Source organism: Gossypium hirsutum, chromosome D10 (genome assembly GCF_007990345.1).
Source record: "Gossypium hirsutum isolate 1008001.06 chromosome D10, Gossypium_hirsutum_v2.1, whole genome shotgun sequence".
Classification (NCBI taxonomy): Eukaryota; Viridiplantae; Streptophyta; class Magnoliopsida; order Malvales; family Malvaceae; genus Gossypium; species Gossypium hirsutum.
In genome coordinates this window covers 9,689,126-9,833,304 of record NC_053446.1, presented here as the reverse complement: position 1 = coordinate 9,833,304, position 144,179 = coordinate 9,689,126, and the positions used below count along the sequence as shown (strand labels likewise).

At 32.4% G+C, this 144,179-nt stretch overlaps 9 protein-coding genes, 3 long non-coding RNA genes and 1 other non-coding gene across 25 annotated transcripts; 7 read left to right on the top strand and 6 right to left on the bottom strand.

Moving 5' to 3' along the window:
* The first annotated feature begins 22,176 nt into the window (after positions 1 to 22,176).
* Positions 22,177 to 24,919, top strand: LOC121222380 (uncharacterized). Its single transcript, XR_005919638.1, has 2 exons — positions 22,177 to 22,449; positions 24,646 to 24,919. It is a non-coding gene; the product is annotated as an uncharacterized lncRNA (long non-coding RNA).
* A 797-nt stretch (positions 24,920 to 25,716) lies between these two features.
* Positions 25,717 to 27,707, top strand: LOC121222019 (putative nuclease HARBI1). The gene is made up of 3 exons (XM_041101903.1): positions 25,717 to 26,354; positions 26,427 to 26,629; positions 27,678 to 27,707. Exons 1-3 carry the CDS (start codon positions 25,832 to 25,834, stop codon positions 27,705 to 27,707), a joined length of 756 nt encoding a protein of 251 aa, XP_040957837.1. The 5' UTR covers positions 25,717 to 25,831.
* Positions 27,708 to 34,178: 6,471 nt separating this feature from the next.
* On the top strand, positions 34,179 to 39,764 carry LOC107914016 (uncharacterized protein At2g33490). Of its 3 annotated transcripts, none has more exons than XM_041103066.1 (11): positions 34,179 to 34,496; positions 35,241 to 35,313; positions 35,686 to 35,751; positions 36,399 to 36,460; positions 36,574 to 36,642; positions 36,791 to 36,819; positions 36,898 to 37,105; positions 37,220 to 37,447; positions 37,807 to 37,875; positions 38,067 to 39,072; positions 39,253 to 39,764. In XM_041103066.1, exons 1-11 carry the CDS (start codon positions 34,383 to 34,385, stop codon positions 39,261 to 39,263), a joined length of 1,935 nt encoding a protein of 644 aa, XP_040959000.1. In that variant the 5' UTR covers positions 34,179 to 34,382; the 3' UTR covers positions 39,264 to 39,764. The 3 variants fall into 3 exon arrangements, with proteins under 3 accessions (XP_040959000.1, XP_040958999.1, XP_016698207.2); XM_041103065.1 differs by having other exon boundaries at positions 34,183 to 34,496; positions 35,677 to 35,751; XM_016842718.2 differs by having other exon boundaries at positions 34,184 to 34,496; positions 35,677 to 35,751; positions 37,822 to 37,875.
* A 14,282-nt stretch (positions 39,765 to 54,046) lies between these two features.
* LOC107914015 (translocon-associated protein subunit beta) lies at positions 54,047 to 56,350 on the top strand. Its single transcript, XM_016842717.2, has 6 exons — positions 54,047 to 54,361; positions 55,040 to 55,138; positions 55,224 to 55,332; positions 55,429 to 55,500; positions 55,640 to 55,645; positions 55,957 to 56,350. Exons 1-6 carry the CDS (start codon positions 54,180 to 54,182, stop codon positions 56,074 to 56,076), a joined length of 588 nt encoding a protein of 195 aa, XP_016698206.1. The 5' UTR covers positions 54,047 to 54,179; the 3' UTR covers positions 56,077 to 56,350.
* Positions 56,351 to 57,808: 1,458 nt separating this feature from the next.
* Positions 57,809 to 60,010, top strand: LOC107914014 (uncharacterized). Its single transcript, XR_005919637.1, has 3 exons — positions 57,809 to 58,031; positions 58,103 to 58,371; positions 59,708 to 60,010. It is a non-coding gene; the product is annotated as an uncharacterized protein (transcript).
* A 1,502-nt stretch (positions 60,011 to 61,512) lies between these two features.
* On the top strand, positions 61,513 to 63,193 carry LOC107914013 (uncharacterized). The gene is made up of 3 exons (XR_001688677.2): positions 61,513 to 62,619; positions 62,895 to 62,964; positions 63,038 to 63,193. It is a non-coding gene; the product is annotated as an uncharacterized lncRNA (long non-coding RNA).
* LOC107914012 (mitochondrial phosphate carrier protein 3, mitochondrial) lies at positions 63,053 to 66,868 on the bottom strand. Its single transcript, XM_016842715.2, has 6 exons — positions 66,328 to 66,868; positions 64,323 to 64,684; positions 64,188 to 64,231; positions 63,777 to 63,991; positions 63,551 to 63,675; positions 63,053 to 63,470 (listed from the first exon to the last, which is right to left on the bottom strand). Exons 1-6 carry the CDS (start codon positions 66,844 to 66,846, stop codon positions 63,413 to 63,415), a joined length of 1,323 nt encoding a protein of 440 aa, XP_016698204.1. The 5' UTR covers positions 66,847 to 66,868; the 3' UTR covers positions 63,053 to 63,412.
* An 18,120-nt stretch (positions 66,869 to 84,988) lies between these two features.
* LOC107914011 (mitochondrial phosphate carrier protein 3, mitochondrial) lies at positions 84,989 to 88,533 on the bottom strand. Its single transcript, XM_016842713.2, has 6 exons — positions 87,999 to 88,533; positions 86,254 to 86,615; positions 86,120 to 86,163; positions 85,707 to 85,921; positions 85,477 to 85,601; positions 84,989 to 85,396 (listed from the first exon to the last, which is right to left on the bottom strand). The coding sequence occupies exons 1-6, from the start codon at positions 88,329 to 88,331 to the stop codon at positions 85,339 to 85,341; spliced, it is 1,137 nt and encodes a 378-aa protein (XP_016698202.1). The 5' UTR covers positions 88,332 to 88,533; the 3' UTR covers positions 84,989 to 85,338.
* A 2,713-nt stretch (positions 88,534 to 91,246) lies between these two features.
* On the bottom strand, positions 91,247 to 91,960 carry LOC107914714 (uncharacterized). The gene has a single exon (XM_016843729.2). The coding sequence runs from the start codon at positions 91,780 to 91,782 to the stop codon at positions 91,357 to 91,359; it is 426 nt and encodes a 141-aa protein (XP_016699218.1). The 5' UTR covers positions 91,783 to 91,960; the 3' UTR covers positions 91,247 to 91,356.
* Positions 91,961 to 95,118: 3,158 nt separating this feature from the next.
* On the bottom strand, positions 95,119 to 96,874 carry LOC107914010 (transcription factor TCP20). Its single transcript, XM_016842712.2, has 2 exons — positions 95,463 to 96,874; positions 95,119 to 95,356 (listed from the first exon to the last, which is right to left on the bottom strand). The coding sequence occupies exon 1, from the start codon at positions 96,572 to 96,574 to the stop codon at positions 95,672 to 95,674; it is 903 nt and encodes a 300-aa protein (XP_016698201.1). The 5' UTR covers positions 96,575 to 96,874; the 3' UTR covers positions 95,119 to 95,356; positions 95,463 to 95,671.
* A 9,564-nt stretch (positions 96,875 to 106,438) lies between these two features.
* Positions 106,439 to 111,049, bottom strand: LOC107914009 (probable metal-nicotianamine transporter YSL6). The gene is made up of 7 exons (XM_016842711.2): positions 110,483 to 111,049; positions 109,890 to 110,062; positions 109,409 to 109,506; positions 108,920 to 109,057; positions 108,239 to 108,428; positions 107,942 to 108,074; positions 106,439 to 107,556 (listed from the first exon to the last, which is right to left on the bottom strand). Exons 1-7 carry the CDS (start codon positions 110,829 to 110,831, stop codon positions 106,622 to 106,624), a joined length of 2,016 nt encoding a protein of 671 aa, XP_016698200.2. The 5' UTR covers positions 110,832 to 111,049; the 3' UTR covers positions 106,439 to 106,621.
* A 6,807-nt stretch (positions 111,050 to 117,856) lies between these two features.
* On the bottom strand, positions 117,857 to 126,246 carry LOC107914006 (ABC transporter I family member 11, chloroplastic). 11 transcript variants are annotated; one of them, XR_005919635.1, is made up of 13 exons: positions 125,996 to 126,246; positions 125,861 to 125,918; positions 125,459 to 125,538; positions 125,116 to 125,167; positions 124,899 to 125,032; positions 124,380 to 124,494; positions 124,152 to 124,238; positions 123,917 to 123,965; positions 123,606 to 123,690; positions 119,528 to 123,274; positions 118,942 to 118,981; positions 118,261 to 118,296; positions 117,857 to 118,195 (listed from the first exon to the last, which is right to left on the bottom strand). XR_005919635.1 is itself a non-coding variant. In XM_016842708.2 (11 exons), the coding sequence occupies exons 1-10, from the start codon at positions 126,082 to 126,084 to the stop codon at positions 123,196 to 123,198; spliced, it is 828 nt and encodes a 275-aa protein (XP_016698197.1). In that variant the 5' UTR covers positions 126,085 to 126,246; the 3' UTR covers positions 117,857 to 123,056; positions 123,155 to 123,195. The 11 variants fall into 11 exon arrangements, 4 of the variants coding, with proteins under 4 accessions (XP_016698197.1, XP_016698198.1, XP_016698199.1 ...); XR_005919634.1 differs by lacking the exon at positions 118,261 to 118,296 and having other exon boundaries at positions 119,528 to 120,801; positions 120,897 to 123,274; XR_005919633.1 differs by lacking the exon at positions 118,261 to 118,296.
* A 4,786-nt stretch (positions 126,247 to 131,032) lies between these two features.
* Positions 131,033 to 136,292, top strand: LOC107914007 (uncharacterized). Its single transcript, XR_001688676.2, has 2 exons — positions 131,033 to 131,404; positions 135,960 to 136,292. It is a non-coding gene; the product is annotated as an uncharacterized lncRNA (long non-coding RNA).
* The last annotated feature ends 7,887 nt before the right edge of the window (positions 136,293 to 144,179 follow it).

Below are 144,179 nucleotides of genomic sequence, written 5' to 3'. Positions count from 1 at the left end.
CCAATCATTCTAGAGCGGTTTCTTAAATAATTAAAAAATAATTATACAAAATAGAGAAAATTATTTAAAAAATATTAAGAATTATAAGAAATTATAAATACTTTTTAAAATTTTTAAATATTATTAAAACTATATATACGCATATAGTATAACAACCCATTTTCAGTAAAATCTGAACAGTGGTTTCAAGACCACAAATTCGAGTCCAAAAGAAAATTTATTTTAATATTATTTTATGGTTTGCATTATGATAGGAATATCGTATAAAAATTTTGTTAAGAAAATTTTACCGATTACATGATTAATTGATAAAAGGACCAAATTGCATAAAATGCAAAAGTTTAATTCTAGTAGCTAAAAGGATCAAATAGCTATGAAATTCAAAATTGAAGGTCCTTATATGGAAAATAAACCATTAATAGGAGTTAGTAGATAAGTATGATGATTCATCCATGGAAAATTTGATAAAGAAAATGGCTAAATGTTACATGTAAAAATTAGTTAGGCTTGGAATAAGGATTAAGTTGTATGAATTTCATTTTCCGAGCTTAAGGACGAAATCGTCATTAATTAAAAGTATATAGGCAAAATAGTAATTTTGTCTAGGATGTGAATTGAATTGAATTGAATTGAATATGAACTGTATTAAATTAAGTTAAATTTACTCGTATAGATTCGGATAGATAAAATACGGAGCTAGATCGAGGTAAAGAAAAAGTAATGGATTAGTAGCATACAAAAAGTTCACAAACATTGTCGAGGTAAGTTCGTGTAACTAAATTATGTATATTTATATGTTTGAATTGAATGTTATGTATGTGAATTATGTAATTGTCTTGTAAGAAATTAACTACATATCCGACAAAGCCCGATAAATGTTAAGTCTCGTTTGAATAAATGAAATTTGATGGATACAAGATTTCTCTTATTGGTTGTGGTCCTGCATATGTTGCGAACACGCCATAGCTCGGAAGAGATTCCCGTTAATAGTCATCTTGAGCTTCCCGTTATATGGTTCTTTCTAGCTTCTCATTAATGGCTCTTTGGAGCATCCCGATCGGTTGTGATCCTGCATGTGTTGCGGACACACCGCAACTCTTATGAGTGTCTCGTTACATGGCTCATCGTCCGCTTCCCAATTAAAGGTTCTTTGTGAGCTTCTTGATTAATGGCTCTTTGGAGCTACCCGATATAGCTCGCTTGAACTTCTCGATATATGGCTATCTGGAGCTTTCCGTTAATGGCTCTTCGGAGTTACCCGTTATTGGCTCGCATAAGCTTCCCGATTATGGCTCTTATGAGCTTCCTGTTATAAAACCTGGATAAGCTTCCTGTTACATGACTCACATGAGCTTCCCATTATATGGCTCCAGAGAAGGCTCCCCGATTATGTACTTTAATGAGCACTCCCGAATATGAATTGACGAATTACAGTTTGTACACTTCAAGTGTACTACTTGTGTATCCATCAATATTTCTAATAAATTCAGCGGGTAAAATTCTGACATGGAATAATCTGAATTTGAAATGATTTATTTTGGAAAGCATATGTATATGAAAATTTTACATGACGAGCTCATCTTTGATTCTTGATATTTATGTGAAGTACGTGACTAACATGTTTCTTGAGATTATATGTGTTTAGGCAAATTGCCAAATTTTCTTTGAATGAATTTTGCATGCTTACTTTAAATATAAATGAATGGTAAGTTAAGTTTCTGTTATACGAACTTACTAAGCATAATATGCTTACTCTGTTTATTTTTCCTGTTTTATAGTAATTTGGTAGCTCGTTGGGTTGGAAACTTGGCAGAGATATCATCACACTATCCATCGACTCATCTTGGTATAGTTAGTATATTAACTTTGGTTATAATGGCATATATAGGATAACTTTACCAATGTTGGCATACACATGCTTTGGTTGTAGTTAGCCATTGGAATGGCTTGTAACGGTCATGTTTTGATATATATGGTATTATCATGTTTGAAGTATGAATTTGATTATACATATATGCATTTTGTATCTAGGTAAGTATAAGTTTTGGAATGCCATAATAATAAATTGTTTATTGGGGTGCCTAAGAGCACATTGGTTGTATGTGTAATATGACAAGTTTAAGACATGAATTTGGTTTGATTTAACTGTTTTGATATGGCTTGAGAATGTGTTAAAGTATTGATATAGGTGGAAGGAAATTTGGGTGAGAAATGTGGCCATTGGAAAGGGCTTATTTTCGTCCACACGGGTAGAGACGGTTGTGTGTCTCAGCCGTGTGTGACACACGGCGTAGCACATAGGCCTGTGTTCTGGTCATGTGGCCCCTGCACCTACGCACGGCCTAGCACACGGGCGTGTGACTTGGCCGTGTGAACCAAGTCAAAGAGTTACACGGGTACGGACACGGGCGGAGACATGGCCGTGTACCCTATTTCGAATGCCCACACGGCCTGGGACATAGGCGTGTCACATGGCCGTGTGAGCTACACGGCCTGACCACATGAGTTTGTGTCCTCTGCACCTAGAAAAATTTTGAAATTTCGCGAAAAATTCTCTAAGTACCCGGTTTAGTCCCGACTTGATTCTAATGCATGTATTGAGTCACAAGAGCTCATATAAGAGACTTATGAATAATTTCTAACATGAATGTTAAATAATCTGAAATGTTCGTATTTAATCTGTATGTTTCGATAATGCTCCGTAACCCTATTCCGGTGACGGATATGGGTTAGGGTGTTACATATAGAATTTTTTAAAAATTCAAATAGACTCATATTGTAAAACCCAAATTCTGCCCGGACCCATTTAGAAGCAACAAACAAAATGATAATAAACCAAATGAAAAATAAAAGTCAATCCATTTACAACAAAACATGCCCAAATTACCAAACCCAAAACAAGCCTAATAACCTAAAAACTAACCCTAGCCCACAATGTTTTCAAGAAACAAAAAAACAAAACCCTAACAGCATCCACTAGCAGTCGCCGCACGCCCCAACGGCAGCCAAGCGCGTCGTGCCGCCACGTGTGTCGCCACATCACTGTACCTGCAAAATAGCCTAGAAGAATCTAAAAGCAAAAAAATAGGAGGAAAAACAGTTTGTAAAATATGATTTTTGGGGCTATAAAAACCCCGTTTCTGTATTCTAAATGGACTTACGAATGAATAAAACAGAATAGAAAAAATCAGTACATATCAGTAGATTTTCGAAGGTAGTTGGATTTTTTATTCTTTTCTTTTCTTTTTCTTTCATTCTTATTTTTTTAGAAGGAAAAAATAGAAAATAAATAAAAATAAAAGGATCGAAAACGTACCTTTTGCGAGAGGTTCACAGATTCCGATGAAAATCAGTATTATTTGAGGTTGGGGAGTCGAAAATCCCAAAAAATAGGTTTTTTTCGATTTTTCTAGCCACCGTGGACGGCGGCGCCATCGCCTGCGACCTAAGCTAGCCGGATTCGGATGAGTTGAGAGAGAGTTGAGAGGTTTTTTGAAGTTTTTTTTAAAAAAAACAAAGGCTGAAATGAAGATTTAAAAAAAAATTTGGCTTAAATAGCAGTATTAAAACGGCGCCGTTCCATTAGGTCCTTCAGACGCCCAAAACAGCGTCATTTTGGGGGCCAACCCGCGCGTCGACTCGACCCAGGGGAGGGATCCGCGTGTTTTGCTGCAATGGTTTATTTTCATGTTAGGCCCTTCCGCTTTTTTCGATTGTTTTAATTAGGTTTTTTTACATTTTCAATTGATACTTCAAATTTTATTTCGTTTCCGATTTGGGCACTTGCAAAACTGTGCGTTTTAAGAGCGTGGGAAAATTTCTCATATGGTCCTTTGTCCCTTATGCGTGTTTTATTTTTGTCCTATTTTGATTTTATCATTAAATTATTTATAAATCTTACCTTTAATTTCATTCTGATTGCAATATAGTTCTTTAATCAATTTATTTTATTATTTGACAATTCATTTGTCTAGTATTCTTCATTTTTTTAAGTTAATATTATTTTTTTACTTTGATAATCCTCGAATTTGCTCTTACGTATGTATGTTTCATTCACTTATTTGTTATCTTATTTTTATACTATTATTATTATCATAATTATCACCATTATTATTACTATTGTTATTATTATCATTATCATTTTCATCATTTTTTTTACTTTTTTATTTAATATTTTATTTACTTACTCTCAATTTTAAATCTATCATATATTAGTTTTTATTTTATCATTATTTTTTTATATTGGCTTGTTTTTTTTATTTTTTATTTTTATTTTTTTGCCATTATTAGTGTTATTTTATTCCATTATTAGTTTATTTGTTTTTTTTAAATACTTTCAAGGTTTAGACTTATTATTATGGTTATTGTGGTTGTTATTCATTCGTTATTATTTATTTTATTCTTTTTTATTGTTAATATTAGCATTAAAATGATGTATGTTATATTATTATCGTTATTGTATGTGCAACGATTTGCTTACTAATACACTCATTGTAATCATTCGATAATTTGATATTTTATTCGCATATCACCTTAACATTGCATTAATTTTCGTCCAAATTCAAAAAAGAAGATTTTTAAAAACAAAGACAATATTTCGTATTTTTGGAATTCGAGAAGTTGTTCCCTAACTTACGGGGTTTCGATTTTCTGAAAAATCTGAATATACGAACCACTTTTCAAAAAATACATTTTTAAAATAATCTCGGGATTAATAAAGGACCATGTTCTAACTTACGGAATATGGTCTTTTCTAAAACCGAGATAATCAAATATCTTTTAAATAAGTAAATTTTTCGGCATTTATTCTCTTATCGGGAATTTAAGACATTGTGTCCTAACTTACGGGACGTAATTCTCTTTCTTGATTAACGTGAAATGTGCCCTTTCTTGAAAATTTTTAATATTTTAACAAAGGATCATTTAAATTTTTTTTTGAGTTTTCAACTTTCGACATTAAGACACTAGTTAATCAACTAGGTACCAATTTTTGGGCGTGACGAGGGTGCTAATTCTTCTTCGCACGTAACCGACTCCCGAATTCATTTTTCTCAAATTTCGTAGACCAAAATCATTGTTTTAATAAAATCAAAATGTTTTATTAAAATATTAAAACGATCGAATTGCAAGGTGATTCGATCACACCTCAAAAAATGTCGATGGCGACTCCTATTTTTTTTAAAAAAAATCGATTCCCTATTTTTGTTTTCAAAAAAGTGGTTTCGACACATATATATACACATATGTATCTTCTTAATCGAGTTGATATTTTTAATTAACCATGTTTATTAGTCATATTTTATTAATTTCTTATAATTCTTAATTTTTTTTATAGTTTCTTTTAACTCAAATATATATACAAAAATATATACAATAGTAACCTTTCACAATAACTTTATTATTATTTAATAATTTAATAATTATTTATAAGCTCTTATATTCTTAATCATGGTTTATATGTCAAAAAAACCCTTAAGAAAATGTAAAAAAAAATATTCAATTAAGTTTCTGTATTAAATTCGCACCCAATTAAGCCACTGTCGTTAGCTAAAATAATCAATCACTACACCAAAACAGGCTTTTAGCGGCGTTTGGACAAAAAACGCCACTAAAAATCGAGCATTAGCGGCGCTTTTAAAAAAACGCCGCTAAAGGTAGAGCATTAGCGGCGTTTTCTGAAAAGCGCCGCAAAAAGCCTAAGCCAAATGACACCATTTTCTGGGTTTTTGGGGCCTTTAGCGGCGTTTTTGAATAAACGCCGCTAATGCTCTGGCCTTTAGCGGCGTTTTTGAGTAAGCGCTGCTAATGCTCTGGCCTTTAGCGGCGTTTTTGAAAAAGCGCCGCTAATGCTTTGTCTTTTAGCGGCGTTTTTGAATAAGCGCCGCTAATGCTCAGATCTTTAGCGGCGTTTTTAAAGAAGCGCGGTATTGCTGTGGCCTTTAGCGGCGTTTTTAAAAAAGCGCCGCTAGTAATAATAAAATCTAATACCATTTCAATTATCTCATTTTTTGATATATTCTCAAGTAATGTTTCAATTATATTTTTTATTATAAGTTGAAAAAATTGATATTTCGTTGTATTTATTATATATTGGTCAAATTTACATTTAAATGATAACAAATAATATTGTTTAATACAAAATGTTTTTATTAAAGAGAAGTCCTAATCCTAATTAACTATTTATTATTATTTTTCAATCATGTACAGTTTATTTAAACTACTTTACTAGAAAAATATATTAAATTATGAGTAAAATAAAATATCATAAAACTTAAATTGATAGTTCGAATAAATAAATCAAATAAATTAAATATAAAACACCAAATATGGTGATAAATAATATTATATATTGATAATTTTATTACCAAAAATAATTTTATATTTAGTTAATCAAACATGAACACAACAATAATGACCTAATAGTACCTACTCAAGAGTAAGAACTAAAAATGAATCAAAAGGGACAAATGAAATTAGAGTATTAATTTTAAGTATTAATTTCAAATATAATTGTAAAAGATACGATAGTATTAATTTTAAAATATTTAATTTAATTATCATTATAGTTTAGGGTTTAATATATATGGTTTAGAGTATATATATGGTTAATCTAGGATTTAGGGTTTCATGGGTCGAGTTAGGGTTTTGGGTTTAGATTAATTTTTTAATTTATATTTTAAATATGTTTATAAATTTATATATTAAATAATTTCATATATAATTGAAAAATATAAGATAGTATTAAATTTAAAATATTTAATTAATTATCATTATAGTACTTTAGGGTTTATATGGCTTACGGTATATGGTTAATTTAATATTTAAGGCCAGTTTAGGAGTTACTATTTTAAGGTTTGGGGATTATATATGGATTTAGGGATTATGGTTTAAGGGTTGGGATTTAAGGTTTAGGGGTTAGGAGTTAGGGAGCACTTAGGGGTTAAGAGCTAGGGATTTAGGGGTTTAAGGGTCGGGTTAAAGTTTAGGGTTTAGATTAATTAGTTTTTTATTTATATATTAAATATGTTCTTATATAATTGTAAAAGATATAATAATAAATTTAATATATTGAAATTATGAGTATAGTTTATATTATTTAAGAGATATATAATAGATAAACTTTATGTATATTGAATGGTTAATTTAAGATTTAAGGTTTATTTGAGATTTCTTAAATGATACAATTTTATACAATTAATTAATGCTTTTATATTTAAAAATATTGTATCTAAACCATTTGATATATTTAATATGGATAGATAGGTAATTATTTAATTTGGATAGGACCAAATTATAAGAAAAAATAAAATACAAAAATAAAAATGAAATAAAAAAAATAAAAATTATAATTTTTCTAATTCTTTTAAATATTACTTAAAATTTTAATAATTCTTTATGTAAAATTTATATGAAAGATTCAATAATTGAATATAAAAAAATATGCGAGCTTTAGCGGTGTTTTCAGCAAAAAACGCCATTACTATGTATTAAAATTTCCCAAAATGGCGCCGTTTGGGTAGAAAAATTTAAATTTTTAGTGGCGTTTTCAGCAAAAACGCCGCAAAAGGTAGACATTACCGGCGTTTTGATAAAAACGCCGCAAATTGTGAATTTGAATTGATCTCATTCAATTAATTAAAATGTATGTATATATATACGTCCTAACTCGCTATCATTCCTTTTGTTATCACTTCATCAATATTTAAGAAAAATGCCATGTATATATATAGTTGTTCGTCCTTCTTGTTTTCATTTATATATCTATTTGAGAAATTAAGAATATAATAAATTTGTTAATTAGAGAAATTTATTCAATATTTATCAATAAAATAAAATATTACATATTCCATACTTTATATAAAAAATAAATTTTATAAAGAATAATATTGTTTATTGCTACTTAATACAAAATTTTTAACTATTAATTATTGTTTAATCAATTTTAACTGTTTTTATGATTATTAAAGATTTAGGGAATTTTTTGGAAGGTATATATATAGGGGGTATATATGATTATTAGGGTTTGGGATATAAGGTTTAGGGGTTAGGGGTTAGGGATTTAGGGGTTAGGAGTTTAGGGGTTAGGGGTTAGGGATTTAGGGTTTAGGGCGTCAATTAATGGTACTACTCAAGTTAGGGATCATGGTTGCTTAGATTAATTAGTTTTATTAATTTATATATTAAATATGTTCTTATATGTTTGTAAAATATATAATAATAAATTTAATATTAAGTAGTGACCGTCCGGTTTTGTTTCTCCAAATTTTTGTCACTACTCTACAAAATCTGGTTCAGCCTTCTAATTTATAGTAGAAAGGATCGTTCTAAAAATATTTATTGATGAACGACGGGATTTGGAGGGTTGGAAGCTAGCAGATGCCCCCTTTCGGTATTTTGGCAATGTTCCTAGGGCACCAATAGCACATGTCAAGAATCCTACAATTGGTGGAGGCCAGTTCAGTGATCATTTAAGATATTTCAAAGATATGTATAGTATATATTATTCAATTAATTAGAGATCATAATATATATATATAGATCACTTTATATATGCATGTATACCGAATGGTTAAATTAATTAGGGTTTTGGTTTATTTTAGACAGCTTGTTAAATAATACATTTAATTACTAAAATTTATATTTAAAAATATTGTTAAGTTAACAATTCGATATTTTTTATATATATAGTAATTACTTATATTTAATTTGGAATAAAAAAATATAAAAATATAAAAATGAAATAAAAAAACTAAAATTTATAATTTTATCAGATAGTTTTAAACATTACTTAAAATTTTAATAATTAATTAATTAAAATTCTAATGAAACATAGAAGAAAGAAAGAAACAAATAATACTAAGTAAAAGATGTGAGATTTAGCGGCGTTTTGAGCAAAAAACGCCGCAAAAGTTATTAATAATTTGGTAAAAACGGTGTAGTTTTTGGCTGAGAATTTAACGGCGTTCGCGGCGCAAGGGCAAAAACGCCACTAAAGTTGGGTATTAGAGGCGCTAGGAAGAAAACGCCGCAAAGTTGCTCTGTAGTTTAATCAAAACGTTGTCGTTTTCTATTGCATATTAACGGCATTAGCGGCGTTTTATTAGTAAACGCCGCAATTTGTAATTATATATTGTGTTTTTTAAATATGAATTAAAAAAAACAATGTTTTAAAATTCCTAAAAAATGGTGTCGTTTCAGTAGAAGAATTTAATTTGTTAGTGGCGTTTTTGTAAAAAACGCCAGAAAAATGGGCATTAGCGGCGTTTTATTCGTAAACGCCACAAAAAATTATGAATAGTTTGGGCAAAACGATGTAGTTTTTGTTCGGGAATTTACTGGCTTTTGCGGCGCAATTGTAAAAGCGCCAGTATAGGTATGTTTTAGCGGCGCTACGCGAAAGCGCCGCAAATTTGCTTTCCAGTTTTAAGAAAACGCTGTCGTTTATCTACCACATTAACGGTATTAGTGGCGCTATATTACAAACGCCGCAATTGTTGATTCTGTATTTCATCCCAACACTTAGCCGAAAAACGAATTTTGTCCTCAAAAAGGCCCCCCAACTTTTCCCCAGAAATCGTGAAAAAATACAAAGAAAGAAAAAGGTGTAGGAGAACTCAGAATCATCACAAACGAAGCAAAGGTTTAGTCAATCTTCAGAGGATACTATCAAAGCTGCGGAATATGTGGTCAAAAGGTAAGCGTTTTTTCCTTTCGAAATACTGTATCTTGATTTGGGAATTTGGGGTTTAGATTCCAAGTTCAATCACCAAGCTATTGGTAGTTTGTTTGGGAATTTGGGGATTTCTGCATGTCTAGGGTTTGGGGATTTCTGCGTGTTTCTCCCTTCATTTTCTTTATTTCGTTGTTCTTTTTCTTTAAATTTTTAGTTATGTTCTGTTGACAATAACATTGCTGTGCTTTATGTTTTATTGGTATTTTATTTATTTAATGATTTATTTTGATTATAAATGTCAGTTATTTGGTTAGGATTTTGTTAGAAAAGAAAAAATAAAACCGGTTTTAATCTATGCTACTTGGATTCCAGTGTAAGGATCGAATGCTTGAGTATTTTAAACTAAAATCCCATTCTCATATACCAAAATAGCTTAGAACAGAACTAGATGCAAATGAAAACAGAAAATTCAATTTGCTAAATAAATGTTGCAGAGAATTGACTAACCGCTTTACTAAATCAAACAAGCTGAAGCAGATGAGTTGAAGTTCACTATTTCTCGCCAATTTAGCCTTCAATGCCTGCAAAAATTGATTACAAAATATATAAGACTCATTTTTGTTATCATGTTGTTCATGAGGTCAATCAGTTATATAAAAAAATAAAGCTATGAAATTTATAAATGTTTAAAATGCGTTTCACACCTGTGGTTTGAGTGCAGAGAAATCGATACCAGTTTTTGCTGCTTAAATTTCAATACCTCGGGATGACTGTTTTATAATCAATTTGAACAAAAGGGATCTAGTTTGATTTCTAGTCTGTTTTGTGAGATTTTTTGAATGAATATGCAAATAGATGTTCTGTTTTCTACCTTGTTTTGCGATAGCAACATATATTATTTAATAGTAGATTTTATTCATATTTAGTTAAATGTAACTAATTATATCTTGTGGGTTATGAGACTCAATGCTGCAATTTGCTGAAATTGTGACTGTAGACAGGCTGTAGACAGCAGCTTAGCTACTGTCAAATGTTCATAATTTGTAAAAGAATGGTTGGTTAGTACTGCTTAATTGAGGCTACTGTCAAATGTTCTTTGATGTGAATTTGATATTAGATATTTCATCTGATTCAAAGTTGTTAAATATTTGATATTAATATTTGGTATGAATAATTAAGTGAATTTGATATGGAAATATTTCATACGGTAATTTTGAAGAAATATAGAGTCTTGTTCTGCATTGGTCTTTATGTATTGTTCTGATTGTTGTGATAATTAAAATTCAAATTTAGATTTGTATCTTAATTTAGTTAAATATTCTTTTGTTTCCTTCTGTTATTTTTTTCTGTTTTGTTGGTACTAATTTACTTGTGTGTGTGTGTGTGTTTTTTTTGCAGAAGTTTGCTTCGAAGTTGAGGAAATTTGAGGTATTTATTTCTATGTTTCCCTAGATAGTTTTCTTAAAAAAAAAAACCTCCAAATGTTTTAAATTTCTGATTTGGTTATATTTCAGCTTTATCGTTTAATTGAGTTGGTTTTTTTTAGTTTTAAAACGGAGTTTTAATTAAGATTTTTGGTTTTAAAGCTGTGGGTATCGGTTTTAATTATCATCTTTGCTTTATATGTTGCTAGCTCAATTTAATTTACGTGTAACTTTGCCGCTTATTACAAGTTATGCTAGTTTTAAATTATGCTTGTTATTTTTGTACGTATCATTTACCCAAGAAAAAAAATTACGTAAATTATTAAATTTCAGATTATGATTCTTAAATCACTTTTTATATTTGAGTAATTGAATAAATTATGGGCGATTAGTTTATTCGGTTTAATGTGAATAAATTATCGATTTTCGATTTTATGTCAATGAATAAATTATCGACGTTATATGTGATTAATTGATTGAATGTTAATGTTTAATAATCTATGATTATTCAATAAATTGATCGATTAATTTATTGACTGTCAGTGAAATCTCAATGAATTATTAATATATATTTTTAAAATTTATAACTTACATTACTTAAATATATTAATTACTAAAATTTACTTAAATATATTACTTAAATACATTACTTACTAGAATTGGATTAAATATATTACTTAAATACATGACTTACTAAAATTAAAGTATATATTACATTACTTACATTACTTACTAAAATATATTACATTACTTAAATATATTACTTACAAAAATTTATAACTTACATTACTTAAATATATTACATTACTTAAACTTTTTATATATATATATATATTAAAAATTTAGCTATATGGTATGGATATATAACCTATATTTCAATTTTATTGTCAATAAATTTTATAATTTTAAAAATAATTGTAAATGTTATTTTTAAATATTAAAACCTATATTTTTAATATATCACCCCATATATGGTATGGATATATAACCTATATTTCAAATTTATTACAAATGAATTTTATAATTTTAAAAATAATTGTAAATGTTATTTTTAAATATTAAAACCTATATTTTTAATATATCACCCCATATATGGTATGGATATATATCCTACATTTCAATTTTTAATAACTTACATAATACACAACTTACATAATACACAACTTACATAACTTAAATAGAAACACATAATACATAACTTTGATAACTAACATTATACACAACTTACATAATACATTACTTTGATAACTAACATTATACACAACTTACATAATTTACATGTTACATAACTTAAATAACTTACATAATACATAACTTTGATAACTAACATTATACACAACTTACATAATACATTACTTACATAACTTAAAGCATAATAATAACTTACATAATACACAACTTACATAGCTTACACAATACATAACTTACCCGTGCAATTTATTGTCAAGATTAGGCTTCAAGAAATAAGAAATGGACCGGTCTTGGATGAATTTGTCAAGGGTAAGCGACGGTTATCGAAATGGAGTACAAACTTTTCTAAATTTTGTATTTCAATATGCAAGCCAAGAGAACATGATTCTTTGCCCGTGTAAGAAGTGTGTCAACATAAACTGGCATTATCGTGAAGTTGTATACGAGCATCTAATTGTTGACGGGTTTGTTCATGGTTATAAACAATGGTTTTTTCATGGAGAATGCCCGCCTAGTACTTCCTCTTCAAGGATGGATGTATCTTATGATAGTACTGCTTACCATCAGTCTGTTAGAGGGGATGACATTGAAGGGATGTTGCGGGAAGCATTTAATATTCACAGTCATGGTTTACAGTCGTTCCCACCCGACTTTGTGCCATCTCATGATTGTAATCTCGGTGGAAATGCTTTTACCGAACCCGGAAGAAGTGTACATCATGAAGAGCCGAATGGAGAAGCGGCAAAGTTCTACGCGCTACTTAATGAGATGAACGAAGAACTATATGAGGGATCGAAATTTTCAAAAATGTCTTTCTGCATTCGTCTTTTACAGTTAAAATGTTTGGGAGGGTGGACCAGGAACTCATTGACAATGCTGTTAGAGTTTTTGAGAGAAATGTTTCCGTTTGCAAAAATCCCTCAGTCATGCAAAGATATGAAGAAAATGATAAAAGGCTTAGGTCTTGGGTACAACAAAATCCATAGTTGCCCGAATGATTGCATGTTGTACTGGGGCGATCGGAGAAACCAACAGTGCTGTCATGTATGCGGCGAATCCCGTTGGATGAATAGAAACACAGATGATGGGAACAGCGATGAAAATGATGCACAGCCAAGAAAGAAGCCGGTTAAGATTTTACGGTATTTTCCGCTGATACCAAGGCTTCAAAGGCTTTTCATGTCGTCGAAGACAGCGGAGTCAATGACGTGGCACCATGAAGGAGGAACCGATGATGGACTATTAAGGCATCCGGCAGATTCTTTAGCTTGGAAATCATTTGACAATAAATTTCCAAGCTTTGCAAGCGATCCCAAGAGTGTGAGGCTTGGCCTAGCATATGATGGATTTAATCCTTACAAGATCATGAGTACTGCATACAGTACTTGCCCAGTAGTACTTGTTCCTTACAATCTGCCTCCGTGGATTTGCATGAAGCAATCTTCCCTTATCTTATCTATGATTATCCCTGGAGAGAAAGGGCCCGGGAATGATATCGACATTTATTTACAGCCACTTATTGAAGAGTTAAAACAATTATGGGCTGGTGTCGAGACATACGATGTGCTGAGAAAGGAGAACTTTAATTTACGTGCAGCTTTGATGTGGACCATTAATGACTTCCCTGCTTATGCCAATTTATCCGGTTGGAGTACCAAGGGTCGTTATGCGTGCCCTTGTTGTGCTACACAAACATGTTCGCAATGGTTATACAATGGAAAGAAGTTCTCTTACATGGGGCATCGTCGGTGGTTACCAGAAAATCATAGATTTAGATCTCAGAGTTTGGCATTTGACGGTACTGAAGAGTTCAGAGAAGCTCCTTCGCAGACAAGTGGATCTGAAATCTTGTTAATGTTGGAAGATATGAATTTCAGTTATGGGAAGTTGAATCAACCGGCAAATACGCAAAGAAATAGAAGATCAAATGATGAAGCTGATGATAACTCCGATGAAGAGGATGATTCTAATGAGGCGGACTTGTGGAAAAAAGAAGTATTTTTTTTAGTTGCCTTATTGGGAGCACCACCTTTTACGACACAATCTTGATGTTATGCATATTGAGAAAAATGTCTGCGAGAACATTGTCTGTACAATTTTGAATGTAGACGGAAAATCAAAAGACAATCTTCAGAGTCGACTTGATTTAGTTCAGATGGGAATTCGACCTAATCTTCATCCGAATCCACTTCCGAATGGTAAATATCAGTTGCCGCCTTCTATTTTCTCAATGTCGAAGACAGAGAAAGAAGTGTTCTGCATGGTGTTGAAGGATATAAAGGTTCTAGATGCGTATGCATCTAATATATCTCGATGTGTTAGTGTTAAAGATCGAAAACTATATTCGCTAAAATCACATGACTATCACATCTTGATGCAAGATTTACTGCCAGTTGCTCTACGATGTTGTATTTCGAAGAAGGTGACGTCTTGTATAATTGAACTATCCAATATAATGAAAGCCATTTGTGGCAAAGTTTTGGATGTTCAAGAACTTCAGAAGGTACAGGATCGAGCCGCTTTAACTTTATGCAACATGGAGAATATCCTCCCACCTTCCTTCTTCACTATTATGGTTCACTTGATAATCCATCTCCCGCATGAAGCAATTCTTGGCGGACCCGTTTTCTATCGATGGATGTATCCCATAGAAAGGTGTTAATTACAATTTTTAAAATTTTCCTTCATTCACCTATATGCCTTTAGTTACAACTTTTGATAATGTTGTATACCGTGTTTAGGTTCCTATCCAAATTAAAGTCTTATTGCCGCAACAAGCGTTATCCAGAAGGATCGATTGCTGAAGGCTACTTGGCAAAGAAATGTATGACCTTCTATTCAAGATATTTGGAAGATGTTGAAACAAGGTTAAACAGACCAAATAGAAATGCTGGACTCACGGATCATAACTTTGTCGATAATTATTTGTTCCAAAGTTTTGGAGAACCAATCGGTAAAGTTGAAATTGCAGAATTAGATGATTTATCTTGGGTTCAAGCACATCGATATGTTCTGTTTCACCACGAATCAATGGAACCTTTACGCAAGTAAGTTCTAGAAATTTGATAAATATTCATCATTTAAAAATTGTTTATAGTATAACAAACTGAACATATTTTTAACATAGTGAGTACAAACAAATATTGAGATCTCGTTCGCGCTCCCGAAGAACACAACATTGAGATATCAATAAGTTGTTTACAGAATCTTTTCATGAATGGTTAAGCCAAACGGTTTGTAATTGGAGCTTTCACTGACAAATAATAATATTTACTCAAAACATTTTTAATTACTCAGTTTACTTTTCATTCAATAGGTTTGGAGGACAATAATCCTGTGGAGGGAAATGTGGAATATTTTGGACTTCTTACTGACTAATTGAGTTGGATTACTACGGCAAATGGAAAGTTGTCTTATTTCGAGGTGATTGGGCCGATGTTAATGCTGCACGTGGAATCAAGCAAGATCAACTTGGTTTCACAATGGTAAACTTTGCTCGATTGATTCACACAGGACAACAATTGATTGATGAGCCGTATGTATTTTCTTCTCAAGTCAAACAAGTTTTTTACTCAAAAGACCCAACTGATGAGGGTTGGTACGTTGTACTCTGTAACATCCCTAGAGACTTGTTTGACATGGGCAGTGGAAGTAGAGATGACATTGACGACTGAACACAAACTTTTCCATTTCCAGAACAGAACTTAAACGAAAACATCCCTAGTACTAGTACACAATTTCAATGGGTCCGCCAGGATACGGATGAAGAGATTTACGAATTATAATGTAGTAAGCTTTTACGATTATCTAATTACATCTACGAATGATGATATTTCAACTATTTATATGTGATATTATTGTTGTAATTGTATACTAAGTTTTCAACTAATTTATTTGTATTGCAGATAAAATGCCTAGAAGAAAAGTGCGATCGCACCGCATTGTTCAAGGTACTCCAAACTCGGTGGAAACAAACAGCACTGAACAACAGACTGTTATTGGATCTTCGAATGTTCTGGTTACACCTGAGGAACCTATAGAAGTTCAAAGTAATTTAACATTTAATTTACATGTGTGTTGACTTCTTGTTTGTTTTTTTTTTAAATTTCGTATATTACATTACTTTTATTTTTCAGATGAAACTGGTGGGACGCGGAGAGGTCGCGGACGTACGGTACTGAGCGATTTATACGACCTAGATCCAGTCGAGCGTGTCCAAGTATCCAGTAATAGCTTTGGTCAGCCTGTTGGATCAGAAGCTCGCCTTTTAGCAGGATACATGGGCATTCTAGCACGGAATGCAAATATGTTGCCAATTAACTTCGAGTCATGGCATAAAATGCCCGAGAGTAACAAGAACCAAGCTCTCGATAACATTAAGGTAACAAAACGTGTATGTCATTTATAATACTTGGGTTTAAGTTTCATTTACATTTACTTTCTTAAGTTGTGTTTTTTGTAGGCAAGATTTGCTCTAGAGGTCTCCGATGCTTATGTAAAGAAGGCATTGGGAAAAAGATGGAGAGACCATAAGAGCACTTTAAAGAAAGACTATTTTAAGAGAAAAACAATACTCGACGAGAGATTACAAAATGTCCCGCCGGGAATGCTGAGGTACCAGTGGGAAGACTTTAAAGAAAGGAGAGGTATGTGTAACTTATAAAATTTTGTAATTATTTTGGTGTATAGTATTTCCTAATTAGCATACTAATAATTTCATAATGTAGGATCGTGAAGAAGTTAGAAAAAAAAGTAGGCAGCAACAAAAATTCACTCACACAGCTGGGTCGAAAAGTTTTGCGTGTGTAGCTCATGCAGAGGTATTTTCAATTTTTTAATATTGGCAGATATTTACTACTTACTTACATTAATATTTTTACTATTGTACTGTAGGAACTGTCATCCGGTCAAAAAGTTGGACGCCTTCAACTTTTTGACATTACATATAGGAAGAAAGATGGAAACCCTATGACTCTTGAAGCTGCAGAAATTATGGTACGTTTGCTTAATTAATACAATTTCACTTATTTTAATTATTTATAGTGTTTATTTTCTAATGATTTATTTCATTTATTGTAATGCAAATATTGTTATGTTATGTTGCATTGGGTTTTTTAATATATATTGCGTTCCTAACTATTTAATTTATTTTTTAGGAAAAATTAAAGGATAAAAAGGCGGAGTACGAAGCGATTTCTTCCAGTGATAGTTCTGTTCATATTGACGACATTGATAACCGGATTATCACTGAAGTTTTGGGTCCTGAAAGGTATGGTCGGGTTCGATTTCAAGGATCTTTTGTTAACCCATCCCAATATTTTAGATCTAGCTCGCAACAATATATGCCTTCGGGGAGTCGAGCCGAAGCTGAAGTTCAGAGGTTAAGAGACCAGATGGCTCAGATGCAAGCGACAACAATTGACCAAATTACACAACTTAAAGCGGAGGCAACATCGAGAGAAGCTGAGGTTCAAAAAAGATATGAAGAACTCCAGTTACAACTGAAAGCAGATGCAGCAGCGAGAGAAGCTGAGGTTCAACGAAAGTATGAAGAACTCCAGCAGCAGCTTAAAGCAGATGCGGCAACAAGAGAAGCAGAGGCAGCAGCGAGAGAAGTACAGGCTACAGCGAGAGAAGCAGAGGCTAAAACGAGGGAAGCAGAGGCTGCAGCAAGGGAAGCAGAGTAGCGTTAAAAGTTCGATGAACTCCAGTAGCTGCAACAGCCGCCTTCTTAGACTATCATGTAAATATACTTCGATTTTAACTTTTAATTATCATTTTAACTTTTAACGTTTTTGTAAGAATAATACGAATTTTATTTTATTTATTGATATTTATTATATTATTTGTTTAATATATAGATTTATTACTTTTGGCTGGTTTAGATATGATTTCTTCTGATTTGTTTTTACAGGAGGGCTGAAAATATAAAAAAATTTATTTTACAAATCTGCCAAATTTAGTGGCGTTTTTTTAAAAAAACGCCGCTAAAGATAAGGGTCTTTAGCGGCGTTTGTGGAAAAAGCGCCACTAAAGATCATGGTCTTTAGCGGCGTTTGTGGGTAAAGCGCCGCTAAAGATTAGGTTCTTTAATGGCGTTTGTGGTTGAAGCGCCGCTATAGATCAGGGTCTATTGCGGCGTTTGAGGGGAAAGCGCCGCTAAAGATTAGGTTCTTTCGTGGCGTTTGTGGTCAAAGCGCCGCTATAGATCAGGGTCTATTGCGGGGTTTGAGAAAAAAGCACCGCTAAAGACCCTGATCTTTAGCGGCACTTCCACTAAAGCGCCGCTAAAGGTCTTAGTCTTCAGCGGCGTTTGTGCTAGAAGCGCCGCTATAGACCAACACCTTTAGCGGCGTTTATTTTTAAAAATGCTGCTAAAGTTAGCGGCGCATTCATTAGCGGCGTCTGTTGCGGCGCTTTTCAAAGCGCCACTAAAAGCCTGTTTTGGTGTAGTGATTTCAGCCTCACCACATTGACTGTTAAAATAAATTGATGGACCAATTAGATGGTGACACATGATAGCATATGGTTTAATCTAACATTTTTTTTATATAAAAATGATTAAAAAACTTAAAAATTATAAAAAATAAGAAAAAATTACAAAAATATTAAATATTAAAAATGATATAAACTTATTAAAATTATAATAAAAACTATAATAAAAATATAAAAACTTGTAAATATTATAAAAATAAATAAAATCTAATAAATTATAAAAATTAATAAAATTAATAAAAACTTATTTAAAATATTTAAAATTAAAAAATTATTAGAATTCTTAAAAAATAATTAAAATGTAAACAAAATTATAAAATAAAATAAAATTCATGTAAACTTATAAACTTAAAAAAACATAATGGCAAAAAAACTTATAAAACTTAAAAAAACCATAAAAACCTGAATTGGACTGGTTAGCCTGAAATCAGTAAGGGTGTCGATTCGAGGAAAGTCATTGAACCAATTGACCAAAGAATTGGGCGGTTGAACCGATTTTTTATTTTTTTAATATTTTTTATCAAACCAAAATTTCATTATCCAACTATTAGCATATGTTAGGATGAAATATTCTGAGCAAGGTTTTCAAAACCAAATCGGCGACCTATCTGGTTCGGTCAGTGGTTTTTCAGTTCGACTAATTCATCTAGTTCAATTAAATAAAAAAATTTAAAAATCGGTTCAACCATCCAGTTCACAGGTCAACCGCTCAAATGGCTTTCTTCAAATTGATACCCTTTTCGATTTCGGTCTAATCGGTCAAACTTACTGATCTTGTCCATTTCAAGTTTTATGATTTTTTTATAAGTTTATATAATTTTAATGTATTTTTTAAAATTTTTTATGATTTTTATAGAATCTTAATATGTTTTTATAAAATTTTAAATGTTTTATTACTTTTATAATTTTTTTATAATTTATTAGAATTTATTAGATTTTTTATAATATTTATAAAAAATTATAATTTGTATAAGTATATATCAATTTTCATATTTTTAACATTTAATAATTTTTATATTATTTGATAATTCTTTTATTTTTATAATTTTTTTTATTTTTAATAATATTTTATAGAAAAATATTAGATTAAACCAGAAACTGCCACATGTCACCATCTAAATGGTTTGTTGATTTATTTTAATGGTCAACGTGGTCAATGATGGGAACTGTTAACGGAAGAGCTTAATTGATTATTTTAATTAACAACAAGGGTTTAATTGATTTTTTTTTGCATTTTCTTAAGAGCTTTTTTGACAAATAAGCTTTTTTTAATAATTTTCTATAGTTTTGTATATTTTTTTATAACTGTTTGATACTTATTTAAGAAACTATTCCAAAATTAATTGGACGAATGGTTATTTCAAGTTATTTAAATCTAGACAACCAATTCTTCTGATGTTGTTTTTAATTATTTTTAATATTTTTATAATTTTTAAATAATTTTATATAATTTTTTAATTATTTAAAAAACCACGCCATGGGAAATTTTATTTATTTTTAAGATTTTTAATTTTTTTAAATATCTATTGACATGTCATTTATTACGTCAGTATAAGGTACACGTGACATATCATGTACCACTACCTAGTTGTTACGTCAGTCATGTCATTACTTAACATTAGAAATGAATGCAATTTTTAATAGAATTATAACGCCCTCAACCTGACCCGATTCACTAGGTCCGGATCTCGGGTGTTAAATCACATAGTACTTATCAAATTTTTTGAACTGTAGACAGACACTCATTACTTAAAACATTTCTCGTTATCATTTCTTTTAAAGACTTAATATCAATGAAACTAAGGAAAGTATTTTAGAAATAAAAAATTACATCAGACCAATTACATCCCATTACAATACAAACATTTACTAAAGACTGACTCTTAGGGTATGATACTAGAATACACCACTTTTCTACTGTATGCATAATAGTCCACTTCATCGCTACCTTGACGTACTCCTAGCGTAGTCCCTTCGGCGCAGCCTCTTACTACATCACTTGAAACAATAACAAACAATGTAAGTTAAAGAGAACTTAGTGAGAGTTAATACAGAATACCTTGGCAGATTCTTTTATAATATTAGAATAACATTTGTACGCCAACTACCCTTCTTAACCACTTACTTCTGTTTGGGCGAATACTATCACAGTTTCAGGCTTTGACTTATACACTTAATTGTATCAATTCTCCCTTAACTACCTGACTAACTTAAGATCCTTCCAGACATTACCTTAATCTCTTTTTTTTTAGAACTACAAAGGTACTTTTCAAAGAATATCTCTTTAGAGCTCACTACATACAGACCATCTTTTCATACATACACTGATCTCAAAATAGTTGATCACAGATATTGTTCACTGGTTGATACATACACATTTAGCGAACACTCACACAGATTTAAATACTATAGATTTACTAGTCAAATCATATTCTTATTTGATCCCTTACAAGCTCACACTAATAATGAATTATATAGATAATCCAAATGAAATTCACACAATTTTATTACAGAACCCCAGATACTCAGAAATACGATGACTTAGATTCCATAAGATTTTAGAAGAAAACATGATACTGTTTAGATATGGCGGATACCAGATAACCCATATTCAACCCTACATAGTACAGACAAACTTAGACTAATGGATACTTATATCATGCATAACTACGAAGACACCCAAATTCCAAACTAATAGGTTGCAAATACTCTTTCTGAACATATAGATACACATTTCTTTTCAAGAAATTCCCTTAAGACTTATTCAATTACATCATTGATCTTATTCAACTACCTTAATTTCAGACATATCATAACATTATCATAGCAGTACAAAGCAATAAGAATTTATCCAGAACTTACCATAAGGGCAAATAATCATATTCTACCAAACAGATTTAATAGAGTACGCCATAAGGGCCAAACAGAATACGCCACCAGGGCATCATACAGAATCACATGTTTATTGTCCCGATGGACTTTCACAAAAGGTGCTATGGCTTTCTCCCTCATGAACTTAAACATAAATTTCATGTATCATGATATGCCAATTCGATCCACACATTATCAAAGGCTACATGATTAACATGCATACAATCATATATTGTCATGGTCTTAACCACCTGGACTTACACACTTTCATATATCGTTAGGGGTGAGTGTTCAATCAAATCAAATCAACTCGAATCGAATGAAAATATTTTGAGTTAATCGAGTTGACGAATCACATTTTATCATCCTAACTCGATTTGAATTTTTTTTGAATCGAGTCGAGTGAAATGAAATTCGAATCGAATATATTTGTTCGAATTAAATTTAAAAAATGACTTTGGGTCCTTGAAACCACTGTCACCCACCATAATCAAATTTGTTATTAAGGCTGTGTTTGATAGGGGGAAAACCAATTCCGGAATTGGTTTTACAGATTTTCCAGTGTTTGATAGCAGGAAAATATTTTTCTTTTGTAAAACCAATTCCAAGACACGGGAAAAGCTATTACAAAATTGGGGAAAATGTCTTACGCCCTTCATTTCGGTAAGACATTTTCCATTTTCTCTCCAGCCATCTAATACTTCATTCCTTCATTTCCTTCCATTGTCGACTGATTTTCCCCCACAATACGTTCTCTCCGACCACCATTTCCGTCAGATCTGTGGAAAATTTCAGGTAAGACATTATTTGATTTTTTATGGTTAAGTAAATTTGTGTGTTTTCCCCTTTTTCTTTCTTCATATGGGTTCATGCACTTATCTTTAGCCTCCACATGATCAGGTGGCTGGTTAAATGGTTGCTAACCAAAGCAAATTTGAATAGAGGATAGCTTTTTTTCTTTTTTTTCCCCCTCTTTCTTTTGCGGTTTGGGGGATGAGGTTGCCATGTGTACGGTTTTGTCTAGATAAAAATTGATCTGCATGGTTTTTATGATTCTCTGTTGTGTGCTGATAAAACCATATATTTGTATGTTTTGCTCTGAAATTGTTCCCAAAGTCATTTCTAGTTTCTCTAGTTCTACATGTTAAAGGCTAGATTCTATTTTCTGAACCGTTGGTTTTAGTGGAATAGAAGTTTGCAATGCTTAGAATGCTAGTACAACTAGACTGGATTTCTCATACTGTTATGCTTAGTGAATCTTGCTGCTCCAAGTATTTTCTCACCTTATAATTGTTGTTTTAACGGTATGTTGTTTCACAGTGTCTATAAATGAGGTCTTCATTCACTCTTCACCCTACAATCAAAGAGAATTTGGCCCCTTCTACCCACAATCAAATATTATATTTCATCCCCCTAAACCCTCCCTCTTGTTTCTCTCTATAACAGCCACACCCACCACAAAATCTGAACAAAGGGACACTAACGCATCCCCAATTTTACTGCCCATTCTGTCGGCTGGTTCACAAGCTAATATTTAGAACAATATTTGATTTTTTTCTTAAAGAACAAGAAAAGGTGAAAATTTTGACAAAAAATAGGTAATGTTCTAAAGAAGCAACAGTTTGGTGGTGAGGCTAAAAGCAGAAAGTCCAAAGCTCAGCTCAATGCATCAGAAAGGCCTGGTAGACTTGGCTTTGGAACGTATAATTCAGTATAATTTTCCCAGCCCTTCACTTCCAATTTATATGGTGATCATCTGTCCCCTCTCTCCGACAAACAATCCGAATTTTCTTCTCATTAGCTTCTTGATTTTCTCTGAATCCAGTTCTTTGGTAGCCCGTACTGAGACCCTTCAGTCACCAAGCATATGCTTCAGTTGAATACAACTGAGGGACAGTCATCGCCACTTAATTGTCTATTGTCTGAGGGGCTATTCAAGCAATCTGAACAATTTCTAGGAGGTTCCTTCTCTCTATTAGCTTTAAGCATTGCATAATCTTTCTCCAACACCTTGGTCTTCCAACGAGCACGTCGGTTTTGGAACCAAATAGCCACTTGCCTTGGCTGTAACCCCAATTCTTCAGCTAACTTCACTTTTCTCTCTGGTTCTAACTTGTTTCCCACATCGAAATTCTTCTCTAAAGCCTTAACTTGATGCATAGATAAACGCATTTTCTTCTATGTTGCTTGACCACCTTCTTCTAAGCATTCTTCTTCATCTAAACCATCTAACATAGCCTGGAATTCCTTGCTGTAAATTTGGTGCTTCTTTGAACTCTTCTCCTCTGCATAATTAACTGAATTAAACACATCAAATTTGGGTTAAAGAAACATGAAATAAAGATGGGAATTAAAGAAAAATAAATGAATAAAGGTTGTTTTTGAAAAACTAAATTATAAATATATTAGAGTTTCATTTTTTATGTATTTTTCCTCCATTGGGTTAGTATGTTTTGACACTAATATAATTCTACAGATTGAATTATATGTAGATACTGCTTACGGCTTTTGGATATTTTATATAATAATTGCCTTTAAAAATAAGTTAATTCAAATAAGTTAATTCTTTTTAAAGAAACTAATCATAAATTATGAATAAGTATTTTTCTTTTTACTTCCATTCACACGAGCGAAGTTCACATGTTTTTAGCTCATAATTCTACAGATTATTGTTAATATGGTAATGAGAGTTGTTGAGGATGATTAAATATTATATCAGGAATTATGGATGAAATGTTGGAGTTTTTAATTAATATCGATATAAATTTAATTATTATAGAAGTGAAAAGATAAAAACATGTGATGTTGTCTTTAATTATACAAGTTGGATGTAATTGTGTTAAAATAAACGGTTGAAGATGACCCAATTTTTGTATGTTTATTGATTTGGATTTTGATTATGTTTATTGATGATGGCAAGACTGATGTTGTCTTAGCTTCTATTTTTATTGCTCCTAACGGTTCTAATTTCTTTGTATGCTTGACCTCCAGCTGTATAGTTCTTGCTGTCCTAGCCTCTACCTCAGCATTCGTACTCGTGTTGGTGGCCTTGGTCGATATTTTAATAAAAGGTTTGTGGTGTGCTTGATTTATGATAAGCCTTCTAATATGCATTTGTGGTTGTTATAATTCGGTTCAAGTGAATTAAATGGTTGTTGGATGTGTTTGGGTATGGTTTATTATTGATTTACATTTTTTCTGTAATTTGTTGGGAAATGGCAGTGATGAGCTGTTATATTTATGATAAGACTGATATTTTTGTTAATTATGTCCGAAATTTTAACTGTATATATAGCAATTGTAGCAGTGCAGTTAAACATTATTTATAACATTGTCAAATTTATAATTTAAAAAATTATAAAAATAGAAATAAAAAAAATTTATAACATTGTCAAATTTATAATTTAAAAAATTATAAAAAATAGAAATAAAAAAAATTTATAACATTGTCAAATTTTTTTGTTTATATTGAAATAAAAAAAGAAAACACACTTGATAGCAATTGAAGTATTTAAAACTCTTTTATATTTTAAAAAAAGAGGCATCAACATTTATAGCTTTTGGGCAATATATTTTAAGTCATGGTAACTTTATAAAAACATATTATTAACTATGATCAATATATAACAAATACATGAAAGATATTTTAAGTCATGGTAACTTTAATACATGATCAATATATTTAAAACTCTTTAAATACATGAAACATATTATAATTTAAAACTCTTTATAAATACATGATCAATATATGTATGTATTGGTAACTTAATAATATATAACAAACTCTTGCACCAATTGAAGTATTGTATTAACTATGATCAATATTTAAGTGCTACTTTAAAAATTATTATTGGGCAATTATAATTAGCTTGATATGTATGTATGCACTTTTTTAGTCATGGTAACTTTATGTGATCTTATGAAAATCTTGCATCTTTTGTAGTAGTGATCATATATTTGTGTGGCATTATTTTGTGTAGATGGATCATAATCAAAATCAAATGGCAATTGCCGGAGTTGTGGCTTCAGTTTTAGCTTTTGGGCTCTTTAGATTAAAAAATTAGAAACTAGGAAGGAAATTGCTTCTCGCCCTCGTGTGAATCGAGATTATGAAAGAGAAAACTATATTAATAGTATTTTATATAGTGGTGACCAGCATTGCATTGATATAATAAGGATGAGACCGATCGCCTTTTTTAATTTATGTGATATTCTTAGTATGAATAATTTGTTACAATCGTCTAAATCTGTCGATATTAGGGAGCAAGTAGTTATATTTTTACATATAATTGGTCATAATGTAAGGTTTCGAGTGATTGGATCTAGATATTATAGATCAATTCAGACAGTTCACCATTACTTTAGGGTTGTATTGAGAGCTATTTTGAAATTGTATAGACTAGTTATTAGATTACCTGATGAGTCAACTCCTAGTGAAATTAGAAACAATCCAAGGTTTTATCCTTATTTTAAAGATTGTATTGGAGCATTAGATGGAACTCATATTCGTGCATCGGTTCCACTTAGCATGCAAGGAAGATTTCGTAGCCGTAAAGGGGGGACGACACAAAATGTATTGGCTGCCATTACATTTGATTTGAAATTTGCCTATGTTCTAGCTGGTTGGGAAGGTAGTGCACATGATTCTCGTATTTTAAGTGATGCACTTTCACGCCCAAGAGGATTAAGAATTCCAGAAGGTAATATTTATCACAAATAGTTCCAGTAAGCTCATAGTTTATCAGTATTAATTACGTATTGTAAAATTGTAGGTAAATATTATCTTGCTGATGCTGGATATGGCATCCGAATTGGATGTATTACCCCATATCGTGGTGTCCGATATCATTTAAAAGAGTTTGGTGCTGAAGAGCCTGAAAATGCAAAGGAACTCTTTAATCTTCGACATTCATCATTACGGATCACTGTTGAACGTGTTTTTGGGATTTTGAAGAAACGGTTTCGTGTATTAGATGCTGAACTATTTTGGAATTTTCAAACTCAAGTAGATATAGTTTTGGCTTGTTGTATAATTCATAATCATATAATTGGAGTTGATCCTAGTGATTTACTTAATCAAGGATTATACGATGAGTCTGAATTTGATTCGATAATACAAACTCTCACGGAGCGAGAAGAAAGACAAGAAGCAAGAGAATGGTCTGCTAAGAGAGATGAGATTGCAGAAACTATGTGGACTGATTATATGGCTAGAAATATTAGGTAGATTTAGGGCTTAGGGTTATTATTTCTATGTTATGTATGTTTTAGACTGATGTTTTTTTTTTGTAAATGTTGGTTGGATAATAACATTGTCAAATTTTAGATTGTTGGATTTTGATATATGTCTTGAATTTGTTAGATATTGATTATGTTTTAACATTGTTGGATATTGAATTGATTATTATGTTTTAAGCTTGTTGGATATTGAAATTATTGACAATGACAATTATTATGTAGAATGGGTAAGGGCAACAAAGAAGGGGCTCCAAGCAATTCAGGTGGACAAAACCGATGGAACATGTTTTCCTTGAAATTCTAGCAGAGGAGGCTCGAAAAGGAAATAAGCCTTCTAATACTTTCAAATCAGTTTCTATTAATCGAGTTGCTGACGCCATTTCTTCTAGATTCCAAGTCCAATGCGATACGAAGCACGTGGAAAATCATTTGAGGACAGTAAAAAACCAGTGGCAGATTATATGCAAAATTCGAGGTGAAAGTGGTTTTGGATGGGATGATAACATGAAAATGATCACATGTGATAGAGCAACATACGATGCAACAGTGATGGTAATATATGTATATATATGTTAAGTATATTTCAATTGTTTTTTACTTGTTATTCTAATTGTGTATAATATCCAACAGGCACACAAGAAGTATGAACCATTTTTGAATTAAAAGCATTGATCATTATGATGAAATGGCTGTGGTTGTTGGCAAAGATATGGCAACAGGGAGTTTTGCTAGAACATTTGCTGACATAGATTTGGATGATGGTAATGAAGATTCAATGCCTGTAGACTGCGACAATGAAGAGGCTGAAGAGGTAAGAACAAATGTATCTTCATCTGGCACATCCAAACGTAAAAGAAAAAGTGGTCAAGAAAGTCTCGTTGATGAACAAATTAAATTTGTGGGTGAGCAACTTGGCGAAATTGCTAATGCTTTGAAACAATTTACTGCCGACAAGACAGCACAGCTTTACGAACAAGTGATGTCGATGGAGGAAGAAGGATTTGATGATGAATTCTTGTGTTCTGTGTGTGATTATCTAGGGAGTCATGAATCAAAGGCCAAAATGTTTTTAGTTAAAAGTAAGAAGCATAGAAAAAATTGGCTTCAAAAATTTTCTCAGGGTTGAAGATATTGATACTTTTATGTGGTGTAATATTATGCACTTGGACAATGTTGTTATTATGTGGTGTACTACTAATTATGTATTTGGATAATATTATTTCTAGTACTCATTATGGTTTCGAAGCAATTTATAATTATTCAATATTCTTACTAGTACTCATTGTGGATAATATTTTTTCAATTTATAACAATCAATATTGTAGCTTATTATTGAGTATTATTATAAATAAATTATTGCAATATATGTAAAAACAATTTAAAATATAAAAAATTATTAATATATATTAATATATGTAAAAAATAACTTTTCCGGAAAATATTTTCAGGAAATCTGTCAAACAGCGGAAAATATTTTACACAGATTCAATCAAACACCAGAAAATATTTTCCAGAAATTATTTTACGGAAAACATTTTACTGCCAATCAAACAGACTCTAACTTTCATCCCCTCATAATTTATTTATTAATCTTTTATATACAAGTTAACTTATTTGCTTGCTTAGTTGCTTCAATCATCTTTTAATTCTTTTAACTATGTATTTTGAAATTAAAAAAAATGTGATTTTTTTAATAAAAGTTATTTTAAAGATAAAATATGAAATTTATACCAACATAAAATTTTAACAGGAATATTTTATGGCATCATTAATAATTCAATTTTAGCATAAATTTATAAAGATTCAGTATAATTAAACAATTAAACAATATAAATAGTATAAAATGTGAAATTTAATTTAATAATATAAATTATAGATATAAATAAAATTATTATTTAAGTTTAAGAATTTTTTTGGATGATTTTGATTTTTGATTTGGGGTAAAGGATGAGAAGTAAAAATTTAAGGGGAAAATAAATAGTTTTAGGAGTTTGGAGGAGTAAAATTTTGAGGAAGAAATATTCAAGAAAAATTTAGGGGAAAATGGGTTTGGGGTAGAGTGTGGTTGGGATGGGAGAGGAGTAAAAGTTTTAGGGGAAAAGTGGGAGGGAGTAAAAATTTTAGGGAAAAGTAAATAGGGGAGTAACTTTTGGGGAGAAAATATTCAAAAAAAAGATAGGGAGAAAATGGGTTTGGGGGTAGAGGAGTAAAAAAATTTGTGAGGAAAGTGAGAGGGAGTAAAAATATTGGAGGAAAAGTAAATAGGGAAGTAAATTTTGGGAAGAAAATATTCAAAAAAAAATTGGGAGAAAATTGGTTTGGGGTATAGAAGGGGTTGAGATAGGAGATGAGTAAAAATTTTGGGGGGAAAAGTAAATAAGCGAGTAAATTTTAGAGAGAAAATATTCAATAAAATTTTGGGGAAGATGATGGGTTGTGATAGGAGAGGAGTAAAAAGTTTGGGGAGAAAGTAAATAAATGAGTAAATTTTGGGGAGAAAATATTTTTAAAAAAAATTAAGGGGGAGAATGGGTTTAGGGTAGAGGAAGGGAGGTTGGGGTGAGTAAAAGTTTTGGGAGAAGTGGGAGGGAGTAAAAATTTTGAGGAAAAAGTAAAAAGATTTGAAGGTTTGGGGTAAAAATGTAAAATTTTACAATTTGGTATTTGGTTTATTTGAATTATTCGAGTTATTCGAATTTAAAAACTTAACTCGATTCGAACTCAAAATTTGAAAAAAAAATTAGAGTTGACTCGATTAACTCGAAATTTGATTTTTTCGAGTCGAATTGAGTTTTACTCACTCCTATATATCGATATCTGTCAGTCCAGTTTTCATCTTACTAGAGGCTACACTATGAGTGTTTTCATATCATACGATACAACGGGTCTCAACCTCATGGTCTTACACTTAATTTCATATCGTGATTTGTCAATCTAACTACCCTACCAGAAGCATCACAGAAGGACGTTGCTCAGCATCCACTTACCTAGATTTGTTCACATTTCTGACTGATTCATACTTTTCATATATCAAACTTTACCCGCATGCTTACTAATCAACTTCTTTTCAATAGAACTTTATACATATAATCACAACACATATCTCATCTTTACTATACTCATACACTTGCCAATTATCATAGATATCATCATCTTTTATATATATATATGCTTCTACTTGAACATTTCACATATAAGAGTCGGGGTAGAGACTCACCTGATATTCACCTGCAGTAGTTCGAAGTTCCAGACTCAGACATCCTTTTCGAACCAGCAACAACAACTGCTAAAGAACATAGATTCACTATTACAACTCTTATACATACAATTTACTTATCATCTCAATCACTGACAACCTCATGCAAAGCCTTGTACTTAAAGCTTTACTGCTCATATACCACATACAGACTCACTCTTTCAAAACACCTAACATGCAAAGTTGTAATACTTACTCAAAGATGGAATGACCATTGATTAAACCAAGAAACTTAGCTTCTAGCTTAAGGAGGAAAAGATGATATTGGACTAAAGAGAAAGAATCACAAAGCAGCATATTCAAGAGAGAAAAACCTTTTTAAAGAACCCTTCTCACGCATATAAATATGACCCATCCTACTTAGTGGAATTTAACAAGTGTCACATATTTTAGAATTTGTCTTTCTTAATGACCTACAGATTTCAAGAGAAACATAAATGAAAATCCTACATTATAGATATCAGACCAGTCTATCCAGTTGGTTCCTAACTAGGTTACTTTACAACCTAATTAGCACAATATTTAAGACAAATATGGCGTATTATACTTTTAGCGTTAACTCATACCATAATTACTTTTCCACTTAACAAAATATTTATCTGAAATAACAAAATAATTTGAAATAAAATCTTCACTTACTTATACGACAGTTACTATATGCCTACACATGTTCTCCAAAAAAGGAAATTGGGTAGATTACACTTCGCCAAACAGATTGTTTCACTAGAATACGCCTAAATCTTGGACCCGCTAGACTTGGGATGTGACAAGAATGACCAATTTGCTCTTTAATCTAATGTACATGGACTATTTTACCCATTTTTTAGTAGAGGGTAAAATGCAATTTGAGTTCTCATACAAGGGCCTCCATGGTACTTTATCTAATCCTACTCATTCTTTAATTCCACATCACTTGCATTAATTTTTTTTGAAAAAGTCAAATAATCACTTAACAACACAAATAGATGGAATTTTTAACATAATGGTCAGTTTGCATTTTTTTTTCTAACATACATAGCCTTAGTTATCTTTTTTTTAGAAAGGACAAAATGCAATTTAACTCGTGGTACAAATGTTTACATGGTACTTTTACCTACAAATTTGCTATTTAATGGTTAATATTCATACTTGTTCTACAATATTATAGTTATAAATTTGAAATTGAATTTTATCTTTTTTGAAAAGAAAATACTAGTAATAGGAGTCATGAACAACAATAATACAAAGACATAGCACATAGTACAAACGATAAATAAATTATTACAAACTAATGTGCAAATGTCATGTCTTCAAAGTAATCTTTAAAAAGAAAAAGAGAATGACAAACTGACAATAATTGCAACATTGAAATAATTCAGAAACAAACTAAAGATGTATCAACTTGATCAAATCGCTGAAATTTGCATCATAGCCTCGTCATCATCAAATCAACCCAACGATGAACAATGATCAACCAAAAAAAGATTGCCGAAAGCCTCAAGAGACCCACCACATCAATGGTGCACAAAAGGCTAAGTCTCAAATGGTTTATCATTCTCCTTATCATCTCGAATCTATTACCATTACTATGATCTATCATGATAAAACCCTTCGAGAGCGAATCCTAATAAATTTGGTGGCACTTTTACATATACATTAGAATATGACTAAAAATTAAAAATAAAAATAAAATCACTTTTACTTTTAAAGAAAACAGAGTAAACAAAACAAAAACCAAAAAAATAAAACCATGAAACTATAGAAAAAATCCCGATAATAAGAATTGAAATTAAAAAAAAAAACTATGAAAAAGAATGTCGGAGAAACCGTGACCAGCCCAAAGGCCGACAACGTTGCGGATAGGATTTTTGAATGAGAGGAATGATGAAATTGAATTTTATGGTAATCTATAATGTCTAATCCGCAAAAACACTATTCATTGCCATTCTAACATTTCACTCACTTGTTTTATTAAGTATACTCTTTTTGTTCTAATTAAGTCGTTTAAGTAATATCCTTAATAAATTTTATAAGCTTTGAGTTATATTATTTAAAATATTTTAATTAATTAATTTTTATAAAATATGTTTATAAATATATTTTGTTCTAATTTTTATTGTTATTATTATTATTAATAAATGAGACACACTTTAAATATAATTAAAAAATATATATTTTGAAACTCAGTTTTAATTTTTGCTTCTGTACCTTCTTTTATAATAATATATATATTTAAAAAATCGTGTGATGATATTTGATTGATAAGTTAAGAAACATAAAACCGATAATAAATAGTTGATGACATAAGTTGTATTGGTTGCAATTTTGAGCCATTTATATATCTTGATTATCATATGATGTTTAATATCCGTGTTGAATCCTCAAACAACCACAAAAATTTTGGTTATATTTTCAGCTATTTATGTAAAATTATATTTGATTGACAGTTTATAAAATTCGTAGTTATAAGGTAATAAATTTTTATCCTATAATTATAATTATATTTCATTGACAGGTTAAGAAATATGACACGGATAATAATTAATCAATAATAATATATTGTCTTAGTTGCAATTTTAAACCCTTTATACATCATGATATTTATTACCGGTGTTGATTAATGAGATCATTTTTTAAAAAGTAATTATACAATTTTATATATTATCAATAAAATGAATATAATTATCATTATCGATTGATGTGTCGTTTGATGTGTTAACTGTTAGTACATGCCAATAAAACAAATATAATCATGAGTTTAAATTTTATATATTTAAATATTTTATTAATGTAATTGTACATCATTATTAAAAGTTGTAAATAAATTCTAATTAAAAATGATAAAAAAATTTTAGAATTCAAAAAATTAACTTAAAACTCAATGCTCCCTATCAAGGGTGAATCTAGCGGGGGTTGAGAAGGGCCGACCTCCTAAAATGTAAAATTTTTCAGATTTTTTAAATTTTTTAAAATTTTAAATTAATAAAAGTAAAATTGTACTTTACCCACTTAAAATGATAAAATTTTAATTTAATCCTTTAAAAATTGTATTTTTACTATCTTAAAAATTACAATTTAATTTTGGTCCCTTAAAATAAATTTTTGGCTTCGCCCCTATTCCCTATATTCTTTTACATTATATATATAATTCTTGAGCATTAAGGAAATTCAGGGAGAAAACATTTTTAATGCATAATTGTTGTAATTTTAATACAGACATGAACATATAATTAGAGTTTTTTTCAAAGTTAATATAAACTTAAATTTCTATTTTCAAAATACATCATTATTTTCGAAATATATGCATGACTGATGATGTTTTATTAGAGTAATGAGTAAACTATTGAAGTAGTCACTTTTGTTTCCCTCATGTTATATTTTAGTCACTTTTGTTTGAAATGTTACGTTTTAGTTACTTATTTTAACGTGTTATAACATTTTAGTCATTGTGTCGTTCATTGCCATTAACGATGTAACGGGTAAGCTGACATGACACGCTAAATATCATTTAAAACAAAAAATTTAGGTTAAATTATATAATTGGTCCCCATATTTTTTTTTGTTTTGAGTAATTTAATTTTTTCTTTTATGTTCTTTTAGTTTTCCATTTTTTCTTTTTTTTCATTATCTTCTACTTCACCCTCTATTTTCCTCCTTTAAATTGCTTAAAACGAAAAAAATATAGGCACAAATTATAATTTAATCTAAAATTTTTATTTCAAATAATGATTTAATATGCCATGTCAGCTTTCCGTTAATGACTAAAATATTACAACACGACAACGTAAGTAACAAAAGCGTAAAATTTCGACCAAAATATCAGCAATTATTTTGGTAGGTTACTTAGGGTAAAATATTTGGGCAGACAATTTCTCCGAATAATAACTCAATCACATATTTAAGTTGAATTGTACATGTGTGACATAGGAAAAATAGCAAAATATGATAAACCTAAAGTAATTTTTACGTACTTTAGAGTCCTTAGAGCTTTTGATTTTAATTTCGATAAAGATATTAAATATCTAAACTTTCAAATATATATTTTCACGATTTAAATAATAGTTTTAAGAAATGAGCCACCTGTTTTAAAAATCTCTTCGCTCCAACTGAATCGGGTTTTGCCATTGCCCCAGACTTGAAATTTCCAAAATTCGCTTCGCTTTTCATTTTGATTCTCCAAGCAAAGAGCTCACTGATTCCCTCTTCCTCTCTCTCTTTTATTTGGTTCATTGCGTTAGGGTTTTTTTTTTTTTAAATGAAGTCTTCGTTTGGTAAACTTCGAAGATTTGCTCTCCACAAGAACGATGGCAAGGATAAATTAGATTTTTTATCAGCGGCTCATTTGGATGAGCTCGCTCAAGCAGCTCAGGTACTTTTCCTCTATATTATTTCCTTTTTATCCTCTCTTTTTAAAGTTATGCTTTGGCTTTGGTTTGATTTAAGTGCAGATTAAAGTTACTTTTCGAGTTGGGAAATTAATTGGATACTCTTGTTTCAATTTTTCAAAGTGTAGAAATGGGTTTTGATATTATTTCAACTGTAATTAAATTAGGGTTGGATCGGGTTCGGTTGAGTGAAGCGATTTTCTAATGCCGTAATTTCGGAGATTTTAGAAACGTATATTTGGAGAATTATTGCTTTGGGAGAACTGTAGAAATTTGAATAATTTAAGTTTCAAATACTCTAAATTATGAATCTTTATTATTATTATTGGTATTTTGTAAATCAGATTAGTCTAAATCCTGTATAGTTCAACGTTAAGAAAATCTGAAATGCTTAAGGGTACGAGAGAATTTAAATCCGGATAAGAATATCTACGGGGAAGTTGTAGGCTTCTATGTTTAATGATATTTTACGAGCCCTTAGATTCATAATAGATGGTTTTAATATCTTAATTTTGATAATGAGGTAGAAAATAATGGAGTACTAGATTCCAATATGAAAGAAAACTCTTAAACTTTAGCTGTGAAATATGATAGCATTACGCTTTTGTATTGCTATAGGACAGCTAACATCCTCTTCCTCTAAATGACTAATGCTTCTTGGAGATTGTCTTTAGTCAATTTGAAAGATTAATAATTAGATTTTTTTTTTCATTTGAATGCATTTACAGGATATGCAGGAGATGAGAAATTGCTATGACAGCTTACTTTTGGCAGCTGCAGCAACAACTAACAGTGCATATGGTAAACATGTTATGTGTTATATTGTCATACATATTGATTCCTAGGTATCACTGTGTTTTGTCATCCTGTGTGTTTCTAAATGGTTGGCTATGGCAATTACATGTTTCTAGCCAAAAGGAATTGTTAATTTTGAAGAAAATGCTTCAATATGAGCTTTTGTGTGGTCATGACATGTTTGCCAATGTGGAATCCATATGAATCTATAGAAACATAAGTTGCACACAAAAGAATCTTACTCTTACCCTGTAGCACAATCTAGAGGCCACCTTACTCAAGCTGTTAGATTACAGTAAAATCAGAGAAACTTAAGCTTTATGAAACATCGTGTTGAATGAATCTGCCTTTGACGAGATTTTTATTCAGAATTCTCAGAATCACTGCAAGAAATGGGCTCCTGTCTGCAAGAAAAAAGACTGCTACCTGATGATGAAGAAAGCCGTAAGTAGAGTCCTCTGCTTACCTAAGTTGCTTGTGCTGTTAGATCATTAATAGACACCTATGTTGTGTGTGATTTAACCTGGAACTTGAAAAGCTAAACCAATTTAAGGAATTGACCATTTCATTTGAAATATTCCTATTTTGTTAAATGAGGCTGCAGATCGCGCCTAGCAATAGAACCTCCAATTAGTTCAAGTAACATCTGAAACAACTTGTTCTAGTCTAACCTTAATGCTTTCATTATGTACTTATATTCATTGGTATCCCCTCCCAATTTGCATGTGGACATTTACATGCCTTTATATCCCCCTTCCGGAAAAAAACAAGAACGAAATGGGTCAGAATTTCTACTTGAACGTAGCAACTTTTAGTGGGCAGTGCATACAATGATGTTCCCCAGTCAATGTCTTAGGCTTCATGCCTTTCATTAAATTCTTATTCTTTCAATGTTTGATTTCTCTTGCATAAAAATACTTATCCTGCATCTGGGAAACAATTTCATCAAGTAACTATGCACTTGCAAGCTTCTGTATAGTCTGTTACCTTCTTTTTGGTGGAATGGCAAGGGAGTGTCAGAAGATGGTTTCCCTGGCCCAAGTTATTGTGGTATAGTGGTTCTACTGTAATTACATTGCACTTATTTGCAGGTAGGATCCTGTTAATGTTGGGGAACTTGCAGTTTGAACTCCGGAAACTTGTGGATAACTATGTGAGTTTTAATCTTATTTGTAACTTGAACAAAATAAACATCTTGCAATTTGTTAAATGTTGCCTTTTCCGATAATCCTTTGTTTCGCCATATTGATGCTCTCTGTGCTTCAGCGCTCCCATATATTGCTGACAATTACAAATCCGTCTGAGTCACTTCTAAATGAGCTTAGGACTGTTGAGGTTTGTTCATTTGAATCTCTATTGTTTAATCAAGAAATCAGGAATTTTCAACATTATTTCTTCTATGCCAATGATAATAATTTTACCTTCGTACATATTCTGTTACAACTATCATGCTTAGTGGCCTTTCTCTTGTTTGCTGATGCAGGATATGAAGCGACAGTGTGATGAGAAAAGGTCCATCACATTTTCTCTGCGTACTTTTTTTGATTTGGTTATGTAAGTTGTTTTCTGAACCTGGTTCATGATCTTCAGAAATGTCTATGAATACATGGTGACACAACAGAAGGAAAAAGGAAAGTCCAAAGGTGGAAAAGGGGAAACTTTCACTTTGCAACAGTTGCAAACAGCTCGTGAAGAATATGTTGAAGTGGCAACCCTTTGTGTTTTCCGATTGAAATCTCTGAAGCAAGGTCAATCCAGAAGTCTTGTAACACAAGCTGCTCGCTACCATGCAGCTCAGGTTTCTGAATTTATTTTCACAAGTTTCAAATGTCAGTGGCTTCTGCCTTATCATTAAGTTCAATGCAGATAACCTCCTCCCCTCTTTTCATTTCTCTTTCTTGTGTGGGTGCAGTTGAATTTCTTTAGGAAAGGACTTAAATCACTTGAGGCAATTGAACCTCATGTTAGGCAAGTTACAGAACAGCATCACATTGATTACCAATTCTGTGGCCTTGAAGATGATGATGGGGAAGATGGTGAGATTGCCTATGACCCAAACAAGGATGTGGAATTAAAATTTGACAATAGAGCTAATGAGAAGGAGTTTGATGTTACTTCTGCATCAAGGAATTCAATGGAGGTCAGGTTCTTATGCTATTGCAAATTTATTAATTCATTTTTGAAGCTATTATTGTTGTAAGCTAGAGTTGCACCTTTAAACATAAAGACTTGGACAAATGAGGTCCAAAACTTGTCATATTTCACTTTCTCCTTATCCCTTATTTTTTCTCCATTTTTAACTACTAGTAGGATTGGTTTCTTTGGCCAGAATTCCATACAAATAATAGTTTATTTTGGTCAGTTTAGTGGTTCGATTCATTCTAGTTATAGCGGATGGGGATGATGCCATTTTTTTTTATGATATTGTACATTGATCTTTTATCATGATCCATTTGTGTGTTTGAGTGTTGACACCTTCCTTTTATTCCTAAAATATAGTGGTTTATTCTCCAGGTAGATGAAGTAAGTACTTCATTTCCCCAAACTTTGAAGATGGAAAATGCAGAGGTAAATCTCCATTGGTACAATTGTCATTTTTGGCCCTATTTCGAAAAACAGGCATTCAAAGTATATATTTTATTATTTTCTAAATTAGAGCTGTTTCCTGAATCTCTATTAGTACATTTGTCAAGTTTGCTGCTCATGTTATGTGGTTTTTTGATGTATATATTTTTATTATTTTCTGCCATTTGCCTTAGGCAAACCCGGTGAAAAGCCATGGGGATTTCCAGGTCTCAAGTAGGGATCATAGAGTGAGTAGCCATTCAGCCCCCATATTTCCAGAAAGGAAGCTTGATCCTGCTGAAAGAGTAAAACAGATGCGTCAGTCATCTACAAGAACGTCCAACACATATGTTCTTCCAACACCAAATGATTCAACATGTGCAGTTTCTTCAAGAACAAACAGCTCCATTTCGCACACAAAACCTACAAATGTGGCTGGGCATCCACACAATACATGGCATTCTTCCCCGCTAGAGCAAAAGAATCGTGAGAAAGATTCTGGCGATGGTCAACCATCAGAGTTTACCATCTTGAATTCTGAGTCAGGTCTCAAGGAGAACAGCAGTAGTAATAGTACCTCTACACAACTACCCCCTCCTTTGTCTGAAGGACGAGAATCTACCCAGTTGGATTCCACTGAAGCCAAAAAAATAAAAAGAAAAGCTGTTTCTGGTCCATTAACTAGTAAACAATTGTCAACAAAGCCTATTTTATCGGCAACCAGTTCCATTCCATCAGCTGAACTTCCTCATTTAGCTTCTGCAGTTTTTTCTCATTTAACAATTCCTCGATCATTATCACCTCCCAGAGTATCCCCAAGTGCATCACCTCCCCTTGTTTCTTCACCCAGATTAAATGAGCTTCATGAGCTTCCAAGGCCGCCTAATAGTTCAGCTGCTAAGTCAGCAAAATCCCCTTCCTTGGTTGGTCACTCTGCTTCTCTAATCTCGAGAAATCAAGAGCTTTCTGCAAGTAATATTTCTCCACTGGCAGTAAGTGGAGCATCTCGTCTACCTACTCCACCTTTGATAGTACCGCGAAGTTTCTCTATGCCAACTGGAAATCAAAGAGCAACGTTTTCCAGGCTTTTGGAGGCTCCACAAGTTCCAGATAAGGATGAAGTTGCATTGCCTTCGTCAATGCCCACTAAACCAATACCCAGTGTTTCTGAAGTGGCATCTCATTCTGGCCAAATCAGAGGTATTTCCAGTCTTCTGGAGGCTCCATTACCTTTTTTTATGCAAGTTGGCATTTTTATTTCCTTCCTTTTTTTATCTGCCAAAAGTCTAGTTGTCATGTTTTATGATTGGGAGGGAAAAGGTTTGTCAAGTAGGGTATTTGATTACTATTTGTGACAAAATAATGTTGGAGTGTATGCAGGTGGGAGCTGAGAAAGCTGATTCATTTTGAATCTTTAACCAGAAAGTTGGAATAGATGAAGTTTGGTGTGCAAATATGAGGTTTATCGACATGGTTAGCTAAGTTTCTCATGCCAAATCTTGGTTAGGCTGGCAGGCATATCTATTTGTTGAGAACTAATGATAGGAAGTGCACAAGATTGGAGTGATTGTTTGTTGTTGCATACCACGTATATTGTCCACTGTTCACATAAGGAAATTGTGTTTTTTGTTGTTTGATATACGCCGCCATGGAAGCCACCCAAAGTGAAAAAAGGATTTGGCATTTGCATTAGATAAGCCACCCAGAACCAAGTGAAACAATTTTGCTTCTCAAATACTGGCTCTGGACGGCTGCTATGTAATGCCATGCAATTTGTCCCTTGTAGCATATGTTGTTATACTGGAATTGGATTGGTTTTGTATCATCCACCACCCAACCAACCTGGAAACTACTTTTTCTCTCTGTCCAATACAAACTTCTAATTTGGTTAACTTAACTGTGTAAATTTGGTTTTTGGAAAGAGTAAATTAAAGCTGAAACGTATATATTTTACTTTTAAGGCAATGACGGGAGTAATAATTGGTACGAAAATGGTGGGTATTGTTTAACTAAGGTAAAGGCTTAATGCATCTTCATTAAATCCTAGAGACTCAAAGATTTCTATGTTAATGAATGGAAACAGAACATTCGGCAGAAGCCTTAGTTTGGAATGCACAAAGGTTAATGAAGTTGGTAAACAAACATGGATTTGCCGAGTGGCTTGCCATTGTCCTTTTGATAGTACTATCATATGTTGTGTACTGTATTTTGTATGGCACTTTTCTAAAAACTTTGTTGGATCTCGGGCGGTCACCTTGCCTGATCTTTTCTTTAATGCCAGCTAGCCTGGCCAAGTGTATCTTCACCTTGTTAAAAACGTTTGTACCTCACAAGAAGTTTCACCAAAAACTTGTTTAAGGATGGTTATCTTTTCAACGTATGCACACGCTTTGGTGTTAATGGAATCTATACAGATTGTCTAGTTTAAGTTTAGGGTTGTAAATAAACAGAATGATCGGTGAACAATTCATAAGCATTTCAATTTTTATTTGTTTATTTTTTTCTCAAAATAAATAAAATTTTGAGACTCGTTAATTAAATGAATTGAACACAAAGAAAGCGTGTTTAATTCATTTATGCTCATGAATATGTTCAAGCTTAAAAATAAATAAACATGAGCAAAGGTCATTTGTTCAAGTTTGGTACCATTTGTTCAAGGATAGTAGATCAACATTTGTAATCCTTCCCTTTTCCTTTTGGGTTTAGCCTAATGAAAATAGACTTCTCCTTTTCTTCTTCCCAGTTTTTTTTTTCTATTTCGAATCATTTTGAGTTTCTGGCAATCATTGTTTATTTTCCCCTCTTACATATATTTTTATCCTTTCCTCATCATTTCCCTCTGGTTAGGGGTAATTGATTGGAACTCTTTAAAGATTTGAAGCGTGAAGTTTTTTTCCTTCTCAGTTGGCACATGACAATGCAAGAAAAGGGGATGTACTAGAGAGGTTGTTTTTTCTCAGGTTTGGTTGTTGCTTTTCTCCAATGTGGCTTTATTGGTTGAAGTAACACCATTTTATATTCCCTTAACTCCCCATCTTTTGATTCCATGATTCATCATAGAGGAAGGAACCTTAATGGTTCCTCATTTTGGTTCAATACTACTTTTAAGTGTCTTGCATGCAACAATCCCCTACTATCTGCTGTTAAACCTTTCCGTTCACTCCCCTCAACTTATTTATCTACCAAGACGAACAGGAGCCTAATAAGAGATTGAAGCTGGTCAGAGAGTAGTAATTCAAAAGATTCATCAAATGAAGAGAGCTTTATGCAATATTCTATAAAAAGTGAAACTTTATTCGTTAAATAATGGGGACGTTAGAAGAGGTTTTGTTATCTTATTTGACTAATATGATCTTACTATTAGCAGGGTGCATTAGAGCCCTTGTTGCTCACATACATGACTTCAGATAGTTCTTTGTGTGGTTTCTCCAAAGATTGGTGAAAAGAGTTTGAAATTTACATGGCCATTTGACGGTCTCCTTCAGGAATGGTGACTTCTAATTTATTAAGGTTCATCAACGTTTCTAACATCCATTTATCCACAAGAAGGGCCCTGGGCACTTGATGAGTAGTTACTAAGGACTACTAGATGGGCCCCTAAAATCTCACCTAATTTGGACCTTTTTTGGGCTATTTATATGGCCATGTGATAGAGCCTAGATCGTTTGGTTCCAGAGATAGCCGTGTGACTATCTTACATGCCCGTGTGCAACCTCGCATGCCCGTATGCTTGGACCATGTACCTTTCGAAATAATTTCTCACGGCCGTGTCATAGGCCGTGTGCTAGCCTGTGTAACATTTGATGTTGAGACACACGGCCATGTCGCAGGCCGTGTGTCAGCCCGTGTGAAAACTACACCTTTACTTTTTTGAAACGCGTTTAGGGTACACGCTTGTGTAGGTTGCCCGTGTGTATCACACGGTCGTGTGACAGCCTATGTCCCAAGTCGTGTGTGCCCAATAATGACCAAATTCATACTCATTTTTCTCCCAAATGCTTAGGTACCTAAACCAACTTTCAACACAAGATTATAAGACTTAAAAATACGTTTCAATGACACTCAAGGGATGCTAAAACAATCAATTCAAGACCAAACCAATGTGTCATCAATGAAACCCCATTTCAAATGCATATAAATCCATCATCAAGCTAAACTTTCAAACCATAAATGAATACCATTACTAATACCAAAACTTATCAATTCATGCTTGATTATCATCATCTATTCATGCCTTAATTAGAATTAAACATGCAAGTCTCAATAACTACTTAGTACAACAACAATTCAAGAACATCAAACTATCAGATATGAGTTTAAAACCATCACCAAACATTCACTATTAGCCTATTACAATTTTTTAGGCCATTACATAATTCAATTGACTTACTATGTGTAACAGCCTGATTTTAGGGTTAGTCGGAACAGTGGTTTCGGGACCACAATCCGAGGTCAAAATAATTATTTTATTATTTTATTAATGTTTACAGTATGATAGAATATTCGTGTGAAAATTTCTTAAATAAATTTTACCGTTTGAGTGGTTAATTCGATAAAAAGGATTAAATCGCATAAAGCATAAAACTTGTGTTCTATTAGCTAAAAGTGTCAAATAGCTATAGAACATTAAAGTAAAGGTACTTATGTGATAATTAATCCAATTGTGAGTTAGTGGATGATATTTTGTTGGACATTTGTGTAAATTTGATTAATTTTAAAGGTTAATTTAGTAAAAAGGTAAATAATGATAATAAATAAAATAAAACCAAATTTCATCTTTCTATTCATCATCTTCCACCGAAAATGAGAAAGATGAACAGCCATGGAAGCTTCAATATTCGGCCAAGTTTTGAGCTTTATTTGGTGAGTCGTTTTTGCTCGGTTTTTAATAATTTCTACGTGTTTAAGATCGTTGCTTCATAATCTAGCTAGCCCGTACCTCCGATCTCAAAACTGTTAAAGATTTTGATAGTTTCCATTGTTGAATATATGTGTTAATTGATGTTTTATGATGAAAAATGAAATTTTGATGATAGTTTTACATGTTTGGTAAAGTGATTTTAAGTAAAAATGTCAATTTTGGACTAAATTGAGAACAATGATAAATCGTGTGGTAAAAGTGTGAATAAATGAAAAATGTAGGCTGTTATGGCAATAAAAAAATTTGGTTAGCTTGGGTTTGTGTTTAATTTCATGAAATTGTGATTTTATGTGATAAGGACTAAATTACAAATGTGAAAGTATAGGGGCAAAAGTGTAAAATTTCCCTAATGTGTAAATTGTGTTAAATTGAGTGAATTAGTGATTAAATAAGTAAATTTTGTTATTATATAGATTGAGAAAAACAAGATTTGGACCTAGAAACAGGAGAAAAACTACATATTGGATTAGTCGACCTAATTCGACGTTTCAACGAACAAGGTAAGTTTGTATGTTATATAATGTTCTTAAATTGTGTTCTAAATGTTAATTTATCATTGAATTGAATTGAATTTTGATTGGATGAGTATAAGCATGAATCGACAAAGTTACGACGTCCAAAAGTCTTGTACGAACATTAGGAATAGCTTAGGATACTGAGATGTGATTACGTGTAAGACCATGCCTTGGACATTGGCATCGTTATGAGATTCGTGTAAGACCATGTCTAGAACATTGGCATCTGTATAAGATTAGTGTAAGACTATGTTTGAGACATTGGTATCGATATGAGATTCGTGTAAGACCATAGCTGGCTTTTGGCATCGATATACGATAGCATGTAAGACCATATCTGGGATATGACATTGTACGAGTTATACGAGATTTCTGAGTATCCTTAGTGATTCTGAATGGTTCAACAGGCAAAGTCAAGACAAGAATAAAAGTGTAAACAAAATAAGTGGTACAGGTACGTACGATACTTATACGTATATTGAATGAAAGAAGATTGATAAATAGATGTGAGCTCGTGTATATTACATTGAAAGGTTTGAGTTTATGTAAGTGTTTGATTTATATAAATGCTTATTGAGGGGTATCAAATTTCACATGATGACTAAGTGGATAATTATGAAAAATCCATATGGTTATATTGATTATGAATATGTAATGAATATTGGATTGAATGTGGGATATCTTAAAGTGCTTATGCATATGTAAATGTGAATGAATTGGTGAGAATATATTAGATCTATATGAACATGGAAATGAATAAGCTTGTGAGACCCTTGGTTAGCTATGGTATGGATTCATGGTATAACGGTGAAAGCAAATGAGTAACATTGAAATTTGTAAATACTTAATATGTGTTATTTGATAAGTTTAGTATATTATCATACGAGCTTACTAAGCTGTATAGCTTACTTTGTTTTCTTTCATATGTTTGTAGTGTTTCGGAGGCTTGCTCAGGTTGGAATTCGTCAGAGATTTCATCACACTATCCAGCTATCGTTTCGATATTTCAAAAGCTTTATGATTTTGGTTATGTGGCATGTATAGGCTAGTTGGTTTATGAAGTGTATAAGTGACCTTTGGCTATTTATGCATATGTGTTTGATATGTATTTAGCCATGAGATTTGGCTTAATAATGATGTAAAGTTTAATGTGTATAAGCTATTTTCATTGTAATCACTGAATTTTGTCCGGGAATAATTTCATGTTATTTTTTAATTAATTAAAAAAATTTACATTTTGACCCCTAAACTTTTTTAAAATTACATTTTAACCCCTAAACTTTTTCAAAATTACATTTCAACCCCTAAATTTTTCAAAATTACAATTCAATCCCTAAACCATTTTAAAATTACATTCCAACCCCTAAATTTTTCAAAATTACATTTCAACCCTAAACTTTTATAAATTACATTTTAACCTCTAAACTTTATCAAAATTACATTTTAACCCCAAAAATTTTACTGAGTTTACATTTTGGTCCCTATGGCAGCAACCAAAGCAACTTGCGCCTGCAACAGGCTGCGGCCGGCCTACCCCTCCCTAGCCACCTGCAACCTGCAAAAAAGGAGAAGAAAAATCAAAATAAAAGGGGTTTTAAAACCCCCAAAATGGGCAGCCAAGGAAAGAAAGCAAAAAAAAAAAGAAAAGGAATTCCAAAAAAAAAAGAAGAAGAAAAGAGGCCACTCAAGTCCGGCCGATTGCCCCCACCGCCACCACGACCGTCGCGCCACCACCATCGTCGTTCCACCGTCGAATCCTAAACATAAAAAGCAAACAAAGAAAGAAAAAAGCAAGCAAAAGAGAAAAAAGAGAAAGAGCAAAGAAGAAAAAGAAAAGGAGAAAAGGGAAGGGAAAGAGAAGACCACCGTGCGCGCCACTGCCAGCCGTCGCCGGGCAGTAGGTCACCATCAGCGAAAACAGAGGAAGAGGTGCTGCCGAAGAAGAAGAAAAAAGAAAGAAGAAAAAGAAGGAGAAAAAGAAAAAAGGGAAAAAGAAAAAAGAAAAGAAAAAAAAGGGGAAAAACAGAAAAGTCGATTGACCCGACCCGACCTGAGTTGTAACCCGACCCGGGCTGCGACCCGACCCGCGCTCCAGCAGCCCCCAAAACAGCAGGCCTGTCCAAAAAAAAAGGAAAACAAAAAAAAACAGCAGGCCACAACAGCAGGCCCACCCTTCCAGCAGCCCAACACCAGCAGGCCAGTCCACTCCCAGCAGCCCAACAGCAGGCCTGCCAAAGAAAAACAGCAGCAGCCCAACAGCTGAAGGCCCAGCAGCAGCCCAGCATCCTGCGGCCCAGACGCAGCAGCCCAGTAGCAGCAGTAACTGGCCTACTGCCCAGCAGCAGCAATCTAGGCCCAAAAGCATAGCCCAACAGCAAAAAAAGGGGAAAATAGAAAAAAAAAAAAGAAGGAAAATGCCCAAAATTGTGCAGCCCATAACTTTGGGTTTGGTAAATTCTTGAACTTTTAATTTTGTCTAAATATTTAAATGTTGTCTCGTTTTTAATATTATTGTATATTTTTAAGTATTTTTTTATTTTGTATTTATGTTTTTTTAATTTTATTTTATTTTATTCGTTAAATTCGAACAATTTTGATGCATGAGGCCACGAACCGATTTAGCATTAAGTCATTGATTTCATCGCTATGTTGGGTGAATATCGATGGCTCGTGTTAAATACGGGACGCCTTTTTTAAAAAAAACGAAGATATTCAAAAATTCTCGTGTTTTTAAAAATAAAAAAAGGTTTCTCGTGTTTTAATAGAATCACGATTAAATATTAAGTTGAATCGATTTAACACTAATTCGATGATTTCATCGCCATGTAGGGGTGAATATCATTGATTCGTGTCAAATACGGTACCTTTTTTACAAAAAAACTAATCGTGTTTCAAAAATTTTCATATTTTCAAAATTTCTCGTGTTTCAAAAATAATAATAAAATTTCTCGTGTTTTATATTCGTTTTTAAGAAAAACATCGTGTTTCGTAATTTATCAAAATTTTTATGTTTTCAAAAAAAAATTTGTGTTTTAAAAATTTTCGTGTTTTCAAAAAAATTTCCCGTGTTTTCAAAAATTCCCGTTTTTCAAAAATTTTCTTGTTTTCAGCAAAAAAATTTCGTGTTTCAAAAATCCTCGTATTTTCAAAAATTCCGATTTTCAAAAATTTTCGTGTTTTTAAAAATTTTCATGTCTCCAAAATTCTCGTGTTTTAAAAATTTTTCGTGTTTTCAAAAAAAATAATTGTTTCAAAAATCTTCATGTTTTAAAAAAATTCTCGTATTTTGATCGGATCACGATTAACTATTAAATTGAACTTGTATTTTTGAAAATTAAGACAACGCGCGTTTAACGAGATACCAGTTTTGGGCGTCGCGAGGGTGCTAATACCTTCCTCACGCATAACCGACTCCTGAATTCTAATTTTCTCTGGATTTTCACGTAAACTTAAAATTACCTCGTTTTTAGAAAAAAAATTTAAAAAATAAACTTTTCTTCTAAAAAGAGAATTTATTAGGTGTCCGATCACACCTAGAAAAAAGATCGGTGGCGACTCCTTTTTCAAATAAAATTGAGACACTGTTTTCAAATTTTCAATAATTACTTCGACCAGTGCCCGTGCTAAAATTTTTAGGTCGCTACATTCATATTAGTTTGGTATGTAAATTTCATTGTGAAATGGTATATCTTGGTATGTTTGATTATGGTTCAAATAGCTCAATAAACATTTGGTAAGTGACATGTATATGTTTGGTTATTTGTGGCTTGACCATGAATGCAAATGTGGTGACAATGTGGCTTAAGAAATGGTATGTTTAAATATGAATTTGAAATGATACTTTGGTATGCCTTGGTTTGGTTTTAGATTGAATGATTTGGTTGGATATTTAGTTTGAATTTAAGGCATGTGATAAATGCAATTGATAGTAAGTGGTGAATGATGAATCATGTGGAGTTGGAATGCTTTGAGCTAGTTTATGGACATTTGATGAGTAGTAAAGAAATAGATATACAATGGTATGAAATGGTCATTTTTGGTTGCTTATTAGATGTGAAATTGATGTCAAAATGATGTGGTTTAGGTATGAATGTGAAAGGTGAGAAATGTGGCTTAAACCAAGTCTATTTTCGTGCCACATGGTCTGAGCACACGAACGTGTGACTCGACTGTGTGACCTCTATTACTTAGAAAATTTTTACAAGTTTCAGAAACTTTTATATGTGATCAGTTTAGTCCCGAACCTTCTCTAATGCATGTTTAAGGTCTCGTAGACCTCTAAAAGGGCCAATATGTGTATGATTGAATGATATTTATTAATGTTGGATTATTTGATTGAGAAATGAATGCTGAATGTTTTGTTTCGATCGGTAATACCTCGTAACGCTATTCCGGCGACGGACACGGGTTAGGGGTGTTACACTATGGATCCTATAACGTCATAATTAACTCAAACCAAACTTATCATGCCATATTCCTTCAAATTACCATTTCTTGATTGAACTCGGGATGAAACATGCATACTTCATTCACAACATCAATTGCCCAACGCACACGCATTTCAAATACTATGAATCATTACAAAACGTAACCAGATGTTCCTATTACATGCCATATAAGCCAAGATAAATTCAAGGGTTACCAAATGATTCCCCGGATAGTGTGATTTCTTCGTGCCGATTCGATCTCCTGATCCACAAAATGTATCTATTAGGAAACAAAACTAATTCACGAGTAAGCTTTTATAAAGCTTAGTAAGTTCATCGATTGAACAATAAAGCTTACTAAATTACGCATAATAATTCAATTAATAAAATTTATAAACAATGTTTCCAACAATAAAGTCCTTAACAGATTTCTTGGCGATAAGATTCTTAATAGAGTTCCTGTCAATCACAGCTCACAACAGGTGAGTAATGCTCAAAACAATAGTACAAACTAGTTTCCACAATTTAATAACATTCAGTGATCATTAAAGATAATTTTCGATGGATGATATACAGATATGAGTACACGGTTAACCATCCAACACACCAGATGCTCATAAGAGCCAGTACCATCTAGCACACCAGATGCTCATAAGAGCCAGAACCATCCAGCACACCAGGTAACACTATAATATAGCATGATAATCCATAACTAATGTAGGACCTCGACATATCCAGTGAACAGAGAATAACCAGATATCACCTTTACTACTCAGATCAATCTCGTACTGTGCATATAATAACCTATTGGCATACCAATTGTACTCTATCCTACGTTCATCGGCTTAGGAGATATTAACAGTAACCAATAGTCTATCCTACGTTCATCGGGCGTGCAAGGCCATTTTCAAGAGTTACACGGCTGTGTGACCCCTGTAGTCAAAATTTTGCAACTTTTTCTCTACTTTCTCAAATGATTTCTATTTAGTCCTGAAATATTTCTAAGGAAATTTTAATATCTTTAAGACTCGATTTAGGGAAAAATTCACATTCTTGTTGATGAATTAATATATGCTTATGATTATTTATGAAATGTATGTTAAATGTTTCTATTGGTCGGTAATACTCCGTAACTCTACTCCGATGACGGATACGGGTTTGGGGTATTACACTAATTGCCTAACAATGTACCCTCACTAGTACCACATTATAAACATAGACATCAATCATAAAAACCTAAACAAATTAGCTTCCATGCTTATAGATTTACCAAATTAACATCTATCACCAAATGCCCAAAATCATTACTTGAATTTCCTCAATTAGCCTACCATGTATGTACCAATTCAACAATTAAACTATGTATTATATTTCAAACACTTTTTTATGCTATCAAATGTCCAACCAATCAAAATACCATTAAGTATTTACATCAAAACACATATTACATATTTCAAATAACACAAAACATAACCAAATAATCATAACCTACATATACCAAAGTCATACTTACATGTCACTTATAACTGAACCAAAATGAATAATTAATCACTGAATAAGTTGTCGGATAGTGTGATATCAAAAAGCAATCCAATCAACGACTCAAATCCGACGATCTACAAGGAAGAAAAGCCAACATGAGGTAAACTTACGTAAAGCTTAGTAAGTTCATATTAAATATGAACTTTAACTTACCGTAAGTGTTGTAACTTAAACATTTCTCAACTAAATATCATAACAAGACCATGAGTTCATTATTAACGTATAGGCATCACAAGTTTCACAAGGTTAGTGAGTTCATATAAACATAACATGAAATTTCTTATCATGTCATAGAACATTACAACTGAACACATTTAAAACTTAATTCAACCATCACCTATTCAATTAACAACTCACATTTCATTTCAAATATCCATATCCAATGTCCTAATTTATACATCTATTTTCATATAACCATTTCATGTAATCATTTCATATAACCATTTCATCTAAACATTTCATTTTACCATTTCATTTACATATTTAACACATAATCATTCTGTATATCACATTTCGTTTCAATATTTCATATAAATTTCTTCATTCAATGCCTAATCCCATATAACCGTTTCATATATTCCGTTTCATTTTATACATTTAACTTTTGATGAACTAAATGAAATAATATCGGATACACGAGAACAATGCTCACATAAATTGTGCTTGTAACTGTAACTATATATGCTCACACAAGCTGTGAAATGGTCATGCTCATACGAGTTGTGAAATGGGCCTGCTCACACGAGCTGTGAGTCGAGATGTTAAACTAGACCATGCTACTCACATGAGCTCTAGAGAATCTGCAACAAATGCAGGATCTCGGCAATCGGTAGGACATCTAAAACCAGCACCCAAACTGTAATAATTCTAATGATATGTCATTTGTATCCTAAATATTCACAAGATTCATCCAGGCCACATTAAAAATCCAAATAATATAACCTTATCCATCTTATACCATTACAAGTACACATCCCTATAGTTCCAATTTTTCAGATATAGTTATCAATTAACTAATACTGTAATTTAGTCTAATTTTCTATTTATTATATATCACTAAATTTTAATCATTTCTATCGCAAATAATAATTAACATATGATTAAAAACAACAATTAATAAGTTAAATCAATGTACGAACTTACCTAATCAAAAACGATTACAAACGCGATGCCGACGACTATTCCGTTTACTTCGTTTTTTCACGATTTGTGTCTGATTGATTTATTTCTTGATTTATATAATAATTTAATTCAATTATCCAGTTCAATTATTTTTAAATACTAAAATTCATGTAATTGACTCTTTAATCAATATTTTACGCTTTTATCCTAAACATTTATCTTTTATACAATTTAATCCCTAAATTCTAAACTTTCAAATCTAAAACAATTCCCCAATTTCATGCTAGCCAAATTTTCCATTATACCAAAACAACTCATAGTTATTAAAATTTCACAAAGATTTCATGCCTAATTTAATATTATATCAATTTAATCCTTTAACTAAAAACTAATCAAAATCACTCTACAAAATAATCATATTTAACTATAAAGCTTAATAATCTATCACAAAAATCCAAAAACATCACAAATTCATCCATGACAAATTCTAAACATTTAAAAGTTTTGCAAATTAGTCCCTGAATTAGTTAAGTTAAGCTACAATAATCTCAAAAATATAAAAAAAATATAAAAAATGGATAATTGAGGGACTTAAATCAAAAGAAAAATGTTGGCCGAAACTTCCAAACTTTAAAAATGGTGGTTCGGTTGGGGGAAGAAGAAAGAATGAAGATGACAACAAATTTCATGTTTTTTTTTCTTTTATTATAATTATTATTTTAACTTTAATAATAAGAAAAATACAACCAAAATGTCCATTAATCGTCCCATTTTAATTAAAATGGTCAATTTACCATTTAGATCCTTGAATAAACATTAATCATGCATTTTAGTTAATAAAAATCATCAATATTGATTGACTTTTATAATTTTTACGATTTAGTTCTTTTTCTTTAATTAATTATCAAATCATTAAAATTTTCGGACCAAATTTCAGTTTACCTATATAATAACTTAAATATTTACGGGCTCAGTTTATAGAAATAAAGTTTCGATACCTCATTTTTCAAAACTACTTGATTTTAGGGACAAACCAGTTGGCTATTGTTAGCTGTCCATCTAACAAAAGTTACCAAATCAAAATTAATTAAAATACTATAATCAACTTGTAAATATTAATAAATACTATTAAAAAACGAACGGTCACATAACATAATTCAAAATATATATATATATAAATATAATGAGAATATAATCTAATTATTATTTCAATAATAATCAATTTTTATCAATATGATTCCAATAATTATCTTTATCAAACCAAGTATCAACAATTAACTTTAAATCGTAATACCATTATGGCAATTTCAAGTTTACATTTACGATAGCATAAAACTGATGTTTTCAAGCTTAATTTATTATATCAACTAGTTGGTCGCCTATGTTGGTATCATATCCCTCCATCCCTTCAACACACCAATATACCCAAGTCCCTCCATCGTACCAATTATTCCTCCAGCACACCGTGTCAACTAAATGCCAGGTCTGAAGGCATCATTAACTTATTTTAAACAGGGTTTAATTACATACAAAGACATGGAATAATCACCAAAACTTCAATTAACTTCTTTATTATACTAATTTAGTCCTTGTACTTACACAAATTTTAATTCAAATCTCAACTTCACCTTATGATTTCTCAAATAGTAAATTTCCCGACAGCTTGGTCTAAAGAACTGGACCTTGAATCGACACCGACAAAAAAACCCGGATCATTACACTATCTACAGTATGATGCTTTCAAGGAAACTAGGACCTAGCTTGCTAATAATGAACTGAGATCCATAATGGTTTGCTTGATAAATGGAAAACTGGTTTTAGATGAGGAATGGAGTCGAGTAGAATGGGTGCGATAAGGGGCTGAGAGAGATATTAGGGTTACTGACTTGAACCCTAATACATTTACAGATGTAGTCAATTTTGTTGAGGAGAATGATGAGTTTGTACTATTTGTTGAAAATAAGAAAATTAATATTTCCCCTCCCCAATTGTCGAGGATGCTTGGAATGATAAGTAGTTTAGTGGAATTAAGATTGTTGCATTGAACATGGGTGGTTTGTATCTAACATATTCCAATGGATCAAAATGGCGTGGTTAAATGTGTTGATACAAGAGACTATTTGCTCCGTTTATTTGCACTTCCCTCAGTTTTGGTTAGAGATTTGTTTGTTGAAAATCGTAATGAGTTTAAATCCTTTTAATTTATGAATTGGTTATTGTAATCGCCTAGTGTTATCTTTTTTTTATCAACAAAAATAAAATCCAAATTCTAAATAGGTTGAACGAGATCTCTTTTTTGAAACTTAAAAATGTGGCAGATTCAGATAATAATCTCAGAGCCAACATCTTGATATTGATGATTAAATAAATTGGTCTCGGTTCAATCCATATAATTGTAAAAATATTTTTCAAATATTAAATTCAATATATGATTGGAATCTAGATAAATATGAAAAAATAAGTACCAAACATATTTTTATATTTTCATTATTAAAAAAAAATTTATTTTTAATTATCATACGTATTTTTTTATTTTGAAAAATAAAAAGTATTTTCATAAACCAAATTAAGCCATTTCTGTTTTTTTTACTGTTCTAACTTACTCTATATCAAGCTTACCAAAATAATAATAAGGGTAAACTGTCAAATTGGTGACCCAATTTTTAAGGTGCTTTTATTTTAGTCATTCAAAATGAAATCTTTGTAATTTTATCGTCCAACTTTTAACGCACTTTCGTTTTAGTCACCCAAGCATTAAAACTCTTACAACAATTCACTTTATATGTCACATCATGTTTACACTTTTATTTTGATCACTCAACTTCTAGGTAAATTTCATTTTGGTCACCTAGAAAATATCATTTTTTAAGTATCGGTTGGGGTAAAAAAGTTTAAGGGCTAAAGTGAAAAAGCGGAAGAAACTAAAATAATGTATTAAAAATTATCAAATTGTACTTGTTTATCCCCTTGCCAAAAATTCTAAATTTCTTTCTTTTTAATATTGAAAATTTTAATTTTGAAACACTAAAATAAATTAAACAAATTAGTATTATAATATTGAAATTAATTTAGGTTTTGTTTTGCACAAAAGATAAAATTACTTAATTTAATTAATTGTAAGGACTTTTTTTTTTGCTTTTAGCTTAAACTAAGTAATTAAATTAAATTCAATATCATAGTAATAAATCAAACACCGTTAAGGGATAAAAATTTTCAATTATTTATTTAATTGATTTTGATATTTTGAAATTTAAAATTTCAATATTGAAAAAATTTAAAATTTTCGTCAATGGGATAAACAAATACAATTCGACAATTTTTTAATTCATTATGTTAGTTTCTATCGCTTTTTCACTAATCCTTTAGTTTTTTTTTACCCTGATCAATAATTAAAAAAATGATACTTTTTGGAGATCAAAATGAAAGTGACGTAAAAGTTGGGTGTGTAAATATAATGTGGCGCGTATAGCCAAGCCAACTCTGTTATAGATTTAACACTTAGGTGACTAAAATGAAAGTGCCCTAAAAGTTGGGTGACGAAATTACAAAAAATTTTATTTTTGGTGACTAAAATGAAAGCGCCTTAAAAGTTGGATGACCAATAGTTAGTTTACCCTAATAATAATAGAAATAAGCCAAACGATGACGTTTCAAACTAAATTAGTAAAAAAAATTCTCCTTTTATGTACTCTCGTCTGATTATTCAACTCCCTTGTTTAACCACACTTTCATTTCTTGTTGAAGTCAAACAAGGAAAAGAAAATCATTCAGCTCAGATTCATGGCTACGCTTATGACAAATCTGCTGCTCACGGCATGCATTGCTCTTTTCTTGGTATCAGCTGCCACCGCCGTCGGCGACTCCCCCTTCATCATCGCTCACAAGAAGGCATCGCTCACCAGACTCAAATCCGGCGCCGAGTGCGTCTCCGTCTCTATCGACATCTACAATCAAGGCTTCTCGTGCGTTTCTCTCTCCCTTCTATTCAGATCTACCTCTAATTACTACATCCAGACGGAAATCCTGAAAGTTTGAATCTATAATATATTTCACTTTGAATTCCACCTACCCTTTCTATCTTATGTAGCTTACGATTTCGATTTAGGCTTCGCATGATAAGCATCTGATTTGCATGTATGAGAAGATTGATTTTTATTTTGTTTTTGCAGATGATTCAATTTTAGATAACATACAGAGAAATCAGTTGATTTAAATCGACTTTCTTTTATTTTATTAATTACTTGAATCTGAGAGAACTGCAAATTTGATCATTTTAATAAATAGAACAAAAATTATAAAGAAATGCATTCTCTGTGAACCATAATGACTAGGGAATTTTGTAACTATTACATTGGCATTTTATTTTTCTTGTAGGTTTTCTGCTCTAAAATCTTGCCTGTTTCATAAATTTTCAATTTCCTTACTGTTGATTCTTGTATGGAGTTGATCTATCTAACCCGTTGACCATGAACTATAATCGGGGCTTGAGTTACTCTATGATCCAATATAATACTTCGAACAATATTACTGAAGATTTCAGAAGCTTCTAGTATAATATGAACTATAATTTTCTCTTTATTTGTATTTTATTTTATTTTTATCTTGTTTGAAGAAAATCTTTCTAAAACAAAAAATTTCAGGACGGCATATGATTTGAGTCTTGTGGATTATAGCTGGCCCCAAGATGCATTTGATGTTATCAGTGGAAATATTTCTCAGTCATGGGAGAAACTTGACGCGTGAGTATTTCCTTTCTGTTATTCCATTTAATTTGCTTGTCCTGGATCGTATCTTAATTAAATTGCAAAATTTTATGATCTGCAGTGGTGGTATTCTATCACATTCATTTGAATTAGAGGCCAAAAAACAAGGCATGTTCTATGGTGCCCCAGCAGTTATCTCTTTTCGCATTCCCACAAAGGCTGCTCTACAGGTTTGAGATCCATACAGGAGTCTATTTTCTTTTCTTAAAAATTTAAGGTGAAGGAAAGAAGAAAAATGTGAACATAATTTGATCCGTGTGTTTTAGGAGGCATATTCAACTTCAATCTTGCCGTTAGATGTCCTTTCAGAAATACCTCCTGAGAAGAAGTTTGAGTGGGTAAGTTTTGTTTACAATAACAATAAGCAAGGAATTCAAAGATATTATCTTTTCCTTCTTTTCGTGTTACTAAAGCCTGTTTGTTTTGTTTTTGTTTGTCTTTTGTGGAACTTGCGTCAACCGTGACTCAATATTGAAGGCTAAGGTATGAATGATTATTTCTATATTTTATTAAAATAATCATATGCTTCTAGAATCTGGATCCCAGAAAATGGAAGCCATGCATGCAGAGAGTGCCAGATTGGGTTCAGGAGTAGACATTATGCACATCACTTTTTTTGAACATCATTGTTGTTGGGATTAATTAGTAGTGGTTGAGTGTTGCTTCTTACATAACAAATAAAAATAGATGGATCCTTGATGGCCCATTCTTTAAGTTCTTACCCCCCCCCCCTTTTTGAAGTTTGATTTACAAAGTCCACCTTTAAAATTAATGCGAACGTTGTGTGTCTGCAGAGGTTGCTGGCTAAGTATGGATCTCAAGTCTCTGTGATATCAATTGTGGGTCTATTCATCTACCTGATGGTTACCCCATCAAAATCCAATGGTTTGAAAGCAATCAAGAAGAAGCGCTAAGTATTTGTAGCTGAGCTGAATGCGTGAGCTTTGCTTTCAATTTGCAGTTTCAAGAAGTTTTTTCTTTCTATTTTTTGCTTTTGTTGTTTTAGAACATGTTTGTTGTCGGAACTTTAGAATTAGATGGACATTAACTGAGTTGAGTGCAAGATGAATCAACTAATTCTCACTTCCTAGACCTTGACTTGATTGAAACATGTAATGCTTAAAAAGAAGCAGGACTGATCTTGTAATCGGATGTCAGTTTTGAAATTTAGCACTTTTTTACGTTTTACCTGTTCAGTGTGTGCATGTATATTAGACTGCTATTATACTGCTTTAGATGTGACGAAGTGAATGAGAGAGTGATTTTAGAGATGAGACATGAAGTCCGAGTGGCCCTGCCTACACAAAGGGCTCAGCTTGAAGAACAAGTCCTATGATGTAATGGTCTTAAAAAAGGAAGGACTGTGTGTGCAAAGTCAACAATACCTTGCAGTGTGAAGTATATCTTTTTTCTATCTTAGTACTAAATTCTTTTTGATACGTAAATAATTTTTTCCAATAGTTAAGTCTATTTTTAAAATGGTTTAACTCATAAATTATTACTTAACTATATTTTTTTCTCAAGTTGGTATCTATTTTAGTTTGTCATAATTATACCTAAATTATTATTTGATTACTCATTTTAACCATGTTATATTTGTTAAAAAAGTTCTAGACTGCCATGTCATATAAATTTTAAAAAATATTTTTTTAATTCTTTTATTTTCTTTTACATTATTTCCTTTTTTCTTCTTTTTTTCAAACTTTATAATATCTAGTAATGCTCAAAATTCTCCCTCTCAATGTCGAGATTTTGGTGTATTGAACTTCACTGTTTGCTTGTTGGACATGATGAGATAAAAAAAAAAATATTTCTCGATCAAAATTAGTATTTTCAAAATCGGATCGAAATAGTCACTCAAATTGGTTAGATGGAGAATTGATTGGAGTATTAATTTGGAGATAGAGGTTGAATTGATTAATCTACAAATTGATAGAAATAAATTAAACCATGCTAAAAAATTAGTTGAATTGGTTTTCTCTATTTTTAAACATATTTTATTTTATGAGATTTTTAATAATTTATTTGATTGAATCGGACGAACTGGTCAAATGGTCAAATTGAGAACTAATGGCCTGGCCAGTTTAAATATTGCAATTTTTAATTAATTAATTTTTTAAATAGACTTAATGGTTTCACTAACGGTTAAACTAATAGAAGTACCAAATTTATATAAAAAAATAGTTTAGATATCACTTGCATCTAAAAAAAATGTTTAACTATCAAAAAAGAAAAAAATACATAATTTTTTAGATAAAAGATTGCTATGAGAAAACTAATTTAATAGAAATTGTAGTTAATAGTTATAGTTTTTCCGGATGAAAAGTTATTATAAAAATTAAAAGGAAAAAATCTCAACTTTGATTTAATGTGTGATTTTATATATGAATTTCAATTTTATATAAAATTATACATAAAATTTTGATTTGATCTAATTCGCACAAACTATTAACACAAATATTACTATAGCATCTTTTTATGTTTATATATTTTATACACATAATTATATTTATTTAATATAAAAATAAATTGATTTATTTATTTCATGAATTAAAAATAAAATTTTTTATATACATTTAAACTATAATTAAAATTAAATATCTTTGAATTGAATAAAATGAAGAATGGGTTAGAACTGAACAAGTCGATGAGGATGAAGTGGCAGGAAATGATTGGAACAGGCAACTTGCAAAGCGATCAAAACTCAAAACACAAAACAGGACACCGTTCGCACAGGATTTGGGCTGTTCCGTTAGAGCTTCAGAAGAAGAAGGTGGTAGAATAGAACCTCTCAAAGAGTGAGACACAGACAGAAAAAGCATCGAAATGAGTTACGAGGGAGGTCCTCAAGATCATTATCCTCCTCCCGGTATCATTCCTATAACCCTCCATTCCTCTCCTTAATTTCCTCTTTTCATCTGCTTATATTTTCTACCACAGGTTATTCCTCTCCTTATCCCCACCGGGCTATCCATCAGCCCCTCCTCCCCCATCTTACGAAGGCTATCCTCCTCCGCCAACTGGATATCCTGCCTATCCTCCTCCGCCGCCTCGCCAGCCCTACGACGGTTACCAAGGCTATTTTGCTGAAGGGTATCCACCTCCTCCGCCCCTCAACCTCATCCTCAATATCAACACTACCACCACTATGACCCTTACCATTACCAGAACCAGTCTGATTCTGGCTGTTTCTCTTTCTTGCAAGGCTGGTATGTCTTTTTCTTACTCTTCCTTTGCTTTTGTGCTTAAGGATCTGCTTTTTTCCCCCCTTTCTTTTTGCTTATTATGTTTAACTTAAATTGGAAAGTTCTAGCCTTTAGGGTTTAGTATTGAAAAAATTAATTCTGTGATCAAGCTCAAAAGAAACTAGAAAGTAAAAGGGAAAACTTTGTAAGAGAATGGACTAAGAAAAAAGTTTATTGTGATGAAGGGTCTGCTTGTTTATGATACAAGGAATTTGATAGCATTAAAAATTAACATTTAGTCTAAGTTGATCTCATTGTAGATTATCAACTTTGTCATGTTACCCTACTCCCCCTTTTTTTTTTTTAGATATTTAAATTGTTTCATTTCGATTATACTTTAGCACTCTCATGGAAGGTCAAGGATTTAGTATAGCTATATTTCTTTCATTTATATTGATATATATATTTATATATGCATCCTGAATAGCACTTACATTTTAGATTAGATAAGCATCATGGATGTACAAATTTATGTGTGATTTATATTTCTCATGTTCTGCCTGTTTTACCATAAATTATTGATGTACCTGTTCAATATGGATCAGTTTTACGAAGTTGAGACTAGATTGTCTGTGAAGAGGTGTAGACCAAAAAACTTATATTGATGAGAGTTAAAAAATGATAATCATGGAGGACATGGTTACCATCATGATTTGGACAGTTGTTTAAGATTTGCTTTAGAAATGCTAGCCAGGCATTCTTTTAAATGAAAACAGCTCTCTTTGATACTGTTGTTGCATAGGAGTCTTTCATTAATCTAATTCCATTGTTGAATTTTCATGTAAAGTTCTTGAATGTTTCTGTTTGAGCCTATGCTAGAAGACTGCTAGCACATTTGATTGATAAATCCTGGTACAACATGTGCTTAGCTGTCAACTTGTATTTCAGTGTTTAAGGGCGTTCCTCATTTCATGTTTCAGAAGCTTGACATTCCTCGAGCTAAAGAGCCCTTTTCCACTTAATTATTGAATTAATTTTGTATCTTTTAGAAGGAAACAGGTCATGCGTGTGAGTTTGTAGAATGTTGGCATGTGGAAATTCTTTTGTAGTTATGGATAACACTATAGTTTCCTGGTGACAGACTTGGACCATTAGCTCATTACGTACTTGGTGTCTGTTTAATCCTTTTAGCTTGCTATCAAGTGATGTTAGGCTTGGATTAATAGCTGAACTTGAAGAACTGGTGTCTGTTGGCCACTTTTTGGCATTTTTAACTGATAGACCACAAATTGGATAATATAATGTTTTAGATGCTTTTGTTGTTATTGTATGCAATTTTTTTGCTGATGGCATAATGCAGTTTGGCTGCTCTATGTTGCTGCTGTGTGTTGGAGGACTGCTGCTTCTTCCTATGATATAATTCATGAAGGATGAATTATTTCATTTACATTTCTGGTTCTGCTATGCTTCGCTGCTACTGTTTGGGAGGGGGGAGAAATGCCGCTAATAATGAGTTCTACCCGGCATTTATGGTAGTTGTTACTGTTCTATAAACAGTTGGTTGTAGCGATTCCCTGCCTAATCCAATTTGATAGTTTATCTACTTTTGAACTTTGTAAACAGAAGCTTGCTTTATAAATACATTTGCTGGGTGTATCGATTATCTGTACAATTTGCTTCAACTTTCATCGTACCGATGTTTCTGATGGCTCATTTCTCTAATGACTTTCTATGAAGGATAGCTTTTGTTTCTCCTTTGCAAATGGTTTTTTAACGTAGAAGAAATCTTTCATGATCATTCAGCAATAACATTATGTAATGGAAGTTTTATCTGTTGACTTATCTGCATAAGTTCATGTTTTTTACATAAGAAAATTTACTAGTTTCCCTGTGGAAGCCACACTGTAAAATTTCTTAGATTTAGACGTTTCTTTAATTGAGCATCGTCCTTTGAATCACCAAAACCCAATTGGTAAAACAAAAGTTGATTAGCTTTCTAGAAAAGGCATATATGTCTTCCTTTTGCACATGATTGTAACATGATTTGGACGACTATGATTTATTTTGAAGCTCAAGATAACTCGAGCTCTAATAAGGGCTCATAATTGATATTCCTTGAGGGTCGTCTGAAAATGGCAATGACCAAATATACTCGAGGATTTAATTATTTGACATGGGATTTTCGCATGATCTTTCAAATATAGCAATATCAAGCATTTTCTGAAGATAAATATAAAGACTTTGTATATTATTCAAGACAAGGCCTTAGGAGTTAGGACATTGTCTACATCAAAATCAACACTGGGGTTTTAACATGAAAAAGATGAAGAATAGTAGCATGTGCAGCAAATTTAGTTTTGGAGTTATAGCTACAAACTGAAATTACAATAATTGTTGTCCCCACTATGACCTATTATTATTTATCAACAAACATAATTGGAAGTGAAAGGCAAGATAGAGAGATATGGTTTTGAAAGTGGCCATTATCATTTCCATTTCAGATGCTCTTCCTTCCCATCATTTGCAACAACTGCTTCCATGTGAAATAAAGAAGCAAGTAGCTTTGGACTAAAGCCCAAAGGTGTTATCCCCGTAATCTTTTTTTTCATTATAAATTTTTTAAATTGGTTTAAGCATCGAAAGTACAAGTTCCGACATCCTTCAACTTAACTTCATCTTGCAAAAACCCAGGATTCATCATCATCACCAAATAAGAGGCTTTGATTGAATTTTCAATGACATGAGCTTTGGGGGCTGAAATTATTGCATTAACAGTTTGTAGTCCAACATGTTAAGACAACTTCTATGTATGTATGTATGTATGAAGAGAGGAGGTTTGCAACATTAGATGTCCCTTTAATTGTCTCTAGTGGTCCTACTAATGGTCCAAAGACGAGCAAAACTAAAAAAGTCCCACACTTCATTTGACGGGAGTAATGAGAAAAAAAATGAAGGTAGAAGACCACAAAATTGAAGATTGATGTCCGTCAACTTCTAAAGAGTAAGTAAAGGCAAGCCAAACCTACATTGGATATAATATTTGACAAATTAGGCTTAGAAAGGGCAAACTACATATAATATTGACAAGCTCAAGGTTAAAGACTTGTAAAAATAGGTGATTGCATGAATCATTGGCGTGCCAGAAATGAAACAGATGATTTTATTTAACATTCTTTGAGAAAACTTTTAAACATTTGTAATGATATCTTTTAAGGAATATCTAAGTATTGAATCTAAAATTAATGTTAACCGAAGACTTGAACATAAATTTTGCCACTTGTGGTTCAATTGACTGCTTTTTGAAATGATTGATTACATTAAATCAAGTTAAACAAATGTTTGTTCCTTCTACCAAGACATGTTTGTTCCTTGTTCATGTCATGTGTAAGTCAAAATCAAAATCAAATTATCAATACTAACACCACAGCTTAAGCCAGAAAATTTGATGTTGGGGTAAAACACACATGTAGGTAATCCAAACGTGGATGTATTGTAAGTTGGGGTTGTTAATTACCACATTTGCATCATTGTCGTGTATAAAACAGTTAAGCAAGTAGTGGCATTATCTTCTACGAAACCGCTGGCTGCCTCTTTTTATTGATTTTCTATCAATTAATAAAGCATTTATTTCCTAATTCTATTTTGATGGGGACTTTGGGTGGGTGGCGTTCTCCTATGACGTTGGGTTGGGCCTTTGGGGGTCGTTTTCTCTTTTAGTTCACTAGTTGCCTGGGTGGAATAAGCAAGCATGAAAAATGATTAATCCAGTCCTAGTTTCAACATGTTCGAAGAAACAAGCGTCATATAAGGATTGCCGAAGGAACTGGAAAAGGTGCAATTGAAAGAAGTGCCAAAGACTGAAGGCGATGCTGTGGTTCAGGCCGAAACTAGAGAGGTAGGAATGTTGGATGGTTTAGGGAGTTTCGAATCAAATGAAGGGTCGAGTGCCAACAAGAGGAAGAGAGAGGAGGAACCAGATGCAAAGGGAGTTCTCGAGGTTTCACCTTCGAGAAGACTCTCAGACAGTGATGATGGAGATTTCCCCTGATAGGGAAAACAATGATACCCAATATGCTTTAACTACTGTCGCTCTAGGTGGAAGAGACCTTGATTTTATCGAGGTTCAATAACACTGAAATGTGAATGTAACCCAAACTGAGGACACCGGAATACTGGGAAACTTTACAGGCCGCCAAGAAGATGCTGATGTGAGGGAGAACGAAAATCTTGAAGCTGTGGGTGAGCACGATTGTCTTGTCACCAGTGATGAATGTGAGTAGGAATTTTGCTATTTCTATTTTTGTCTGATAACTTTGCTGTTGATAATGATGTTATTGTTTTTGAGCAAGGGTTGTGAGTTGGTTGGTATTAGGGTAGAAGGTAGGGGCGAATGATGTTATCGTTATTAATATTGTTTCTGAGAAAGGGTAGAGGCAGACTGTTCTTTACCAGCGCTCTCACTAAGCTATGATTTTATCTAACCCATAAACACAACAGTCGATTTAAGTTTCTTGATTGCGACTAAACTTTCACAAACTTTGTGCAAGAAATGGGCGACTAAACGAGATTACTCAGCTGGGGTGGTGGGATTGCGGTCATGTGAAAGAACCCTCTAAGGTGCACCGTCTTTTCTATGAATAACTAGTTTTAACTTCCATGTTCTAAAAATGTAATAAATATTTTTTTGCAGAGAGAGAGAGATGCCTTACTCAAAGAAAGCCGAACAAAAGCTCTCAACATTGCATTAGAAAGCTTGCAGAAGGTTAAAGTAAGCAGTATAACCCCATCTGCATCTGCTCCTTATTTTTCACTGTTACAGAAGGGGGGGATTGATCTTCAAATGAAATTTCATTTATGATCTAACTACTACAAAAATAATTAGTCTCCGTAGTTTGGAGGATGAGATCAAAACCATCCTCTCCTAAAACCAACAGTTTTTTTCAAAACAGAGCGACTTGATAAAAATGTTCTCAACGCAAAAAAGAATATCCTTCCACCAGCTTGACAAACCATTCCAGCAATCCTACGTTTACTTGTCCCCCATGACAACAGGTTTTCCAACATTCTATGCCTTGGCAGGCTCCACAGCAGCAGGAGCAGGAGCAACACCACCAGTAGTTGGCCTGAAAGATTGCAGAAAAAACATTAGCATAAACCACAAAAGCATGTATATTAACCGAGTCCAGTGCTGGGAAGAACTTACAGCCCCACAAACACTTTGAAAGCATCATAGATACCCCACTGAGCTCCAGTTAGAGTTCCAATCATCACAATACGGAGGGGAAGACCACGGGTAAACAGACCCCATAATCCAAGCTTCTTCACAGCCTACATTGCCAAGAGATAGTAGAAGGGTCAAGGCAAAGTTAAAAACTGCTTCATAAATGAGAATTAAATATCAAGCGGATCATCCAAGGCACAGAACTTACATCCCCAACAGTTGCTCCTTTGGCATTGTTAAGGAAGGAGACAAGGTTGTCAGCAGGATGCGAAACAATAGCACAGAAGACACCAGCAACATAACCACCAGCAAAACTAACACCAAGCTGCAGATTTTTGCTGCACTGCTCCTTGGGAGTGGGAATACCATACTTGTAGATCATCTCAACAATAGTTTCAAAAGAAGCAAATTTCATCATGGTATCTGAAACAAAGAAAGATCAAATAAATACTCTTACACTTTGCTGCACTTAGCAAATGCTAGAACTATGAACAGAAAAAGTGGGTTAGAGAGAAGGGGTAAAGGGAAAAAAGACATGACCAAATGAAAGTACAAGTTCCCAAGCAATGATAAATGATAATAAAGGCAGTACTCAGCAAACCGTACATGGAAAACTTACATGGAATCTGTCGGCCCCAAAGAGGAACAATACCCTTGTACAATCTGCAAAGGGAAATAGTTAGGAAGCTCATTCTGGCAGACGTTTCCTTGTATTATTTAAAAAGAAAATTTAACATAGCGCATAGGAGCATACCCGAGAGCACCTTCAGATCTGACAAACTTGGGAAGACCATCAGACAGACCCCTAGCGAAACCAGGCTGGGTTTGAACCCTGACCTTGACTGCCTCAAAGGGGCAAAGTGCAACATCAGCAATCACCTCAGCAGATGCAGAGCCGGCAAGATAGATGAGAGTCTTGTACTTGGCAAAATATTCAGGTCCAGCAAGGTCAGAATAGTACTTCTTGAAGAACTCATAGAATCCAAACTTGCAAGCACCCTGTGCGCTGTAACCAAGAAGGGTAGGAACCCAACCACGGAAGAAGCCCCTCACTCCTTGCTCCTTTAGTAGAACTCCGAAACCAGATGAGATACTTTTGTACTTTGCAGGGTCAATCTGGCAAAACAGTCCTTATGTTATCAACTTAGATCATTCACCTTATTAATTACAGGTTACATAAAACTAAATCAAGAAAGTAACATTAGCTGTTCTATAAAATTTGTGTCTTATGTAGGATAAAAAGTCATCAGGTGCTTTAAATGTTAAACATTACAATAGAAAATAAACTAGATTAACAGCAACAAACAAAACCAAGTACTCATCTAACAAAGCTACCCAGTAAAACTCAGAAATCTGTCTACAAACAATAAAAGATATACAACTACGAGTGTGTTTAGGTACTACTGTACCAGTAAATAACATGATGCATAAAATTAATTTCGAGGAAATTATGTTTGGACCTAGGACTAAAAAGGCTGAAAACCACCAAAACCTCGCCTAAGGGACAAACCCGATATCTCACCTGGAACAAATGAAGGTCAACCCCACACCAAGTATAATGAGGATCTGATACCTTTCTAAGTAAAGGTCTAATCATAAGATTATAGTGGCTGATTCTCTTGAGACAAGGCATTACACTTAAGACACTTGCCAATCACACTGGGACCCAAGTGGGACCGATTAGCAATCCTCCCTTCACATCCAAGAGCACGTATCGAAGCCCTACATGACAAGCAGCTTCCCCAGTTTTGAGAAAGCGCAGGCTTAGGTGTGCATGCACCTTAACACTAAACAAACAACGACCCATTTAATCAAACCCTTTTGGGCAAGTCCATTTAATCAAACCCTTTCAGGCAAGCCCGTTTAATCAGGTGGGTGTTTGTCCATCTAAGTATGCTTTTTTTAAGGCAATGGGCATAAAAAAAATGAATAAAAAGCCTTAATAAAGTTATCTTTAAAAAAAAAATTTCACTTCCTTTCATTAGACTTACCTACTAGTAAGAAATGGATAGTCTTAAACTACATACTTCTCAATATTTGAGTATTCAACTTTAGACTTTATTATATCTTCCACTCCATATATAGACACAGGAAAACCAACATACATATTGTGCTTTACTTCAATCAGACTAGTGCTTTTCTGCAACTTGCGCCTGAGGCAATTTAATAACTCAAGCACCTAGCACCTTGCGCCATCGACAACACTGAGCATCCCACACAAGACCCTATCTTAAAGGATAAAAATAACCCAATTTCATCACATTCTTCCCTAAGATACTTCATATAATGTTACTCCATTAAATCACTTCCACAGCACATAAACACTAATCCTACTACCTCTCATCCACCGTATGGACCTCCATTCCTTCTCCACAACCAGACTTTCCAACAACAAGGATCTAACACAAGTTAACAATTGAGAGATTTGAACCAAAAAAAAAAATCAAATCTCAATTGCAACCGAAGTTATACTCCTAAATAGTTCCGTTTTCCTATAAATGACATCCTAAAAAGCAAAACTTGAAATACAAGGTACCAAAGTCGAAGGGACAGAAGCCTTGATCATCAATAAAACCGACAGACAGTGATTTTAGTTCTGGAACTGAAGCAGTAAAAAGTAGGCACGGATCTCATAAGCAAACAACTTGTCAATCAAATTTCTCAAGCGAACAACAAGCTTATCTCAGATCTAATCTTAAAAAACTAGCAAAAATAAACAATAGAAGGATAAAAAAAAGAAGAGAGCCAGATCTGTAAACCTGCATATTACACTTGACGAGGTCAAGAGGAGTAACGGCCATGTGAGTGAGACCACAGCTAAGGATACCGCCAAAGGTACAAGCAGCGTAGAACTGAGGCGAATACATCTCAATCTTCTTCCCGGGCTCATTGGGGGAGGGGATCATGAAAGTTCTCGCCTTGATCGACGGCGAGGAAGAGGCCGCGGGGGCACCGGGTATAGTGGAGCGTGAAGCAGAGAAAGCAGGGCTGTTGGCGTTGAGGAGTCGATCCAGAGAGAATGAGTTGGGAGCAGAAGAGTAAAGGAAGCTAGGGAGAAGTGATTGTTTGAAAGAATCAGAATCGATAGCCATTGCCGGAGGGGGAAAAACGGAGAAATGGAAGCGAGAGAAGATGAAAAGCGAAGAAATTGGGATTCCCTTCGGATTTTGTTTCTCTCGCTTGCCAAACTCTGTGTTAAAACATACGTTCCCGGCTTTATTATTGGGCACTACAAAGGAAATGGGAAAGAAAACCCTCGCGTGATTTATACGCACCATACCTAATTGACCTTGTAATTTTATGTTAATTACGAAAATGGTCATTCCCTTTTTCTTATAAGGTTAATATCCTATTTCATACTTGAATTTAAGTTCGATATTCAATTTGGTACTTAAAGTTTTTTCCATTTTAATACCTGCGTTTTGTTTTAGTATTTAATAAGTTTTAAAATATTACAGTTTAGTACCAGGTTAATGCATGGATGTTAGAATAGAAGTTTGCAACATTAGATGTCCCTTTAATTGTCTCTAGTGGTCCCGACTAATGGTCCAAAGAGTAAGTAAAGGCAAGTCAAACCTACCATATGGCATTGAATATCTATTGTTAACGGTGGAAAAGATTGACAAAGTGGGTTTAGAAATGGCAAACTATATATAATATTTGCAACCTCAAGGCTAAAGAGTAAAGACCCTCCTTAATATTTGTAAAAATGGGAAATGGCATGAATCATTCACTTGCTTTAGTATTGCTTAAGAAAATTTTTAAATTTTGCTTCTGTAATGATTTTTTTAAGGATAAAGATAAGGTTATTTAAGGATGGAATTTGAAATTAATGTCAAGTAAAAGAAATGTTTGGTTCTACTTAGACAGGTCACTTCCTTGTTCATGTTTATGTCCCAATCAAAATCAAATTATCAATGCTAATACTACAGCTTAAGCCAGAATTTTATGTTATCCCATATATAAAACACACATGTAGGGAGAAGAAATCAAACAGTTCTGTAATCAAAATGTGAATGTATGCAAGTTAGGGTTGTTAATTACCAGATTTGCATCTTTGTCTTGTATAGAACAGTGGCATTATCTTCTACGAAACCGTTAGCTGCCGTTTTTTGTTAATTTTCTATCAACTAAATCTTGTGTTATAATTTATTGTATTTGAACATAATAAAGCATTTATTTCCTGATTCTATTGTTTCCTTTGACGTTGGGGGTCGTTTTCTCTTTTAGTTCACTAGTTGCCTGGGAGGAATAAACAAGCATGAAAAATGATTGATCCAGTCCTAGTTTCAACATGTTTGAAGAAACAAATGTCATATAAGGATGTTAAAGGAACTGGAAAAGGTGCAATTCAAAGAAGAAGTGCCAAGACTGAAGGCCATGCTGCGGTTCAGGCTGAAACTAGAGAGGTAAGAGTGTTGGGTGGTTTAGGGAATTTCAAATCAATGAAGGATTGAGTGCCAACAAGAGAAAGAGAGAGGAGGAATAGATGAGAAGGGAGTGCTCCTGGTTTCACCTTCAAAAAATAAGACTTTCAGACAATGATGATGGAGATTCCCCAGAAAGGGAAAACATTGATACCCAATATGCTTTAACTACTGGCGCATGAGTTCAATAACACTGTCAATGAAACCCACCGGAATACTGGGAAACTTTACTGGCCGCCAAGAATCTGTTGATGTGAGAGAGAACGAAAATCCTGAAGCTGTGGGTGAGCACGATGGTCTGTCACCAGTGATAAATGCGAATGGAAATTTTGCTATTTCTATTTTTTTCTGATAACTTTGCTGTTGAATGTTGATGATGACGTTCTTGTTTTTGAGCAAGGGTTGTGAGTTGGGTGGTATTAGGGTGGAAGGTAGGACTTGGGCAAATGATGTTATTGTTTGTGACATAGGGTTGAGGCACTATTCTTTTACCAACCCTCTCACTTGGCATTAGAACTGTAAAAATAGAAGGTTAGTAATGACAATATATCGCAAAGAAAAGAGAAATAAAAATAAAGAACACACAAATTTTTACGTGGAAACCCTTTTGGGAAAAAACCACGGGTAGAGGAGAAGAAAATTTACTATGTCAAATTCGAATAATTATAAGAGTAGATTATGTCTATTTATAGGCTTGTAAAACCATATTCTAATAGGAGTGTAGTAAGATTGAAACACCTTATTCTAATCAATATCAAATAGATGGAGTTTAATAAGGTTTAAAAAATCTTATTCTAAAATAAAATAAAATAAAAGAAGTGTAGTTCTATAGAGATTTTACTTTTATTTTATTTACCGCTGTATTTTATTTAAATAAGGATTCGGGTCACTTAATTCTAACAATCTCTACCTTGACACAAATTCTCAATTAACAAGTTCTTCATCGCGAACTCTCAACGAACAAGTTCTCCACCTCTTCCATAAAACCCTTTAAGGGTTTAACTTCAACAATGAACACCAATAAAGTCTAAGCAATGCTCAAACTTGATTATAGGAAGTGACTTAGTCATCATATCTACAAGATTTTCATGAGTATTACTTTTGCTTACAACAATATCACCACCAGCAATAATATTACGAACAAAATGATACTGAACATCAACGTGTTTTGTTCTTTCATGAAACATTTGATCTTTTGTAAGGAAGATGACACTCTGACTTTCACAAAATACTGTATTGATTTGAAGGTCTTCATTGAGTTCACTAAAGAGTCCCTTCAACCAAATAGCTTTTTTACAAGCCTCAGTAATCGCCATGTACTCAGCTTTAGTGGTAGATAAAGCGACTATAGTTTCCAAAGTGGCTTTCCAACTGATTGCACAACCTTCGATTGTAAAAACATAACCCATAAGAGATCTTCTTTTATCAAGGTCTCCAGCAAAATCAGCATCAACATACCCAATGACTGTAACAGCCCATTTTTTTGGTCAAATCAGAACAGTGGTTTTGAGACCATGAATCTGATACCAAAAAAAATATTTTATTATTATTTTAATAATTACAGTATGATATTATGATTGTGTAAAAATTTCGTGAAGAAATTTTATCATTTGGGTGCTTAATTTGATAAAAAGGATTAAATCGCGTAAAGTGCAAAAGTCGTGTTCTATAAGCTAAAGGTGTCAAATAGCTAAAGAACTTTAAAGTAAAGGTTCTTATGTGGCAAATAGCTCATTTGTGAGTTAGTGGATGATAGTGAAGTGGCATTTGGTGTAGTTACTAATGTTTTTAAAGGTTTATTTTGGTATTTGATAATAAAAGATAAAATAAATAAAACAAAGTTAATTATCATCTTCTTTCATCCAATTTACAATCAAAAATGGAGTTTGAAACAGCCATGGATGAGCTTGACTTTCGGCCATGGTATTTTTTTTCTCAAATAGGTATGGATTCTGATCTGCTTTTAATGATTTCTACGTTTTTTAGTTCGTTGCAACTAGTACTAGCTAGCTCGTGTCTTCGATTTCAAAACTATTAAAGATTTTGATAGTTTCCATTGATGAGCTTATGTGTTCTTTATATGAATATTTAATGTTAGACTTTCATATTTTATAAAGTGATTTTTTGATAAAAATGCAAATTAGGGATTAAATTATGAAATATTAAAATTATGTGGTTAAAAGTGTGATTATTTGGAAAATGTGGGCTGCTAAGGCAATAAGAAGAATTCGGCTAAGCATGGGTAGGATGAAATTGCATGAAATTATGATTTTATGTGATAAGGACTAAATTGCAAAAATGTTAAATAATAAGGCAAAAGTGTAATTTTTCTAAAATGTATAAAATGTGTTAAATTGAATGGATTAATGATTAAATAAGCAAATTTTGCTATTATATAGATTGAGAAAAATGAGATTCGGATCTACAACGAGGGAAAATAAAGTATCGAATTAGTCGACCTAATTCGTCGTTACAGCGAACGAGGTACGTTCGTATGCTAATAACATATTTAAATTGTGTTATAAATGCTTAATTATTATTTAATTGAATTGAATGATGAATGGTCATGAATACGAGCCGAAATCGAATGAGTTACGACATCCAAAAGCCTCGTATGATACAAATGTCATGACATTGGGATTACTGAAAGGTTATAACATGTAAGACCATGTCTGGGACATTGGCATTGTATTGTGATTACGTGTAAAACCATGTCTGGGACATTGGCATCTTTATATGATTTCGTATAACACCTTGTCTGGGACAGTGGCATCGATTTGTGATAACATGTAAGACTATATCTGGGATATGACATTGTATGAGAAATTATGATTTCTGAGTATCCTTAACGATTCCGAATGGTTCAATGGGCAAAGTCAATACGAGAATGAAAGTACAATCAAATTAAGTGATATAGATACGTACAAAACCTAAATGAGAATCAAATGAAGGTAATTTGGTAAGTTCTTAGTGTAACAACCCGGTTTTTGACCCTAATCGGAATAGTGGTTTCGAGACCACAAATTCGAATTAGAAAAATATTATTAATATTATTTTGTGTGTTTATTTTGTGTGCATTTGATTGTGTGAAATTTTCGTGTTTTAATTTCGTCGTTTAAGTGTCCGATTTAATAAAAGGGCTTAATCGCGTAAAATGAAAATTTAGGGGTTAATTATAAAAGCACCTAATTGTTGTTGTCTTTATCATTTAGAGGTTTTATTATGCAATTAGTCCACTATGTAAGTTAGTGGGTGGCAAATGACTAATGTAACCTTATTATATATGTTATATATATATGTAAAGGTTAATATAGTAAATTAAAAATAAGGCTAATATATGTTTAATATAACAAATTTAAAATGCCATGTTCTTCATCTTGGCCGAATATAGAAAAGAAAAAGAAAAGAAAAGAGAACAACAAGGTTCGGCTATCTCTAGGTCTAATTAAGGTATGTTTTTGCTTCGGTTTTTGATGATTTTTACGTTTTTGATATCGTTGCTTTGAATACTACCCGACCCATGCTTGAATTTCTGATTTTGATGAATATTTTGAGTTATGCCATTGATGAATATTTGTGTTTTGTGATGTTTGATGATGAATAATGAAAGATATGTCTTAGATTAACATGTTTTGTCTTGGGATTTTGATGAATTTGAGTATTTAGGGTTAAATTGTGAAAATAAATTTTTGAGGGACTAAAGTGTGAAATAAATGCAATGTGTGGACTTGTATGAGAACCATGAATATTCGGCCCTTGTGTGGTATGGGCAAATTTTGTGTATTTTGTGTTTTGTGCAAAAAGGACTAAATTGCAAAAAGTGCAAAATGTTAGGGGCAATATGGTAATTTTCCCATTTATGTATTTTTGAAATTAATTGAATGTTTTGATGAATAAAAAGGTTAAATTTGATTATGTTTAGATCAAGAAACGAAGAAAACGAATTTGGATCGGGGAAAAACGAAAGTAATCGAATAGTCGATCGTGTCCGCTGATATCCGAGGTAAGTCTGTTAGCAAAAATTCATGTTACCAAATCAATATATATAAGTATATTTATTTTATAATTAATGAGTTATAATTACAAGTATAAAATTTATGTTAGTTGATGTGTGAATTTCATACATATACATGTGATGTTCGAATAGGTATGTATATAAAAGTATAAATTTTTGGATTCAATTAAAAGTTCAAATGTTATGGTTGTGTTTATATAATGTGCGAATATATATATGTGTGTAATATATATATGTGGATCGAACAAGCTTGCATATACATGTATGATACCTTATATGGATTTGGGAATAAAATTATGGATGTATATATATTATATTCGAATATGTATGAGTATACAAATATAAATTCATGCTTTGATTATGAGTACGTAATTATATATGTATATGATAGACTCAAAAATATATATATAAATGTATTCGGTTGAATCATTGAATTTTCAAGTTTGGAATTGGTGAATTGAATCAGGTTATAAACCTAGCAGGCTAAGTGCCGGTGATCTGAATCAAGCTATAAGCCTAGCAGGCTAAGTGCCGGTGATATGAACCAGGTTATAAACCTAGCAGGCTAAGTGCCGGTGATCTGAATCAGGCTATAAGCCTAGCAGGCTAAGTGCCGGTGATCTGAATATGATGAATTAAGTGATTCTAAGCATTTGGTATAAATATAGATATGATTTTATATGAAATGGATGAATGTATGAACATTGTTTCAAGATGTTGATGAGTATATAATTGTTCGAACCTTTGTGATTAGTGAGTATGTATATTTATATCTCGGATGTCATGAAAATTGTTGGATATTTATGTGTGCATATGTAGGCATTCGGCATAGGTGGATATATATTTGTATGCATTCGGCATAGGTAGATATAAGTGTATATATGTATGCATTCGGCATAGGTGGGTATAAGTGAATATGTGCATTCGGCGTTTATAGTTTATAAGTATAAAAATTATGCTTTTGGTATATGTAATTGAACAATTATATATAAATGGATCCGATGAAGTACAAACAACAAGTACTCTAGAAATCTGTATATGCAGATAATGATTATTTTAGTAATTTGATTTTATGCATATAATGTATATACCTTTGTCTGTTTATGTATATTAGTTAAATATACATTCTTTTAGATTTAAACGAAATGACTGAATATAGAAATGTTTGGTTAGTAATTATATTTGATAATTGTGATTTCGATAAATTTACTTAAATAATTATGTGATTCTTTTATACGTATTTTTAGATACGCTATAGACTTCCTAAGCTATAAAAGCTTACTTTGGTTATCTTTATCTATCTATTCTTATAGATTTTGGAGACGTGTTACGAGCTCGGGGATCATCAGCATAATCTATCACACTATCGACCGTCTTTGGTATTTTATATATTTTGAACTCGAACCTATGGCATGTATAGTCTAGTTAATATGTCTAAATTTTTGGGATATGTGAATATGAGCCATGCGAAAATGGCTTATCTCTTTTCGTTTTGAATTTGGTATTAACGAATATGTTTTAATGGTCTATTTCCTATGCTTAAAGTCGGTTTAGTTAAAAATGGCTTGATCATTATGTTTAAACTTAGTTTTATATATTCTAGGTCGAATGTTCAATGTGATTGATTTAAATGATTCGACCATGGTATAAGTCTATTTGTATAAATGATAATTAGTATGATTGATAACTTGATTATATTTCTTGATTGGTTACATCATGAATAAATTATGAATTAGTTTGTATTAGTAAGTTTAAAACATAGTAAAAATGCTTGTAAGTTTTTATTAAACAATTCGGCTAAAGAGTATGAAAGAACATAATGTATATTTGATCATGATCTAACCTTAATTTGAAGTGGTGTTTATGCTGTAAATTGGTTAAGGGATGAGTTTTGGTTGTGCTATGATATTGAATTGACGGATATGTATGTTTTGTATTAAGAATTGGTGTGGAAAATAAAAATGGTTGTGTTTGTTCGGTAATACCTCGTAACCCTAATACGGCGACGTATACGGGTTGGGGGTGTTACACTTAGTGTATCATGTATATGAAATATGATATGTGTTATGAGGATGTATAGAAATGGAAATGAAATTTCATGAAATGTATGAATGAAATGCTATGTGAGTTGAATGCCAAATTGAAGCATTCATGGATGAAATGTTGGTTATATGCATATTTGAGACTCTAACCTATTGAGGTGCATGTATGATAGGCATTTGAATATTCGAGTTGGACATATTGATTTAATTGCTTAAATTATGCAATGTGGTAAGTTCGTATAATTAGAATTGAACTTTCATTTAATTGCAATTGTATGAACTGTGTAACAACCTGACTCGTGTCCGTCGCCGGATTAGAGTTACGAGGCAGTACCGATCAAAACCCAACCCGATTTTTTTATTCTAACTCAACCACAAAATTTCTTCCCAAATATATATATATTTAAGCACATAATCAATTAAAATCAAACATGCATCATTAATCAAATTACATATATCAACTATGTTTCAAAATTCAACCATATCATTATGATTTACCTAATCAAAATTTGATATAATTCAAATTCTTAAAACATTTCCAAACCTATATGATTATATATCATAAATCAAGCATGTATCCAAATATTTATTTGTACACATTTATTTCATTTAAATTTACTAACTATACTATATATTACAATATGGATAATCTACCTTGTTTGGACAGCTCTTATACATCTATTTGGACAGCATTTATATTCCAAATTAAACAGCATTTATACACCAAAATTTGGACAGCTTATATACAACAAATGGACAGCATATACATACCAAATTTAACAGCACTTTTACACCAAAATTTAACAGCATATATACAACAAATGGGCAGCATATACATACCAAATTGAGCAGCATTTTTACACCAAAATTTAACAGCATATATACAACAAATGGGCAGCATATACGTACCAAATTGAGCAGCATTTTTACACCAAAATTTAACAGCATATATACAACAAATAGGCAACATAGACATAATACATCATATACATGTAATACACATATTACTTTCGAAATAGGCTTAAATATAACTAATTTATACAACTATTAACAATTATGCTAAACACATTACACTTCTATATATATAACCGAAATTTGCATAAACTTAAACATCAAATATATATATCAATAGATCAAAAACATAAAACCAAGCTTAACCAAAATGAATAAACCATTTTCACATTGCTCATATTCACATATCCCAAAATTAAACATATTGACTGGACTATATATGTCATAGGTTCAAAATTCAAATTTATAAAATACCAAAGACGGTCGATAGTGTGATAGACTATGCTGACGATCCCCGAGCTCGTAATGCGACTCCAAAATCTATAAAACAGAAGTAAACAAATACAAACACACATTAAGCTATTAAAGCTTAGTAAGTCATAAGCAAAAATTCATATATGTATATATATTAATACTTATTCCATCATTAAGTTAAATAAACCAAATATCCTAATATTTTGTACCATATAACACTTGAATAAAGATCACATTGTATTTCATATAAACAAACCATATGGCCAAATACACATAAATATTTAGCAAAATCGAATATTCAATAAATCATTATGCCAAAACATGCTTATACTCAAATGGTTAACTCATACTGTATATTTCATTTGAAACTATTATCAATTAAAAATAACCAACTTACCTTATCGTCAATTAAGCAAATGGCTAACACATACTTGAATAATTTAGCTTTCTTAACACATTTATTTGCTTTTACTATTGCTCACATAAGATTTATAGAACATAGAGCCTTGTATAAAACACCGGCATAAAGCCTGCTAAGCACAAAACCCGATACATTTCACTAGCACAAAGCCTGCTAGACATAAAGTCTGATATAATTCACCGGCACAGAGCTTGCTAGGCATAAAGCCTGATATAATTCACCGGTATAAAGCCTGCCAGGCATAAAGCCTGAACTTACAAAATCGGTCTTTCACATAATTCACATCTAATTTATATCATTCTCGAAATATAATCAATTCACAATATTACATTCGGCACTAGCTTATATAACTTCAAATAATTCATTTCAATGCATAACAAATATATATACCATAGTTAGTTCAACATTTAAATGCTTATTGACTTACGTCGGATGTCGTCGACTATTAAATCGGCTACTCGACCACTTTTGTCTTTCCCCGATCCAAATCTGATTTCTTTAATTCTTGATCTAAGCACATTCAAATTAAGCTTATTTAAACACCATTCTATTCAATTTAGCCTAAAAACACATTAATAAGAAAATTACAATTTTGCCCCTAATATTTCACACTTTTTACAATTTAGTCCTTTTTGCTCAAAACACAAAATACACAAAATTTGACTACACTTAAGGGCCGAATATTCCTAGTGTCCATACAAGCCCACACATTTCATTTATTTCATATTTTAGTCCCTCAAAAATTTATTTTTACAATTTAACCCTAATTACTCAAATTCATCAAAAATTCAAAGACGAAACATGTTAATCTTTCACATATCTTTCATATTTCATCATCAACTATCACAAATTTCAAGCATTCATCAATGGCATTTATCAAAATCATCAACAATTCACAAAATTAAGACATGAGTTTTGAAGTATTCAAAGCAACGATCTCAAAACGTAAAATCTATCAAAAACCGAACAAAAACCAACCTTGAATTAAGCTTCAAAATGGCCTAATGTTTCAAGCTTTCAAACCTTGTTTTTATTTTCTACATTCGGTGAAGAAAGATGAACATAAAAAATGGTGGCTTTTTTAATGTTTTGTTTTATTATAACATATATTATTATTTTATTATTTTAACTTTTATTTATATATATAAATCACATATCATCATTATGCCATCCACTACCTATTATTATTGACTAAATTACAACATAAGGCCTCCAACTTATAAAGACAACAACAATTAGGCATTTTCTTAATTAACCATCAAATTTTCATTTTACGCGATTAAGCCCCTTTTCTCAAATTAAGCACTCAAACAATAAAATTAACTCACGAAACTTTCACACATGTAAATTTACACATAATAAACACAGAATAAAAATATTAAAATATTTTTCAAACTCAAATATGTGGTCCCGAAACCACTGTTCCAATTAGGGTCAAAATCGGGCTGTTGCAAACTGAATATGGATATATATGTGAATTGAATGGTTGAAATAAACGATATTGAATTGCTTAATTTGAAATGTATTGAGTAATACCGAGTCCCGTTTGAACTATAGAAAATCGTAGGATACGAGTGACATGTCACTAGGGTTACCTTTTTGTTCGAGCTCCTACATTTGTGGCGGACTCACCACAGCTCGTATGAGCTTACCGATATATCAAATCTTATGAGCTTACCGTTTTAGCTCGATAGAGCTTACCGTTCTTCAGCTCGGAATGAGCTTACCGATAATAGTTCGAAAGAGCGAAAATGATAATGAATTGATGGATTACCGATTAATGCACATAATGTGTATCACCCGAGTATCCTTAGATGTTTCATTAGGTTCAACGGGTATTATACTGTTACCGATTATATGATTGAGAATGAATTGAAATGTGATCTATGTGAATTGTATAGATGATATGTGAGATATGAGTTATAGTTGTTTTAACTAAATATACATATGGCACATTGTGTGCGAAATATCGTTATTTGATGATAATTCACTTGGCTAAAGAAAAGGTGATGAATATTGAATTGAATAAAGTATATATATAATTGCTTACGCATATAAAAATGTGAAAGAATTGATAAGAAGTATTCAAACTATACATGTTTTGAATGAATAAACTCATGAAAATCTGGATTAACTATGTGCATGAATTTGAAATAGAATGGTGCAATCATATGAATTATATCATATTTTGAATAATTGTTTTAAATGCGGTTATTTAATAACATGAGTTTATTTCCATGCGTGCTTACTAAGCTTTATAGCTTACTTTGTTTTCTTTCCTATGTTTATAGAGTTCCGGAGGCTTGCTCGGGTTGGAAGTCGTTAGAGATCTCATCACACTATCCAGCTATGGTTTGGTATTTATAAGCTTTGTGATATTGGTTCTGTAACAACCCATTTTGCTCGAGCCCAACTAAGCAAATAACCCAAACCCAAATAATAAAACACCAAAAATAATAAATACAAAACTCAACTCTTTTTTACAAACCCAACTAGCCCAATAACCAAAAAACCCTAGTGGCCTAATATGGCCCAAAAACTAAACATTTTTAGCAGCAAAAAAGAAGGGAAAACCCTAGCCGCCGCCGCCTTAACTGTCGTCGCCTCCCCCGCATGTGTCGCTCCGTACACCAGCTGGCTAACGGCCTTGTACCTGCAAAACGAATAAACGAGGAGAATCTAACAGAAAAATAGAAAAAGAGGATATTTTCGGGCTATACAAAAGGGCCCCGATTTTTGTATTTTTTTTACTTACGAATGAATGAAAAATAGAAAAATCAAATCAAAAAATTAACAGACTCAAGAAAATTTGATTTTTCTTTCTTTCTTTTTTACTCTTTTTTATCTTTTCAAAAATAAATAATAAATAATAAAAACTTACCTTTTATTTGCGTTTTGCGTCATCTTGAGGCCGAGGTTCGTCGTTTCCAATGAAAAACAACGTTTTTAGGCCAAGGGAGTTGAAAAGCCCAAAAAAATGGGTTCCTTTTGATTTTCCGACCACTGGGGACAGCGGCACCTTCGCCGACGACCGGTGGCCGACACGATGGCCGACGGTAGGAGTTCGACCGGCTAAAAGGGGGTTGAGAGAAATTTTAAGGGTTTTAGTGTTTTTTTTTTTGAAATGAGGAAGAATGCAGTTTTTTTTAAAAAAAATTGACTTTTAGAAGCCCATGAAACGACGTCATTTAGGGCTGGCCTCCATAGCCCCAAAACAGCGTCGTTTTGAGCCTTAACCCGTGTGTTGACCTTACCTGGGGAGAATTCGTGTGTTTTTTTATTAATGGGCAATTTGTGCATTTAGTCCTTCCGCATATTTTGATTATTTTAATCCAATTTTTCTTTATTTTTCAATTAATACTTCAAATTTTATTCTTTTTTCGATTTAGTCCTGACGAAATGGTGCATTGCAGAGGGCGGGGATATTTCCCCATTTAGTCCCTCTAAGTTATGCGCGCTTTTCAATTGGGCCCTTTCCTTTATTTTTACTTTCGATTTTTACCCCGTTTTTTATTAAATTTCAATTTAGTCCTTTTGCACTTATTTGTTTATAATTTTAGCCCCAATTGTATTCAAAAATTTATTTTTTAGCTTTTAATTTTATTCCAATAACAATTTAGCCTCTTTTTGTCTCTGTCTTGGTTTTAATTTTATTTTGTGTTGTGTTTTATTTATTTATTTTATTTACTCTTTTATTTTTATTATTTCATCGTGATTTTTATGTTTAATCTTTCTTTTATTTTGTTTTGTTTTATTTTTATTCGTGAACTTCATTATTATTATTATTAGTATTAGTACTAGTATTATTAATTTATTGCTTTCATTATTTCACTTATTTACATATTTTACTCTAAATTATTTATTTAAATCTCACTTATGTTGTAATTTAGATCATTACTTTCAATATTTTCATAAACCTTTTTTAAATCTTTTATATATTTATTTTATTTACTTGGATTTTGTTTAGTGTTTTTTTCCCTCTTATTTGCATGCTTTGGTTCTATTATTATTGTTATTCCTTGATTGTTCATATTATTGTAAAATAGTGCATATAATATAATTCTCGTAAATTACCTTTATTATTATTCGTTATTGTTATTTATTAGTGCAATATTTCATGCATGTAATATTTCGAACATCGAACATTTTTATCCAAATTTGTAAAAATATATTTTTTTAAAAACAAATACAATATTTTATACCCACGGAATTCGAGAAAATCGACCCCTAACTTATGGGGTTTCGATTTTTCGATAAATCTGAATATACAAATCATTTTTCAAAAACATATTTTTTAAATTATCTCGGGAATTAATGAGACTATGTTCTAACTTACGGAATATGGTTTTTTTTCTAAAACCTAGAGAATCGAATATCTTTCAAATAGGTAAATTTTTCAGCATTTATTCTCGTATCGGGAATTCAAGATATTGTGTCCTAACTTACGGGACATGATTCTCTTTCTCGATTGACGTGAAATGTGCCCCTTTCTTGAATTTTTTTAGATATTTTAACAAAGGATCGTATTTTAAATTTCTTTTTGAATTTTCAATTTTTCGACATTAAGACATTGATTAATAGATTAGGTACCAATTTTGGGCATTACGAGGGTGCTAATCCTTCCTCGTACGTAACTGACTCCCGAACCCATTTTTTAAAATTCGTAGACCAAAATCGTTTTCAAGGTGATCCGATCACACTTCAATGAAAGATCGGTGGCGACTCCAATCTTTTTTAAGTCGATGACTATTCTTTTTTTTTAAATGGTTTCGATAGGTTCTATGGCATGTATAGGCTTGAGTCTTTTTTATAAAGGTTTTGGTGATGATTCAAGATGACAATTTGGTCATTTGGTATATGATGAGTATTTACTTATGAAAGGCATGTTTTAAATAGGTTTGAATGTGAAAATGTGTTGGTTTTCATATTAATTGTAAATTGTCCGATAGGTCCGGTAATGCTCCATAACCCTGTTCTAGTAATGGATACGGGTTAGGGGTGTTATAATGACTCCATCTCTAATTCTTCCAAACTGTAAGCAAACATCAGTAGTACCTCGTAAGTATCTTAAAATCCACTGAACTGCTTTCCAATGTTCTTTACCGAGATTCGTCATGTATCTGCTAACTGCACTGACTGCATATAATAAATCTGGACTTGAACAAACCATAGCATACATGAGAGATCCCACTGCACTAGAGTATGGAACATGTGACATATACTCAATCCCATCATCTGATTATGGAGACAAAGCCGATGAAAGTTTGAAATGGGTTATTAAAGGAGTACTAACAGGCTTAGCAATCTAATTGAACTTGCAAAGAACTTTTTCAATGTACCCCTTCTAACTTAGGTACAATTCACTTTCTTTTCTATCTTTAAGAATCTTCATACCAAGTATCTTCTTTATTGGTCCCAAATCTTTCATCTCAAATTCTTCACTTAGTTGGGCTTTAACCTTTCTTATCTCTTATTTATCTTTCACTGCTATAAAAATGTCATCAATATAAAGGAGTAGATACACAAAAGAACCATCACTGTTTTTCTTAAAATAAACACAACTGTCAAAGTTATTTCTTTTGAAATCATGAGAAGTCATAAAGGAATCAAACCTTTTGTACCACTATCTTGGTGACTGTTTCAAACCGTAAAGGGGCTTTTTCAGCAAGCAAACATAGTCCTCTTTTTTGAGACTATAAAACCCTTTGGTTGTTTCATGTAAATATCCTCCTCAAGTTTTCCATGCAAAAATACAGTTTTTACATCTAACTGCTCAAGCTCCAAATCATTCATGGCCACAATACCAAACAAAACTCGAATCGAACTATGTTTCACAACTAGGGAGAACATATTTGTGAAGTCAACTCCTGGAATTTGACTGTAACCCTTTGCAACAAGCCTTACTTTATATCTGGGCTCTTCAACTCCTGGAGTCCCCTCTTTCTTTTTAAACACCTATTTACAATGAACAACCTTTTTACCTTTAGGAAGTTTCACAAGATCCCATGTTTTGTTTTTGTGGAGTGATTCCATCTCCTATTACATAGAAAATATCAACTTTTCTGAGCCTTCACAGCTAATCGCCTCAGAATAATTAGATGGTTCTTGCTTTGCATCTATATCTTCAGCCACATTTAAAGCATAAGCAACTAGATCAGCCTCAGCATACTTCTTTGGAGGTTTAATTTCTCTTCTAGTTCTGTTTTTGGCGATAGAGTATTGTGGTGAATAAACAACTCTATTCTAAATTTTTGTACTGGCTTGAGGAGTTGACTCTGTTGTAGATTCTGGATTAATCTAATGTTCCACCTACTTTTGATTTCCTTTATTGGAAGAGCCTTTAAGAGATAAGTTAGGTAGTATAGCAATTTCATAAAAAACAACATCTCTACTAATCACAATTTTTCTATTTTCAAGACACCATAACTTATACCTTTTTACTCCAGCTTTATAAATAAGAAAAACACATTTAATGGATCTCGATTCCAATTTTCCATTATCAACATGAGCATACGTAGGACACCCAAAGATCTTTAAATCAGAATAGTCAACAAGATTACCGGACCATACCTCTTGTGGAGTCTTTTTCTCAATGGCAACAGATAGAGACCGGTTGATCAAAAAATATGCAATAGAGGCTACTTCGGCCCAAAATGACTTTGGTAAGTTGGCATTTAACAACATACATCGAACACTCTTCATGATCGTTCTGTTCATTCGTTTTGCAACGTCGTTTACTGTAGAGTATGATGAACTGTCAAATGTCTCATGATCCCTTCTGACTTCCACAATTTATTAAACTCATCAGAATATAACACTAAGTCATTGTCTGTGCGGAGGTACTTTATTTGTTTTCCCGTCTATTTTTCAATCATAGTTTTCCAAGACTTAAATGCGGAAAACACATCACTTTTCTGCTTTAGGAAGAACGCCTAAACTTTTCTCGAAAAATCATCTATAAAAGTTAGCACGTAATTAGCTTCACCTCTCGAAGGCACTCTGGATGGCCCCCACAGATCAGAATGAATATACTCCAACGTTCCATTCGTGTTATGGATTTCTCTGGTGAATCGAAATCTCTTTTGCTTCTAAAAAACGCGGGGCTTAAAGAACTTCAGTTTGCAAATTCCTTGTCCATCAAGAAGTCCTCTTTTGCTCAATTCTGCCATGTCATTCTCACTCATATGCCCTAGGCGCATATGCCAAAGTTTAGTAATATCATCATCTGACAAGAAAAAGGATGCGACAGCTACATCACCAGTAACAGTAGAACCCTGCAAAACATATAACTTGGCAGTCTTTCTCTGCCCTTTCATCACAACGAGGGAACCTTTGAAAATCTTCAAAACCCCACTTTCAGCTGTGTATTTGTACCCTTTTAAATCAAGAGTACTCGACGAAATTAAATTTCTCTTCAATTCTGTAACATGTCGTACGTTACTAGGTGTTCTGACAACTCCATCAAACATCTTAACTTTAATTGTTCCAACACTTGCGGTTTTACACGAAGCATTATTTCCCATCAAAATAACACATTCAGACACTATTTCATAAGTTGTAAACCAATCCCGATTGGGATTCATGTGGAAGGTGCAGCTCGAATCAATGATCCACTCTTCGCTCACTTTAGAATTGTTGACAGAAACGACTAGAAGTTCACCATCGTTGTAGTCTTCTACAACATCGGCTTCACAAAAATTTTCTGGTTTTTTTTCCTTTTGATTCGCAATCTCTATTTTGATCTTATTTTGTAGCTTATAGCACTCAGATTTAATATGCCATTTTTTCTTGCAAAAGTTACAAGTTTTACCTCTATTTGAAGACTTCAATCTACCTTTAGATTTACTGCGAGGATTCCATTCCTGTGTCCTTTCATGATTATCATCAGCATTTCGATCTTGTCTCCCACGAACAATGTGACCCTCTACTTGAGAGTCGGTTTTAACCACAAGATGCTTAATCTTATTATACGAGGTCAAAGAATCATAAACCTCATCTAGTGTGAGAGACTCATTGCTATATAAAATCGTGTCTCTAAAGGTTGAACACAATGGGGGCAACGAATAAAGTAGAATCAACCCTAACTCTTCCTTATCATACTGAACCTCCATGGCCTCCAAGTTTGAGAGAATTTCTTTAAACACTATTAAGTGTTCGTGCACAGACACACCTTTCTCCAAATGATTAACATAAAGACGTTGTTTCATATGCAGCTTGCTGGTTAGAGTTTTCGACATAAATATTTGTTCCAACCTCTTCCATAATCCAGCGACAGTCTTCTCCTCCATCACATCCTATAAAATTTCGTTAGACAAATGCAGATGTAATTGTGTTAACGCCTTTCGATCCTTACGCTTCTTCTCTTCCTCTGTCAATGTCGAAAGCATCTTATTTACCCCTAACAAGACTTCCTATAAGTCCATCTATGCAAGAACTGCCTGCATCTTTATCTGCCATAACGCGAATCTGGTGTTACGATCCAACAGCAGAATTTCATACTTTAAAGACGCCATTACCGTGATTAAGATGAACAAACCTGAAGCTCGGATATCAATTTGTAAAAATAGAAGATCGGTAATGACAATATATCACAAAGAAAAGAAAAATAAAAATAAAGAAAAAACAGATTTTTACGTAGAAACCCTTTCGGGAAAAAACATGGGCAGAGGAGAAAAAAATTCACTATGTCGAATTCGAATAATTATAACAGGGGTAGATTATATCTATTTATAAGCTTGTAAAACCATATTCTAATAGAAGTATAGTAAGATTGAAACATCTTATTCTAATCAATATAAAAAAAATGAAATTTAATAAGATTTAAAAAATATTATTCTAAAATAAAATAAAAAAAGTGTATTTCTATAAGAATTTTACTTTTATTTTATTTTACCACTGTATTTTATTTAAATAAGAATTTAGATCACTTAATAACATTAGAGGTTTGTATCAAACACTACTAATTCACCGCTCTGGTTATCTGACTCAAACACAAAGTCAATTTAAGTTTCTTGATGGCGACTAAACTTTTGCTAACTTTGAGCAAGAAAATGGCGACAAAGCGAGATTTTTATAACGTTGAAAGAGCTGATTGGGTTGGGGTGGTGCGATTGCGGTCATGTGAAACAACCCGCTAAGGTGCACCGTCTTTTCTATGAATAACTACTTGTAACCTCCATGAAAAATATCTAAAAATGTAATAAATATTTTTTTGCAGAGAGAGAGAGTGAGATGCCTTACTCAAAGAAAGCCGAACAAAAGTTCTCAATATTACATTAAAAAGCTTGCTTAAGAAGGTAAAGTAGGCAGTATCGTCCCCATCTGCATCTGCTCCTTATTTTTAACTGCTACAGAAGGGGGGGATTGATCTTCAAATGAAATTTCATTTATGATCTAACTATTACAAAAATAATTAGTCTCCGTAATTTGGAGGATGAGATCAAAACCATCCTCTCCTAAAACCAACAGTTTTTTCCAAAACAGAGCGACTTGATAAAAATGTTCTCAACGCAAAAAAGAATATCCTTCCACCAGCTTGACAAACCATTCCAGCAATCCTATGTTTACTTGTCCCCCATGACAACAGGTTTTCCAACATTCTATACCTTGGCAAGCTCCACAGCAGCAGGCACAGGAGCAACACCACCAGTAGTTGGCCTGAAGGATTGCAGAAAAAACATTAGCATAAACCACAAAAGCATGTATATTAACCGAGTCTAGTGCTGGGAAGAACTTACAGCCCCACAAACACTTTGAAAGCATCATAGATACCCCACTGAGCTCCAGTTAGAGTTCCAATCATCACAATACGGAGGGGAAGACCACGGGTAAACAGACCCCATAATCCAAGCTTCTTCACAGCCTACATTGCCAAGAGATAGTAAAAGGGTCAAGGTAAAGTAAAAAAAAAACTGCTTCATAAATGAGAATTAAATATCAAACGGATCATCCAAGGCACAGAACTTACATCCCCAACAGTTGCTCCTTTGGCATTGTTAAGGAAGGAGACAAGGTTGTCAGCAGGATGCGAAACAATAGCACAGAAGACACCAGCAACATAACCACCAGCAAAACTAACACCAAGCTGCAGATTTTTGCTGCACTGCTCCTTGGGAGTGGGAATACCATACTTGTAGATCATCTCAACAATAGTTTCAAAAGAAGCAAATTTCATCATGGTATCTGAAACAAAGAAAGATCAAACAAATACATCTTACACTTTGCTGCACTTAGCAAATGCTAGAACTAAGAACAGAAAAAGTGGGTTAGAGAGAAGGGGGAAAGGGAAAAGAAGGCATGACCAAATAAAAGTACAAGTTCCCAAGCAATGATAAATGATAATAAAGGCAGTACTCAGCAAACTGTACATGGAAAACTTACATGGAATCTGTCGGCCCCAAAGAGGAACAATACCCTTGTACAATCTGCAAAGGGAAATAGTTAAAAGCTCATTCTGACAGACGTTTCCTTGTATTATTTAAAAGGAAAATTTAACATAGCGCATAGGAGCATACCCGAGAGCACCTTCAGATCTGACAAACTTGGGAAGACCATCAGACAGACCCCTAGCAAAACCAGGCTGGGTTTGAACCCTGACCTTGACTGCCTCAAAGGGGCAAAGTGCAACATCAGCAATCACCTCAGCAGATGCAGAGCCGGCAAGATAGATGAGAGTCTTGTACTTGGCAAAGTATTCAGGTCCAGCAAGGTCAGAATAGTACTTCTTGAAGAACTCATAGAATCCAAACTTGCAAGCACCCTGTGCGCTGTAACCAAGAAGGGTAGGAACCCAACCACGGAAGAAGCCTCTCACTCCTTGCTCCTTTAGTAGAACTCCAAAACCAGATGAAATACTCTTGTACTTTGCAGGGTCAATCTGGCAAAACATTCCTTATGTCAGTCAACTTAGATCATTCACCTTACTAATTATAGGTTAAATAAAAACAAATCAACAAAGTAACATTAACTGTTCTATAAAATTTAAGTCTATGTATGACAAAAAAGTCATCAGGTGCTCTAAATATCAACCATTACAGTATAATAAAAAGCTAGATTAACTGCATAAAAACAAAAACAAGTATTCCAGGAAATTATATTTGGGCCTAGGACTAAAAAAGGCAAGGACAAACCAGATATCTCAACAGGAATAAATGAGGTACAATCCCATGCCAAGGATAACGAGGACCTGATTCCTTTCTGCGTAAAGGTCTAATGTATGATTATAGTGGCTGATTCTCTTGAAGACAAGGCATTACATGCAAGGACACTTAAGACATTAGTCAATCACTTAGGGATCCAAGTGGGACCGATTAGCAGGACAATGTATACTCCCTTCACATCCAAGAGCACATGTTGAAGCCCTACATGGCACAAGCAGCTTCCCCAGTTTTGTAAAGGCGTGTTCTTTTTGGCAAGGAATGAAAAGCCTCATTAAAGTTCTCTTTAATTTCTTTTATTTTTTTTCACTTTTTTTCATTAGACATACCTTCACTAGTAAGAAATGGATAGTATTAAACTTCATACTTCTCAATATTTGAGTCTTCAACTTTAGAGTTTATTATATCTTATGCTAGATATATAGACACGGAAAAAAACACATACATATTGTGCTGTAATTCAATCAGACTAGTGAATTTTCCACCTTGCGCCTGAGGCAATGTAAGAGCTCAAGCACCTAAAGTGCACCTTGCCCCTTTGACAACACAGAGCTTCCCACACAAGATCGTATCTTAAAGGATAAAAATAACCCCATTCCATCACCTTCTTCCCCAAGATACTTCATATTGTGTTACTCCGTTAAACCACGTCCACAGCACATAAACACTTATCCTACTACCTCTCGTCCACCGTATAGACCTCCATTCCTTCTTCGCAACCAGACTTTGTATCAACAAGGATCTAATACAAGATAACAGTTGAGAGATTTGAACAAAAAAAATCAAGTCTCAATTGCAACCGAAATTATACTCCTAAATAGTTCCGTATTCCTATAAATGACATCCTAAAAAGAAAAACTTGAAATACAAGGTACCAACGTCGAAGGGACAGAAGCCTTGATCATCAATAAAAACGACAGACAGTGATTTTAGTACTGGAACTGAAGCAGTAAAAACTAGGCAGCAATCTCATAAGCAAACAACTTGTCAATCAAAATTCTCAAGCGAAAAACAAGCTCAGCTCAGATCTAATCTTAAAAATCTAGCAAAAAAATAAACAACAATAGAAGGTTAAAAAAAAAGAGAGAGCCAGATCTGTAAACCTGCATATTACACTTGACGAGGTCAAGAGGAGTAACGGCCATGTGAGTGAGACCACAGCTAAGGATACCGCCAAAGGTACAAGCAGCGTAGAACTGAGGCGAATACATCTCGATCTTCTTCCCGGGCTCATTGGGGGAGGGGATCATGAAAGTTCTCGCCTTGATCGATGGCGAGGAAGAGGCCGCAGGAGCATCGGGTATAGTGGAGCGCGAAGCAGAGAAAGCAGGGCTGTTGGCGTTGAGGAGCCGATCCAGAGAGAATGAGTTGGGGGAAGAAGAGTAAAGGAAGCTAGGGAGAAGGGATTGTTTGAAAGAATCAGATTTGGTAGCCATTGCCGGAGGTGAAAAAAACGGAGAAATGGAATCGGGAGAAATGAAGAGCGAAGAAATTGGGATTCCCTTCGGATTTTGTTTCTCTCGCTTGCCAAACGCTGTGTTAGGACTCAGATGTTTCCGGCTTTATTTTGGGCACTGCGAAGGAAATGGGAAAGAAAACCCTCGCGTGATTTATACGCACCATACCTAATTGACCATGTCATTTCACGTTAATTACGAAAATGGTCAATCTTTTTTTATAGGGGTAATATAGTATTTGGAACCTAAATTTAGCTTTAATATTCAATTTAGTGTATGAGTTTTTTAGTCTACCTTGGTACTTGAGTTTGGTTTCAAAGCTTGGTTTGGTAAAAAAAATTCAATTTAGTATCTGTCTCTTTTACAAATTGATACTTAATTTTTTATCCCATTCAGGGGGCAGAATCAAAAAAATTTTTGAGGGGTCAGAATTAATTGTATATTTTTATTATTTTAATAGTTTATATCTTTATAATTTGTAAATGATTAAATCAGATTTTTATCATTTTGAGGGTCAAAGTGTAATTTTATCATTACTAATTTAAAATTTTATAAATTTTAAAATGGTCTAAATGAAATACAATTCATTTTAGGGGAGGTCGGGGTCTCTGCCAACCCCCTGGCTTCTCCACTAATCTCATTTAAGTTTTTGAATTTAGCTTCAAGATTCAATTTGGTAATTGAGTTTTTTCTGTACAAAATATTCATTGAGCCAAGCGGTGATGTTTGGTGTGAGTGCCAATTTGAACATTAAAACCAAATTGTAACCCTACGTACCAAATTAAACCTTAAAACAAAACTCAAGTACCAAATGATATATTAACTCTTTTAGATTAAATTTGTATTGTTTCCGTCATTAATTTTGATTGAATTTGTACCAGCATATTCTATATGTAAATTACTCAAAAGCCACGTTAAAATCAATAACGAAGCAAACGTAATCTATCATTTAAGGCAAATTTGAACAATTCAAGAAAAATTAATGAATCAAATTTGAGATTAATAATAATAATAATAATAGAGGGGCTAAATTTACAGAAAATAAACATTCCAAGGACGTCCTCTGAAATTTAACCTTGTTTTCCTAACCCCGAGGCTGATTCCGGCTGGAGTTAGCTGGACTCGCTCTTCATTGGTCAACTCTGACGGCACCTCCAACCACACCACAAGACAGGAAAATAAAAATTAGATACGTAATGGAATGTGATATTTGTATAAAAAATTTGTACAATTTAATACTTGTATTTTCTTCCATGTATATCAATCTACTCCAAAGCATGAATGCTGATAAATTTATCTGTTGACTTGGCAACAAATAATAAATGAATTTTTTTGTGTATATTTTAAAAATCATTTTTATTTTTTAGATTGTTTTTTTTAACAGATATACTGGGAATCGCATTCTCGCCCTGTTCTTGGGAGACTTAAGCTGTCAGCACATGCTTGGTTTCTTCTTGTTACGAAATCCAAATTTCATTGTGCGGAACTTGTATTTCGATACACATTCTGACATGAGTGTCCTAATACAGATGAAGTAGTGAAGGAAAATTTTTTAGAGGTGGAAATTAAATTCTAATTTTTATAATAATAAAAATAGAATTTATTATTTTTATAATTTTAAAAAATTAAATTAAATTTTTATTATTTTTAAAGGGGCTAAAGTATAATTTTATCTTTATAAATTTAAAATTTTTAAAAATTTAATATGAAATATTTTCATTTTAGGGTCTAGCCCTAGGTATGCCCTGCTAATACATGAAAAAACTTTAAGAAGAATTGAAAATATCGTTGGGAAGCTAAAGCCGAAATACAAATAGGGTGGCTCGTAACCATGGTCTATCTAGGGAGGCTTGCAGGGCACCTTTAAAATAAAAAATTATCAATTTAAGTCTTTTAAAAAATTTAAAATTTTAAATTAGTAAAAATAAATTTTTACTTTAATCCTCTTAAAAATAATAAAATTTTAATTTAATTCTTTAAAATTTATAAAAATATAACTTATTAAAAATTAAAATTTAATTTCGCCCCTAACAAAATTTGTATCGTAACCTTGTTGGGGTAGTCCTGTTGAGTGCAAAATATGCTAATTTTTATGTTATTCCCAGCAGTATTTTGCATGTTTTGTTTTAGGATAATTGGTCGGATATCATTGTTTGGGCTAAATCTGTTAGCTTGGAACAGTAATCCTAGTTGTGGAGGTGATTTTTTCGTTGTTTTTGTGCTGATTTCCCTTATCTATATTTATGTATTCCTACTGAATATATCCATAAGGAACATGAACCCCTATGGGCTATGGCTATCACACTCAAATTGGCTACTCTTCTGTCAGTTAAATAACCAATATACAGTGATATGAAACCTTGTTAGTGGGGCTTTGAGCACTGTTTTTGAGACTTAAAAAGTCAAATATTGTAATGCAATCTTTTGTTATCCAACAATTCATATGCATCCAGGAAGTCAGATCGCTTTGAACATCTTCCAAAAATGTAGATACCAACTTCTCCCTATGAACCTGCAAGGTCAAATCGTCTCCCTTGGCTTGTATTTCCAAAACCCACTTCTCTAACCATTCCTTCACTTTCTCCCTATAATCACAACTCAAGCACTGATAGATAAGGGATGTGATCTAAGTTAGAAAAATCTCGAGTATCCCGACACTCACCTTGAGTCCAAGCAACATAGGATATGAAAGCAAGTGACTCAACAAAAACTTGTCTATTTGTAACATTTCCATCATTTTCATGTTCGTGGACCAATAACTCTTTGAAGGCCATCATATCATTTATTCCTCAACAAAATATATAATTTCATATTTAAAATACTAATACTGATCAACTTTGCTTTACGGTATGAAAATTTGCAAGAGACGAAAAGTGGGGATTGTTACAAGAATCTAGAAATCAGTTTATCCTGAAATTTGCATACACTAATACAGTAGTAAAACAACAGCAGCCAAGCATCTCAGATGAGATTACTAGTTATTTTAAACTACATACACATATGTTTAAACAGTGGAAACGAATCTCATTACAAGTAAGAAAAAGAGTTGCAGAAGAACAAGAATGGCAACATCAGGCTTAGCTGAAGTACAAGAACTCTTCCCCACAAACTCGCCTGAAGATGGTATGGGTCCAAAGGCTCCTGAATCTGGCCACTGTGGGGGAGCTTGAGAAGGGAAAAATGAGGACATATTGGGTGCATTCACATATGGGGAACCAGCTGGAGAGGCTGAAATAGCATGCTTACTGGTGACAATTTGCAAACTAGAAAAGATGATGACCAATGGTACAACAACAGCAAACAATTTAGAGTAGCCATGGATGTCAGCTGCAAAAGTAGTGAAGGAAAGTAATCTCTTATCTGTATCTGAATATGGGGAAAGATAGGAGGATAAAGAGCTGAGGGTTGGGTGTGGTTGCTGCAGCAGCATCTCACGAGACACGCTGTGGAAATGTCAAATTTCTACCTAAAATTTAAGGCATAATTATTAAAGCCTTTGTGGTTATTTGTTTCCTTGATCTGTTCGGTGGGTTGGGGTTAAAGAAGAGTGGTAAGATTCTCTGCCCTTTCTCTTTTATTATATATGTGTGTGTTTGTCGGCGAATGCCTGCTTGTCTGCCACATGATTAAGCTCTTGGATTTTGTACAAAGAGGCCTCAACCTGTTCTATTATTATTTTTGTTTTGTTTTTACTTTTTGCTGTATCCATGTGGTTTACCACTTAAAAGCTCAGAATTTCATTTGTAAATTACAATAGGCCCCTTAGCATTCAGTTAGTAAGACTGTATTTTAGTCATGGGAGTTTTTTGTAAAGATGGTAATTACAGACTTGGATATTACATCATTCAACAGTGGAATCCTGTCTGCTCATTTGGGCCTTCTCAGTAAGATGTGCTCAACTCTCAACTGGACGTTCGGGTTCATGGCCGAAATAAAAAAAATTTTACATAGGATATGAAGGACTTAAATTGAGGTCAAATCTTTTTGAATGTGTTTTTATCATGTTTTTATTTTATTTTATTTTATTTTTTTCAAGTAATATCTGTCTTAGTTATCTCATTTCTTGAGGTATTGCCCTTTACTTGCAAGGGTTCCCCATTTCTAGACTTGTGAATGGCAATTAACAACTTATTAAAAAAAAGACTTACTAATTCAGTTCCTGCAATTCAATAAAGAATGACAAATCTTTCAAAAAAAAAAAAAGAATTGAAGACAGACAAAAGGCAAAGGCAGTTCCCTTTTGGCTTTTGTCATTGGCATTCACTCGTCTTCTGATTTAATGTCCCGTTTCTACCTCGTTTTTCTTGCACTAGGCTTTGTCTGTCACATTAAAAAAAAAGTTCTTTTTCTCTTCTTTTTAAGATACTAATAAACAAGTTCCACTGTCCAAAATTATCCAAAATTTTGAGATGAAAAGGTTAAACTTCTCTTTTTCAGGTAAAACAAAAGCTGAAATGAACTGAATGCACATGATTCTTGGAATTCAGGCAAACAACAAACATGTTACTACTCTTAACCTTGGAAAAAGAAAGAGTAAGAATCGGGGTCATACATATTTTATACACACAAACAATTTCAACAAGCAACTTCTTCAATGTCATGGCTGCCTTGGACTTCCAAGAACGTGTGTGTGGTGGGTCGTAATAGTCTTTGATTGGGTTTTGTTTCCCAACTCTGTTGAGTGGGAATATTTTGTGCATGGTTGGACTCAACCTCTATGATCTATATTTATGAGGGAAGATGATACAATGAGTAGTACTGTCCTCCCCATCAAATGCTATAAGTTATAATGTCAAGTCTAACTATGCATAAACTCTTTCGTTTTTAAGATTTCATCTATTCAAGTATTTCGAGATACTCTCAATTTGTGAATCTATTAAAATTTCGTAAAATTAAGAAATAAAACCTCGATGAAAATCAATACCAAATATGTTGAGGGACACCTCAATGTTTTAACTAGATATTGCTGAACAAATTTAATTATTGGGCAGGCTAATTGCACCCTAGGAGACGGTAATAAGGAGGTGGCAAAAAATAATACAACCAAATATTATGTCCTATAGCTATAAGTCATGCAGCACAAGAAAATGTGTGAGAATAGTCAACCTGAAAGGCTGCCACTAGGAGTGAATAACAATGAATGCTTCAAGGAAAACTACAACATTAAGATACTCTACCTACAAACGCAGCAAATAAAGACAAAGACTTGATTGCGAATTGCAGAAATGGTGGAGCACAAATTTAACCTCAACAGTCAATTTAAATACACTCAAAATCTCCAACTTCCAAAAATGCAAGGACCACTGTAGTTTCACATTGCTGATTTCTTTCAAGTGACATGTTAGGAAGTGCCATTCTTGCTCTATTTCCTTTGACTTTCTGTTTTAAGTTCTTGATCGTAAATTATTTATTTGATAAAATGTTACTTTTTAAGTATTTTAGGGAACAAAACTAATCAAATTTGTCAACTTTGCTTTGTGCTAGAGTCCATGAGTTCTCACAAACCAAGGAAAAAAAAGAAGGCTCTCTTGGTATTAGAGTATTCACAATAAGTCTTCATTGCCAGGACACCAAAAATAGGAAGAACATTAAAACAGTCATAGATTTCAAATGAAATTACTGAACAAAAATCAACAATGGGAGATGGCAATCCAACAAGGAGAACTCAACCTGAACCTTATTAAATTACAAGAGAGGCAGCAGCAACAAAAGAGATGTCATTTTGCTACTTATTGAACACTAGTTTATAAAGAAAATAACCTCAACATGCAAGAGTGAAAGGATTCTATCAGCAGAAGGGAAGAATCAGACATGAATGCTCCACTTCTCCCGGTCCTAAATGTTTTTACTGATTCACTTCAAACATGCATGCGAGTAGAAAGCTCAAAACAATGGGTAGAATTGAGAGAGTATCGTCATTTAAAGTTGATGAACAAAACTCTTAGGCAAAAGAAAACTCCTGAAGTTTCGTAAAAGAAGTGGTTCTATGGTTATTTAACAGCTTTAGTCGAGGATTCTTAAGCCGTTTGATGCAATAACTACTCATCAACTTGGAAATAGGAGATTATTAGGGGGCATTTTCAATGCTTTTGGAATAGCAAAAGCACTTTTTCACCACACAAGCATTGAAGAACACTAGGCTTTTAGAGATTTTAGGTTGCCCCAAGGTTAGAAACTGCAGTTGAAGAAGGCAAAAGCAGGACATTTGCTATCACTGACACTTTTACGTTGAATCCAATTGTTTCATTAAGTACTATGAATGGTCTGAGCTAGAAAAGGTAAATTATGACAGTTTGGAAAACGAAGACTGCCTGAAACTGCACCAGTTTAAAAGGGTCAGTCATGAGTCATCCTTTGCATAAAACGCTTTCTAGAATAATTCATATGATGGCTTAAAGAAATCTGAGTTTGCCAAAGAATTTTGCAGAAATCTTGAGACAACGCTCACATATATAATCTTTGCTCAACATCAACTAGAAAATAGTTAATAAGACATACTAAGTGATGTTCTCTTATAAGTCAAGCAGTGGGTAGATACAAATTCCATAAATAAACATTAATTGGGTGATGAAAACTTTAGGAATTATAAATAGAGAAAAAGTTATATATGGGGCTCAACAAAGAAGGAAATAAGCTGAAACAGTTTTCCCGAAAAGGTAAGATCAGCAGAAAAGAACAACTGCGAAGTGATGACATAAGAACTAGGTTCATATTTGTTAGCAGACTTTCTATTGTAGGAAAAATGAAAGCTTTTGGCATCCAGATATAATCAATAATTTGCACTTTATTTCTTCTAGAGAAATAAGAGTTCTTACTTCATATAAGAAGAAACTGGACATGCATGACAACAAATTGCTATTTTTAATTTCACAAACAACTGATTACAACTCCATCCAGACCTAGAGAAGAAGACAATTAAATTTGCCTTGTACTAATCAACACACCTATGAATCAAACCAGAAGATAAGCCCAAAACCAAGCTACTAGGCTGTCCAAAGCTCCACCTGCACATTCCACAGCAAAAGCAACAAGGCATGAAACAGTTAAAACTTCTTTGAGAGCTGTGGAGGATGCTAGTTCAACAAAAGGCAAGAATCAAGAAAAAAGCACCTCTGTAATGGAAATCCGGGTGATGCAGTGCAGAAAGAAGGGGGCAAAAATATCCATCCAATCACCATAGTTTCTGAGAGGCAAATTATCCATTTTTTCTCACTATTTTTTTTTCTCCAATTATACAATATTGAAAAGCATTACAAGAAAAGGAGGTCATCCTCTCTCAGCCATGCTACTTTTTGATCTTGCTCCCAAAGTTGATAACTTTACTCGCCTGATCCTTCGGAATCATCTTTAGCAGAGGGCTGGTTGTGGTGGTGGTGGTGGTGATGGTGGTTCTGCTGTTGCTGTTGCTGATGCACTCTCGCCTGCCCCATCTGCTGATAAATCTGGGTCAAGGCTTGAGGATTTAGAACCCCAAAATGACCTTCTTGAGACAACCCAAGTTCCAAACCAGGGAGCTGTTGGTTAGCCGCACCCAGCATTGAGGTGAAACTCATCTGACCCATGGTAGTAGCTGTCAAGTCAAAACCAGGAAACCCAATCTTTTGAAGATAATTAGAACCTTCACTGCCTAAATTTGTTGTAGATGGAGCAGATGACGACTGAAACCCATAACCACTGACTGGGGGCCATGACCCTGTTGCCACATGAGGGGGTCTTCCCAAATTGCCACCAACCATTCCCCAATTGGTCCTACTGCTCCCTGACCCTACACTGGACCCCCCTAAATCTTCCATCTTTTGGTGCAAACCCGCTGATAGAGAGCCCCCTTGCTGTGAAACTGAGGCTCCAGCAGCCGCCAAAGCAGATGCCGGTATCGTTCCGCTCCCCGTGGCGGCTATTATCGATGGTTCAGCTTGTTGTAACAACCACTGTATGGTTTCCCCATCAGATTTGTGACCCAATTCCCTGGTCAACTGAAAGATCCTAGCTGCACATAAGGCAGGCATCCTTATCCTTCTACCTCTTCCTTCAACTTTGATATGCCTGTCCTTGTTAGAACTCCTCTTTGGGGCCAACTGTTGTTTCTTCCCTTCTTCTTTATCTGCAACAACAACATCCTTCGTTTCAGCTGTTTTGCTCTCACCCATGTTTTGAAGCTGTTGTTGTGGTTGTTTTGGCAGGCTCAAGAAGTTGGGTAATTCCTTAGAACCCTTGGGATCCATTAACGAGTAAAAAGGGAGCCCTCTTTGATTGAAATACAAGGTGAGCTGAAAAAACACAATCCTAAACTTTCATAAGTTTTCACTGCTTTTGGCAAAGGAATCCGAAGACGAAGTATTATTTATTGAAATCCCAAAGCACTCCCGAAATGTCAAAATTTTTAAACTTGATTTCACTTTACAAGATGTCAATTTTTCTTCCCCTCTTTCTCGTATATGCTTTAGCCGGCTGGCTCTTTCTTGCTTATTTCTTACCCTTCTTTTTCACTGTCGTAAAGGGTGGGGGTTTGACTGCTAGCTTTTCTTATATCATTGTAATTTTACGGTTAAAGTAATTAGGAAGGTCCTATAAGATAGGGAGTGGATGAAATTATTCCCTTTATAATTAAATAAGTTAATATTTATAAAACTATTTTAAATTTTATATTTCTAATTATAATTTAATTTCAAATAAAAATTTATTTACAAAATAAAAAATTTTAAAAATATTAACTCCTTAATCAACAAATTATGCTTTTAAAAACAATAAATGTTAACTCTTTTTTTATAAAATAAAATAATTACACATTAACCATTGTATCCAGAGTTGTCTTCGTAATTGATTTGATACCATTAATGTAAGTCAATAAGAAACTGCGTCATCAAACCGGCAAGAGTTCTCTATTTCAACTTGGTATTCTTGATTTTTTTTAAACTGTAAATTTATAGTGACCCAACTATTAAAAATTTTTCATTTATACACTTAAAATAAAAAATTTACAATTTAAACACCTATGTTACATAATTTGATCATTTTGATCACTTCAATTAAAATAACAATTAAAAAATCAATACAATAACGAATTTAGCCCTCAACTAATTTTAAAAAATTTATCTTCAAAATTTAGAGATAATCTTAATTTGAAATATATAAAAATACATACATATCTTTTAAAATATAATAAATTTAAAAAATGTATAAAAATGTCAAGAAACGCTGTCCCCACCGGTTGTAAAAGCATTCTCATGAAAAGATTCTCGTCCGTCGTCGAAGCAATGGATTGCCGTTTGAATGTTATATCGCTGGCGTTTTCAATTTATGATCTTTCGATTCTGAAGACGGTGACGGTTTCCGTTACAGGGATGAATTTTATTTTATAAGATAAAACAACGCCGAAACGGGCTGCTCCGCGGCCTCTTACGGCCCAAAAAGATCTTCGCCCATGGTTTTCCGGTCAGGGATTTTTCCGTTAACGTCAACTAATTTAGCATCTACGACATGACCAACCAACAAACCGTCCAGCACCGCTTCAATGACCACCGACGCCGACAGTTGGACAAACCCCCTCCCGAAACCCATGAACTTTACTGTTTTTCCAAATGTTATAAAAAAGTTCACCGAGTGTAGCACCGGCGTCGACCCAAGCTGTTTCATCGGCCATATTAACAGAAACAGACCGGAGATTTAAACATATCGAGAACAAAAAAGGGTTTATCAAAAACATAAGATAACCCTCCGTAATCATGGCTGCCGCTACGAATTTTGAGTTGAAACCCAAGCTTTTAGGAACAAATAACGGCGGCGGAAAAGGAGTGATGACGATGACTGGTTTAGGGGTTGAAGAAGTGTTGAAACGGGCATTTCGAGTGTAAGCTCGTAAAACTGAAGTATGTGGAGGGTTGGATTTAGAGATGATAATGGAGGAAGCTATGTCGGTAGGAATGGATTGGGTTAAACATTGAAGAAGGTATTGATGAGTAGGATCTGAAACTGCCATTGAATGATAAAGGTTGAAGAGAATCACAAAAATGTCAAGAAATAAAATACTTTTTTTATAATATTTGTTATTATATTTTTTAAATTTATTTTTAAATTTTTTAAATATATTGATATATTTCTTTAATTTTTTAAAATTAGTATCAATTTGAGATGATTTGTACTTTTGAGGATTACTTTTTTTTTCTTAAAATTATAACTAAAATAATATAATATGTAAAAATTGAAGGTTAAATTTATTATTATACCTGTTTTTTAACTGACATGTTTAGTTGTTTGAGATTTTAATTGAAGTAATCAAAATGACCAAGTTATATAACGTGAGTGCTTAAATTGCAAATCTTTTATTTTGAAATGAATTTTTGAAAAATACCGATTTTTAAAAAAATTACTAGACTAGGCTGGTTTTTCAAAAAAATTACGGGACTAGACCGAAATAATGAAAATGCTTTCCAACGAAAGGGTTTTCCACCGACGGCTATTTAAATAGTTATTGAAACCCAACAGACCCAGTCATTACCATCGATCCACCAGTAACTACACGTCCTCAAGAGTGATAATACACTCACTGACTGGAAGATGAAATGCATGCGTCTTAGGTCTCTACCTTTCCACCAACGTGCTTACAAGTTTGGGGTCCAATTTATACCCCCCACCTATATGGGCCACGTGCAAAAATTTCGTATCTCTCAAGTATGATTTGATTAAGGACAATGGAAGAGCGGATTAATTACAAATATACGTCTCAAAAATCTAATCTTCAGACTACATATAAAAAATACAAAATATTAAATTTCAGTATAATGACAAATTATTTAAATTAAATTAGATTAAATATGATAAAAATATTCTTATCATTTGCAATTGATCGATCGAAATGTGCTTCTCATTCAAACAGATTAGAGATATTGTTATTACTAATTTCGAAAAACATGAAGTAAATTGTAATATAAAAATAATTTAAGAAAATTTTAATACAATTTTAATAAATAAAAAAAGAAAGTTGAGAGAAATAAAAATTTAGTGAGAAATTAAGAGGGAACTGAGAGAAATTCAACAGATATTTGAGAATGTGAGAGAGATAAGTGAGATTAAATTGAAAAAAGAAATGTTATATAGAAAAAAAATTATTAAGGAGTTAACTGTTGGGTTTTAATGACTATTTAAATAGCCATTGGGTGGGTAGTCATTGGGGAAAAACACTTCCAAATGAAAGCGTTTTTGTTATTTTTTTGAAAAAAAAAGCCTAATTTAGTAATTTAAAAAAAACAGTATTTTTTTAGTTTGATTTCTTAAATTATTTTTTTTATAATTAAATAATTATCTATATAATTTACCTTTTTTAAATAACACAATAACTTAAATTGATATATTTAATAGTAGAAATAAGAAAACCTCTCCCTTAATTTTACCCTACAATTTTACTTTTAAAAAAATCTCTAAGAAGTGTTAAATATTCTTTAATTCTCTATATATTTACCATATTTAAAATTTGGTTTTTTTACTTTTATTTTAAAATTTTTAATTCTTTTATTTTTTAAATTTAAAAATTAAGATTCTAATCATTACCTTTATTAAATTTCTTTTATTAAATTCATTGATGTGATATTTTAATTTTTTTAAAGGACTTGGTAATAATGTAAAAAAGAGAGAGGATACATTAAAAATGTAGACGTATTTTTTTCTTAGAAACACCTATTTAAACTCGTCATGATAAAATACTTTTTCTTGGTAGGAATGGCATTATGGTATTCTTAAAAAAATGACGTTGGCATTGTAATTGAAATAATTAATAACATTAATTATTTAAACTAACTAATGATATTATAAAAGTTTAGGGACTAATTTATGTCAAAAATTAAAGTATATGATTCAATCCAAGTTTTAGCATGGTATAGGGATCAAATTTAAAATTTGACCATTATCTTATAAGTAACAAAAAAAAGAGTAAGACAACCAAAATATGTGTCAGCCTCTAAAGCGAGCATTCAAATTATATATAATTACATAAAATTTCAATAAAAAAATTAACAATATTAACTCTTTAGACTAACTAATAACATTATAAAAACTTAGAGACCAAATTAAGTTAAAAATTAAAATATAGAGATTAAATCTCAAATTCAAACATAATAAAGAGACTAACATTAACATTTAACATTTTCTTATAATGCAAAGAAAAAGAGAGAGAGATTCATTCATACACGTGTCAACAATGGAAGGCCCTTAGCGCGTTTCTTTTATATATAGTTAGAAATTTATCATTATCTTATAATGACTAAAAAGGAAGAAAAAAAAAGAGTTGTGTCCTTAGTTATTCCAAATAATTAGCACCCTTAATAATTTGGATAATTGACGTGAATTTTTAAAAAATATACTTATTCTAACTCATCATACGATTTTTTTTTGCTTGAATGGTATTTAAAGAATCTATGTAAAAAATAAAATTTAATTAGAGCAGTAAATAATATTAACTATTTGAACTAACTAACAACATTATAAAATATATGACCAAATTATGTTAAAAATTAAAGTATAAAGATTAATCTTAAATTTAAGCATAGTAGAGGGCGAGACACGTGTCAAAGTAAGAATACCCTAAGGCTTTCCATTTATATATAAATATATTGATATAAATGAAATTAATATATAAAAATTAAATGAACCCAATATGATAGCTTGATGATCAAGGATGTTTACCGTTACAGGAATGGTTTGGGTTCGAGTAGCATTAGTTGTTTGTGCATTGCCCCTATTATTGTAATTCACTATATATATATAAATTAAAAATCTCAAATACTAAAATTTGATTATTTGTCTTTGAAGGACAAAAAAAGAGAAAAGAATGTGGGTGCACGCGTCATGAAAGCCCTTGGGCTTTTATATATTGTTTATAGATAGCATTAATTTTTTTTATGGTAAACTATATTTAGTAAGTTGATGTTTTGGTTCTTTAATTTTAAAAATTTATAAAATGGTCATTGAATTATTTGGCACTTTTCATTTAAGTCATTGAACTATTCAAAAGTTTTTATTTAAGTCATAGGGATATTAAGTTTTTATTAAAAAAAGTTTGGTTAGCGAGCTTCGACCGACGATTCGATAATTGATATGGTGAATCGGTATCCATCAACTAATATAAAAACATTCATTAGATTCAAGTAGATCTAGAAATCAGTTCTGAAGATTGGAGAAGAAAATTAATTGGGTTTTGGTTTGTAGATTTGTGACATTCAAAGTTGTTTCATGAAAAAACTGAACTATAGAAAAGAAGGGAAAAGAGAACTTTCGATTGGTTCTGACAGTGTGAACAAAAAAGGCCATACAGTAGTGATTTTAACGGTCCATTGATTTAAATGAAAACTTTTGAATAGTTTAATGACAATTTTATAACTTTCTGAAGATAAGTGACCAAAACATAAACTTACCAATTGCTTAATGATCTCGAATATAGTTTACCCTATTTTTTTATAATAAAATTTAGGGATAATATAACTTTGGCCCCTGAACTTGACAAGTAAGTCTACATTGGCCCATTAACTTTTTTTATCCATTTGACTCCTGAACTTAAAAATTGTTATTCATTTAAGCCAATTTTGTTAATGATAGTGAAAAAAATGGGGATAATGTAACTTTTGGCCATTGAACTTGACAACTAGATTCACTTTGGTACCTTACTCTTTTTTTTGTTCACTTTGGCACTTGAACTTGACAACTAGGTTCATTATTCTTGAACTTGAAAATTTTAAAATTTTGATGATGTGACACTTTGAGTTTTAAAAATAATTTTTTTAGATGATAATGTGGTACAATCTAAAAGTGTCTTATTCAATGTTTTAATAAGCAAACCGAAGGTTGAACATGTTAGACCACCAGTTCTTGATTTCAACTAGTTAGATCGATTCGACTGTTAGACCAACAATAATTAAATAAATAATTAAAATTCATAAAATATAAAAATGTAAAAAAAAAACTGATTTTACTTGGCTTTTTAGATTTTATGACTTTTTTAATTATTTATTTAATTATTGTTGGTTCGATAGTTGAACTAATCGAACTAGTTGAATTGAGAACTGGTTGTCTAACCTGTTCAACCGTCAGTTTGGTTATTAAAACATTGAATATAACACTCTAAGATTGTATCGCATCATCATCTAATTTTTTTTCAAGTGATGATTTTGCACAATCTCATATGGGCCACATCATCAAACTTTTAGATTTTTTAAGTTCAATGATCAAAATGGACTTAATTGTCAAATTCAAGTGCCAAACTGAAAAAAAAAGGTATAGATACCAAGGTGAACCTAGTTGTTAAATTTAGGGGCCAATGTGGCCCTACTTGCCAAGTTCAGGGGCCGAAAGTTACATTATCCCCATTTTTTTTTCACGGCCATTAATAGAATGAGATTAAATGAGTAATAATTTTTAAGTTCAAGGGACAAAACGAATCAAAAAAAGGTTCAGGGGTCAATGTGAACTTATTTTTCAAGTTCAAGAGCTAAAAATTACATTATCCCTAAAATTTACATGGGTGTGAAATTATTTAACATATCTTCATGATCATTAAAATATTTCATTTGGTTGAAATATAATATTTTGATCATTCATCGACAAGATATAAGATTACCTAAAAAAATATTTTATTAATTCATATTTGTTATAGATAACTCTCTAATTTTTTCATAAATTTATAATAATTGATGAAAATCATATTTATTACTAATCAATTTTAATATTTGAATTTAATTGATCACCATTGAAACTTTTTTTAACAATTCAACTTAATTATGATAATTTGCTTATATGGTTTATCAATGGTTTTCATTATGAAAAGGGAAATGAGAACAATATATATAGATATATTAAAACTTGTAATGTGGTTTGATAAATATGTATTTTATTTACTTCCTTTTGTACGAGTGTAACATTAAGGTTCTTATGGTTAGAATTACTCATAGTTCCTTCCCAACCTTTAAAGAAGAGGATAATATGATTTAGCGCATTTGAACCCATATCTTCTTATATTGGCAATAATACCGATACCAACTGAACTAAAACTCAATCGACTTTTGATAAATATTAATAAATTTTGAATAGAATTACATTGATTTTTGCGGGTTAATTATCTTTTGAAAGGAAAAGTAAAAGAACATTTTTTTAATTTATGTGCATAAAATAAATGACGAAATTGTTTAAACTAATAAAAGCAAAAAGATAAAATTGACCAAAATTTTAGATTCCGGTCAAAATGTAAGATTACATAAAGAAGGGTTGGAATTGAGATTATCTACATGTTTTGGACATTGACATCGTAAGATTACCGTCTCAAAGGAATGTTTAAAATACGAAAATGATATAATCACTATGAATATAAGATTCAGCAAAGCAATGTTTTTTTTTTATTTTGAATTTTTGTTTGGTTTCTTATTTTTCAAAAGAAATAATTTTAAATATATATATATTTCATTAATATTAATAAAAAAGTTAATAGAAAATTTTGATAAATAATTGTGGGTTCAATTAATCTCACAAAATTCATTTGAAGATAATTTAATGATTCTTTCAGTTATTTTTAATTATTTTGTAATAGTTTTGCCATTAATAATATCATATATTGATTTATCTGACATTTTAATTTTTAAAAATTTGACTCATAATGTAAAATTTCTAGCTCCAACGCTATAAGCATTTACAATGCTATTCTATGTATAGCATTAGCCAAGGCTGGCTGAACACTTTTGTTTTCAACTTATAACCAAGGGCAATATCCAACTTGCTTAAACAAGACTTGAGTAAAAAAAAAAAACATTGTAATCTAAAAATAGAAGAAATAATTATAAATATTAAATTTATTGAATGTCACCCTTTATAAAAAAAAAAAAATAAGTATATGATTTTGTTATAACAATTTAGCTATACATAGAATAGTATAAGGGTGGCGGTTCAAGACTTTAACATGTATGAAGAGCTATCGAGATAGAAGTGGTTCACATCGTAAGTAGTGGCAGATGTTAGCTTAGAGGCATTGTAGGAGATAACATATGGAGATAGGAGGAAGTGTTCATCAAGTTAGAGAAGTGATGAAATTTATATGTAAAGATCGCATGGGTCCTCTTATGTGATGCAGTGCTTTGACAAGATTTATAAAGTTATCTTGTATCTTCTTATGAGTATACTTTTGCCCTAGTATTGAAAAGAGGTATTTATAGAACAAGGTCAGTTTTGCGTAGGAACGTTATAATTGATCCCACTAGATTTTTTTGTGAAAAAAGTATTTTATAAAAATAAATTTTAATTAAAGAAAAAAGAAATTAAACTCACAATATTTTTTGAGAAAAATAACCCCACAAATAAAATTTTTTTAAAACAAATTAATTTATATGAAATTAAATTAGTCTCTCTCTAATCACTAAAACTAAAAAGTCCATAGCTTTTTTCTTTCAAGATTGATCACTTTTCTCTTAATCTTTCTTATTTCCTCTCTCACACACTCTAAATTTTTACAATATTGACAAGTATGAAGAGACATTGTGAACAATTGTACAAATTGTACGAGCTATTAACATTTATTTGATCCACCTTTTCTTTTAGCTATTTTTAATGGTTTTGCAATAGTCTTATAAATAATTATTATTAATATTACGCATTAGTTTATATATATTTTTAAATATTTTAATTTTTCAAAATTGAGCCATTAGTCTTCTAGGTATAATTAGGGGTGAGTATTCGATCAAGTTAGTCGAGTTAATGAATTCTATTTTAACAACCGAACTCAATTTTAATTTTTTTTAATTGAATCGAATCGAGTCAAAATATTTCAAGACAAGTCGAGTCGAGTTAACGAATCCTATTATTTATACTCAATATTGCGGTTACATAGACCGATTATTTAACTAGTAGATGAAGTACAATATTATTTAACTACATAAATAATATGATGGTTTTGCATTTTAACTTAATAGGTAAACATTTATCAAAACAACGTAGTTTTGTCTTTTAACTTAATTGGTTTGACTTTTAACTTTAAAAAAAGTAAACATTTATCAAAACGACGTAATTTTTTCTTTTTTTATTCGGATAACTCGAATTGTGTAATTCATATTCGAGTTAAACAAAAAATCTTAATTTTTTTTATTCAAGTTAATCCGAATAACTTGATTAACTCAAATAACTCGAACTAATTAATTCAAAATAAAAAATTTTATCGAAATTTTTAAATCGAATCGAATTTTATTCATAACGGGTGGAGTGATAGATGTAAATTCAGTGGCATGGTTGGAGTTGACTTCTTTCTCATATATCTTTTAAGTCAAACTAAATTAAATCATCATCAACAGGTAGGATAAGGAATATAAATTAATATATATATTATTAGCAACTATACTAAGCCTTGATTGTTGTTTATGTTAAATAGGGTGGTACAATCATTCTTGAAAATTAGGTGGTGGTAAGAGCACCAAACGTCCAGCACCAAAAAATTTCAATCATCTTTCATTCACCAAAATTTAATAATTTACCTGCTTTTTCTAAAGCATGTCAACATCAGACCCACAAATGTTGGATGAGATTTCTTGATTTTAACAAAAGAAAAAGTCACACCCAGCTTTTGTTTCCATCAATCAGTCAAACATAACTTCCAAATTTGGTAGAACCATCTCTAATTGGCAGCACCACGGCTCTCCCCTAATCCTATCTATTCTTCCTATTGCTAGCTACAATTATTTCTTACACTTTTTCTTCAATAAAAATTAAATGATTTGGAGAGCTGGATGTCACACTCCACTGCTTCATTTTTCATAAGAAACACAGCCATCACTCTTCCCCTATCAATGATTGACATTTTTTTAATTTCCCTTTACTAAAAAAAAAAGAAAATAAAAACCAAGAGCACACTCCAAATTCAACAATAATGTCAACTGTCATGATATAGAAAGCTAGTACAGTAATTGACAAGGCTTTCTAAAATATATAAGCTGAAATTCAATCTATACTTTTAAACAGCATCACTAGCAGATGGATGACTACAGGAGCCAACCAAATTATGCTAAATTCAACGATAATGTAAATTTTCATGCTATAGCTAGGGCTAGTGGTTCATACGAACAGAGAAGTTACTTGTAAAACCGACTTTGAGATTTCAGATAAGTCGTCTGATGAATCCAATTACTTGATAGAGATTGTTGTCTTATAATCCACGATTGGAAATATACAAAAGAACAGACATATACACAGAATCTAATTGACCTTCCACTTCATACAATACACTTCCATATGATAGCCAGTCGGTTTCCTAATCAACTACTCAGAGAAGGCCCAAAGTACATGCAAATTGGTGGATTGATCCTCAAGATAGAAAGTATGGCTGATGGTATTGTCCAAATACCGTCACCACAAATTAAACCTGAAGCAACTGCACCCGCGTAATCCTCTGCTTCCTTCTGGTTAATTCGTTCCCATATAAACAAGATTACTGTTCCAACGAACATGTCGACCGCAAAGTAAGCTCCAATGTAGAATGGAACTGCCATAGCCATTGGAATAGGAATGAACTGTGAAATTTCCTTGGGAGTCACATCCCTCAAGAGGTTTACAAGAACAGCACCAATGAAGAATCCGAAACATAAAGCCAAACAATGCTTGGGAAGTTCCGAGAAGCCCTCAATACCAAGAATGGCCATTTCCCTGAATATCACCGCATAAGGTGCTTTGTATGGACCTTCAGGTGACCCAACTTCAAAAGCAGTCCAAAACATCCAGAATGTGAGTGGAGCAATGACACATCCCATGGCTGTTCCCAGTAACTGGCTCACAAACATAGACTTGGCTGATGATAGAGTAAGGTAACCCGTCTTGAAATCTTGCATTAGATCAGCTGCGGTGGAGACAATAGACATCATAACCCCACAGGCAGCCAAACCAGCCATGACTCCACCATCGCTTCCGACTAAGGAAGCTATGATGAAAAGACCAATCTTCCCATAAGTGGAAGACAGGTTCCAGTCTGTAAGTCCAGTTCCATAAGAGTTGCAGAAGGCAAGAGCAGGGGCAATAATGTATGAAACAAGAACCAAATACCACTTTAGAGATGGAAAGATTATTGGAATAGTAGCTGTTGATATAGCAGCCAAGGCCACATATCCAGAAGCAGCAAACCAAGTTGGTATCCTGTCTTTAAGAAATATGTCATCTCTTTTTCTCTGCTCTGCAAGTACTTTAGAACTCTCATTATCTGCGGAAGCACAACAATAGTTAAATAAACCCACAGTGGAGGACAGAATGCTTTATGAACAATGAAAAAGATACTTGCATACACATTTTGCCTAGAAGTTCAGAAAAGATTCAGAAGTTTTGACAAGGCAAACTTACATATTCAAATTAAGGCACTAAAGTTGCATCTATCAATGAGTTTTCACCAAGAACTATGAACAAATGTCATATTAGTAGAACCCACTCTCCGGTGACTATGACTTCACTATTCCTAAAGCTAGGAAAAAAAGCAACAAAACCGAGAGATACATGCACCTGAACAACACAAAAGAATGCATGCAAAGCAGCAGCCTAACCACGGCATCCTCACAGATGGCCAAAAGAAAGAAAAAATACGGCATCCTCACCTATAACTTCATTAACAATAGGAAGCTTGCTCTGCTTGGTGCTTTTGTTGCACACTTCCTTTGCAGATATATATATTATCTTGATCAAGTTGTAAAGACCATCCCCAAGGATAAGAGCAATAGCTATGAAGACCTGTGAAAAAGTCACGACCCAGAAAACCTCTTTAGATGAGTTATGAGAAAAGAACATTTCCACTAGGACAAAAGACTGAGCAGAAAACCAGAAGATGACGGACAGAACCATCAAAACTCTTCACAACAGTAACAGAAGCAAAAGCATAAAAAATTTAACTGTACCTTATACCCATAAAGACCTTTAAAATTATTGCTTTCCAGGCCAGAAGGATACCAATCACCGGCATGTGCAGAAATGAAGGGCCAGAGGAAACCCCACGATATGATAGCCCCAAGAAGAACTGAGCAGTTGACTATGTGGGGGCAAATAAGACCACAACCAACATAGGTTGGACTAAAGTCAAAATAGAACCTGCATGAGGGAGTCAGGTGAAGGCAACAATATTATTAAAACATTTAATACAGAAATCATCAATCATGCTGATGAGATTTTACTCAAATCCAAATTAATGTCTGATTACATGCCAAGCTACTAGCACAAATCAATCAAGAAATGACATCTTGCATGCATTAGAATTATAGACATATGTATGGCTTTGGAATACATGCTAATCAAGTTTGAAATCTTTCTATGGCCTCTTTCTTTCTGTTAGTTCTTTTCCCTCAACTGGTAGCATATTAATCCTACGAAGGACCAACTCATTACACATAAAATAATGCATCACATATATTTTACCATCAACTTTACCTCTATTTAATGGTAATAAAGGTCCCATTGTCCTTGAATAGTGATTCAAAAAGAAAGATCAAGTATTCTTATTAACATATACGAGCATTCTTTCAACAGGGGAAGAAAGGAAAAAGTGGGAGTTTACATGAGAAACTAAATCTGAGAGAACTTACGTGTTTCTGAACAGCATTAAGCCGAAACTGGGAAAATTATCAAACCCACAGGAATCGCCAATACCACTGAAAAACCACTTGAAACAGCTCCAAATGAAACTTATGCTTAGATATTTTCCAAGACACTTGACTTGCTTCCTGTAAAATACCATAAATGTTATATATTTTGGCGTGTGCGTGTGTTTGGATGTATGATGTATGTGTGTATATATATAATCCGGAAAAAACAATGTGGTTTTTAAATGTCAACACCGTTCTCTCTAGTTATTTATAAAGCAAAGGTTATGATTTAAGCAGCTGTTTCATTAATGTTAATAAATGCATGATTGTTAGAACTAGATAGACCTTCCATTCTTAATTATCTAAGTTTGATAACTTAATTAGAAAAACGAATTTCCTTTCGACTAAGTTTCTGATTAAGTGCTACATCAATGGAAACTGCATGTAGATCTATGAAAAGATAATGAGCACAATGTATGTAATAAGTACCCTGCAAGCTCAGCACCAGAGTGAGTATGAAAACTATTTATCAACATTGCTGTGGCAGTCCCACTTGGATATGTAAGTTTATAATCCAGTACCATTACCTGATACAATACAAAGATAGATTAGAAGGTTGAATTAGAATATTACAACCACATACTGTGAGAAAACCTTCTGGAAGTGCACTCGTATTGGTAAAAGGATGGTCGTAACAATAAACAAAATATTATCACATCTAAATGACCAAGGTTTTTTTTAATCAAAGCACAAAAAATTACTGATAAGTATAAACCTGTAACACTTAAAATCGATTCAACAAGGTTGAATATAAACAATGCCAAAATTAAACCAAAATTACAGCCACAGATACTTGAATAAAACTAAGTGTTCAGAGAACATCACTTTCAGAACAAAAATGAAACTTTAACTGAAATCTAAACTATCTCATAAAAGGAGTTTATAATAAGGATTATAACAAGAGCAGTACCTTACGAAGGGGAGTAAGACTAAACAGCCCGAGGAAGCTGACAACGAAGAGAAAACCAGTCATCCATCCTAACCCCGGGTTCTTAATATCTTCAGCTCGATTTCCAGGGTAATCAGCACCAATAAGTTTATATGTTCTCTCATCCATTGCAATCATATATGACCCAAACCCCCCTGTCAAAGATAAGATATTACGGCAGAAGACGGAGATAGTGAGCTTAAGATTCAATTTAATTACTTAATTTAACACTAAATCTAGGCTTCCTCAGTCCATTTAATTATTTAATTTAACGCTGATAATTAAGCTTCTTCGATACTTTTAAGTTAAATCAATAATATGAAATTCTAACAACCTTACTAATAATACTAATAATCGTTTCTTAATCATTTAGAGCTAAAAACTGATTAATTTCACTAAAAGTTGGAGGCGTTTTTCGCCAGAGCGAAACTTAACGGCCAAAATCAAGCTAACAGTGCTTTAAACGGAACAGAAACAAGCTAATCATTTCTTAATCAATAACGAATTTTAATCAAATTTTGCCAAAAGAAGGATCAAATTCGTTAAAAGCTGAAGGCTTTTTTTTAGCATTTTACCACTAAAAGCAAGGCCATAACAAGCCACGACGCAAGTTTGAATGACGGTGTTTTCTTGTTTGGTAAAAGGTGAGACTTGAAACCCTAACTTAGTCAGAAAACCGGTCCACGACTTCACAAAGAAGAATCCGAGCAACCCGGCGCCGACATTCAACGACGGAATAATCCCGACGGTTAAATTGAGCTTGTGCGTGATGATACAAAAGAGCGTCCCTAACAAGGCGCTTACCACGAGCCCTCTGATCGTTATTTGATCTTTCCATTCAGGGACGAGCTCCGATTCGATGCCGGCACCGTCGTCGATGCTTTCCTTGTCGAGAATCAACGGCTCCGATATCTCGGTTCCCATGATTTTTCGGATCTGGTCGGATTCTAGGGAATATTTTCAGTCGGATAAGGGGATTTAATGGGGAAGAATTCTTTTGTCTTTGGCGGAATTGGATTGGTTTGAATAGGGACGGAAATTTTGGTAAAAGGAATTGCGTTCAAAAGTTTGTTGGCAAATCCAACCAATGGTAAGCCTTGGAGGTTGATTTGTCCAGTGGTAGACTGACGCGTGGCTAAACTAGAAAATAGTTTTCTCTTCCATTCTGAGTTATTATACAGCAGAAGCCCATGCGTGCCGTGTCAGAATTTACGGGGGATTCCCCGCCCAAATCTTTATCTTAATTGGAAACTATTTTTTAAATATTTATTTTTTTATTGAATGGATGATATAAGTTAATTTTTTTAAAAAAAGATAACAAATATTCTTTATATTTTATACAAAATTTATTAAAATAATTTTTTTATATAAATGTTTAGATCTACCTATAGTCTCTCTCCAATTAGATTATAAATGTGTTTTAACGTACTCAGATGTACATCCTCCTAATACAAACAACAATATTTATATCAACTAAGTTAAGATTTAATCATCAATTTATTAAAATAACTTAAATCTATAGTAAATTAAAAAACACGTACATTCAATGATTTGAATCTATAAGTATGACCAAAATCCTCAAAAGCTTTTTTTATTTTATTTTTTGATAGATAAGAGAAGACAACACATTACCTTAAATCAAGTTATTCATACATGTGAATCACCTAATATGTCTTTTAAAAGTAGTCTCCTAACATGAGGTGTAGGAACATCAACATAAACTAAATTAATATCATTAGAATGACATGATTTGGTTAGCCAATCAGCAACCTTATTTCTTTCCCTATTCACAAACTGAAACTTAACTGTTGAAACCAGACCAAAAACTTTCTTGATTTTCCTAACAAGAGTCATTGAATGTGTAATTCTAGAGCATTTTTTAGTCATATCCACAGCCATTATGCAATTAGATGCGACAATCACCTTAGCGTAGCCTCTTCTTTGAGCTATTTCTAAGCCATGTAGAATCATCCACAACTCAGTAATCATAGTCGAACCCCTCCCAACAAATCTTTAAAACCCTTCAATCCAATTCCCAAACAAGCTGCGTAATACTCTCCCAATCATTGACCAGTTTCCATCCCTACTAATTGCTTCATCGGTGTTGACTTTGATCCATCCATGGTTGGGTGGACACCACCTCTCCATCACAGCTTGGGTGATATGTTTAGCAAAAAACTCGGTGCATGTTATAATATCTTCTACTTTGCTAATTGCCTGCTGGAACACGCAATTATTCCTATTTTTTCACAACATCTAACAGAAGGTCGCAAAGATGATTATAGACTCAGCTCCACTAGCTCCAACCCAAAATTGTCCTCTAAGATTGGCAACTACCCATGCGGCCAAATCCAATTCAAAAAATCTAGAGACACAATCAACAGAAATCATCTACAACCATACTTCAGTCGCAAAACGACAATCACGTAGATTGTGTAAATATGTTTCTTGAGGGCCTCCACAAAGTATACACCCTGTGTTGTTAGACAAATTCCTCCTAACCCTTTCACAATTAGTAAGGAGTCTTCGATGTAAAACTAACCAAAGGAAGTGTTTAATTCTAGGAGGTAGAGCATTATTCCATATTTCCAAAACCTTTTTTTTTTAATTCTTCATGTTTGTTTATAGGTTATGTTAAGAATCCGTGATTGCCTTTCTTAATAATATCATTTTTAAAGTTTGAATATTTTATCATTTTAATTAAAATTTCATTACTTTTTAGATAAATTATTTACAAATATATTACTTTACATAAAAAGATTACATACAGATAACGAATGTATCATAATTTAAAATAATAATAATTTTATTATTAAATCAAGAGATTATTAACTTAACTATAATTGTTATTGCTATTAATTTATTAATTTTACAAATGATAACATCAATGTTAATAAAATCAGATTGAATATATTATATTGAATCTTCAATTTTTAATTAATCAATTGAGTTGACACTTATTCAAATTATAACAATTAATAAAATAATTAATAACTAACAAAATATATATTTGACTTAATGATATTATTTTTAGGTGTAAATCTCATTTATTACAAATAAAAAATTAAAAATAAAATAAAAGTATATAAAATTCAATTTTCTATTCTTTTATATTGTTCTTAACGATCTTTTGCCATTTTAATATTCTTCCAACTCGCTGATTGAGTCTTAACTCGATTGACATTGACATTGTTGTTAGTGCAGGAGGACGTGGGTTCAAATGCGTTGAAATACATTATCCTCCTATTTAAGGGCTGAGAAAGAATTATAGGTAATTCTAGACATTGTATAAAAAACAGATGTAATAAAAACCTATAATGAGATTAATGTTTAAAAAAAATTCATCCGACTCACAGAGTTAGTTGCATAAAAAATTGATTATGATCCTCATCTGAAATTGGTTTTTAAACTTTAAAACATTCTAATTATATCCTCAAACTATCGATGTTATATCAATAAAGTCTTTTTTGTTCCTAAGATTGTTAATTTAATCATTAAATAAGAAGTCAGATGTTATGTGACATAATTTAAAATGAACATTTTAAATAAAATTTAATATTGTAAAAATATTAGTTTTGAGATTTTCAAAACTTCTATAGAAACTATTGTTCACTTTTTTTTTCTTTTTTTTTCAGTTTTACTTTAACTTTTAGTTTTTAATTCTAAAGTCACACGACAACATTTTACTCTATTACTATTTACAAGAGGAGGGTAAAAGCCTAACAACAACGTAATTAGCACAATTCGAACCTAGACTACATCTAGGACAATAAACACCTTAACTATCAGGCCAATATGAAGTTCTATATATTTAAATTATTAACTTGAATTTTTATTATTTTAAATAGTTAAATAATAAAAATATTTATTTAATTGGAATGGTTAATTATGTAATATAAAATGAATTATGTTGTTTGGGTTTCTTTTATTATTTGAAGTGCTTATTGGGCTATTTAATTATGAATTTGTTTGTTGGTAGGCTTTTGCTATATTCTAGATTTTGGATTTAGTCATTTTATTTGTTAAATTTTAATCTCTTTATTTTTTAAATTATTCATTTTCAGTTTTTTTGTTGATTTTTTTCATTATTTTTGTTTAGTCACAAATTAGGCTTCAACTTTTGTAATTTTTATTAATTTAGCGCTTACTTGTTTTTTTATATTTTAACCATTTTTATGGGATAAGCCAAGATGGTAGGTGTGGTAATGTATATGCTAATGTCACGGGCCAAAGTGCAAAGCCCGTGACCATGGCACAAGATGCACCCCATGGAGGTCCATTGATAAGATGGGGAACATTTAGCCCACGAGAACTGGCCCGATTCAAGGAATTATTGGAGAAGCCTGTCAGATTGAAGCCTGGTTGGCCCGATGATAAAGACATGGCAACTTAGGCTAATTTTGGTAACTAATCTTAAAAGATAGAGAGAATCATATCTTGTAAAGATTAGATTAGATTTGATATGGCAAATCTTGTAAATCCCTAAAATCAAGGGATATAGTGAATCTCGTCCGTCGATGTAAATGTATCTTGACCGTCAGTTTTGGGGGAGCTCAACTATAAATAGAGAGTCTCCCCCTCATTTGTATTCATCCATTGTAACTTGAATTCTTAAGAGTAATAGAATTCTTGAGCATTTACTCAAACACTTTGTGTGCATTCTTTCTTTGGCTTTCTGTTGTTCTCTTGTAGCTTCTTTTGGCACAATCGCTTCTGCTATACAAATTGGTGCATTGGAGGAGTTCTAAGGAATCCTCACTTTTGGGCGTAAAGGCTGACTTAGGCGAGTTTGGAGCAAACGGATTGCCTAAGGCCGCACGATTTGCGAGACTAAAGGTCTAGCCCCGTGACACTATGTTATAACTTTAAAATTAATATATATATAAATAGCTAAAAATGCATAAAAAATCTAAAAATAAAAAATTATTTTAAGCAAAAAAAAAGAAACTATAATTTGATAAAAAAATTATATTATTTACATCTTTTTTCTCTTCAATTTTATGATGGAGAAAATTATTGATTGGGTCAACAATATTTAATAAATAAATGTAATGAGTTTTTTTTTATCTTTCTTTGAAAGTAATGTTTTAAACAGTTATAAAATAGTAAATATTAAGAAAGAAGGAAAAAGAAAAGAAAAGAAGGTTGGCAATGTGAGATCAATTTCTGGTGAAAGAAGAAAAGCGATTTTTTGGATAAAAAAAAACATAGGGGTTAAATTAATAAAAGTGGTAAAGATTGAAAGCTAAATTTCTAAGTAGAGATAAGAAAAGGATTAAAAATGAGTAATTCAAAAATTAAAGGAACCAATTGTAAGTAAAAGAAATTGATAAATGTAGGGACTGTCCTCAAATTTTAGCCTAGATTTTATTGTTTTGGGTCATGACAATAAAATCATTAAGAAAATAGATAATCAAATTTAAAATTAGTTTTTGGTCTACCTTTCAATTTTCGCCTATTAAGTAATAATCTTTGGCTTAATCAAATTAAGTATTAATATTTATTTAGAATGTGTAGTTGTTTAATGGGTAAACTATTAAAATAATCACTTTTGTTTTTTTCAGGTTACATTTTAGTCACTTATATTTGAAATGTTATATTTTAGTTACTTATGTTATTGTGTTGTAACATTTTAGTCATTGAGTGTTAATTGCCATTAATGGTATAACGGTAAGTTGATGTGGCACTTTAAATCATCATTTCAAATGAAAATTTTAGGTTAAATTTATAATTGGTCCCTATATTTTTTTGTTTTGAGCAATTTACTTTTTTTCTTTTATATTAAAAGTGATGGAGAAGAAAGGAAAATAAAGGGAGAAGAAGAAGAGAATGAAAAAAGAAGAAGTTAAAAGGAAAAGAAAAAAAAATTGCTCGAAATGAAAAAAATATGGGAACCAATTGTATAATTTAACCTAAAATTTTTGTTTGAAATGATGATTTAACGTGTCACGTCAGCTTACCATTACACCGTTAATGGCTCGATGACTAAAATGTTACAACATGTTAACGTAAGTGACTGAAATGAACATTTCAAATATAAGTGACTAAAATATAACCTGAGGGAAACAATAGTGACTATTTTGATAGTTTATAGTTTACCCTTGTTTAATTTATTTGGTAAAACAGCCAATATCTTAAAAGACCTCATATTAGGTGCCTTAGAATCAATGATTATGATTTCTGAGATTTCCCCATCTTGCTTGCTGCATCAACTGTAACTTAATTCTTAAATATTTTTAAGAAATCAATTCAAAATATTAAGATCTCGGTTTAAAAGAATTAGATTATTAGAATTTTACAGATTAAAAAATAATTATATTTAAAATAAATAATATAATAATATATATAAATAAATTATATTCATTTTTCTAACATGAAATTTATTTATTAATGTAATAGTTTTATAAATAAAATAATAATCTTATAAATAAAACAATTTAAGGAAAAGAAAATTCATGAAGAGGACTTAACAAATTCAACTTTTTCCTTTTTTTCAACATTAATAATCATCATATTCAAGTTGGATCAATACTACAACTTGAGGGTATATGCAATTCGGGATGTATATCTACATACATATATACATATATACACACACAAGTGAGGATAAAATCTTGAGATCTAGTAAGTGGAAAGTTATGTTGGCAACTTTGCAACCAATTCCTAGTTGGATAGTATGAGGACGGAAGATGCAAAAATCGAAAAATTCAAGGTGTTATTGATGGCGGTGCCTAGCACTTAGTAAATTTGACGAGAACTAAAGAATAAGACTAAAAGTATAATAAATAAATTATTGTTTATAAAATAAAATTAAAAAAGGAAAAGTATTCAATCTGATTTAAGTTTTGTTTGTGGGTTTTTAAAATTATTTTATTTAATAAATAAATTTGATGTTAAAAAAGAGAAAAATGGATATTCATTTATGTATAATTTTGTATGTATTTTTATTAAATTTATGTATTTTATCAACAAATGAACTTTTAAATATTTTTTTTAAAGATTAAAATTTTTAAAAAAAATTAAGAGTCAAAACTAAATTGACAAAATCTATAAAGTTGGTTGTTAAATTTGCTGATATTTTTAGAATTAAGACTAAATTGATTGAATCTGTAAATGTTGATGGGCTAAAATTATTATTATTCCAATAAGAAAAAAGCTTCAATTAGTGATTTAACGGATAGGTGGCTAAATTATTATATTTCGATAATGTTAATACTAAAATAAAAAATTTTAAACTTGAGTGACCAAAATAAAATACACTAATTGTAGAGTGACTATTTTTATAATTTACTGTTTAGAGAGAGAAAAAAAGGGAAAACAATGAAAATTTGTAAAAGTTCCATGTGGGATTCACATGTCCACCATCAAATCTGGGGTTTATTTAGCCCACAGAAAGTCACGTATGTTGCAACCTTTTAGCTCTTGTCCTGGTATAGACTGTAGCACACAGTAAACCGGGGGGGGGGGGGGGGGGCGGGGGGGCACCCTTTCCCACTTTCTTCCATAAAATAGCAATTAGACATGTTTTATGTCTACTTGGGTCTTCTCTCTCAACCTTTTTCTTCACCCATGTTCTTTAGCAGCTCAAAATGAGCACCCTCAAACCCAAAACCATGAAATAATAAATAATGAGCATCCCCTCAAAGCCCTACTTTACCTCAAGTACAGTATAGGGTTTTTGATAGAATTTCCCAAACATGTTTCACCTCAATCAGTATCTCAATAATGAAATATTTCAAGCAATCATAATCAACAAAGACAAAATGTGGGTTGTATTATCCAAACAGAAAAAGAGTACTGGATATGGATATGTGTTCAACACAACTAAACTCAATTTTTTAGGTGTTGGAAGATCGTATTCTCATACTTACGTCTTAATATGTATTGGATATAGGTGCTAGATGCGGATACTAACAGTTTTTTATGATTAAATGAGCCATAAGAGAAACTTGTGTTTAAAGTTTCATTCACAAAGACTGTTAACAACAATGTTAGCTGTCATCAAATATACATGTAATGTAAGTAATACAGCCCTGCACTTTCACTGTTAGGTAATGATAGGATATGACTGAAGATAAGTATTCAACACAATGGATCATGATTACATGCAGAGGCACATGACAAAAAGTTGCCCTCACATCCAAATTTGGGGGGGTCTAGGATTCAAGTTGAAGACATTTTGGGGTGGCTTTTGTCTTGATGCGAACCATATCTTCCTCCTCGGCTCACTCTAACATCTTAGACTCTTAGATGCTTTGGGGTATACTGAAGTATCAGTGTCGGCAACCCTGTCATATTGGCAAGTTTCTTAATCCAAAAATATCAATGCAAGAACAAGAGAGCATGTTAGTACCAATCTTCAATTGCTAAAATGGCCTCATTATCATGCCTGCATCAAGTGCAAATTCATTATAAGTATCACCAACCATGTGTATGATAACGACTACGATGACATTACTGCATGGTGGAGTTCAGTTTTTTTCAATTTAGGGAACCATGTAAAATCTAAAAGAGACTTAGATGAAATTGTTATCTATTCATCTCAAAAGTAAGGCTATATATACACATTTACATGGCTTAAAAGAGAAAAGAAATTAATCAGAAAATTCCCTATCATTTCCCTAGAATTAACCCTGATATCATGCATAAGATTTGTGTCTAATAATCTGTAACCAGTCTGTAACATTGCAAGATATAGAGACGTATTACCATGATCATTCGCAATAAGTAAAGCAGGGAAATCAAGATTATAAAGTGAAACTTGCCTCTGTCCTACGTAGCCCATGTTCTCATTTTAATCAAGGTCTAAAATGTAACGATTTCTAATTAAGAAGAACAAGGAACATGGTGTTAACGAAATTCCATGAACAAAATTTATGAAAATGCATGATTATCAATTATAATCTGCAAACAGTTGAGTTGAACAATGTTGCAGATTTCACCAAGCTTCAACTGAACTAAGCTGTGAAATCAACAATTGCAGTTCCTAACATATGAGATTGTTTGAGCTATTTTAGCTATTTGAGGTAGAAACCTTTAAGTACGTCCCTAGTCCTCGCAATGGTGGCAGCATCCTACAAAAAAATACACATCATAAAGTAATTGTACATGAAATGTCTAGTCTCATTGATCATATGCACCCACTTTGGATATGAATATGTTTGCAGCTTCTCAATGTATCATAATCTGATATAAGATAGACTTGGTAAAGTCATGGCTGTACCGATCCTGTATGCATTCAAGTAGCCATGCACATACTTCAACAATGCATGTAATGCAGGACAGAGATGACAGTCATGAAAGCAAGGGTCCAGGAACCAGTCTCCAACTTTTCAATTTGATTTGATATTGCCAGAGACCAGCCAACCAAAGTCTGTATTTTTCTAGTTGTTTCTCTCTAACAATCACTGGCAGATTGCTTGCTACTAGTAATGATGAGGAGATCCTGGATGTTTCATGCATTATTCGTCTAAATTATCTATCTCTACACATTCCTCCTATGAAAACCAAAACAATCTGACATCAAACAAGCTCTTCAAAGCGAGAAAAGAATGAAGGTAAGTCTCCAATGCATTAGATTCTTACAGTAGCATAAATGTTTAAAGTCCTGCTAAGTTCACCTCTTACTGTTGTTGCTGCAGTTTCTAGGATGGATGCAGCATAAGTTTCAGCAAAGTAATATTGAGCCTTTCAAGGATTTCAGAATTGGTATTCCGACTTCTTTCATTCACAAAGCAATCCTGGAGGCATGAAAATCATCACTAGATTGGATCAGCATAGCTGAATATGATAATCAGCTGACTTGCCCAACACGAACTAAGGCATTAGTCATTAGAATCCCTCGCAGAGTTATATATAGATATAAAACAGATAGATTATAAACCTAAAACAGAGGCTAAAATATAGGCTCCTTAGACTACTGTTGAAACTAGGTGGTGACAGCCACATAGCTGAGTGTCAGAACTCGGTATCATTTTTCCTTTAAAGATTTTCTAATGTAGTAGCCACCCATCTTCATGGTCTCAGGTGTATCTTATTCTCTTCATTTCATGATGGCTAAACTAAGTACATTAATATAAGTGCTTAAAATGAAAATCCATAAGTTCTGCTTAAGCACAACATAAATTCCTTTTTGTGCAACTGCTGTCTGATGTCTTTAAACTCCTGACTTCAGGGAACTACTGCACCTGTCTTTCAGCTTATTCATCCTTCAATGAGCAAGGCTCCCATCCTAAGTCAACTTCCAGCGGTGGATATGGATCAAGATACACAACCCAGCGCAAACAGGAAAGTGAAAACTCCACAGATTTCAAAGCTGGTGAAGTAGACAACTTTGGAGATGAAACATCCACTGATTTTCTGACCATTGGAACTCTGGCATCCGAGTGGGCTATTGGCGAGCCTGTAACACCAAGATTCACCATGTTTTTGGAAAACATAACCGAGGAAAAAACAGAGGTGACAGAAAATGATTTGAAGGTCATCAATGATGAACTGGAGAAGTTCCTTGGGCCTGAAGCTGAAGAACATGGGTCTCATGAATCATCAGGAAGGAACAGTCTGGTTAGCGCAATTGCACTTAATGGTGAGCCAACGCAAGAAGTGAGTGCTGAAGAATATGGGAAGGCAATTATTTGTCCACTTCAAGGATATCTGTTTGGGTCTTCGATAGAACTTCCAGAAACAAGATTTCAGGTAAAGAAAGAAAAGGCAACACTTGCAGAACTGTTCTACGGTACAAAAATTGCAGAAGAGAGTACTATGGAAAAATGTGGGAAAGAGGAAATGCAGACCAAACAAACAAGTAAACCTCTCAAACATTTCATCAAGAAGATTCTGAAAATGCTTCATGCTTCTTCAAGGAGTTCTATCTCTTTCACCAAAGAAACTAATCCTGTTTCAACCAAGAAAAAACTCCAAAAGGTGAGTCTTCTGTCTTCAGGGGCTGGATTCTCTAACAACTTTATAAGCATTTTAAAGGAGGAGGACCTCAATAATGAAAAATCCAATGGTGCATCCCTGCCTTCTGAAAACACATATTTTGTAGCATTGATATTAGTCAAAAAGTCTACAATAATTAAAGAGTATAAGGAGCAGAAGGTACAAGAATCATGTATGCCAATACCATAATTCTCAAGCCTTAGATTATAAACCATTCACTGAAAAACGAGTCAAACTCTGGCAAGTCAGAACATTTGAGTCCTAGAGTCTAGAAGTCCACAATATGGCCTTTTGTGGTAATAAAATAATAAAACATAACATAATTCAGTGGCATATATTTCTGGGACAGTCTTTAACTATAATAATTGAATTTAGGATGAGTCTGTATTACGAGTATGTGTTTAATTTTCATTTTAAAGTTGTTCCTTATATTTGGAATATTATATTTTCGTACCTATGTTCAATTTCTGTGCAAGAATTGGCCATCACAGCTTTAGGACTGAAAAGTTCAGATAATATAGACCTAACTCTCTATCAGCAAATAATACTTGCCAAAATTGTCAATAACATATCAGCTAGGGAGGATTTAGACTTTGCCCTTTTAAACAGAACTCGGTACCTACACTAGCAAGTTCAGAAAAAAAAAAAGAGAAGTGAAAAACTGAAATTAACCACATGCTAACTTGACATATCAACCTTTTTCTTTTGGTAATTTGCAAATTCTATGGATATTCCAATAAATCTAATTATAATCTCACCATTGAAAAACACTTCTCGTTTCTTCCCTGAGCATTGGCAGAGTCAACTGATAAGTCCTATGTTACTTGGACTTACCTGATGTCGGATACAAGTACGTATCCAACTCAAGTATCCTCAATCTTTTCCATGTTCATTTATACATTTGTAGAATCATAACTCATACAAATGGCTGAATATGTGATGGATATGGGTATTCAACATGGGACAAAAGAGAGGAATCAGAGCAACATAAGACAAGTCCAATTCTGTATTTATTTTTATACCTTAGATGGAGCAGATCTAGTATAGTCCTTCAGATTAACTATTCTAATGAAAGGGGTAAAAGGATTTCTGATCGCCAGCATGAGTTTTACTTTCAGTGTGGCTTGCAGGTCACTAGACTGTTTCACAGAAAAATCCATCCTGAAAGCTCTATAGCTGAAAGAGAATTAAAAGCTCAGCATAAGAATGAGATGAATAATACTCCTTACAATGATGGTGACAGTACTAATGGAGAGCAGATGCACCAAGTTGAAGTCAAGAACTGGTTTTCTCAGGGATCAACATCCAGGGCAGGAACACAAAACTACAAGTCCTTCTCAGTAATGCCTCAGCCTCAATATGGAATTACTGGTTGTACTGCTGCAAGTTCAAATGGGGCGCACTGGATTAAAACTGAAGCAGACTGTAAGTATCATGCACCCCTTGACATTGATATAATCTTTTGGTATAAATTCCAGCTATCTAGGGCATTTAAATTAATTCCCCAGCCTCCCCCCCCCCCCCAAAACAGCCAAAAAAAATCATAGTATATAGTTACCATTGTTTATGCGGTTGATCCCAAAGTACATTCCATAAAACCGAAAAGAAAAAATAAAATCAAAACAATGATGTCGAAGGGAAAACGGTCAAATGCATACCATCAGAATGTTGTACTGGACAAATATTTTTCTTGAAAAAGTACATAAATATAATTCAAGAAGTATTTGATACACCACCACAATTGATGTTCATAGTTAACCTATGAATAGGCAATATTTTTGGCATAACCAGAAATATATTGCTAACCAATATATTATTGTGATGTTAACACAAAGACAGTAGCAATATAGACCGTATTGAGATTTGCAATAAAGTAGTTGAGTGATTAATTTTTTCTAACATATGTCTTCCCATCTTCTGCTGCTGCCATTGTAGACTTGGTGTTGGAGCTGTAGAGAAGAAAGGACAACAAATGCTTACTAATAGCTTTCATCCTTCACAATAAGAATGTCAATCTTGTGTCTTCACAATATCAACTCCATTGTAATGTATTTAGTGTTGATGAACTCCATAGAAGAAGCCTATTAGGAGAAATCTATCTTATCCTTCTGGGTGTCATAATAAAGTTGTTCACTTGGTTTCTCTAGTCTTCTGAAGAAATGTTTATGATTATTTTTATGTCTCATCCAAATTCTTTCTTGAGATAATCTGATCCACAAGCAATGCACCCCAAAGAAATCCATCATTGAGCTACAGAAATACCTGAATTTAGTCTGAAAACTTGAAGAAAGAGAGGACTATCAAACCTCAAAGTGAGAAATGTCCATAACCTGAGCAATATTCTAAACTAAACCACTAGATGCTCTTCCCTCAGAAATCCACCCATTTCCATCCTCCAAGATCGATCAACTAACTCTTCTAGCTCTCTGAAAATAAACCAAAACGCTCCATAAGCTGAAAGTATTAGCACATACAATCGAAAGAGAATTAGAAACAACAAAGTTCGTTTTATTGCATCTTGGATATCATCATATAGATCATAAAAGGGTTTAGGTACAACATATATCAACTTGTATTGATTAAGTTGTACAACTCATTATTATAAAAGAGTTGTTAGAAGACAACATTGGAATTGAATGAAGAGAGAAGGTTCTTACCCAGTTCTCTTTTACCCAATTATGACATACATAAGCTATATATTATAATCTAATATAACATTCCAATGGAAACAAACTAGAATGGAAATCAAAGACTTACTTGAGATCATGACTGACAACAAGTATGGTTAATTCTTTCTTCAGATGCTTCAAAAGTTTAACAACATCTGCACGTGCCTTCCAATCTGATTTTGCAGAAGCATAAGGAACAATAAGATTTAGAGGGTAAAGAAATCTGAAAGTGAACTATTTATAGACATGTCAAAGCCAAATCAATTAGTAAAATTTCTTGGTACTTTTGAAAGCACTTCATAAGTCATTCTCTATCCAGGAACTCTAGTTTCTAAACTATGTCATAAACAGAAGATAACATAAATGTAAGAAAATAGAATAGAAAAAGCAATGCCATACCAAGACCAGCGAGAGGCTCATCCAATATTAATAAGTCAGGGACTTGTGCCTTCAGCCATCAGACAATTCAGCCATCAGAAATTGAAAAAGAACAACAAAGAAAAAGAATTATAACCAAAATAATTAGTGGCCAGAAATCATGTCAAGATATAAATAATCACAAAAGAATTGGCATTATGAATGTCCTTGTTTAAAAATTGTACTGCAGATTGCAAATAACTCCCTATGTCCTTACTAATTGAACTGCAAGAGCAAGCCGTCGTTTGTAACCACCACTTAATGAGTGAGGATCTTTATCCAAGGAGACACCATTCAATCCAACCTAACATCATTTAAAGAATTCATCTTAGATTTGGCTAAAATGAAGGCTTTAAGAACAAATACCCACCAAAAGCAGTACATAGGTGAGAGGGAAAGTTTAATGACCCCAAGTAGATAAAAAAAATAATACGAGCATGCATACCCAATTAAACGCTCTTTGGAGATTTAATACCAGATGCTCCTTCAATTGAGGTCCACCCCTTTGCCTTGGCCAGCCAAATGTAACTTCGTCAAGCACATTGTCCGCTACAAAATACCTAGCCAGCAACATATAGAACTTACAAGAAGTAAGAACATGAACAACGATAGAGAACAAATTAAGTTGACAATATATAAGAAGAGTTCAAACTACTAATTGGTATTAAACCAGTTAAACATTAACCAAATAAAAAGAAGCATTTTGCTTAATGGGCATAAAACATTGCATTAATAACAGAAGCAAGAGTTTTCATCAACAAGATACAGTACCAGGAAAAACATGCATGTACATGAAACATCTTTGAAAGATTGCAAAAACAACTACTTAAGAAAACTCAAAAGTCCAGGAAACATGCAAAAGAAGACCCATGAAGAAAAAATTACAAGAATGTAGCTATCAAGAGATCCAAAATCCAATCAAACAAACAAAGACAAACAGAATTTTTCAGTTGATATGATGTACCTCTCTGGAAACTGGAACACAATACCAACTCTTTCTGGAACTAATGATTTCGGAGATTGAGTTGGTTTGCCATCATCTGTATAACTCTGAATAAAAATAGAGCCTGACGTTGGTTTGCTCAATCCTGCAAGTAGCTGAAAGGAGAAAGAAAAATAAGAAAACATACAAGGTATATAGAGTGAATGATCAAAAGCCCACATATACATATATAGCGGACCTGCAAGAGCGTAGTTTTTCCACTTCCACTCTGTCCAAAAATTAAGCCAAAGCTGCAACAATTCACACAAATCATTTACTCCATAACAAAAAGTCAGCTTTCAAGCATGCATAAACAATATATGATACGACTTTGGATATGCTTCAATATAGTATAATTTGCGAATAAAGGATAGAAGGTGCAGCAGGATATTCCAATGTTGTATGACCATTCTCTTTTCTTTTTTGTTTCGAGAGCTTACATCCGATCAGCTGATAAATTGCCTAATGTTCCTAAGAGTATTCCCTATGCAACATTGATTTTAAAATAGTAATATTCTATTATTTACAAATAAAGCATTTACCTTTTCTCCGGAAGTGAAAAGCTAACTCCATTCAAAAGGTTAATCTGAGTCCCTGGAGGTCGATAATGAATATCCTTAACCTTGAAATGACAAGATGCATGGTTTCAGCAAACACTTTCAATATTAACATTCAATCAAAACTAACAAACCCCATGAATAATAACATTAAAAAACCATCCATCTGCAAAATAAAACAGCTATAAAATACAAATTTAATAGCCATATTCACCAAATGCAATCCCCCAAACATGTTTAAGCTACAGCTATAATTATCAATTTGGTGCGAGCAAAATAATAACATCAAAATTATTACTCTAAAGAAAACTGAAAAAGTAAAAGCAACAAAAAAGAAACAATTAATTCCCTAAAACCATAAAAATAAGATTAAAAGAAAAAACTTACTTCCAAGCAAGAGTAATCACATGAGATTTTAATGATTGGAGTTCTTTTGAAGTTCAACCTGCAAAAAAAAAACATACTTTGAACAAATTCCTTATTCATAGGGATTAAAGACGTTCTGCTGGTTAACAAGCTTACATGGATGGCGATTTCGAGGAGATTAAGGTTAATGGCTCGGTAATTCTGGAACCGAATAAAGAAGACGCTGTGAAAGTAAAAGCCGCCATGCTGGGTCCGAAAATGAAGTAAAATTCAATATTAGGATTATCGAAATGAAGAGAGGTGAGTGAGTAGGGGAAGAGGAGGAACACGGCAGTCGACGGTGGTGCAGCAGGCGTTTGGCGGGACTGAAAGTAGATGAGGCTTTGTATTATTTTTGGTGGAATTAGGACTCATTTTAATGGATCACCTCAATTTACCAAAAACAATCATTGGGCCACCGCAGCAAGCCCAAAAATAAAAATCTTCATTATGTTATAACATAAAGAATAAAAAAGAAAGATAATAAAGAATAACAAACATAAAATATCAAAAGAGAAGTAATTATTATTAATCAATACAATATTTACAATGCATATATAAAAAATATGAATGAAATAAATTTTTATTACTAATGAATATTAGAGTTATAAAGTATATAAAATATTTATATAATAATAAAATATTTATAATACCTCCTCTCAATGTCCATTAATAGATAATGTGTAATGGCCTAATTTCCAGTGGTATCAGAAAATACAGTTTTGGATCTCATTTTTGTAAACTGAGCCCGTAAATATTAAATAATGATATTTTCAGAGTTAATATTTAGATGAATTGAAATTAAAATAATTAATTAAGCCGAAATTGTGTTTAATTAAGACCCATAGACTAAATTGTAAAATACAATCGCTATGAATTTTTAATTAGTAAATGGCTTGGGACTTCAATTGGAATTAACCAAATATCCAAAATAGAAATTAGACCATGCTCAAACATAAGATACTGGACAGTAAATGGTAGGAGTAGATTAATTTAAGTAATTAAGGATTTATTTAATTAAACATAATCAATTAAGTAATTAAAGGTTAATTAACATATAAATAACAAACAAAGTGGAAAGGAAGAGAAAATATGTCATCTTCTTCCCCAAGCTGTGAGAACAGAAAAAAAAAAAAAAAGAAAAGAAGAAGCTTTAAGGGTTCAAACAATCAGCCAATAATTAGGTAATGCAATTAAGTAATTTTTTTTTGTAATTTTTATAAATTCGAGGTAATGAGAACTTGATTTAGCTAGCTCAAATACCAATTTGTGAAACCGTTAGAGTTTTAGAAAGTTTCCATATTCTAAAGATTTAGGTGTTAAATTGATCGAAATTAAGTTTAGTTTAAGAAAATGACTTAATTATAGAGTCTAATTGCTAGTTTCGTACATTAGGGACCAAATTAAATAAAATGTTAAATTTTTTTGATAGGAATAGAAAATAGAAGTTCCCTAATGAATACATGTGAAATCAGATTTTAATTCAAAGGTCTAGATTGAAAGTTATGCTTGTCTCGAGTTTAGGGACTAAATTGAATAAATTGTAAAATATGTGTAGCTTTGTAATTGAATGTGAATTTGATATGGAATTTGATATTGTGTATTTTTGTATTATTATTCGTATCTAAAGATGACGTAAGACCGCTAAAAGGGAAAGGAAAAGTGAGAGCCGACAACGAATAACTCGAGTTTTCAATTTGTATTCCTATGATTCAAATCATTATAGTTGTTGCATATTTATACTGTTGCATAGTATGATATTAATGTGAGTTGAAAATGATTACTTGGATTGAATTGTTATGATTGAGATTGGTTACCGAAATAGATGGCTAAACTGAATAGAATTGAAAATAGTGTAACTTGATGAAAATATGAAATTGCCTTTGAATTAGGTTGATTCATGTTATGTTATGTAATGAAATGATGAATTGGTTGATGAATTGAAAACGATGAAATGTAAATTTAGTTATATAATGAATTGGATAATTGGTTACCTTATTAACTATTCGGGCAAAATCGGATATATTTGGCATGTCATAGGATAGATTGAGTACAGGTTACTTCGGCTATATGTCGATGAGTGCTGGGCGTATTTTCCTCCAGACATTTCGATAAGTGCATGGCATAACTTTTATTTTGGTTATACCGATGAGCACTGGGCACAATCTATTTACTTCGGGCGTTTCAATGAGACATTGGGTGCCAAATTGGTGTGTTGGTTGGGATCTGTGTATCCATTCGAGTCTGAGTCATGTTAATAGAGAATATAAATGGTGAATTGGTTTATTGATATTTGGAAAATGATTAAATGTTATAAAGTTGAATTATAGGTATTTATAAACGATATTGATTATTGATAGCATGGTCTTGTTAACGAGCCTGAGGGTCAATATGGTAAGATAACGAATGAATTGATTCGATTTGGAAACGAAATGTGATATGATTAAATATTGAGAATTGAGTAGGAATGCAAATATTATTGACATTAATGGTATTGGTATGATATGGATACTTAGATTGATAATTTAGGTAATATATAGTTGATACATTTGATAGAATTGGTGTAATTGTGGCATATATAGATATATGTTGATTAAGGATGAGCATGAATTGTATATGAATTGATTGTTATTAGGATCTGAAGTTGAATGTATGCAATTGATTGAAACTTATATTATTTTGACTTGAATAACGAAAATACCATTGAGCTTTATTGCTTAGTGTACGATTTGTTTTCCCGTGCACAAGTTTAGGTACATCTCAAGGTCCCGGGCATTGAATCCAGCTTCCCGCCTGTAATCCTCGACTCATCAATGTTTGTAAAGTCTCTTTTTGGTTCATTATATGACATGTACCTAGTTAAAGTCAGTTTTGATTTAAAATGTGAACGTTTAATGTTTAAATGGTAACTTGACATGATAAATACCTTAAATCCTTGTAGTAAGAATTGGTATATAATGAAAATAGCTCAATTGTAGCCATTTTGGTTCTCTATACATATGAATGAATAGGAGGATTTGGTAAATGCCAAGAATGGAATAGATGTGAGATTTCAACATGTATATATGAACTTTATATGTATGAATGGTATGTTAACTTTGTTAGAATTCATTGGATATGTGTTTTGGGTGTTAAAATTGTAGTACAAATGAATTTGAATTTTATAGGTGAATGTAAACATATACCAAAACTTGACCATTTGAAGTCAGTATGTCATGTCATGTCATGATGTTGAATGTCTACTGCGCGACAAAACCAGGTTGTCATTCCACGGCTTGACGTTAGGCTTTGGTCGTTGTGACGAGACCTACTCACTATGTTGTGTCACGACGAGGAACCTCCTGACATCGCGACATGAATCCAATAATTTGAAAATCTTAAAATTTGGTCCTATTTTGACCTCGAGTTAGTTTTAGAGGTTTCGTAAGTTCGTATAAGTAAACTATTGTATATTGTATTGTATGCATGATTAGTTGAAATTGATCATTTAATAATATAAATTAAATGTAGTTGATCGTAGTTACTCTGGAAACAAATGTGACACCTTGTTAATTGGATCCAACGATCGGGTTGGATATCGAGGTGTTACATAATGTATCTTGTTAAAACCTTACTAAGATAAAAATCCTTCTATAATATGCATAATATGCTGCCTCATTAAAAAACTTACTAAGAAACCCCAGTGTGAAAAACCTCGATTAAAGGAAAAAAGTACAACAGATATTAACTCTTTATCATAACAAGATTACATAATACCTCATATTCTACGTATTCCAATCTTTAATACTAGCTTTTCAAATGATCACTTAAATGATTTTGACATTTATTTCACCATTATTCTAGAAGTCACGAGTCAGGAATCATTTTAGGGAAATATATTTTGATCTCATAAAAAGTTCCAACAATAATCATAACAAAATTTGATTATGGTCCTTCTATAATAATACATATGTTCAAATCAAATCCATAAATATTTACGCAAAGGTATTGAAAAATTTCCCAGAAATTTCTATATGCTTCCAGCATTTTAAATCCTTCAAGGATTTTAATAAAAACTTGAGTATATAATGATTCATATAAAATGTGTAACAACAATCACTAGACACGTGTAAGATATTGCATGAATTGTTAGACTAATAAGATATTTAAAGGCTCTTGCATCCATCACAAAAGAATGTTATATTTTCTCATAATCAAATGTCAACTTAGTGAAAAACTTCATTCTCTTATTTTGTTTTTGTAAAACTACTTCATTTGTACCTTCACTAACTTTATACTTTTAAATATTTGAACTACAAGTCCAGAAACTTTACAAAATTAATTCTACTTGAATTGCGTACTTCTAATTTTTTGACCAATTTATTCCATGTTTGTATTTCTCAACAAATTCATTCAAGATCCTCATTTTCTTTTATTATCTCAACAATATTATTACATGCAAAATCGTTGTCAATAACTTTTCATTCTTGGTTCTACATTTGCTCGTATTAATATAACTTATTGAGATATCTTTATTTTTGTTATTTTCATATTCAATTTCAAGTACCTGAATTTCTTTTGGAATTTTAATAATTAGCTACATCTTAGGTCGTTTCAAGAGCACATGCGTCCACTATATGACCAATGTGGCACAGTTAAGAAATTTCCATTTGGCACAATAATTATTTGCCACTTGGCACGATAATTATTTTCCACATGTCTTTATTGACTAAAGTTTAAAATGTATATTATTTCAATCTAATTCCATTATAAAAATATATCAACATTGAACACCCATTCATATAACAAGGATCATATATGTCAATAATCTTTGCTATGATTGATTTAGTCATAGATTATGAATTTTTTTAAATATGTACACACTTAGTCCAATTTTATTTTATTTCTTAATATTAATTCCTTATACGATTTTTAATATCCAATATTGGAAAATAAAAATATGTACTTCAAGTCTGTAAAATTTAAAATTTACACATTCATTCATGCACTCATTTTTTAATTATTAAAAATTGAATTTCATACAAATATTTTTTTCTTTAATAGATAAATGAGAAAGATATCAAAGATATAATTGAAATCATATAAATTAATTTATTAATTTAGTTACCAATTGTATATTTTCTTTTTCTTTTTGAACAGGCATATTTTTTTGAATAAAATACTGGGTTGTATAAATAGTAAAAAAGTCAAATAATCCAAAGAAAACAAATCACGGCCCAATAGCAAAACATGGACTACTAGGCTTATCAAAACCAATAGTAAAAGAAATAAGAATCTAAAACGGCAAAAGAGAAAACGGAGAGTAGCAACCCAGCTTTATGAGCTGTCTTCTTCTAGAATACTCTTATGAAAATATATGCTTCACAAACCAACAGCTTCTGGAGAAGATCAATAGACTGAAATCGATTAACTATCTTATCATATTCCACATAACCCTTTAATGGTTTTGTTTTGATATGGACTTCAACTCCATCCCCGATCGACCTCTGCTTCAGTGATATTTGGACCAGCAGTTCCATAAACGAGGTATGCATTTTTCTCTATTTTTAACCCTTCCGATGCCAAATTGTGATGTCAGGGACTAGTCTACAATATTCCATTTTCCTCTACTAAGTTTCAGTTGATTTTGTTCTTGATATGCAATGATCGAACCTCAAGCTCTTAAAAATGGCTTCCTTAGGGTAAATTTAATTGAAAAAACGATAGAGTGAAAATGAGAAAGAAGATGACAACTTTTTTATGTTTTAATTATATTTTTAACTTTTATTTAACATAAATTTTTAAGCGTTAAATATAAAATTAGTACCCGAACTTATCCATTTCTCCTAGATTGATACTTATTATTTTTTTGTCCTGGTACTTAATTTTTTTTATCCACTACATTGGTACTTGAGACTAATAGTGTTAATTATTGCTGACGTGGTAACATTGGCAAATCACACGTCACCACTTGACATCCTATTGTACTTATTTTCTTTTTGTTTTTTCCCCTTATGTCCTTTTCTTTTTTTTTTCTTTTTATTTTTCTAGCTTTATCTTTTTCTTTCTTTCTTCTGTTAGGAATTTAAAAAATTTTCCCTCACTTTCTCACCATCCAATCAATTTTAAGTTAAAAAGCTTTGTTAATTTATCAAATTACTGAACTAATGCTAGAAAAAATTACAATCAATTTATTTCAAAATTTCTAATTTATTTGTTTTTTAGAAATTAAGAGAAAAAAGCAATTAAACATATGAACTATTGAAATTAAACTCATTGGAAGTGTTACAGTACATTGATCATACTAATATATAGAAAACCTTAAGAGTTGTATTAGGAAAAAAAATTCTAGCATTCAATTATGTTAGATATGTGACCCAAATTCATGATAAAATACAATACGAATGGAAAAATACAAGTGCGCAAGAGAAGTTTGAATAAAAATATACTTCCTCTATTTAATATTGATTTGAATAAGATGTTTTAACTTTACTGCATTACTTCTGTTTTACTTTATTAGAATATGATTTTACTCATGTATAAATAGACATAGTCTACTCATCTTGTAATTATTCAAATTTGACATAGTGAATTATCTTCTCCTCTACCTGTAGTTTTTTTCCCGCAAGGGTTTTCACGTAAAAATCTGTGTGTTCTTTATTTTTCTTTCTGTTTCTTTTGCAATTTGTTGCCATTGCCGACTATCTATTTTTCACAAATTACATAATAGTGCTGGATTACACAATTCTGGTTTTTTATGGGATGTACAATTATGCATAGCTTAGATCTGCAACATAAATAAAGTAGTGGGTTTTTTTCATGGTTTGCTAGTGTATACCTACAATTCTAAAGTGAGAATCTATATTTAGTGTTTTACAGGTTAAAAAAAAGAAACTTGGGTCTCTTATGTAGCCATTGATGTGCAAAAAAAAATGTATTTTGTTCTTTCTCATATTTTCTCAAGAAACAAACAGAAAAAAATCTAACTACCTAGAAACTAAAAAAAGAGGAACAAAATTGAATGAGAAAATCCAAAAATGAAGATGAATCAAGATTTTAAGTAAAAAATAGAGATAACCCAAAACCTATGAGCTAAAAAGAAAGCAAATTAAACAAAAAAAAATCCAACAGAAAAAAATCCAACTACCTAGAAATTTTATTAGTTGCCGGGTTTCAATAATGAGCTCTTCATTTCAGGTTTATTGGGTAATCCAGATCTTTGTAGCTTGAATTTTGAATCCACTTCCTCTATGCCCAAGAGTCAAACTCAATACCTTCTACATCGAGCAAAGAAGTAGCAGCAGTATAGAAAAGAATGAGAAAATGGAATTGGGAAGAAAAAAGGTGACCAGGAAAAAGAAAAAAAAAGGAGATTAGGAAGAAGAAACCTCATTTGGAAAAAGAAAGAAAAAAAGAAATAGTCTTAAAAATATTTTTATTTATTTTTAATATTTTTATTATGACATTATCATGATGTAATTTATTCCACGTGTCACGATCTTATTCCGTCACTTGTCCTGAATTTAACGCCGTTAGTCTCAAGTACCAATATAGTGGACGGAAAAAATGTTTGAGTACCAATCTAGGACAAAAGAAAGCTATAAGTACCGATCTGGGAGAAGTAAACAAGTTTGGGTACCAAATTTATATTTAACCATTTTTTAACTAAAATTTTAACATAAAAACAATTTAAATACTAAGCCTTACAGTCCACTAATATAAAAAGTGGTAAATTGTCACATAAAACCTTAATAATTACCTTTTAAGCCTTTTTAACTAATAAAATCAATAATAATTAAATTTTGTAATTTTTACAATTTAGTCTTTATACCCTATTAACCATCCAATCAACAAAATTATCGTTCCAAAATTCAATAGAACATTAATATAGACCCGTAAATATTAATAAATAATTTTTACTGACTCTTTCATCGAAAAACGAGATTCTGAAACCGCCATTTTTCATACCACTAAAAATGGGCCACTACAAATTATGTTAGTAAGCCTATACTCATATAAAGTAAGTGAACTTGTATAGGTTTGGTATTGAGTTTGGCGAACCTAGTTTTTTTCAGTGAGGAACTTATTTAGAAAGTGCATTACTTTTGTAATAATTAAGTGTGCTGCTTGGTTGAGAATTTCAAGGGTAAAACTTAAAGGGATAGATGTTTAGATCTTAGGTACAAAAGTAAAAAGTCTATACTAGTGAGTGTTAGAGCTTGGATACACTTGTTGTACGAGGTATTAATATAATGAATATTGAGTTTGAATACACTTGTGGTATGAGGTACTAAAATAGTGAATTCTCTTAGGGCAAGGACCCGCAGATGTAGGGAAATTGAATTATATAAACATCCCTTGTCATGTTTACTTTTTTCCATTTTACATTTATTGTACTTGAAATAGTTACAAATTGGACTTAGCATTGCTTTTGGCACTACTTGTTATTGTAGTCAAATATCAATTCGGACCCATTAGTCTTATTGACATTGCTTTCGACACTTTTGTTGTTTTTAAGAATTCCAAATTTTGAATTCTTTATCATTTTGGTTATCAAAATAATCAATTTTCGTTAAATTTTTTTAAAAAATCTCATCTTTTTTCAAGAAGATAAAATTTCACATCAAACAAGTAATAATTTTTTAGCGGTATTAGTGTGGTTTGGACTAAGACAAAGGCGACAACAACCAAGCCAAAGTTGGAATGATAAAATTATTATTTTTTGGCATTATATAGATAAGAGTTCAAGCTTTGTGTAACAACCCGATTTTTAGTGTTGACGGAACAGTGGTTTAGACCACAAATTCTGTCGTGTTGACTCATAAATATTATTTTTAGAATACTTATAAAGTCATTAGAGTCGTATTAAAATTTAGTTTAGAAATATTAATGATTAGATAGTTAATTAAAGAAAAAGGGCTAAATTGAAAAAGGTGAAAAACTTGCAAATTAAAGCAAATAGGTGATGAAATGGTTTAATTAATATTGGAGGAAGGACTTAGGTAATAGTTATGCCTAAATTAATATAGTGGGACGGCATGTTAATGCAAAATAATAAAATAAGGTAATTATAATGGTAAAAGTGTAAATTACTTGAAATTAAAACAAAACAAATTGAAATTTTAAAGTTTTCTATTCATTCTTCTTCAAAATTGGCCAAAACCACCATAGGAGGGAGCTCTAAGTTCGGTTTCTTCATTTTTATTGCATGTGAGTTCAATTTTTACCTGTTTCTTACAATTTTTATGTTTTTGAGGTCGTTGCAACTAGGCCCAGCTAGCCCGTACTTTCGTTTTTGATTCTGTTAAAAATTTTGGAAGTGTCCATTGATGAATATTGAATTATTTATGAATATTAGGTATGTGGAGCAATTATTATGCTATTGAATGAATTTGTGAAGAGATTTTTGTTAAATATTAATTTTAGGATTAAATTGTGAATATGTCAAAATATTAGGGTTGGATAGTTAATTTTATGTTTGTTAGGGGATTTTTGAGGGTCTATAATGTATGGATAATTTATTTATTTGAGAAAATTAGTTAATTTGATGAATTTTGAGTTAAGGGACTGAATTACAAAAAATGTAAAAGTTTGGGGTAATTATGTAAATTCAAAAATAAAATGGTATTAATTGTAAAAGAGATTTTAAATGAATTATATGTTAATAATTGAGAAGTTTTACCTTATAGATCAATAATTCGTATATATTCGAGGAAAAGGAAAAATAATATAGTAGTCCCTGAACTTCTGTAATTTCTACGATTCAGTCCAGGTAAGTTCGTTACATGGTTACTATTAATCTATTGAATATTCCATACTATTCATTATTTGTTGAATTACGGATTTTACTGAGTTATGCTTACTGAAATAGAAATATGGTGATTATTCGGGCTATGTGCCTAGTAGGCTTTGTGCCGATGATTATTCGGGCTATGTGCCTAGCAGGCTTTGTGTCGGTGATTATTCAGGCTATGTGCCTAGCAGGCTATGTGCTGGTGTATTGAAAATTGCATTAATTTAGTAGTTTTCAGTTAATTATAAATGAAACTAATATCGAACTTACTAAGCTTTTTGATGCTAATAGTTTGATTTATTCTTGTAGGACCTTTTGAATCGTTGCTTTGATTGAATCGGCTCAGAAGCTCGCATACTATCATCAACATCTTGGTAATCATTTTGGTTCTTACTAGTTGGTTTAAGTGGCATGAATTAGGAAAAGGTTTATAATAATTGAATATTTTGTATGGATGTAAATGTTTTAAGTAACTTATTATGCTTGTTTCTAGTAAAAATAGTTAAACTTGTGTGCTTAATTAGGTAAACCTTTTGGAACATATATATAAATAGAAGTTGTATAAATCTTGTGGTGTCAAATGATGATGATTGAATACTTCAAGTATGCTATGTGAATTAGCTTAGTTATAAGTTCTTATAATGCTTAATTTTTGTTTAGTGTTTGGTATGTTTGGAAATATGGTGAAATGGTACTTTGTTGAGAATGACATATATAATGTTAATGCTAGTAAACGGTAAGTAAACTCAATGATATGTATAATGCAAATATGTTTAGAAGTTAGTTGAATATTTTGGCCAAATTTAGTACATGATTATGCATATTACATGTTGTCATTTGAGGTGCCTAAGGGTGGTTGTATGTTCTTATACCTTGATTGATTAGTTAGAATATGCATGATTTTGGTGCCTTATTATAGCTTGTATATATGTGAAATTTTGGTTGTAGGTGCATGCCAAAATGAGTGAGAAAAATGGCTTGTAAAATGGCCTATTTTCGTCCACACAGGCAGAGAGACGGGCGTGTGTCTCAGCCGTGTGTGACACACATGGTCGTGTGTCCCCTGTAGCTTGTAAAGGGTTGCAAGTCAGGCTATCACATGGCCTAGCACACAGCTTGACACACGGGCGTGTGGGGTTATTTCGAAGGGTACACGGCCTGGCATACGGGCGTATGGCTTGGCCATGTGACCCAAGTCAATGAGTTACACGGGCACAGACACGAGTCGTGACACGACCATGTGTCCCTATTTCGAATACCCACACGGCCGTGTGACCCCCTAGTTTTGAAAATTTTCCTTATTTCTTGAAAAATTCTTTGGATTTTCGATTTAGTCCTGACTTGCTTTTAACGTGTTTTTAGGGCCTCGAGAGCTCGTATAGGGAAAAATATGTATGATTTGGATTATTGATATGAGTTGAAATGTTTGAAAATTATGCTCATTTGAATTGTAAACGCTGGTAATGCTTCATAACCTTAGTTCGTTGACGGATACGGGTTAGGGGTGTTAAACATTGTGTTACCCATCTCCCTCTCTCAAATTTGTAATGATAAAAAATTAATAAAAAAAGTAAAATTGAATATCAAACTAAATATAGTACATTAAAAACCTGTAATGATCCGATAGTTATGAGTGTTGACACCATTTTTTGGATGGAAAACGGGGTCGACTTGGGTTTTAAAAATGAAAACGAAAAACGGGAGTCGCCACCAATCCTTTTTGATAAGGTGTGATTGGATCACATCGAAAAGTAGTTGTTTTTAATAAACGGTTTGATTTTATTAAAACAACAAGTTTGGTCCATGAAATTCAGAAAAACGAGTTCGGGAGTCGGTTACGCACGAGGAAGGATTAGCACCCTCGATACGCCCAAAATTGGTACCTAGTTAATTACTTAATGTCTTAGTGTCGAAAAACTGAAAAATACGATCATTGTATTAAAATGTTAAAAATTTTAGGAAAAGAGGGTACGTTCCACGTTAATCGAGAAAGAAAGAATCATATCTAGTAAGTTAAGACACAATGTCTCGAATTCTCGATACGCGAATGAATGTAAAAAAATTACTTATTTAAAAGATGTTTAACTATCTCGAATTTAAAAAAGGGGATCAAGTCCAGTAAGTCAGGACTCGATCTTTTCTTAATTTCCGAGATCATTTAAAACTTTGGTTAAAAAAACTCGCGTATTTAGATTTATCGTAAAAATCGAAACCCAGTAAGTTAGGGTACAATCTTCTCGAGTCTAAACATGAAATTTTGTTTATTCAAAAATCATAATTCATACATTGAATGAAAAATAATTTAACGCGTAATAGTAGAAATAAAACACGATGTTAATGCTCGTAACAAAACAATAATGAATTCGATAATGTAAGTATGAATAATACGAGTAACAACAAATAAAAGATAAATAAATAAAAAACGAATTAAACATGCAAAAGAATAAGCAAATAAACTATTCGAATGAAAGTGGGCATAAATAAATAAAAGAAAGTAAACACCACGCGAAATAATGAAACCATAAAAGAAATAAAAATATATAAATACATGTATATATATATTTTAGAATTATGAGAATATAGAAAATATTTAAAAATATGTATACATATATCTATGTGTAATAAAATACGTAGAAATAGATATAGGTATGTGTAAGTATGAAAAATGAAATATAAAAATATATTTATAATAACTTTAAAATGTATGCGTATATGTATTAGGAAAATGTATATATTCACACACAAATAAAATAAAATAAAATAAAATATGTACACATATATATTATAAAAAGTATGCGTTTGTATATGTAAATATATAGCAAGAATTTTAAAATTAAAAGAGTATAATAATAGTAATAATATGAAATTTGTTAGGAAAATAAACAAAATAGCAAAAAGACTAAATTAAACATTAAAACAAGATTCATGGCTCAAAACGCAAATAAACAAAAGTGGGGGGACTACTCTGAAAATTCATAAAACATGGAGGGACCAGTAAAGGAAATTTCCCTTCCATTAAAATGACGTAGTTCGGGTAAGGATTAAATTGAAAACGCAAAAAATTTTCGGGTAAAATTCAAAAGATTAAAAGAACCTAATTTTAAAAGCATTAAAAAGAGGAAGGGCTAAACGTGCAATTAGTCCTTCCGTCAAAAACACGCGGATCCCGCTGGAGCGGGTCGGGTCAGTCAACGGGTCAGGTCAAAACGGCGCCGTTTTGGTGCCTGAGAAGGCTGCCCAAAACGACGTCGTTTTAGAAGCCTATTTAAACTAATTTTTTTTCAAAATTTTCATTCTTCCCTTCTTCTCGAAAAAAAAAAACAAAAAATTTCTCTCAAGTCTCTCTCCCTTCCTCCGACCAGAGCCCAGAAACCAGCGAACAGGGCCGACACCATTTTTTGGATTAAAAACGGGGTCGACTTGGGTTTTGAAAAAATGAAACGGGAGTCGCCACCAATCCTTTTTTTATGAGGTGTGATTGGATCACCTCGAAAAGTGGTTGTTTTTAATAAAGGGTTTGATTTTATTAAAACAACAAGTTTGGTCCATGAAATTCAGAAAAAAAAAAGTTCGGGAGTCGGTTACGCATGAGGAAGGATTAGCACCCTCGATACGCCCAAAATTGGCACCTAGTTGATTACTTAATGTCTTAATGTCGAAAATTGAGAACTTTGGAGAATTTTAAAAATACGATCATTTTATTAAAACGTTGAAAATTTTCAAGAAAAAGGGGATATTTCACGTTATTCGAGAAAGAAAATCATATCTTGTAAGTTAAGACACAATGTCTCGAATTCCCGATACGCGAACGAAAAATGTTTATTTTAAAAAAAATTAGCCCTCTCGGATTTAAAAACGAGATCACGACCAGTAAGTTAGGACGCGATTTTTTAATCCCGAGATCATTTAAAAATTGAGTTTAAAAAGGTTCATGCATTTAGATTTATCGTGAAAATCGAAACCCAGTAAGTTAGGGTACGATCCTCTCGAATCTAAACACGAAATATTATTTATTCAAAACAAATTTTGTTAAATCGAGTATAATAAAAACACGAAAACCATAACAAAAATACGAAAGCTAATTACATTTTTTATGCATGGTAAAACCATAATGGATATGAAAGTATAAAAACGATATGAAATGCGATAACGACATAAAATAAATAAAAGTCGGCCTTACAACATACAAACAATAAAATATACAAACAAACAAAATTAAATCTATCATTTAAAATACTAATGAAAATGAAATAAATAAATATTGAATATAATTGCAAATGTAAAGAGATGTATATGGACATGAATTTAAAATATGTGTGTATGCATAAATTATAAAAAATATATATAAAGTATATTAAAAAAGGAAAAAATTATATATATAAAAATATGTACATATATATACGTAGGTGTATAAAATTATGGAATATGAAAATAATGAAATACATATGAAAAATAGGTGCATACATACATTGTAAAATGAAAGAAAATATGTATATACAACTTATAAAATATAGAAAAATGATTTTAAGATATATACAAAAAAGATATATACAAAAAAGATATAAATATATGTAAGTTCATGAAAATAAAATGTGTAATCAAATATATATACATATATAATATGCAAGTATATATGTATATGCAGGTTAAGAAATACGCATGAATGTATATATACAAATACGTATTCTAGAAACATAGGCATATAGATATATAAAAAAACTAAGGTAAATGTAAACACATACACATATATATTAAAAAGATAATAAAATGATATATATATTATTAAATATCATCATGCATATACATACATATATATATAGCAAGATTTGAAAAATAAAAAAAAGCATGAAAAGCACAGTATCGCATTTTAAATGATAAAATAACAAGATAATAAAAAGGGATTAAAATACAATTTAAACTAAATAGGCGGGATAATTTTTTAAAAAAAAGGAAAACAACGTAGGGACTAATTTCAAAAGCAAAAAAGGAAAGGGGGATCAGTAGGGAAAATATCCCACACCAGCTAAACGACGCCGTTCAAGTGCAATCCCAACCCATAGCTATGGACCAAATTGAAACAAAAGAGAAATTTATGGTCGAAATCGCAAGTATGCGGAAAACTGCCCTGAAAGCGCTACAAAATCAAATGGACCAATGGCGCAATTAGTCCATTTAGCGAAAACGCGCGGATCCTCCCCCAGGGTCGGGTCACCACGCGGGTCAGAGAAGGCTTAAACGGCGCCGTTTTATACTGCTATTTAAACATAAAGTTTTTTACAAAAATTCATTTTTTACAGTTAAAATAAAAAAACTCAAAATCATTCTCTTTTCTCTCTGTTTCTCAAAAAAACGATTCCCCTCCCCTTTGAATCCGACCACACCGTCGAGGAGCTCGCTCAAAGGCCTCGCCGTGGCCTCATCGTGGCTTCGCCTTGCCGGAAAATGAAAGGAAAAGGGGAGGGGCTGCTCCTTTTTGCTCGTCTCTCCACTGGCGCGGCCTAAACGAAACCCCAGAGGATTTCTACGGCTTCGGCGCAGAAGGGATCACCGACGGGGGCGTGCCGCAAGTGAAAGGTATCGCCTTTCACCCTTTTCTTGACCTTTTTAGAGAGATAAATTCAAATAAAACTTAATATAAAAGAAGACAGAGGATTCAAGAGGCTTAGATCACCTTGAAACTGTTTATTGTTGTTTTTTTCTTTTTTGGTTACTCTCTGTTTTTGTGTTACATAGATCGCTAGAAAAAAAACAAAGTTACATTTTGCTGGCTTTTATAGCCGATCTTCTATTGCCTGCGTTCTTTGTTTGCTTGTTCTCTTTTTTGTAGGCGATGGTGCAAGTAGGGCGGCGACGTAACCAGGGCGGTGGTGACGTGACGTTGGCGGCGGCAGGCCAAAGGTCAATAGGTGCGGCGCTAGGGTTTCAGAAAATCTGAAACCCTAGTCTGACTTTGACACTTGGGCTTGGGTCTATTGGGCTAAATTGGGTTGCTGATTTGGGCTTTGGTAGGTTTAGGGTTAATTGGGCTTTAATTTAGGTCTGTTTAATTTTGGGTCATTAGGTTTGAATTGGGCCCGGGTTTGTATTGGGCCATTCGGGTTTGGGTTGATGGGTAAGGTCTAGGTGGTTTTGGGTATTGGGTAATGGGCCTCGGTTAAGTTTAGGAGAGTTAATTGATTTTGGGTTCTTGGGCCCGGGTCTGGGCAAAATTGGGTTGTACAGCTGCCCCTCTTTGCTCGTTGTCGTGTAACAAGAATAGAGCAAAGACTAAAAAAGACTAATTTTGCCCGGTCTCGCCGAGTCTTGACTTCTTTGATGCTTCTCCTCTTCAAGTAGCTTTATTCCAGTCTACTGTGTCTTGTCGCTTCAATCCATTCCACTGCATTTCAACAAGATCCGACTTGTAGCTTCAATCTTCTTTGCAGCAACTTTTGGGGGATGAAGTTTGTGGTTTTAGTCTATCCTACTGCGATGTCAGGGAGATAAGACTTGTAACTTCAACTGCAACTTCAGAGGTATAGACGTTGGCGCTTCGACCCACTCCGCAACGTCGGGGAGATAGAATTACTGACTTCAATGTACTCCACTGTAACCACAGGAAGGTAAAACCTGATACGATTCACTCTACTGTAACTTCAGAGAGATAAGATCCTTTAATCCGCTCCACTGTAATCTCAAGGAGACAGGATTACTGTCTTTGATCTGCTCCGCTGTAATCTCAGGGAGATAAGACCTGATACGATCTTCTCTACTGTAACTTCAGAGAGATAAGATCCTTTATTTTAATCCACTCCACTGTAATCTCAGGGAGATAGGATTACTGTCTCTGATCTGCTCCGCTGTAATCTCAGGGAGATAAGATCTGTAATTCTTCGGTCTGCTCCACTGTAATCTCAGGGAGATAAGACCTGATACGATCCACTCTACTGTAACTTCAGAGAGATAAGATCCTTTAATGCGCTCCACTGTAATCTCAAGGAGATAGGATTACTAGCTTCAATCTGCTGCGCTGTAATCTTAGGGAGATAAGATCTGAAATTCTTCAGTCTATTCCACTGTAATCTCAGGGAAATAAGACCTGGTGCGATCCACTCTACTGTAACTTCAGAGAGATAAGATCCTTTAATCCGCTCCACTGTAATCTCAAGGAGATAGGATTACTAGCTTCAATCTGCTCCACTGTAATCTCAGGGAGATAAGATCTGAAATTCTTCAGTCTGTTCCACTGTAATCTCAGGGAAATAAGACCTGGTGCGATCTACTCTACTGTAACTTCAGAGAGATAAGATCCTTCATTTTAATCCACTCCACCGTAATCTCAGGGAGATAAGATTACTAGCTTCAATCTGCTCCGCTGTAATCTCAGGGAGATAAGATCTGACACAATCTGCTCCACTGCAACCAATGGACGCAAGGCTTTGTTTTCGATCTGCTTCGTTGTTAACGCAGGAAGGCAAGATATGCTATCTTCAATCAGCTCCACCGCAACCGATGGAGACAAAGCTTGTATCTTCGATCTGCTTCACTGTCAAGGCAGGAAGGCAAGATCTGTTGTCTTTGATCTACTTCGCAGTCAGTACAGGAAAGTAAGATCTGATGTCTTCATTAATCTGTTCTCTGGGGAACATGACCTGTATGTTCTATTTTATGAACTTAATTGTGCCTAGTGATTAGGATGACATGATCAGAACGAATGAAATGCTCCTAACTAGATGTGTATGAATGACATGCAAAATGTCATGAAATTGATTCCTTAATGCTTAGGTTATCATCATACAAAAGCTTATTAAGGCTTTATCACTGACGTGCTACACCGCCTTCTTGCTCGGCTAGCATATCCAAAGAAACACTTAATCTGATTGCCCCCCAATGTGAACGTCAAAATTCAATCCACTAGGACGTAAAATTTGTACCATCAATCTCCCACTGTAACCCAAGGGTAAAAAGGTATGGCTTTTCTCAATCTTCTCTTATCGCGATTCAAGGATACAGAATGTGAAGCTGTTTGCTCCTTTACCTCATTTCCAAGGTGTCATACCAAATGCTCATGCACAATTGCAAAATTTTCTTCTCCGAGAAAACCTTTTCTTATCACTTGGTGGTTATTGCTTGCTTGTTTATTGAAGCCTTGTCACCTAACACGACATTTGTCATTTTGTCTTATCCACGTTTGGACAACAAAGCTTAAAAGGATAGTCCTGATTTAGACTTTTTCCTTTTAGACACTTCAAATCTGATGTGTTCTAAACAACAGTCTTGTTTCAGGTTCCCTCATTATTTAGAAATTTCTAGAGCAATATGCAAAGCTCATTTTGCTTGAACATTCAGTCCATTAATCGTTATTCCAAATGTTTTTGAAAAAAGATTATCACAATGGACAAACAAAATTATATTGAGAACAAATCTCGAAATGAATAAGTTAACAAATTTTCCTAAGATAAGATGAAAAATAAACAAAATGAAATTTTATTGGGGAACAAAGCTTGAAATTAATACATCAATCAAGACAACAAATTTTGCCAAGATTCA

What these genes read in the sequence shown, in the direction of transcription:
- LOC121222019 (XM_041101903.1), top strand. Translation starts at nt 25,832, where the DNA reads ATGAGACCGATCGCCTTTTTTAATTTATGTGATATTCTTAGTATGAAT. An exon ending in AGGATTAAGAATTCCAGAAG is followed by an intron (nt 26,355 to 26,426) that starts GTAATATTTATC and finishes GTAAAATTGTAG; the next exon opens with GTAAATATTATCTTGCTGAT. An exon ending in AACGGTTTCGTGTATTAGAT is followed by an intron (nt 26,630 to 27,677) that starts GCTGAACTATTT and finishes CAATGCCTGTAG; the next exon opens with ACTGCGACAATGAAGAGGCT.
- LOC107914016 (XM_041103065.1), top strand. Translation starts at nt 34,383, where the DNA reads ATGAAGTCTTCGTTTGGTAAACTTCGAAGATTTGCTCTCCACAAGAAC. An exon ending in AGCTCGCTCAAGCAGCTCAG is followed by an intron (nt 34,497 to 35,240) that starts GTACTTTTCCTC and finishes ATGCATTTACAG; the next exon opens with GATATGCAGGAGATGAGAAA. An exon ending in ATGAGCTTAGGACTGTTGAG is followed by an intron (nt 36,643 to 36,790) that starts GTTTGTTCATTT and finishes TTGCTGATGCAG; the next exon opens with GATATGAAGCGACAGTGTGA.
- LOC107914015 (XM_016842717.2), top strand. Translation starts at nt 54,180, where the DNA reads ATGGCTACGCTTATGACAAATCTGCTGCTCACGGCATGCATTGCTCTT. An exon ending in TCATGGGAGAAACTTGACGC is followed by an intron (nt 55,139 to 55,223) that starts GTGAGTATTTCC and finishes TATGATCTGCAG; the next exon opens with TGGTGGTATTCTATCACATT. An exon ending in CCACAAAGGCTGCTCTACAG is followed by an intron (nt 55,333 to 55,428) that starts GTTTGAGATCCA and finishes CGTGTGTTTTAG; the next exon opens with GAGGCATATTCAACTTCAAT.
- LOC107914012 (XM_016842715.2), bottom strand. Translation starts at nt 66,846, where the DNA reads ATGGTGCGTATAAATCACGCGAGGGTTTTCTTTCCCATTTCCTTTGTA. An exon ending in AGATCTGAAGGTGCTCTCGG is followed by an intron (nt 64,232 to 64,322) that starts GTATGCTCCTAT and finishes TTCCCTTTGCAG; the next exon opens with ATTGTACAAGGGTATTGTTC. An exon ending in TTGGGGCCGACAGATTCCAT is followed by an intron (nt 63,992 to 64,187) that starts GTAAGTTTTCCA and finishes TCTTTGTTTCAG; the next exon opens with ATACCATGATGAAATTTGCT.
- LOC107914011 (XM_016842713.2), bottom strand. Translation starts at nt 88,331, where the DNA reads ATGGCTACCAAATCTGATTCTTTCAAACAATCCCTTCTCCCTAGCTTC. An exon ending in AGATCTGAAGGTGCTCTCGG is followed by an intron (nt 86,164 to 86,253) that starts GTATGCTCCTAT and finishes TTCCCTTTGCAG; the next exon opens with ATTGTACAAGGGTATTGTTC. An exon ending in TTCAAAGTGTTTGTGGGGCT is followed by an intron (nt 85,397 to 85,476) that starts GTAAGTTCTTCC and finishes GCAATCCTTCAG; the next exon opens with GCCAACTACTGGTGGTGTTG.
- LOC107914714 (XM_016843729.2), bottom strand. Translation starts at nt 91,782, where the DNA reads ATGCTGCTGCAGCAACCACACCCAACCCTCAGCTCTTTATCCTCCTAT.
- LOC107914010 (XM_016842712.2), bottom strand. Translation starts at nt 96,574, where the DNA reads ATGGATCCCAAGGGTTCTAAGGAATTACCCAACTTCTTGAGCCTGCCA.
- LOC107914009 (XM_016842711.2), bottom strand. Translation starts at nt 110,831, where the DNA reads ATGGGAACCGAGATATCGGAGCCGTTGATTCTCGACAAGGAAAGCATC. An exon ending in TTATGGCCTTGCTTTTAGTG is followed by an intron (nt 110,063 to 110,482) that starts GTAAAATGCTAA and finishes TATCTTTGACAG; the next exon opens with GGGGGTTTGGGTCATATATG. An exon ending in GTCTTACTCCCCTTCGTAAG is followed by an intron (nt 109,507 to 109,889) that starts GTACTGCTCTTG and finishes GTATTGTATCAG; the next exon opens with GTAATGGTACTGGATTATAA.
- LOC107914006 (XM_016842707.2), bottom strand. Translation starts at nt 126,084, where the DNA reads ATGGCGGCTTTTACTTTCACAGCGTCTTCTTTATTCGGTTCCAGAATT. An exon ending in GAAAAACTACGCTCTTGCAG is followed by an intron (nt 125,033 to 125,115) that starts GTCCGCTATATA and finishes TTCTCCTTTCAG; the next exon opens with CTACTTGCAGGATTGAGCAA. An exon ending in TTGCTCTTGCAGTTCAATTA is followed by an intron (nt 123,966 to 124,151) that starts GTAAGGACATAG and finishes TGATGGCTGAAG; the next exon opens with GCACAAGTCCCTGACTTATT.